Source organism: Anabrus simplex, chromosome 2 (genome assembly GCF_040414725.1).
Source record: "Anabrus simplex isolate iqAnaSimp1 chromosome 2, ASM4041472v1, whole genome shotgun sequence".
NCBI classification, from domain to species: Eukaryota; Metazoa; Arthropoda; class Insecta; order Orthoptera; family Tettigoniidae; genus Anabrus; species Anabrus simplex.
Genome location: NC_090266.1, coordinates 1,051,335,735 through 1,051,479,913, shown reverse-complemented (window position 1 = coordinate 1,051,479,913; position 144,179 = coordinate 1,051,335,735). Strand labels below are relative to the sequence as shown.

Below are 144,179 nucleotides of genomic sequence, written 5' to 3'. Positions count from 1 at the left end.
TGATTCAAAGATAAGAGTTACAGAACTAAACGAGGCCACAGGACTATTTACAAAGTGAGGGTTGTAGCGGCGTTTATTAAATTCACAGAGGCTTGCAGACTGAACGCTGAAAGGGATAACAGTCTATAATAAAGATGTATGTATGCATGTATGTACTGTACGTTATTATTATTATTATTATTATTATTATTATTATTATTATTATTATTATTATTATTATTATTATTATTATTATTATTATTATTATTATTATATGTTTGATTTTATTGTTCCTTTCACTGCACTAAATACATTCTAGATGTTGTTTCAAATTCCAGGGTGATTCGTGAGCAGTACTGTCTCTGTGCTCCCCGCACCAAGTTGGAGAAGAATCTGATCATCGTTGTGGGCGTCATGGGGATCACCATCGTCGTCCTCCTCATCGCACTTGCCCTCGTCCTGGACGAGAATTGTGACGGATACTTGACCCCACCACAACGGAATAATCTTTTTTCGATTCCAAAACATTTGGTTTGAAATCTGACATTTTGAGTGACCGAAGTGAGGAAAATGAACAAAAATAAATCATAGAGTCTCGAAGGTGCCATGAAGAACATGACTCACTGAAAGCATACAGTTATTTCAGTATGAGGAACTTCGCACGAGATAGCGAGTGGACATTTTGTAATTATCTTGTTTTACGCGTTTAGTTTTGTTCAATTTCTGACCACGTAGAAAAGTAGACAATCATAATTCATTATTTTTGTGTTGTGTTTCCATGTGCATAATGTCCTGAGAATTGTTACGTTTGTTTTACATATTAAAGTTTATTTTATTTTATCTCGTGTTTTGATATTAGTGAAGAAGACCTACCTAAGATTTCTGTACAGTCACTCAAAACTCGTATGGAGTCAAGGTTTGTCTTTTTTTTCTCTTTCTCTCTGTATGTTATTGGTAATGTCATAGGTGAGTTATTTGTATGTTTCATGGCTCCTTTGCAAAGACTGTCTACTACTCTATGCCTCTATATTATCAAGTCACCATGTAATGGATCGTAATATCAATGAAGATGAGTAATAACGCATATCTGACTACAAGGCTCTTCCTTTCTTGGATGCAGATAATAATTTACAATCTAAATATGATAAATACGGTTCATTTAATTTCCCTCCGTTCACTTTGGGAAAAGTTCAGAATTGTTGGACATAGAACGCCATACGTGAGCTTGTTGATGAGTATCATGGGTACTTGCTTCCATTCGAAAATGGATCAGTCAGTGCAGTGACTTCCCACAGGTATTCTCAGGAACCGTGTCCAGAAGGAGGAGGCGGGAAGTGCCTTACCGATAGTGATTCCTCTTACACAGCTTCTTGTTCCATAATAATAATAATAATAATAATAATAATAATAATAATAATAATAATAATAATAATAATAATAATAATAATAATAATGCCAGCTTGCATTCGGGAGATAGTGGGTTCGAACCCCACTGTCGGCAGCCCTGAAGATGATTTTCCACGGCTAAACATTTTCACCCCAGGCAAATGCTGGGGCTGTACCTTAATAAAGGCCACGGTCGCTTCCTTACCACTCCTAGCCTTTTCCTACCCCCATCATCGCCATAAGACCTATCTGTGACGGTGCGTCATAAAGCAAATTGTAAAAAAAAAACAGTTTTACGTCCCAATAACTACTTCTACAGTTTTTAGAAACGCCGAGGTGCTAGAATTTTTTCCAGCAGGATTTATATAACCGGGCTGAGTGGCTGAGACGGTTGAGGCGCTGGCCTTCTGACTCCAACTTGACAGCTCCGATCCTGGCTCAGTCCGGTGGTATTTGAAGGTGCTCAAATACGTCAGACCCATGTTGGTAGATTTACTGGCACGTAAAAGAACTCCTGTGGGACTAAATTCCGGCACCTCGGCGTCTCCTAAAACCGTAAAAATAGTTAGTGGGACGTAAAGCAAATAACACTATTATTGACCCCTTCAAACACTACCGGACTGAGAACTTAAATTCTGAAAGTCACATGAGTTCCCAGCTCGGCTAATCTTAGACTATTGTTCTAGAGGAAGATGCAAGGGTTAGAACCTAAAGGCACCTGGTCATGAAATCTGCATGATATGTGGCCTACTTTGGCACAGGCGATGTCTCGGCCTCATTTCTAGCTGTGACAGTATGTAAGATGCTGAGGTATGGTTGGTACTGGGTAATGACTTTGAGAACACGTCTGGATCTTATGAAATGTGCTACTCATATAGCTAGGCAATGCCAGACTACCTCACTCATATGCTTCATTACGGCGCCATCGGTTTTGGTGGTGCTACCAGCCTCTGGGCAGCAGACTTAACAGTTACGTCTAAGAAACTATTTGTTCCAAAACCATACCAAACCCCATGGCGCAACAGCCCCGAAGGGCCATGTCCTACCAAGCGACCGCTGCTCAGCCCGAAGGCCTGCAGATTATGAGGTGTCGTGTGGTCAGCACGACGAATCCTCTCGGCCGTTATTCTTGTCTCTCTAGACCGGAGCCGCCATCTCATTGTCAGACAGCTCCTCAATTGTAATCACGTAGGCTGAGTGAACCTCGAACCAGCCCTCAGATACAGGTAAAAATCCCTGACCTGGCCGGGAATCGAACCCGGGGCCTCCGGCTAACAAATTTGGTTCGCATTTTAACGTCAACAAAGGCGAAATGAGGTTGACCAGATGCAAATAGATAAAAAAGTGGACAAAACTATTTAAAAAAGGTCAATGCCGGAAGAAAGAGGACAGTAATCCTCAATTGAAAGGCTGAATTTAGACATATCTTCTAATTTTCGCATACATAAACAAAATTGATTCATTTCCTTATTATACAGTAAATTCTTACAAATTTAAACAATGAAACTAATTCACACACCTTCTGAATATTCAATTGCCTTCAGGAGTTTTGGCGTGTCTATAAGAAGATATACATGTATATTTCTTTAGATTATATTAAACCATTAAGAAGATTTTCACAGATTCTACTTTGAAACTGCTCCTATTACCAATCCACTGTGCTGGGATCAGTGAAAATAGTATTTCTACATTTGCGCTATGCCCTGGTAGAGAAAAAAAACCTATTCTGCAAGTTTTAATAACTGTCATCGACAGTCAACTGACTTACGTGTATAGAAATACTTTGCCCATTTCTGACTACAAGGTGACTTATTAAATTCAGGGTCATTACTGCTCCCATTCAGGAATTGTTTGAAATTGGAGAAATGATCAAAAGATTTCATTCACATCATCACTTTCAAAGGATTTAGTCTTAACTTGCAAAATACAGAATACATTTTTCAACGCCACAATAATCAATATTACTTTCAAGCACCATCCATTTAAAACAGTCTTCCTTCAAATCCCGCCTGACGCTTGTCATGTTGTCAGCTGTCACACTTTAACATGGCAGTGTTCTGGTGGGGTATTGCTGAGAGAGAAAATGTAGTGTATACAGTGGTAAATAGCGAATACAATCACAATAAAAGGCATGCACAGAATAATCGCTTGTACTGGAGCCTATATCCATAATCATATTTCTATATATCGAAACGACATCGATCATTCAGGCGCGTAATGAAGAATACCGGTAAAAACGAAGTAATAAAACAGATTACACCAAAATTAGCAGATTCACTATACAAGGTAGGACATTTCAGTTTTTTAAACAATCTACCCGGACCCCGGACAGCGGTCGAAAAAGGAGGACTTGTTCCGATAAAGGAGGGCGTCTGGTCACCCTAGGTAAAATGCATACGTAGTATCAGCTATCTGTCTACCTTAGTTCATCAACATTTAATCATTTAAATTTCTGGCACAATTTTAGTTACAATTTTCACGGAAGATATTACCTTAAGAGTAATAATTATGTCCGCCTCCGTGGTGTGGTGGTTAGTGTGATTAGCTGCCACCCTCGGAGGCCCGGGTTCGACTCCAGGCTTTGCCATCAAATTTGAAAAGTTGTACGAGGGCTGGAACGGCGTCCACTTAGCATCGGGAAGTCAAATGAATATAAGGGGCTTTTGATTCCCACCTCACCCATCCTCGAAGTGGCTTTTCGTTTTTTCCCACTTCTGCTCCAGGAAAATGCCGGGATGATACCTTACTTAAGCCCACGGCCGTTTCCTTTCTCTTCCTTGCCTATCCCTTCCAATGTTCCCATCCCCCCACGAGGCTCCTGTTCAGTATAGCAGGTGAGGCCGCCTGGGCGAGGTACTGGTCCTCATTCCACCGATCTGAAGTCTCACGCTCCAGGACACTGCCCTTGAGGCGGTAGAGACTGGATCCCTCGCTGAGTCCGAGGGAAAACCAACCCTGGAGGGTAAACGGATTAAGAAAGAGTCATCATTATTCCTTTGGAAGTGAACAACACTAATACCTATAATAAAGACGCACAAGCTTGTCCCAAAAGTATTATACGCTATTAAAATACTGTAAGAAATAAATTATTGTTCCTCAAAAATTGTCTGTATATTACTATTTATATTTTAGAGAAAAATATACTTCTTGCAAGTCTTCCTTCTAGCGTTTTGACAATTAAAGACGTATACTGAGTTTGATTGTTCTAGCTCTTACGATTCCTGAGAAAAATATACCTAAAAATTAAAGAATGTCACTTTCGGAAAGGTAATGTTAGCTAACAGAAGAGTGGGAGCGGCAGCGGTGCCCCCATATTTAAAAGCCATTTCAAATACACTTTCATTCCAGGTACATACTCGTTAAACATTTTTTTGATTCAGGAATACTTACACTATTAAAAAAGTGAAAAAACAAAAATGTGTATATTTCATGACTCTTCACGTCCAAGTACCCATAATAGTGGCAGCTGTTTGATTACTGCGGATACATAATAGGTATTTGTTTCAGACATTTACTACATGTTTCACAGTTTTTCTGCCCGTTATGGAAATCACCAGTATTGTGTGATAATTGTTGCCAGCGATGTGGAAGTCGTGACATGGTCGTCGCCAGCGTCCATTTGATTGGTATTCGTAGCTAACGATGCGAAAGTCGTGGCATTTCGTCGGCAGTGCCTGGTTGCTACTCGTTGCCACCGATGTGGAAGTCGCAGCATATCGTCGACAGTGCCTGTTTGGTTGATACTCGTTGACAGCGATGTGGATTGAAGTCGCAGCATATCATCAGCAGTGTCTGCTTGGTTGATAATCGTTTCTAGCGATGTGGAAGTCGCAGCATATCATCCACAGTGCCTGTTTGGTTGATAATCGTTGCTAGCAATGTGGAAGTCGCAGCATATCGTCGGCAGTGTCTCTTTGATTGATACTCGTTGCTAGCAATGTGGAAGTCGCAGCATATCGTCGGCAGTGCCTGTTTGGTTGATAATCGTTGCTAGCAATCTGGAAGTCGCAGCATATCGTCGGCAGTGTCTCTTTGGTTGATAATCGTTGCTAGCAATCTGGAAGTCGCAGCATATCGTCGGCAGTGTCTCTTTGGTTGATAATCGTTGCTAGCAATGTGGAAGTCGCAGCATATCGTCGGCAGTGTTTCTTTGGTTGATAATCGTTGCTAGCAATGTGGAAGTCGCAGCATATCGTCGGCAGTGCCTCTTTGGTTGATGATCGGTGCTAGCGATGTAGAAGTCTAGCAGTGCCTGTTTGGTTGATCGCCTAAACAGAGAGATCTACTTCCTTAAGAAAAATTAGAACAGTTCTTAAATGAATACAGCGAAGTTGTTTTTAACTACGTTCATCCTATTCTAGATGCAGATAGTACCATCCAGATCGGATAAATACATTTCACTTATCTCCGAACACTTTGGGAAAAGTTCAAAACTCACAGACACAGAACGCATAACTGAGCAGGGTGGTGAGCATCTTAACTACTTGCCTACATTGCACAGTCTTGAATTCGAAACCACCTCAATGCAGAGACCCCTGCATAGATAATCTCACGAACAGTGCCGGGTAGTTTCGTAAGTTTGATTGATCGCTTGAATATACTAGTCTTTTACCTTAAGTATGGTAATAATGCATGTCTACCCCTCTGTCCCACTTCCTGCCCAGCTCCAAGGCTGAAAGGTTAAATGTCATTAATCCAAGGGGTCCAGAGTTCGATTCCCTGTCAGGTCGGGCATTTTAACCTTAACTGGTTAATTCGTCTGGCTCGAAAGCTGGGTGTGTCTGATGTCTTCATCATTAGAAATCACCTTAGGTAGGGCCCCACTCTCACAGACATCCAGGTCGCCTATAGACCATCTACTAGAAAAAGACCTGTACCAGGCCTCTCCGGAGGCCATACGACATTATTATTATTATTATTATTATTATTTATTATTATTATTATTATTATTATTATTTATTATTATTATTCTTATTATTATTATTATTATTATTATTATTATTATTATTATTATTATTATTATTACATGGTTCAAAAAATTAGGGGAACGTGTGTTTGAACGTATGCCATGCTCCAAAAAACAATACCTCACACCCAGGTACATTACCAACTAAACCTTTATTCTTTACCGTTGAAGTACACAAAAGAACACCGATGGATTCGCATTCATTTTCAGAACACAAACGGAAATGTCCAAATAGGGGCAACATAAAAGTGATAACAGTCCTCCAGGGTGGATTTTTATCACAGCTGGAGAGCTTCAGTATGGTGTATGTCCTCCACCAGCATTTATCACAACTTGCCACCTACGTGGCAGGCTCCGTATAAGTCGACGGAGATCACGTTGCGGTATCAGGTCCCATTCTTCAATGAGAGCCAGTTCGAGGACTTGGAGAGTCTGTGGTGCAACAGGATGCCCACCAACACTTCTGTCAAGCCTGTCCCACACTCGCTGTTGGCCATTCCATCTTTTAATGTCCAGTTCTCGCAGGACAGCTCTGGTGATTCGCGCTACATGAGCCCTGGAATTGTCGTGCAAGAGTACGAATTTAGGACCAAAACCGTATACAGCAACCAACACATGATGTAGCAGTATCTGCTCCACGTACCCCGCAGCGGTTAGATTACCACGGACGATGACAAGATCCGTACGGCCATCAATACTGATGCCACCCGATAGCATCACAGAAACTTGTCCGAATCGGTCGCCTTCCTGAACAACATTTGGCAAGTACTGCTCACAACGGCGTCTCCATACACGTTGACGTCCATCACGCTGTGTCAGGGGAAATCTGGACTCGTCTGTGAACAACACAGGTCTCCATTGGCGAAGTGACCAATTGACGTGGGTACGGGCAATTCTTCGTCCTGAAGATTTTTTACCCTTATTCGTCTCAAGACAGATTTCACTTTATCCACTAGCACTATCCTATCCTTGCTGTCGACCGTGACTACGATGTCACTCAATGCGTCTAAAAACGTGTCAAGTTCATCCTCATCTGCACCCTCACAAGGTGAATACACTGAGACAATTCTCGTCCCTATTCCTCCAACTGCCAAATCTACGTTCGCCATTCGCTCATTTACGTGCGTAATAGAAACTATATTGCGTGTAGTAAATAACACGGTTACGTCCGCGAATTCGGTTCGGACACGCTTTCTACTGATGGTGCTATTAGCTTCTGCTAAGTATGTGAAAAACCAATTAATCACAAAAATTACTTTATAATTCATCATTTCGCAACAGACAAAAATAAATATGGGGTTTCTTAAATGGCTTGGTAGAAGAAGCTCTCTAATACCAACAGCGGTTGCCTCATCCAGCATACCATTTCACTTTTCTCTGAATCTATGCAGAGATTTTTATAGGTGGGCCGGCACAAGGTTGCACTTGACAGTTGTAAGTCATGTTGGCACCACTACAAAAATGAAATGAAGAACGTCACTCGTCAATCAGAATCACCAATCCACTACTTTTTATGTCAGACACAGTTACGCATTTTATTCACGTTAATTCGTATTTAATTCCGTATAGTGCTCATAATCTTTTATTTGCTTACACAAATACGAGCATTTAAAAGATATTATAAGTTTTAAGCGAGCTACAAAATAAATACGAACTATTTTCAGTTGATTGTTGTTGGCAATATAGGTAGTATACTGGTGCCATCTATAAGTAGCTTGACTACTGTATTGAAGTGTTGCCGTTTTGTCTGTCACCGCTAGCACGTGGTCAGGTGTGATTCGCGCGTTTATGAAAGTTTTGTTTTCATTTTGGGATAATTGTGAAATTTTATTTTAACGAATGCAGTGCGATGTCTTGGAAATCATAGTCATGAAGCGCGAAGTGATAATCCTTTGAGCCGCAGAGTGTTCCTTAATAATCAGGCATTAGAATTAGTGCGGAGAACTCGTGAGTTTTACGAGAGGGAGACAAAATTCGTACGCTTGTATAGTCGTCTCTCCGTTCCTGTAGATCATGTTGTGGATCGTATATCTCAAACATTAGGGCTTTCAAAGCGTATTGTCATTCAAACAGGTGTTCGCCTCCAAGAACAGAAGAAAAAAGTGACTGGGGTACATAGCAGTATCAAAAACGGGGCTGATAGTAGGGACTTGTTTCACAGCACTCCGGGAAAGAAACGAATTAAGCTATCTCCTGTAACAGGAATTAATTCTTTCCAGGCTGATGCAATACGAAGACACGAGTAGGCCTACGATTTTTACAGCTCAAAGTCCCTTCTGTCATTGTTATGGACAATGCACGTTACCACTCCGTAATAATGGACAAGACCCCTTCTTCAAGCGCCCGTAAAGAACTGTAAGTGGAATAGCTGCAGTAAAGAAATATCCCAGCGCATATGTGTATGACTAAATTAGTCAACACCGGGCGAGTTGGTCGTGCGGTTAGGGGCGCGCAGCTGTGAGCTCGCATCCGGGAGATAGTGGGTTCGAATTCCACTGTCGGCAGCCCTGAAGATGGTTTTCCGTGGCTTCCCATTTTCACTCCAGGCAAATGCTGGGGGTGTACCTTAATTACGACAACGGTCGCTTTCTTCCCATTCCTAGGCCTTTCCTGTCCCATCGTCGCTATAAAACCTATCTGTGTCGGTGCGATGTAAAGCAAAAAAGAAAAGAAATAGTCGACGAGGTAGCGAAGGAACAAGGGCACGAAGTTAGTAGGTTGCCGCCGTACCACTGTCACTTCAACCTCATTGAGTTGGTACGGTATGGGGTGAAGTAAAATATTACGTACGCACTTATAACAAGTCCTTCACAGTTACTGAAGTGGAAGGACTGTTCCGGGAGAGTATTGCTCGAATGGATGCGGCTTTGTGCAGGAAGAAATTTAGCCATGTCGCAGCATTCATTAATTCGGCAATGGCAATACATGGCATCATCAGTGACTCTCAGGAGTTGATGATCTGCCTAGATGATGATGACAATGACAACGAAAGCGACGGTAGTGATGGCAGTGAACTGGAGGATATCGAGCCTCTGCCTTTGTGAATCAGGTATGAAAATAAGGTTTCTGAATTTTCGTAAATTTTATAGAATTTACTTGAAACATTTTGTGTTAGCACCGGTGTATATTATTCTAACATTTATTGGTGTAGGTGTATATGAAGTGAGGTCCTTATAGGCCGATTTCTTCCGTGTTTTCTAACATCGCGATAATAAGAACTTCGTAGTAGGGTATATTTATCTCGTATGATTTTGTGTGATGAATAATCGGTGAGTTGAAAGTTCAATTTTTGTCGGCAGATTTCATTTGTATTGTGTATCATCGCGATGACATTAAAAAAATTTCTCCCATGTTTTTAAAAACCTATGTGTCGTGCAATCAGCTGTTGTTACGGCGGCAACATCGCTTCGTGCGCCATTGCAGTGTGACCAATATTGTGCGCAGCTGTCATGTGCAACCTTACGCCGGCCCACCTATAGACTCGGGAATTCCTGGAAAACCAGTCCCTCAGAATGTTTAGACAGAAGTATACCAAAGATGAGGTTGCGTCAGAATCCATAGGCAGCAAAACTTATTTGACTGTCTGTTGTGAAGAAGCCCTGCAAAGGATTCGTGCCGGAGTTGCGGGAAATAAATATGGATCTTCATTGACGAAAGATAGGATGCAATGGAACGTTAGATACCCAACGTCATCATTGGAACTACGGAAGCAACGCAAAATGTCTCTTCCATGTTTCTTTGGCCAATGGAAGAAATGGAGATAACAAATGAGGAATATCGTTGCAAACCGCATTATGTCCACCACTGGACAAAATTGAGTTTGGTACGGTTTCATATAGTCTTTCATGTGCACTTCCATGCTGTTAAATAAAATTGGGCCAAACCGCATTCAGTCCTCGTGAAAAGTAAGCAGAAAAACTAACTGCCGTTGCAAACAGTATTTTGTCTACTGAAGTGTTTGGCGCAAATCGTGTTAAGTCCACGGATACATTCCGTGACGTTGAATATGACGGAAGTTGTTGCTGTGTTATGATGGTTACTATGCAAATTAGGCACCAATCTCTAAAACGACAATACTAGGCAGTCTTCTTTGCATTTTAGTTTCATGATGGAACGCGATATTAGTGCAGGGCGCATTCTGAAGGGAGACAAAAGAAAGAAAAGAACGCACTTCAGCTAAAATCTGAGGCAAGGTGCGTATGAAGTGCATAAACCATGAAAACTTGTTTTACAATACACGCCTATAATACTGAAGTGCATTATTAGACACATTATTTTAATACCGGTCATATCAGTTATTTAAATGAAGGCACAATGTTGACACTGTGCATTCTAGTATTGGTATTTATATTTTACAGAAATTGTGGTAAAGAACCTTGCATGATTGTGACTTCCCCTCTCGGAGAACAATCATTGAACGAGAAATGCAACAATGCAAGCTAAGGGCGCCAATCTTTAAGTTGATGACTTAAAGATAAAAATTTATAATCAAGCTTGGACAGACTCTTATCACAGGGGTGGGGTGATAGTGCACTAATCATTAAGCAGGAGAATTAGAAATCAAAAGGCTAATTAAGGCAGATTGATTAAAGTGAACTAGGAAAATACTATTTATTATATTGAATATAAATGACGACGGTTTAACGAGAACTGAATTTAAAATAGGAAATGAATTTAACAAAAAGTTGAATGACTCTACTTCGCGAAAACTTGCAATATTTTTAACTCGCTTGCTCACCATGTAGTCTTGTTCTGCTGGTCCTTGGAAAGCTTCCATCCTTGTAGCTGGAACATCACCGGTCGTCTTTGAGATATCTTCATCTGCAGCTCATTACCATTCCTGCCTTGCTAAGTGCACCTCCCACTAATTGGAAGATGGCTTCAACACTAACACTCCCTATTATGCTCTATTCCATATATTGGAGATGAGCCCTAAGTCATAGTTAGAAAAACCTCCTTGGGTTACGTGGAGAGGATACACAATTAATAAACCTTCCAACTTTACTGAAAATGTGCCCTGAAGTTTCATTTCTATCTAGTTTAATACTACCTATTGTCTTAGACTGGTACAAACCGGTCTAGTAGCCGAGCTGTACGTACTTCCTGATGAGAGTGGCTATACACCCCTCATTCAGAAATTCCTAAGTACCACGTCGTGGTAATGAAGTAATTAATGTAGAAGTGATAAACTATCACACTAGTCCACTATGGTACAACAACCATAAGACAAGTTCTCAGACCTACAGCGAAATACAAGATCGAAGAATCAAGAAGATTAATAATAACGAATGCAGAATCAAGAAGAATGCAGAAGAGTGAAGCCAAGAGCTCCAACACGCCCTTTTATAACCTTCTCTGGCTCTAATTACAGGTCGCTACACGTGGTCCAATCAGTTGACACGTCTCTCCCCACTCCAGATATTAGAGTTGATGGGTCTCAACCAAGATATCAACTGTTCTTCTATTAGCCCTTTCACTCAGTATCCATGGCAACATGACGCTCCTTTGAAAATATAGGCGGTGATCAGTTTGAATTATTCTGGTCGAAATACGGTAGTTGTCGTTACAACGCTTGAACACGTGCTCGCTTTTCCCAGAATTTGATGTCTAAATTTGTCCTTCCTTCTTCCTCGGTGATGTGGCAAGATAGAGGAAATCTACTGCAAGTTAAATTTAAACGAATGTCGCAAGAATCTACGTGAATATTAGGATATTCAGCCCTCGTTTACAAGTCGTAGTTATAAAGTAATGAAATGATAGTGAGCAAATGATCAAACATGAATTATAATAAAATTACATACCAAGATAAATATCATGACGTTAAATTCCTGAATTAATTACACAATTACACTGTGACGTCTGGAACGTTACATGATGACATATGAGCCACCATCCCTGCAGAGATAAGGTCGATTTTGCTGTTGCATACCAGCACATTTTCTCTACAAGTCTAAATAGAGAGTATCTTCTACTCACAACAAAGCTGAGCAAGGTAAGCGATTTTCACTGATAGCAGTTTCACCACCCGAGAGGAGGTAATAAGAGTAGGCCTAAATTTATGGTAGTAACTTACCAGATTCCAGTGAATGTTTTCACGAAGCCAGTGTGTGCTAAATTTTTGGGAAACGTTTTGGGTTTGGCCAGAGCAAACTAAATACTATTGCTAAATCACGTCAGTCTGGTGAAGGATGTAGGGAGCGAAGAGTTGGTGATCGTACAAAAGACAAGTCTGCAGCAAAGAGGAAGAAAGAATTTTTTTTTCTAATCTAAAGGCCAAAGAAAGTCACTATTCGAGGAAGAAAAACCAACGACATGTCTTTCATCGAAACTAACCATTAACAAACTGTTCAGAATGTACAATATAACTGTGCCGCAGGAATTGCAAGTGAAGAAGTAGTTTTTCGACAGATACTTAATACAAAATTCAATCTAGGCTTTGCAACTCCTGCCAAAGGTACTTGTACTTATTGTCTTGAAATGCGGCACAAATTAGTTACTGCAGCACGGAAGGAGAAATATACTTCCATCGCCAAGCTGGGCGCTCACAAATTCAGAGCTAAAACATTCCACAGACTAGTTTTCGTTGATCTAGAAGGATCCATTAGCGAATATTACGCAGTGCAGCAAGTACAGCCGCTTCCAAAATTATCCATCAATGAAGCCCATCTCGCGGCAAGTAAGTTGCTACGCATTTTGCATTACAGACGTTAAAAACAAAACTCCTCATGTTTATGGCTTGACAGAGAACGAGGCCAGACGGGGCGTAGTTGAGGTCGCTCCATGCCTTTACAGTTTTTTTGTAAAGGTATACATTCCCTCCAGGAAAATCGACTGAGAACTTTTCAGATGGCTGCAGCGGCTCAAATAAAAATGCATGTGAGTAGTATGGTCAACACCGACTTTAAAACAATGGGTGCTTCGTCAGTTTTTACCCACGAGGTCATTGACCCCTAGTGGAGCAGTAAGGCTAGAGGGGTTCTGACCCGATGTCATTGACCCCTAGTTGAGTAGTAGGCCTACGGGGGTTCACGGATTTTGCGTACGAGAGAGGGCCCAACCACACAAATGCCATTTTGGAGGGGCCTAACCTTACAGACGCCATCTTGGAGGGGCCTAACCTCACAGGGCCCAGTTTTACGGCCAGATGTCCTTCCCTTCTTATATGGCCTAGTTTTACGGCCAGTTGCCCCCTCACAGACGCCATATTGGAGGGGCCTAACCTCACAGGGACCAGTTTTACGGTCATATGCCCTCCCCTCCGCATCTGATCTAGTTTTACGGCTAGATGCCCTTCCTCCTAACAGACGCCATTTTACTCACAGGGCCCAGTTTTACGGCCAGATGCCCTTTCCTCCTCCTCATCTAGCCTAGCGCCATTTTCGAGGGGCCTAAACTCACAGGGCCCAGTTTTAAGGTCAGATGCCCTTCCCTCCTCACCTGGCCTAGTTTTACGGCTAGATGCCCTTCCCCCCTCACTCAGACTCCATTTTGATGTTCTATACATACCGGGCTTGCGTACGAGGGCAAGGCTAACCTCACAGACGCTATTTTGGAGGGGCCTAACTTCACAGACGCCATTTTGGAGGGGCCTAACCTCAAAGACGCCATTTGGGGGGCCTAATCTCACAGACGCTATTTTGGAGAGGCCTAACCTCACTACTTCTCCTGATCTGGCCCAGTTATACGGTCAGATGCCCTTCTTTCCTCCTCATCTGGCCAAGTTTTACGGCTAAATGCCCTTCCCTCCTCATCATCCTAGTACTGTACTCCTTCTGATTTGGCCCTGTTTTATGGTTAGATGCCCTTCTCTCCTCGCCATCTGCCCCAGTTTTACGATCATATGTCCTTCTCTCCTCATCTGGCCAAGTTTTACGGCTAAATACCCTTCCCTCCTCATCATCATCCTAGTATTGTACTCCTCCTGTTCAGGCCCAGTTTTACAGTCAGATGCCCATCCCTCCTCATCTGGCCTCGTTTTATGGCTAGATGGCCTTTCCTCCTCCTCATAATGATCCTAGGCCAAGTTTTACGGTTAAATGCCCTTCCTTCCTCGTCATCTGGCCCAGTTTTACGGTCAGAAGCCCTTCCCTCCTCATCATCCTACAAGTGTACTCCTCCTGTTCAGGTCCAGTTTTAGTCAGTTGCCCTTCCCTCCTTCTCATCTGGCCTAGTATTACGGCTAGATGCCTTTCCTTCCTCATCATCCTAGTACTGTACTCCTTCTGATTTGGTCCAGTTGTACGGTTAGATGCCCTTCCCTTCTCATCATCTGGCACAGTTTTACGGTCAGATGCCCTTCTCTCCTCATCTGGCCAAGTTTTACGGGTAGATGCCCTTCCCTCCTCATCATCCTAGTAGTCCATTCCTCCTGTTCAGGTCCAGTTATACGGTCAGATGCCCTTCCCGCCTCCTCATCTGGCGCATCCTCTTCCCTCCTCCTTATCTGGCGTAGTTTCACGACTAGATGCCCGTCCCTCCTCATCATCATCCTAGTGCTGTACTCCTTCTGATTTGGCAAGATTTTACGGTTAGATGCCCTTCCCTCCTCCGTAATTGGCTCAGTTTTACAGTCAGATGCCCTTCCTTCCTGTTCATCACATCTCTACTTAGTTGTCCACGTGTGCCAGAGTTATCTCCTACGGGGAATGAGTACGTGCCATACTAAGGCCATTCTATTATAACACACAGCGAATACGTCGACATGGTTATGCATGTTTAGACTTTTTCGTTATCAAGGTCACTCTCTAGTAAACTCAAGCCTTTATAGATGGTATAAGTGTGAATTTTCTTTAGTCTCTGAGATACTGTGTTAGAGAGTAGAGCGCCTTATTCCATCATGACAAGAACATTAATAGTTGATGTACAAGGCTTTAAAGTGAATGGCAACAAATTTGTGTTCAAAGAGGTGGCTGTGTTGGATTGCACTGTGTTGTGGGCGCCAAAACTCCTCAGTTTAGTATGTAGCCCACCTTTCCCTTACTGTTTGCAAACAGACGAAGACAAAAAGCAGACACAATGGATAGAAAAAAAATAGGTCTGCGGTGAGAAGAAAAGGGAACACCTTATCGCTTTCTAGCTATGATCATGAACGCACATTTATCAAGAGCAGATCTAGATTTTTAAAGGTTTGTGAAAAGAAGGAATGATTGCGTGAGTATCTACCATCAACATAAGGAATTATCGACATGCATGAATTAGGATGTCCATAATTTAAAACTCTTCACAAGGAGCATAGTGGAGAAACAATTAAACAGTCTTTACGCCACGTGTGCATGCTCTTTGATTGGCTGGGTTACAGTGCATGCCGGGAGGTGACAACATATATAAATTCCAGTGTCGAAATGACGTCAGTGTGAAAGAAACATTTGTAAAGATATCATGTCATTTCTATCTGATACTAAGTGTAACGCAGTTGAAAAGGCAATCGTAAAGTTTTATGCTTGCAAAAAGAAACTAAACACTTTTGCTGATGAAGAGTTGAATGCATTACCAAAAGCATTTTTGGTCAATGTAACTGGGAATGCTGTAAAAACGATCTGGGATGAGGTGCCTCGTGAGTGGACTCAAGATCCTGTTTTGTCAGAGCTTCAAACGTGTAGTTTACACTATGAACAAGTGAGTTTAGCTAGGAGACCTTCAGTGAGACGGACATTAATAAATAAGGAATGTCGCCTTAATCAGCCTATCAAAAAATTAGTCCTGGACACTCAGGTAAGGGACAGTTTATCCCCAGCATTAAACCTTGAGGTGTTAGTTGATGGTTGATTTATTGCTCGTAAATCTGGTTCCCAGCCGTGACACTCCATAAACTAGCCAGCCTATTTAAATTATATTACCCTCACATGAAAATACAAACATAATGAAATCCCCAAATAAAATTATTACTCAAGCATTTCAATATCTATATGAAGATTATTTTCTAATAAATTCACGAACGAACTAGCATTTAAGTTGCGCCCAGCCTATCCTAGATTCTAACATTTATTTACAAAACTCTAAGAAAAATATTTAGGTGCTCATTCACAGAATACATATTATCTAGGGGAGTACTTATCTCATCACGAAGGATCGAACCATTGGAAGTCCACTGCCATGATCTAAGCAGGTCATATCTGGAGTCCTGAGTTCAACGAACGAGTGACATCTGGCTAAAGCTGCTTCGATCCTCCTCTCGAAGTAGTCCTTGGTTGAATGCTGCACAATCCCAAATAAGACGGCTAGTGTCTCAAAAACAACATAGACCTGCAACAGATCGGGCACTCGCGGATCAGCGTATATTTAATCCCGCCTGCGTCTCTTTGTGCCCGATTCAAATGTACGTAACGAAATGTTTCACACCGCGCTCCGCGCCGTTAGCTACGGAGTAGTGAAATAGACTTCATCGTTTGTACTATTCGCACAGAAATCACTCGCATCAACTCAGTGTGCGGATGGCCCCAAGGTGAACAATAGATTGAACTATACAGTATGTATTGTTCGTAAGAAGTGGGATTTGCTTGGCCTTTTATCAACCCAGGCGCAATATGGCTGAGCTGGTAAAGCTTCTCGTCCACTGGAAGCGGTAACCTGCGAATTTGGGCGTACGCTATCGTCCTTTGCTGCGTATTAGGCCGAGTTATTTAGTAGGTGTATGTGTGAGATTATGGCGTCTCCTGAAGATTTGTGTGATATCTATGCATTAGATACACCTCTGCTAGCGAGAGGAGTGGATAAATGATGTTATCGAAAAGGCAAATATTTGGTGAATTTTCACATGTATGGGCTGATCAGGAAAAGGACGAAAGACAGTACTTTGGTTATGTTCGCATGGCATGTGAAACAGTAGCGTAGGCAGGATTTCAGTTTGGGGGGGGGGCATTCATCCAGAATTTTATTTTGATAGATGTCCAAACTTCCAGAATTTAGGTGGTGTAGAATACCTAAAAAGAAAATGAGTGTCCTTGGGGCCAGTAAGAGTGGCGGATTCCGGAAGCTAATAGTAATCTTCTTCTTTTTCTTCCCCGATTTTCCCATACCTGTGGGGTCGCTGGTGCGAACTGCCTCGCACGTGTGGATTTGGCCCTGTTTTACGGCCGGATGTCCTTCTCGACGCCAACCCTATATGGAGGGATGCAATCACTGTTGTATCTTTATATGTTTATATGTTGTCTGAATATGAAGAGGAAAGTGTTGGGACAAACACCCAGTCCCCGAGCCAGCAGAATTAATCAGACACGATTAAAATCCCCGACCCGTCCTGGAATCGAACCCGGGACACTCTGAACCGAAGGTCTCAACACTGATCATTCAGCCAATGAGTCGGACTCCGGAAGCTAATATCAATATACATTATATATAAAATGCTTAATAAAAGTGCATTCGTTAAAACTCCTGGGGTGTCTGGGCTCCTTGGGTACATCTGTTACTCCCAACCCAACATAACAGCAGCATTTCATATATTCAGAGTACAAGTGAAATGAATGCAAGAATAAACAGTTTGAGTAAAGATGCAATATTCTGGTTTAGAATAAATACGGTAATGTTATTATAATAATGGTCATGTGATAAGCAATAAAGAAGTGACATTTTATAGAAACAATGTGGCAAAGAAATTCACACACACACACACACACGTCGAATACAGGTTTCTCGCCCTTCTTGTCCATGGCTAGATGATGAAGCCAAGAGCCAACCGTGACTCGTTATTCCGACATTATAAACAAACCCTAGATGACACAGACTTCAAATCTTACCGCATCTTAAGAAATCGCACAAAGCAGTGAATCAGAAATAAAAAATGTATATATTTCCGGAATTTAGCTAATAACTTAAATTTTAATCGGGCATGGGACCAACTTAGAGCTCTGGGAATAGGAAAACATCAACAGAGACAGACAACTCCTGACATTCCACTTGACGAACTGAACGATTACTTTAGTAGAATAAATATTCAACTTACCCCAATTAACTGCACCAACTCACCGCCCTCCCCTCCAGCCAATCCACCATTCACATTTCACAGTGTCACAGAAAATCAGGTTTAAAAGGCTTTGTACTCGATTAAATCAAAGACTACAGGTGTAGATGATATTCCTATTACTTTTATACATAACATTATGGGTGCTGTCCTGCCTATACTGACGCACATACTGAACTACTGTTTAGTAAACGGAACTTTCCCTCCTGTCTGGAAAACAGCCAATATTATACCGGTACCTAAGAGTTTAAACCCACAATCACCCCTGACTATCGTCCTATGTCCATACTCCCTGCGCTTTCTAAAGCCTTTGAACGTTTAGTATACGAGCAAGTTCTGGAATACCTAAATAAAAATGCTCTTTTGGACCCTTTGCAATCTGGATTTAAGAAGGGTCACAGTACCGCGACAGCACTTTTGAAGGTTACTGAAGACATTAGAAACGCTATGTAGAAACGACTGCACACCATACGTATCCTTCTTGACTTCAGTAGCGTCTTTGACACTATAGTAATTCCGACTACGATAAAGAAAATGGAACTGCAAAATTTCGAACTGGCTGCGCTTAAGGTTTTCAGTTCTTATTTGAGTAACCAACAGCGTGTAACAGTAAAAGACAAAGCCTCTAAATGGAAAATAAAACTTAGTGTTGCCCCACAGGACAGTATTCCAGGGCCCCTAATTTTCTGTATTTATATCAATGACATACCATCTGTGACAGGAAATAACACACACCACCTCTATGCTGACGATCTTCAAATATATCGACAGTGCAAGACAAGATATTAACAATTACCTCCGACGACTCAGTATACATGCACAACGAAACTCTCTTATACTGAACTGCACAAAATCTCAATCATAATTGGATCACGAAAATTACTGAGCTGCTCAAACAATGTCACAATCCCGCCTATCCTACTGAATGGTAACATTATTCCCTACAGTAAAACGGTTACAAAACTCGGCGTAATGATGAATGAAACAGTTGAATGGTCTGATCACACGAAAGACATACGCAAAACGATTTTTGGAGTTCTTCACACTCTTACACGACAGAGGGATGTATTTCCATTTGAGCTACAGGCCAAACTATTACAAACACTCATTCTCCCTATTCTTGATTATTGTAACGTTGTTTTAGTTGACATGACGAGAGAATAAACACTTAAACTTCAACGAGCACTGAACTCCTACCTGCGATTTATTTACAATATCGGGTACGATGTTCATATCACCCCATACTATCAGGCTGTCTCATGGCTGATGTCTGATAAACGTCGGCAGCTGCGCACTTTAACGATGGTGTTTAGAGTGGTAGCTGAACTGTATATTTCTTCTAAGTTAATCTTTATATCATCATTTCAGAACTTAAATACACATTCTAGATTCATTCTTTCTATTCCACTGCACCGCACAAATAAAATTAATAGATCATTTGTGATGACTGTCGCCAGATTATGGAATACCCTGCCAGCTCAGGTCAGAGAAAGTAACTTTTTTTAAACCACGATTTAAGGTCACCTGCGAGACGACCTGCTGAGTACAGCTGACTGAATGGTTGAAGTATGAATGTGTGCTTGCCTGAGGATTAGTCATTTTTTAAGAGTTCTTAATATTAATTTAATTAGTAATGTATTTAAATTTACTTTCAATTCTATTGATTTATGTAGTTTTAACTATTTTAAGTATCTCAGTATTTTATTTAAGATTTTGATTAGTATGTGGTTATAGTTGGGGACAAAACACGACGACCTCCCCTCACACCACTACCCTCCAGCGGCAACCCGGTGTCTATTAGGGGCTAATAGGGTTTACTACGTCTGCCGTAGTCAGAGTTGCCAAATCGTCTACCTCATTAGCACCAAACGAGTCAGAGCAAGAATAAAACCTGTTCATGGAATCTGTTTGTCATTTCGATGTAAACTGAATTATTATTATTATTATTATTATTATTATTATTATTATTATTATTATTATTATTATTATTATTATTATTATTATTATTATTATTGTTGTTGTTGTTATAGGTTGGGAATTTAGACATGAAAAAATAATGTTAATATTATGGCGAACTAAAGTAGGTTATGAGGTAACGAAGGGCGACCCCTGAATACTAAAACGCAAATTTAAACGACCCATAAACTGGACTAGCTCAGTGATAGAGTGACGGGCTAGTAACCCGAAGTTGGGAGGTGCCGTGGGTTCAAATCCCACCGGCTGTTCTTGAAATGATTTCTGTAGTTCTCCATTCATGTAAATAACAGAACATTATAAGGCTGAAATAGCCACATGAATAATAATAATCATAATAATAATAATAATAATAATAATAATAATAATAATAATAACAATAAATGAAATGTCGTATGGCTTTTAGTGCCGAGATATCCCAGGACGGGTTCGGTTCGCCAGGTGCAGGTCTTTATATTTGACTCCCGCAGGCGACATGCGCATGATGAGGATGAAATGATGTTGAAGACAACACATACACCCAGCCCCCGTGCCATTGGAATTAACAAATTAAGGAAAAAATCCCCGACCCGGCCGGGAATCGAACCCGGGACCCTCTGAACCGAAGGCCAGTACGCTGACCGTTCAGCCAACGAGTCGGACATAATAATAATGATAATAATAATAATATAATTTCCTGCTGTTTTTGTTGTTGCTATTATCATATAATTGTTAACAGAATGGTCCGCCTCTGTGGTGTAGTGGTTAGCGTGGTTAGCGTGATTAGCTGCCACCCCCGGAGGCCCGGGTACGATTCCCGGCTCTGCCACGAAATTTGAAAAGTGGTACGAGGGCTGGAATGGGGTCCACTCAGCCTCGGGAGGTCAACTGAGTAGAGGTGGGTTCGATTCCCACCTCAGCCATCCTGGAAGTGGTTTTCCGTGGTTTCCCACTTCTCCTCCAGGCGAATGCCGGGATGGTACCTAACTTCAGGCCACGGCCGCTTCCTTCCCTCTTCCTTGCCTATCCCTTCCAATCTTCCCATCCCTCCACAAGGCCCCTGTTCAGCATAGCAGGTGAGGCCGCCTGGGCGAGGTACTGGTCATTCTCCCCCGTTGTATCCCCCGACCAAGCGTCTGAAGCTCCAGGACACTGCCCTTGAGGTGGTAGAGGTGGGATCCCTCGCTGAGTCCGAGGGAAAACCCGACCCTGGAGGGTAAACAGATGATGATGATGATGATGATGATGTTAACAGAATGAATGTTCAAATTACCTAACTTTATTCCACCAATAGACTGCAAAGTTTGTAACGTAAACAGCATTAAAAGTGAAAATAATGTTGCATTCATGCTGAATGAAGAGACAATTCAATGATTATTAACTATTCATAATTAGTATAATTATTGGCTCCTCCGTGGCCCAGACGGTAGCCTCTGACAGTTAAGGGAAATCAATATATTTTAGGCGTTAACTCCCACTTTAGGCTGTTTTGCAAACCATAAAAGGTTTCAAATAAGTTGGATTATTGTTATTTATTTATTTACTTTAATTTACTTTATTATCCATAAATATTTGCCGACCCCGTGGTGTAGGGGTAGCGTGCCTGCCTCTCACCCTAAGGCCCCGGATTCGATTCCCGGCCAGGTCAGGGATTTTTACCTGGACCTGAGGGCTGGTTCGAGGACCACTCGGCCTACGTGATTAGAACTGAGGAGCTATCTGACGGTGAGATAGAGGCCCCGGTCTAGAAAACCAAGAATAACGGCCGAGAGGATTCGTCGTGCTGACCACACGACACCTCGTAATCTGCAGGCCTTCGCGTTGAGCAGCGGTCGCTTGGTAGGCCAAAGCCCTTCGCAGGCTGCAGTGCCATGGGGGGAAATACATTTAATTTGACGTATGAGTCCCCAGAAAAGCTAGTTATTATTATTATTATTATTATTATTATTATTATTATTATTATTATTATTATTATTATTATTATTATTCCGGGGTTTGTGTGGAACGCAGAGATGCTAAAAGAAGGTGCGGGCTTGAATGGGTCTAACTACAACATCAAAGTTGAGTTAAAATTTTAAAAGGTTATATATTTTTTCGAAAACTAACTTAACAATATTTCACTGAATGAACAATGAAGCATCAGGTACAAAAGCAATCTTGAAACAAGATTAAGAAAGTCCAAGATTAGTGATTTTTACCATTCTGGGCTTCACGCCCCTAGTTCTACAATTTTACAAATGGAAGTGGTATTATTTAGTTAAGGGCAGAAATCCCTTAATTCAAGAGCACTACTTGGTCCCTAAATCACAATATCTAGCCTCCCAGAGGCACACTTTACAATTACAAAACTTTGAAAAGAGCTAACAGGCTCTCCAACATTCATCCAATTTTAACCACCCGCTTAAGGCACCATTACACACAACTCTTACACTCTCTGGCCTTTCTAGGCACAATTTACAACTGACCTTACTTTTACAGGGGTATTCATAACACAACCTACTGGGCCTTCATGGAAAAAGAACAGGTTAGATAATTGACCCAAACACAAAATGAACGGAGGCGTACACTTGCACTCCTAGATAATGGAGAATAACATTCTAACGGGGCTCTTGGCTCAGAGATACAGGGGCTAATCCCAAGCTACTGAGGTGACACGAATAAAGGTTAAATTAATGCATTACGGAAAGGAAGAAAAACAGTTACAAAACGTAGTCACCTCAAACCAAGGTGAAGGGGAGTTCGAGAGGGTAGCTCACTCTCTATCCCCGCTTTACAGTTAAAGCTTTATGAAGTTTTAAATTAGCCAGAAGAAAATTTACATTTTAGAAAAGTCGGTTACATCGTTAAATATTCAGACCTCTCCCCTCGGATTAAGCTGCGGAGGTAGCTACGACAAGAAAGATATAATTTATGTAGATGTTCCAGCTGCCGACGAAAGAGGCCGCCCGCCTCGTGCTTTACCACACACACACTTCTCAAGACGGTGATCAATTGGCCAGGAAAAATGAAAAGCCGCAGTTTATATACCCTCAGGGAAGGTTCGAGATCATTCAAGACTAATCAGAACACACCCTCTTAATTTTATTGGTTAAGTTCAAAAGTAACACTCTAAATCAAACAAAAAGCCAGTGATAAGTTGAGAATTAATTACAGAAATTGTTCATTGGCCAGATTCAAAACTGGCGGAAAGAAAAAGTAAGTATTGCCAACCCAAAAATAAATGAACATAGATCAGTTATGGAAAACCTAGGAATACAAAACAAATTTAAATTATAAGTTCTTTCACTTTGCACCAGAGTGCGTGATCATAATTTTTTGTGGTGTCATCTATAGAAAAATGTCCAAACTTCTTGATGTACACTGACTGACAGAGCAAATGCAACACCAAGAAGGAGTGGTCAGAACTTTATGCCAATTGCAGGGTAGACTGACGTCACTGAGGTATGCTCATGATGTGAAATGCGCCGCTGTGCTGCGCACGTAGCGAACGATAAATGGGACACGGCGTTGGCGAATGGCCCACTTCGTACCGTGATTTCTCAGCCGACAGTCATTGTAGAACGTGTTGTCGTGTGCCACAGGACACGTGTATAGCTAAGAATGCCAGGCCGCCGTCAACGGAGGCATTTCCAGCAGACAGACAGACAGGCGTATTCAAGGCACGTTAAATGCCCACCACTACGTGCAGCATGTGCTGCGGCCGGTGGCACTCCCGTACCTTCAGGGGCTGCCCAATGCTCTGTTTCAGCAGGATAATGCCTGCCCACACACTGCTCGCATCTCCCAACAGACTCTACGAGGTGTACAGATCGGGCTGAGAAGGGCAGGTTGGTCGCTTCGTCAAATCGCAGCCGATACCCATAGGGATGTGTCCACGGTGCAGCGCCTGTGGCGAAGATGGTTGGCGCAAGGACATGTGGCACGTGCGAGGGGTCCAGGCGCAGCCCGAGTGACGTCAGCACGCGAGGATCGGCGCATCCGCCACCAAGCGGTGGCAGCCCCGCACGCCACGTCAACCGCCATTCTTCAGCATGTGCAAGACACCCTGGCTGTTCCAATATCGACCAGAACAATTTCCCGTCGAATGGTTGAAGGAGGCCTGCACTCCCGGCGTCCGCTCAGAAGACTACCATTGACTCCACAGCATAGACGTGCACGCCTGGCATGGTGCCGGGCTAGAGCGACTTGGATGAGGGAATGGCGGAACGTCGTGTTCTCCGATGAGTCACGCTTCTGTTCTGTCAGTGATAGTCACCGCAGACGAGTGTGGCGTCGGCGTGGAGAAAGGTCAAATCCGGCAGTAACTGTGGAGCGCCCTACCGCTAGACAACGCGGCATCATGGTTTGGGGCGCTATTGCGTATGATTCCACATCACCTCTAGTGCGTATTCAAGGCACGTTAAATGCCCACCGCTACGTGCAGCATGTGTTGCGGCCTGTGGCACTCCCGTACCTTCAGGGGCTGCCCAATGCTCTGTTTCAGCAGGATAATGCCTGCCCACACACTGCTCGCATCTCCCAACAGGCTCTACGAGGTGTACAGATGCTTCCGTGGCCAGCGTACTCTCCGGATCTCTCACCAATCGAACACGTGTGGGATCTCATTGGACGCCGTTTGCAAACTCTGCCCCAGCCTCGTACGGACGACCAACTGTGGCAAATGGTTGACAGAGAATGGAGAACCATCCCTCAGGACACCATCCGCACTCTTATTGACTCTGTACCTCGACGTGTTTCTGCGTGCATCGCCGCTCGCGATGGTCCTACATCCTACTGAGTCGATGCCGTGCGCATTGTGTAACCTGCATATCGGTTTGAAATAAACATCAGTTATTCGTCCGTGCCCTCTCTGTTTTTTCCCCAACTTTCATCCCTTTCGAACCACCCCTCCTTGGTGTTGCATTGTCACTGTCAGTCAGTGTATATCAAAACAAAACCAGGAGAAATTCAGTCAGTTTAGGAAAATTCACAACAAAACAATTACTTAATTTTTCAGTGATAACATCTTCTGATTAAAGTTCCAACTTGTTGTGTTATCAGTTTCACTGTTTGACCAATAGAGGAGTTCATTTAGGCGTAATTTTGAATGCGCGGCGTTGAGGTGTACCTCCTGGTACAATTATTATTATTATTATTATTATTATTATTATTATTATTATTATTATTATTATTATTATTATTATTATTATTATTAATCATAAATACATCGCAACTGGGAACAGGTGGGAATGGTCACTTACATTAGTGTGATAATAAAGGAAGGCATTCTCTCTGATTATATTAAACACGTTTGTGAAATTAATAACTGGTTCGATAGAAGGCAGTTCGGTTTTAGGAAAGGTTAGTCCACTGAAGCTAAACTTGTAGGATTCCAGCAAGATATAGCAGATATCTTGGATTCAGGAGGTCAAATGGACTGTATCGCGATTGACCTGTCTAAAGCATTTGATAGGGTGGATCATGGGAGACTAATGGCAAAAATGAGTGCAATTGGACTAGACAAAAGAGTTGCTATATTTCTAGAAAATAGATCTCAGAGATTTAGAGTAGGTGAAGCTTTATCTGACCCTGTAGTAATTAAGAGGAGAATTCCTCAAGGCAGTATTATCGGACCTTTATGTTTTCTTATATATATATAAATGATATGAGTAAAGGAGTGGAATCAGAGCTAAGCCTTTTTGCGGATGATGTTATTCTCTATAGAGTAATAAATAAGTTACAAGATTGTGAGCAACTGCAACGTGACCTCGAAAATGTTGTGAGATGGACAGCAGGCAATGGCATGTTGATAAACGGGGTTAAAAGTCAGGTTGTGAGTTTCACAAATATAATAAGTCCTCTCACTTTTAATTACTGCGTTGATGGGGTGAAAGTTCATTTTGGGGATCATTGTAAGTATCTAAGTGTTAATATAAGGAAAGATCTTCATTGGGGTAATCACATAAATGGGATTGTAAATAAAGGGTACAGATCTCTGCACATGGTTATGAGGGTGTTTAGGGGTTGTAGTAAGGATGTAAAGGAGAGGGCATATAAGTCTCTGGTAAGACTCCAACTAGAGTATGGTTCCAGTGTATGGGACACTCACCAGGATTACCTGATTCAAGAACTGGAAAAAATCCAAAGAAAAGCAGCTCGGTTTGTTCTGGGTGATTTCCGACAAAAGAGTAGCGTTACAAAAATGTTGCAAAGTTTGGGCTGGGAAGAATTGAGAGAAAGAAGGAGAGCTGCTCCACTAAGTGGTATGTTCCGAGCTGTCAGCGGAAAGATGGCGTGGAATGACATTAGTAGACGAATAAGTTTGAGTGGCGTTTATAAAAGTAGGAAAGATCACAATATGAAGATAAAGTTGGAATTCAAGAGGACAAGCTGGGGGAAATATTCATTTATAGGAAGGGGACTTAGGAATTGGAATAACTTACCAAGGGAGATGTTCAATAAATTTCCAATTTCTTTGAAATCATTTAGGAAAAGGCTAGGAAAACAAGAGATAGGGAATCTGCCACCTGGGCGACTGCCCTAAATGCAGATCAGTATTGATTGATTGATAAAGTTAAAATATAATTACCCAACTACAACAACAACTACTACTACTACAAGAGTACAACAAGCAATTCCATAGAAAGAAAATATTACAAGAAATACTACTAGTTTAACATTTTAAATCCAGTATCATCATATACCGGTACATAAAGATTAACCATTAATCCAATAAATTTCTTCTTATTAAAATTTTACCTTAATCCTCGTCGTCGTCGTCGTCGTCTTCCTCCCCAGAACCAGAAGAATCTGTTAGTTGTATACAAATCTTCTCATTGTCAAAAATGGACTGAATGTTTTTGTACCTATTTTCTCCACGTGGCTGATGTAATTTCTCCACTTTTCAGGTGTCACGAGCATACAGGCTTCCTTCAGTGATTGAATAATTTCTTCCAATGGTTTCTTTCTTAGATTTTGTGATGTGGTCCTCCTTTTTATCTCCGCCCACGCCATCTCAATGGGATTAAAATGCAGTGGTATGGCGGTATGCGCAAGACTGTGTCCATAACTGGCTGGCAATTGGTCTAGAACATATTTCTTTTTCTTTCTCCAATAGGCGTGTTCTCCATAATACTTTCGAGGAGTATTTGTATTATACGAACAGGATGAGGGACAGGAATATTTTTGTCGATCATATATTGAAGGATTCGATCTTTTTTCCAGGATTGATTGGGTTTAGGGTTAAATACACGGACGTGGTAGGAGGCATTATCCATAACTATTACAGATGGTCCTTCTAAGCGTCGAAGTATTTTCTCTTTATCGTAGTAACACAGATACCTGTCGCTTCCGATGCTAAATTATTTAAATTTTTACCAGTTATAACACCGCCATTTCCTAAAACACCTCGTAAGCAATTTTTAATGTTCCTCACCAAATCACGGTTGGTTTTCGTAATTTAACACCTCTGCCAATCACATTTTTGTCACTTTTAGTTGGAGTTCTTGAAGAAGAAGAAGAAGAAGATGATGATGATGATGATGGAGAAGAAGAAGAAGAAGAAGAAGAAGAAGAAGAAGGTCCAGACAGCTGATTTAATTCCGCTTCGTTACACCGCGATTCTTGATTTACCCACGGCCGGAAGAATACTGACATATTGCTGCTCTTGCGCTAAACTGATAAGTTATAAATATTACAAATATCAGTTATTTTATATCTTACGATTAATAATGCTCACTAGGTCACTGCACTGCACTCGGCGTGAAGAAAGAAGAAGAAGTTCACGGTTCCTCCAGTAGAGTTCTTTTTTAGGCGCAAGATTTAAATGCGCGGCGTTGGGGTGTATCTCCCGGTAGAATTATTATTATTATTATTATTATTATTATTATTATTATTATTATTATTATTTTAAAATAGTCAATTTAATTATTTAATAATAATAATATGTACCCCTTAAAATTCAACGCAATACCAAGTCTTTGGCTCGATAAAGTATATGTTTTTGGCAGTTCAAAACTGTTGAGTGACCGCATCTGCTACGCGTAGTTAGCAGTGGCTAAATACAGACTCTAGGAATAAACTTACAGACTGAAGTGTGTAGTACCTTTCTGCAGAGAAACATCGGTCCAATATCTCTGAAATGTAGCACTGTTAAAGCACCTCCTTAAACACGACAATTTATTGTTATATAGCTCGCTGGCATTATTTGTTCTTTTAAACTGCCAGGTGATCGTATTTAGGCAGTGCTGCGTACTGCTAGCCGGGATGAGTGGCTCAGACGGTTGAGGCGCTGGTCTTCTGACCCAACTTGGCAGGTTCGATCCTGGCTCAGTCCGGTGGTATTTGGAGGTGCTCAGATACGTCAGCCTCGTGTCGGTAGAATTGCTGGCACGTAAAATAAATCCCGCGGCACTAAATTCCGGTACCTTGGGGTCTCCGAAAACCGTGAAAGTGGTTAGTAGAACGTAAAGCCATTATTATTATTATTATTATTATTATTATTATTATTATTATTATTATTATTATTATTATTATTTCCATACAGGCTGAGGTAAATAAACACCAGCATGGTCTAAAATCAGTTCTTGAGCTTTATTATCTTCATGCAAGGTAAATAGGAAACTGGCGTCTTATACAGTTAAGTGGAAAGACAGTGTTAGATGGTGTTAAATCAATTCTAGTAATCAAAACTCTCTGCGCCGGGCTGAGTGGCTCAGACGGTTAAGGCGCTGGCCTTTTAACCCCAACTTGGCAGGTTCGATCCTGGCTCAGTCGGTGATATTTGAAGGTGCTCAAATACGACAGCCCCGTGTCGGTAGATTTACTTGCACGTAAAAGAACGCCTGCGGGACTAAATTCCGTCACCTCGGCGTCTCCGAAGACCTTAAAAAGTAGTTAGTGGGACGTTAAACAGCTCGATAGCTGCAGTCGCTTAAGTGCGGCCAGTATCCAGTAATCGGGAGACAGTGGGTTCGAGCCCCACTGTCGGCAGCCCTGAAGATGGTTTTCCGTGGTTTCCCATTTTCATACCAGGCAAATGCCGGGGCTGTACCTTAATTAAGGCCACGGCCACTTCCTTCCAATTCCTAGGCCTTTCCCATCCCATCGTCGCCGTAAGACATATCTGTCGGTGCGACGTAAAGCAAATAGCAAAAAAAAAAAAAATATTATTAAAACTCTCTGTCCAACACTTAATCCCGCAGTGCTTTCGAGATCTAAACGACTGTCGTGCATTTTCCGTTCATTGAATGAATGTTGTTCCGTTTAGAAACCCCTGTGAATCAGTTAAGTTTCTTATTAACATTACACCTCCCCTACGATCCATGTGGTCTTTTACAGAGGGGAGACTTGCGCGTCCCAATGAAGCAGATAGCCCAGTCGCAGGTGTAACCATATCAGATGGGTATCTGTCGAGAGACCAACTAAGGAATGGTTCATCGAAAGGGGGATAGCAGCCTCTCGGAAGTAGCAAGTGCTGCAGTGATATGAAATGGCGTATGGCTTTTGGTGCCGGGAGCGTCCGAGGACATGTTCGGCTCGCCAGGTGCAGATCTCCTAATTTGACTCCCTTAGGCGACCTGCGCTTCGTGATGAGGATGAAATGTTGATGAAGACGGCACATACACCCAGTCCCTGTGTCAGCGGAATTAATCAATGATGGTTAAAATTCCTAACCCTGCCGGGAATCGAACCCGGGACCCCTGTGGCCAAAGGCCAGCACGCTAACCATTTAGCCATGGAGCCGGACAGTGCTGCATTCTAGATGATTGACTGATATGGCCTTGTAATAATTCTCGACATGGCTTAGCTGTGTCCACACTGCCACACGGCTGAAGGCAACGGGAAGCTACAGCCGTAACTAACTCCCGAGGACATGCAGCTCTCTCTCTGTATGAATGATGTACTGATGATGGCTTCCTCCCGGGTAAAATATTCCGGAGGTAAACTAGGCCCCCATTCAGATCTCCTGGTGGGGACTACACGAGAAGGGGCGATCATCAGGTAAAAGGATACTGACATGCTGTGAGTCGGAGCGTGGAATATTAGATGTTTGAATCGTTGTGGTAGGTTAGAGAATCTGAAAAGGGAGATATTGGACTAAATTTAGATGTAGTTGTTATAAGTGAAATACGTTGGCTGGAAGAAGAGGTGGTTTGGTCTGGCGGCTACAGAATTGTCAACACAAAATCAAAGAGGGGAAATGCAGATGTTGGTTTAATAATGAATGAAAAAATAGCGCAGCGGGTAAGCTACTGTGACCAGCATACTGAAAGGATTATTGTTGTCAAGTTACAGTAGATACCTAGTCAGTGCCCACCACAATGGTGTGCGGAAAAGTGCGAACACGGAAATTAGCGAACACATCATTAAAGCGGAAATTTGCGCACACTAGGGATTATTACTACGTGACCAGGGTTTCCCAAGTGTTGGTAAATACTTCGTTGCGAACACTATCTTCGAAAAAAAAAAAAAAAAAAAAAAAAAACGAAACAAGACAAGTAATGTAAGCGATCCCTGTAAATAAAACGATATTTAATCCGTACAACTTATTGAAACTGATTTCCATCACACTTTACACAGGCTTTGGACTTTCAAAATGATAATTATCATCTTACCATGTTGACATGTTTAAAATCAGCTTTCATAGGCTTCGTCATTTTTTCATACATATGTCGTTTAAAACCGGCTTTTATAGGCTTCGTCATTTTTACATACGTATTTATTTACACCATATATTTACATGTGGGTTACCGTAATTTATTCCAATTTCTGAATATGAGAATTGGCTTTTAAGCAGACCTAATGTCTCTTGTCTCTTCATATTGTGATCTTTCCTACTTTTATAAACGCCATTCAAACTTATTCGTCTACTAATGTCATTCCACGCCATCTCTCCGCTGACAGATCGGAACATACCACTTAGTCGAGCAGCTATCCATCTTTCTCTCAATTCTCCCAGCCCAAACTTTGCAACATTTTTGTAACGCTACTCTTTTGTCGGAAATCACCCAGAACAAATCGAGCTGCTTTTCTTTGGATTTTTTTCCAGTTCTTGAATCAGGTAATCCTGGTGAAGGTCCCATACACTAGAACCATACCCTAGTTGGGGTCTTACCAGAGACTGATATGCCCTCTCCTTTACATCCTTACTACAACCCCTAAACACCCTCAAAACCATGTGCAGAGATCTGTACCCTTTATTTACAATCCCATTTATGTGATTACCCCAATGAAGATCTTTCCTTATCAATCTTATTATTTTCTAGTTTTCAACTTTTGTATCTTATTGTAAATGTCATTGTTATCATATGTAAATTTTAATACTTCTTTAGCCTTAGTCTCCTCCTCTAGATACTAGATACTTACAATGATCCCCAAAAGGAACTTTCACCCCATCAACGCAGTAATTAAAACTGAGAGGACTTTTCCTATTTGTGAAACTCACAACCTGACTTTTAACCCCGCTTATCAACATACTATTGCCTGCTGTCCATCTCACAACATTTTCGAGGTCACGTTGCAGTTACTCACAATCTTGTAATTTATTTATTACTCTCTAGAGAATAACATCATCCGCAAAAAGCCTTACCTCTGATTCCACTCCTTTACTCATATCATTTATATATGTAAGAAAATATAAAGGTCCGATAATACTGCCTTGAGGAATTACCCTCTTAATTATTACAGGGTCAGATAAAGCTTCACCTACTCTAATTCTCTGAGATCTATTTTCTAGAAATATAGCAACCCATTCAGTCACTCTTTTGTCTAGTCCAATTGCACTCATTTTTGCCAGTAGTCTCCCATGGTCCACCCTGTCAAATGCTTTAGACAGGTCAATCGCGATACAGTCCATTTGACCTCCTGAATCCAAGATATCGGCTATATCTTTCTGGAATCCTACAAGTTGAGCTTCAGTGGAGTAACCTTTCCTAAAACCGAACTGCCTTCTATCGAACCAGTTATTAATTTCACAAACATGTCTAGTATAATCAGAAAGAATGCCTTCCCAAAGCTTACATACAATGCATGTCAAACTTACTGGCCTGTAATTTTCAGCTTTATGTCTATCACACTTTCCTTTATACACAGGGGCTACTATAGCAACTCTCCATTCATCTCGTATAGCTCCTCCGACCAAACAATAATCAAATAAGTACAGATATGATACTATATCCTAACCCATTGTCTTTAGTATATCCCCAGAAATCTTATCAATTCCAGCCGCTTTTATAGTTTTCAACTTTTGTATCTTATTGTAAATGCCATTGTTATCATATGTAAATTTTAATACTTCTTTAGCCTTAGTCTCCTCCTCTATCTGGACATTATCCTTGTAACCAACCTCTTTTATGCAGGTTTCCTATTTCATTGGTGTATATCTCACACAGCTGTGTAGTTTCTTCTCGAGCCCTCTTCTTGGCGTTACACACTTCCTTCTTCACTACCTGGTAGATGTTTGTAACATGGTATGGGAGGTTGCAAATACAATCTTAAAATCGGAAAGCTAATCCAGGGTAGATGGGATTCTCAGGATAGTGGTCGCATATTTCCGGCAACGAAATATTTACAAACCCAAGTCAGGTAGTAATAATCCCTAGTGTGCGCAAGTTTCCGCTTTAATGATGTGTTCGCACTTTTCCGGCATCCCACCACAATAGTGCATAATATGCCTACTAGTTCAGCAGATGATGAAGAAATATAAATAATGTATAACGAGATAGAAGATTTAATGCTGTATGTAAAAGATGACGAGAATCGAATTGTGATGGGTGACTGGAATGTCATGGTAGTCCGAGGAAGAGAAAGAAATACAGTAGGAGAATTCGGATTGGGACAAAGGAATGAAAGAGGAAGTGGGCTGGTTGAATTTTGCACTGATCATAATTTAGTCCTTACTAATACTGGGTTCAATCACCACAAGGGACGGTTGAATACGTGGACGAGACCTGGATACATTTGAAGGTATCAAATAGACTTCATTATGATTAGACAGAGTTTCAGAAACCAGGTGTTGGATTGCAAAACTTTCCTAGAAGCAGATGTGGACTCTGACCACAACTTTTTGGTCATGAAATGCCATCTGAAGTTGAAGAAATTGAAGAAAGGGAGGAATGCAATGAAATGGGATCTAGACAAGTTGAAATAAAAGTGTGTGAGGGATTGTTTCAAAAAACATGTTGCAAGAGGACTAAATGAAAAAATCGAAGGAAACACAATAGGAGAAGAATGGACAATTGTGAAGAAATGAGATCAGTAGGGCTGCTGAAGAAATGTTAGGAAGGTAGGAAAGATCAATTAAGAATCAGTGGATGACTCAGGAGATACTACACCTGATTGATGAACGACGAAAATACAAGAATGCAAGAAATGAAGAAGGCAGGAAAGAATACGGGCGATTAAAGAATGAAGTGGATAGAAAGTGTAGGACAGCTAAGGAAGACTGGCTTGAGGAGAAGTGCATGGATGTTGAAGGGTGTATGGTCCTAGGATAGGTAGATGCTGCATGCAGGAAAATCAACGAAACCTTTGGAGAAAGGACATCTAGGTGTATGAATATTAGGAACTCAGATGGAAAACCACTTCTAGGGAAAGAAGACAAAGCAGAAAGAAGGCAGGAACATATCCAGCAGTTTTATTAAGGTAAGGTCCGACTCGTTGTTGAATGGTCAGCGTAGTGGCCTTCGGTTCAGAGGGTCCCGGGTTCGATTCCCGGCCGGGTCGGGGATTTTAATCTTCATTGGTTAATTCCATTGGTCCGGGGGCTGGGTGTTTTTGCTGTCCCCGACATCCCTGCAACTCACACACCACACACAACACTTTCCTCCACCACAATAACACGCAGTTACCTTCACATGGCAGATGCCGCCCACCCTCATCGGAGGGTCTGCCTTACAAGGGCTGCACTCGACTAGAAATAGCCACACGAAATTACACTGACTGACAGAGCAAATGCAACACCAAGAAGGAGTGGTTCGAAAGGGATGAAAGTTGGGGAAAAAACAGAGACGGCACGGACGAATAATTGATGTTTATTTCAAACCGATATGCAGGTTACACAATGCGCACGGCATCGACTCAGTAGGATGTAGGACCACCGCGAGCGGCGATGCACGCAGAAACACGTCGAGGTACAGAGTCAATAAGAGTGCGGATGGTGTCCTGAGGAATGGTTCTCCATTCTCTGTCAACCATTTGCCACAGTTGGTCGTCCGTACGAGGCTGGGGCAGAGTTTGCAAACGGCGTCCAATGAGATCCCACACGTGTTCGATTGGTGAGAGATCCGGAGAGTACGCTGGCCACGGAAGCATCTGTACACCTCGTAGAGCCTGTTGGGAGATGCGAGCAGTGTGTGGGCGGGCATTATCCTGCTGAAACAGAGCATTGGGCAGCCCCTGAAGGTACGGGAGTGCCACCGGCCGCAGCACCTGCTGCACGTAGCGGTGGGCATTTAACGTGCCTTGAATACGCACTAGAGGTGACGTGGAATCATACGCAATAGCGCCCCAAACCATGATGCCGCGTTGTCTAGCGGTAGGGCGCTCCACAGTTACTGCCGGATTTGACCTTTCTCCACGCCGACGCCACACTCGTCTGCGGTGACTATCACTGACAGAACAGAAGCGTGACTCATCGGAGAACACGACGTTCCGCCATTCCCTCATCCAAGTCGCTCTAGCCCGGCACCATGCCAGGCGTGCACGTCTATGCTGTGGAGTCAATGGTAGTCTTCTGAGCGGACGCCGGGAGTGCAGGCCTCCTTCAACCAATCGACGGGAAATTGTTCTGGTCGATATTGGAACAGCCAGGGTGTCTTGCACATGCTGAAGAATGGCGGTTGACGTGGCGTGCGGGGCTGCCACCGCTTGGCGGCGGATGCGCCGATCCTCGCGTGCTGACGTCACTCGGGCTGCGCCTGGACCCCTCGCACGTGCCACATGTCCCTGCGCCAACCATCTTCGCCACAGGTGCTGCACCGTGGACACATCCCTATGGGTATCGGCTGCGATTTGACGAAGCGACCAACCTGCCCTTCTCAGCCCGATCATCATACCCCTCGTAAAGTCGTCTGTCTGCTGGAAATGCCTCCGTTGACGGCGGCCTGGCATTCTTAGCTATACACGTGTCCTGTGGCACACGACAACACGTTCTACAATGACTGTCGGCTGAGAAATCACGGTACGAATTGGGCCATTCGCCAACGCCGTGTCCCATTTATCGTTCGCTACGTGCGCAGCACAGCGGCGCATTTCACATCATGAGCATACCTCAGTGACGTCAGTCTACCCTGCAATTGGCATAAAGTTCTGACCACTCCTTCTTGGTGTTGCATTTGCTCTGTCATTCAGTGTATAATTATTAAGGTAAAGACGTAGATGATCTGGTTCTGGAACAAGAAGAGGCTGTTGATGCTTGTGAAATGGTAGACCCAGTTTTGAGGTCCGAATTCGACAGAGCGGTGAGAGACGTAAATAGGAACACAGCACCTAGAATTGATGACATTCCGTCTGAATTACTGACTGCCTTAAGAAAAAAAGACCCAGTATGCTAATGTTATTCCATTTAGTGTGTAAGATGTTTGAGACAGGAGAAGTGCCATCGGATTTTTGGCAGAACGTTGTTATACCTAATTCCAAGAAAGCCGGTGCTGATAAGTGTAAAAACTATCGCACCATTAGTTTAGCATCTTATGCCTGCAAACTTTTAACACGTGTTATTTACAGAAGAATGGAAAGACAAGTTGAAGCTGGGTTAGGAGAAGAACAATTTGGCTTCGAAAGAAATGTAGGGACACGTGAAGCAATCCTGTCTTTACGTCTGATCTTAGAGGATCGAATTAAGAAGGACAAGCCCATGTGTATGGCGTTCGTAGATCTAGAAAAGGCATTCGATAATGTTGGTTGGACTAAGGTATTTGAGATTCTGAAGGTGATCACATACCGAAAACGAAGAATTATCTACAATCTGTATAAAAATCAGTCTGCAGTGATAAGAATCGGGGGATTTGAAAAAGAAGCATCATTCCAGAAAGGAGTGAGGCAAGGCTGCATTTTGCCACACACCCCCCTCCCGGCTTTTCAGTTTTTATATAGAACGGGCAGTAAAGGAAATCAAAGAGGAATTTGGAACGGGAATCACCGTCCAAGGGGAGGAAATCAAAACCCTGAGACTTGCCGATTCTATTGCTGTTTTATCCGATACTGCAGAAGATCTCGAGAAGTTGCTGAAAGGTATGGACGGAGGCTTGGGTGAGGAGTACAAGATGAAAATAAAGAAGTCCGAAACAAAAGTAATGGAGTGCAGTTGTACGAAGGGAGGTGATGCGGGTAATATTAGATTAGGAAATGAAGTTTTAAAGGAAGAAGATGAATATTGTTACTTGGGTAGTAAAATAACTAACGATAGAAGAAGTAAGGAGGACATAAAATGCAGACTAGCACAAGCAAGGATGTGCTTTCTTAAGAAAAGAAATTTGTTCACTTCGAATATTGATATAGGAATTAGAAATATGTTCCTTCAGATTTTCGTCTGAAGCGTGGCATTGTATGGAAGTAAAGCATGGACGATATCTAGCTCAGAAATAAAGAGAACAGAAGCTTTCGAAATGTGGTGTTACAGAAGAATGCTGAAGGTAGATAGATCGAATCACGAATTAAGAGATACTGATTCGAATTGGTGAGAAGAGATCGATTTGGCTAAACTTGACGAAAAGAATAGATAGAATGATAGGATACATCTTAAGACACGCAGGACTTGTTCAGTTGGCTTTTTAGGGAAGTGTGGGCAGTAGGAATTGTAGGGTAGAGCAAGGTATGACAAGCAGATTAGAGCAGATGTCGGTTGCAGTGCTTTTTCGTGGTAATGAAGAGGTTAGCACAGGATAGGCTGGCATGGAGAGCTGCGTCAAACCAGTCTATGGACTGATGACTCAAACATCATCATCATCATCATCATCATCATCATCATCATCAACAACAACAATATTACAATTGCTTCAGGTTTTAATTTAATGGCCGAGGAGGCAAGCCACTTCATTCTAAGATGTTCAGAAACTCTATCGGAAATTGGAGAGTTCCATTTCTCTCTTCAGTAATTTTAATTACAGTTATGCACGTTATTTTCGTTCCGGGTATACTATCTAGTTTGATGACAGTGTTTGTTTTTAGGGCCAAGAATTGAATTTTGGACAAATTTATAGCATCTTCTTGGGACTCATATGCATTGCCTTAAATTTCGGTAAATCAATAACAGATTGCTCTGGCGATTCATGATTCACTGAAGGATAATCTTCTTTACCAATATTCAGCAATAAGTCAGCAAAGTCTAATTCTTCTGGTCTGATCACATGTTTTTGAATAGATGTACTATATTAAATTCTGACCCAAGAGGAGAAAATTTAATACAGTTCTGAATAACAGCTTGGGGTGATCAGTTTTAAGGACGATAATGAATAGAAAAAGGATAGTTAGATACGCCGTATTGTCTTCAGCGACGATATTTTAAATACTCCAACTGCCGGAGAAAATTAGAACTGCAGAGCTCCTCTTCAAGGCATGTAGTATATGACGGAACGAACTATTGAAGACAGGGGTTTCCTTGCTCAGATCAATTAATCCTTGAAGACAGTTCCTGAACTTATCCATGTTAGTTAAGTCTTCATCCCGAAGGTTGGTTGGATCCTCAAATAACTCCACCTGGCGCTATAATGAGACATACAAGACAAGAGGATAGCGGTAGTATACCATTGCTTTCCTCACTGGGCCAGATAGTGATTTTGCAAGACCTGCGAGTTGCACCTTTCATAAAATCTAGTCTTACTAGTTGTACCCCGAATGTCATTACTAGGGCTCGGATGTTTAAGACCTAAAAATAGTCCAAATAAGTAAGCAAATATGACTTCAAAAGTGACGAAATATGACTTCAAATGAGACGAAATATGACGTAAAAATGACAAAATATGACCAGAAAATGATTAACCTAAATATGGCCATTTTAAAATAAGTTATAAATCGAAACGGCAATTCCTTTGATACATATTTGTTAAGTAAATTCTTTATTCTTATTTTCATATTCATTTTCTGAATATAGGGCCTATATTTTTATCGGTTATTCACAGTCTATTGTACTCAATTCACTTTTCAAACATTTGTGAATACATACCTACAAAGCACTAAGTTCGCTAACATTATCAGATCACACATCATCTGAAAAGTCAAAACATGTTTGCACCCTTCATTGGTGGTTTGAATTGCGAGAAAACTAGAAATCAATCTATTTTCTTAAATATTTTGGAACGTTTAATCCCAGATTACATTAATGTTACTCACATGCGTTGAAGTTTGAATTGAGCACCACGAAACGAATTAAGTAGATGTCTTTCGATATATTATGGTAGGGTGGCAGGGCAAATAGTGCTCCTTTCTACGTCCCAAGTCGTTATTGGTGCATATTTAAATAATATTAAATCACTGCTGTCGAGTATGCACTCATGTTGAAATGTACTGGTACCTTCTCCTCTAAGAACATCATTTATCTTGCCACACACAGCGAAAACCGTCAATTCGATTAAGCACGCTTTGAAGTTTCCGTTTTACAGTAACGCCAAATATTCCATATGATTGTTGTGCTAAAAATTCAACACTTCTCACAATTTCAATACTTGAATGAATTTCTAAGCTAGCAGTTTCTAAGCGAGTAATTGCACTCCATATAATTCCAATGTTCGACTAAATATATGCCAAACTTTCTACGCACATACTGAACTACTGTTTAGTAAACGGAACTTTCCCTCCTGTCTGGAAAACAGCCAATATTATACCGGTACCTAAGAGTTTAAACCCACAATCACCCCTGACTATCGTCCTATGTCCATACTCCCTGCGCTTTCTAAAGCCTTTGAACGTTTAGTATACGAGCAAGTTCTGGAATACCTAAATAAAAATGCTCTTTTGGACCCTTTGCAATCTGGTTTTAAGAAGGGTCACAGTACCGCGACAGCACTTTTGAAGGTTACTGAAGACATTAGAAACGCTATGTAGAAACGACTGCACACCATACGTATCATTCTTGACTTCAGTAGCGTCTTTGACACTATAGTAATTCCGACTACGATAAAGAAATGGAACTGCAAAATTTCGAACTGGCTGCGCTTAAGGTTTTCAGTTCTTATTTGAGTAACCAACAGCGTGTAACAGTAAAAGACAAAGCCTCTAAATGGAAAATAAAACTTAGTGTTGCCCCACAGGACAGTATTCCAGGGCCCCTAATTTTCTGTATTTATATCAATGACATACCATCTGTGACAGGAAATAACACACACCACCTCTATGCTGACGATCTTCAAATATATCGACAGTGCAAGACAAGATATTAACAATTACCTCCGACGACTCAGTATACATGCACAACGAAACTCTCTTATACTGAACTGCACAAAATCGCAATCATAATTGGATCACGAAAATTACTGAGCTGCTCAAACAATGTCGCAATCCCGCCTATCCTACTGAATGGTAACATTATTCCCTACAGTAAAACGGTTACAAAACTCGGCGTAATGATGAATGAAACAGTTGAATGGTCTGATCACACGAAAGACATACGCAAAAAGATTTTTGGAGTTCTTCACACTCTTACACGACAGAGGGATGTATTTCCATTTGAGCTACAGGCCAAACTATTACAAACACTCATTCTCCCTATTCTTGATTATTGTAACGTTGTTTTAGTTGACATGACGAGAGAATAAACACTTAAACTTCAACGAGCACTGAACTCCTACCTGCGATTTATTTACAATATCGGGTACGATGTTCATATCACCCCATACTATCAGGCTGTCTCATGGCTGATGTCTGATAAACGTCGGCAGCTGCGCACTTTAACGATGGTGTTTAGAGTGGTAGCTGAACTGTATATTTCTTCTAAGTTAATCTTTATATCATCATTTCAGAACTTAAATACACATTCTAGATTCATTCTTTCTATTCCACTGCACCGCACAAATAAAATTAATAGATCATTTGTGATGACTGTCGCCAGATTATGGAATACCCTGCCAGCTCAGGTCAGAGAAAGTAACTTTTTTTAAACCACGATTTAAGGTCACCTGCGAGACGACCTGCTGAGTACAGCTGACTGAATGGTTGAAGTATGAATGTGTGCTTGCCTGAGGATTAGTCATTTTTTAAGAGTTCTTAATATTAATTTAATTAGTAATGTATTTAAATTTACTTTCAATTCTATTGATTTATGTAGTTTTAACTATTTTAAGTATCTCAGTATTTTATTTAAGATTTTGATTAGTATGTGGTTATAGTTGGGGACAAAACACGACGACCTCCCCTCACACCACTACCCTCCAGCGGCAACCCGGTGTCTATTAGGGGCTAATAGGGTTTACTACGTCTGCCGTAGTCAGAGTTGCCAAATCGTCTACCTCATTAGCACCAAACGAGTCAGAGCAGGAATAAAACCTGTTCATGGAATCTGTTTGTCATTTCGATGTAAACTGAATTATTATTATTATTATTATTATTATTATTATTATTATTATTATTATTATTATTATTATTGTTGTTGTTGTTGTTGTTATAGGTTGGGAATTTAGACATGAAAAAATAATGTTAATATTATGGCGAACTAAAGTAGGTTATGAGGTAACGAAGGGCGACCCCTGAATACTAAAACGCAAATTTAAACGACCCATAAACTGGACTAGCTCAGTGATAGAGTGACGGGCTAGTAACCCGAAGTTGGGAGGTGCCGTGGGTTCAAATCCCACCGGCTGTTCTGGAAATGATTTCTGTAGTTCTCCATTCATGTAAATACCAGAACATTATAAGGCTGAAATAGCCACATGAATAATAATAATAATAATAATAATAATAATAATAATAATAATAATAATAATAATAATAATAATAACAATAAATGAAATGTCGTATGGCTTTTAGTGCCGAGATATCCCAGGACGGGTTCGGTTCGCCAGGTGCAGGTCTTTATATTTGACTCCCGCAGGCGACATGCGCATGATGAGGATGAAATGATGTTGAAGACAACACATACACCCAGCCCCCGTGCCATTGGAATTAACAAATTAAGGAAAAAATCCCCGACCCGGCCGGGAATCGAACCCGGGACCCTCTGAACCGAAGGCCAGTACGCTGACCGTTCAGCCAACGAGTCGGACATAATAATAATGATAATAATAATAATATAATTTCCTGCTGTTTTTGTTGTTGCTATTATCATATAATTGTTAACAGAATGGTCCGCCTCTGTGGTGTAGTGGTTAGCGTGGTTAGCGTGATTAGCTGCCACCCCCGGAGGCCCGGGTACGATTCCCGGCTCTGCCACGAAATTTGAAAAGTGGTACGAGGGCTGGAATGGGGTCCACTCAGCCTCGGGAGGTCAACTGAGTAGAGGTGGGTTCGATTCCCACCTCAGCCATCCTGGAAGTGGTTTTCCGTGGTTTCCCACTTCTCCTCCAGGCGAATGCCGGGATGGTACCTAACTTCAGGCCACGGCCGCTTCCTTCCCTCTTCCTTGCCTATCCCTTCCAATCTTCCCATCCCTCCACAAGGCCCCTGTTCAGCATAGCAGGTGAGGCCGCCTGGGCGAGGTACTGGTCATTCTCCCCCGTTGTATCCCCCGACCAAGCGTCTGAAGCTCCAGGACACTGCCCTTGAGGTGGTAGAGGTGGGATCCCTCGCTGAGTCCGAGGGAAAACCCGACCCTGGAGGGTAAACAGATGATGATGATGATGATGATGATGTTAACAGAATGAATGTTCAAATTACCTAACTTTATTCCACCAATAGACTGCAAAGTTTGTAACGTAAACAGCATTAAAAGTGAAAATAATGTTGCATTCATGCTGAATGAAGAGACAATTCAATGATTATTAACTATTCATAATTAGTATAATTATTGGCTCCTCCGTGGCCCAGACGGTAGCCTCTGACAGTTAAGGGAAATCAATATATTTTAGGCGTTAACTCCCACTTTAGGCTGTTTTGCAAACCATAAAAGGTTTCAAATAAGTTGGATTATTGTTATTTATTTATTTACTTTAATTTACTTTATTATCCATAAATATTTGCCGACCCCGTGGTGTAGGGGTAGCGTGCCTGCCTCTCACCCTAAGGCCCCGGATTCGATTCCCGGCCAGGTCAGGGATTTTTACCTGGACCTGAGGGCTGGTTCGAGGACCACTCGGCCTACGTGATTAGAACTGAGGAGCTATCTGACGGTGAGATAGAGGCCCCGGTCTAGAAAACCAAGAATAACGGCCGAGAGGATTCGTCGTGCTGACCACACGACACCTCGTAATCTGCAGGCCTTCGCGTTGAGCAGCGGTCGCTTGGTAGGCCAAAGCCCTTCGCAGGCTGCAGTGCCATGGGGGGAAATACATTTAATTTGACGTATGAGTCCCCAGAAAAGCTAGTTATTATTATTATTATTATTATTATTATTATTATTATTATTATTATTATTATTATTATTATTATTATTATTATTATTATTATTATTATTCCGGGGTTTGTGTGGAACGCAGAGATGCTAAAAGAAGGTGCGGACTTGAATGGGTCTAACTACAACATCAAAGTTGAGTTAAAATTTTAAAAGGTTATATATTTTTTCGAAAACTAACTTAACAATATTTCACTGAATGAACAATGAAGCATCAGGTACAAAAGCAATCTTGAAACAAGATTAAGAAAGTCCAAGATTAGTGATTTTTACCATTCTGGGCTTCACGCCCCTAGTTCTACAATTTTACAAATGGAAGTGGTATTATTTAGTTAAGGGCAGAAATCCCTTAATTCAAGAGCACTACTTGGTCCCTAAATCACAATATCTAGCCTCCCAGAGGCACACTTTACAATTACAAAACTTTGAAAAGAGCTAACAGGCTCTCCAACATTCATCCAATTTTAACCACCCGCTTAAGGCACCATTACACACAACTCTTACACTCTCTGGCCTTTCTAGGCACAATTTACAACTGACCTTACTTTTACAGGGGTATTCATAACACAACCTACTGGGCCTTCATGGAAAAAGAACAGGTTAGATAATTGACCCAAACACAAAATGAACGGAGGCGTACACTTGCACTCCTAGATAATGGAGAATAACATTCTAACGGGGCTCTTGGCTCAGAGATACAGGGGCTAATCCCAAGCTACTGAGGTGACACGAATAAAGGTTAAATTAATGCATTACGGAAAGGAAGAAAAACAGTTACAAAACGTAGTCACCTCAAACCAAGGTGAAGGGGAGTTCGAGAGGGTAGCTCACTCTCTATCCCCGCTTTACAGTTAAAGCTTTATGAAGTTTTAAATTAGCCAGAAGAAAATTTACATTTTAGAAAAGTCGGTTACATCGTTAAAGATTCAGACCTCTCCCCTCGGATTAAGCTGCGGAGGTAGCTACGACAAGAAAGATATAATTTATGTAGATGTTCCAGCTGCCGACGAAAGAGGCCGCCCGCCTCGTGCTTTACCACACACACACTTCTCAAGACGGTGATCAATTGGCCAGGAAAAATGAAAAGCCGCAGTTTATATACCCTCAGGGAAGGTTCGAGATCATTCAAGACTAATCAGAACACACCCTCTTAATTTTATTGGTTAAGTTCAAAAGTAACACTCTAAATCAAACAAAAAGCCAGTGATAAGTTGAGAATTAATTACAGAAATTGTTCATTGGCCAGATTCAAAACTGGCGGAAAGAAAAAGTAAGTATTGCCAACCCAAAAATAAATGAACATAGATCAGTTATGGAAAACCTAGGAATACAAAACAAATTTAAATTATAAGTTCTTTCACTTTGCACCAGAGTGCGTGATCATAATTTTTTGTGGTGTCATCTATAGAAAAATGTCCAAACTTCTTGATGTACACTGACTGACAGAGCAAATGCAACACCAAGAAGGAGTGGTCAGAACTTTATGCCAATTGCAGGGTAGACTGACGTCACTGAGGTATGCTCATGATGTGAAATGCGCCGCTGTGCTGCGCACGTAGCGAACGATAAATGGGACACGGCGTTGGCGAATGGCCCACTTCGTACCGTGATTTCTCAGCCGACAGTCATTGTAGAACGTGTTGTCGTGTGCCACAGGACACGTGTATAGCTAAGAATGCCAGGCCGCCGTCAACGGAGGCATTTCCAGCAGACAGACAGACAGGCGTATTCAAGGCACGTTAAATGCCCACCACTACGTGCAGCATGTGCTGCGGCCGGTGGCACTCCCGTACCTTCAGGGGCTGCCCAATGCTCTGTTTCAGCAGGATAATGCCTGCCCACACACTGCTCGCATCTCCCAACAGGCTCTACGAGGTGTACAGATCGGGCTGAGAAGGGCAGGTTGGTCGCTTCGTCAAATCGCAGCCGATACCCATAGGGATGTGTCCACGGTGCAGCGCCTGTGGCGAAGATGGTTGGCGCAGGGACATGTGGCACGTGCGAGGGGTCCAGGCGCAGCCCGAGTGACGTCAGCACGCGAGGATCGGCGCATCCGCCACCAAGCGGTGGCAGCCCCGCACGCCACGTCAACCGCCATTCTTCAGCATGTGCAAGACACCCTGGCTGTTCCAATATCGACCAGAACAATTTCCCGTCGATTGGTTGAAGGAGGCCTGCACTCCCGGCGTCCGCTCAGAAGACTACCATTGACTCCACAGCATAGACGTGCACGCCTGGCATGGTGCCGGGCTAGAGCGACTTGGATGAGGGAATGGCGGAACGTCGTGTTCTCCGATGAGTCACGCTTCTGTTCTGTCAGTGATAGTCACCGCAGACGAGTGTGGCGTCGGCGTGGAGAAAGGTCAAATCCGGCAGTAACTGTGGAGCGCCCTACCGCTAGACAACGCGGCATCATGGTTTGGGGCGCTATTGCGTATGATTCCACATCACCTCTAGTGCGTATTCAAGGCACGTTAAATGCCCACCGCTACGTGCAGCATGTGTTGCGGCCTGTGGCACTCCCGTACCTTCAGGGGCTGCCCAATGCTCTGTTTCAGGAGGATAATGCCTGCCCACACACTGCTCGCATCTCCCAACAGGCTCTACGAGGTGTACAGATGCTTCCGTGGCCAGCGTACTCTCCGGATCTCTCACCAATCGAACACGTGTGGGATCTCATTGGACGCCGTTTGCAAACTCTGCCCCAGCCTCGTACGGACGACCAACTGTGGCAAATGGTTGACAGAGAATGGAGAACCATCCCTCAGGACACCATCCGCACTCTTATTGACTCTGTACCTCGACGTGTTTCTGCGTGCATCGCCGCTCGCGGTGGTCCTACATCCTACTGAGTCGATGCCGTGCGCATTGTGTAACCTGCATATCGGTTTGAAATAAACATCAGTTATTCGTCCGTGCCCTCTCTGTTTTTTCCCCAACTTTCATCCCTTTCGAACCACCCCTCCTTGGTGTTGCATTGTCACTGTCAGTCAGTGTATATCAAAACAAAACCAGGAGAAATTCAGTCAGTTTAGGAAAATTCACAACAAAACAATTACTTAATTTTTCAGTGATAACATCTTCTGATTAAAGTTCCAACTTGTTGTGTTATCAGTTTCACTGTTTGACCAATAGAGGAGTTCATTTAGGCGTAATTTTGAATGCGCGGCGTTGAGGTGTACCTCCTGGTACAATTATTATTATTATTATTATTATTATTATTATTATTATTATTATTATTATTATTATTATTATTATTATTATTATTATTATTATTATTAATCATAAATACATCGCAACTGGGAACAGGTGGGAATGGTCACTTACATTAGTGTGATAATAAAGGAAGGCATTCTCTCTGATTATATTAAACACGTTTGTGAAATTAATAACTGGTTCGATAGAAGGCAGTTCGGTTTTAGGAAAGGTTAGTCCACTGAAGCTAAACTTGTAGGATTCCAGCAAGATATAGCAGATATCTTGGATTCAGGAGGTCAAATGGACTGTATCGCGATTGACCTGTCTAAAGCATTTGATAGGGTGGATCATGGGAGACTAATGGCAAAAATGAGTGCAATTGGACTAGACAAAAGAGTTGCTATATTTCTAGAAAATAGATCTCAGAGATTTAGAGTAGGTGAAGCTTTATCTGACCCTGTAGTAATTAAGAGGAGAATTCCTCAAGACAGTATTATCGGACCTTTATGTTTTCTTATATATATATAAATGATATGAGTAAAGGAGTGGAATCAGAGCTAAGCCTTTTTGCGGATGATGTTATTCTCTATAGAGTAATAAATAAGTTACAAGATTGTGAGCAACTGCAACGTGACCTCGAAAATGTTGTGAGATGGACAGCAGGCAATGGCATGTTGATAAACGGGGTTAAAAGTCAGGTTGTGAGTTTCACAAATATAATAAGTCCTCTCACTTTTAATTACTGCGTTGATGGGGTGAAAGTTCATTTTGGGGATCATTGTAAGTATCTAAGTGTTAATATAAGGAAAGATCTTCATTGGGGTAATCACATAAATGGGATTGTAAATAAAGGGTACAGATCTCTGCACATGGTTATGAGGGTGTTTAGGGGTTGTAGTAAGGATGTAAAGGAGAGGGCATATAAGTCTCTGGTAAGACTCCAACTAGAGTATGGTTCCAGTGTATGGGACACTCACCAGGATTACCTGATTCAAGAACTGGAAAAAATCCAAAGAAAAGCAGCTCGGTTTGTTCTGGGTGATTTCCGACAAAAGAGTAGCGTTACAAAAATGTTGCAAAGTTTGGGCTGGGAAGAATTGAGAGAAAGAAGGAGAGCTGCTCCACTAAGTGGTATGTTCCGAGCTGTCAGCGGAAAGATGGCGTGGAATGACATTAGTAGACGAATAAGTTTGAGTGGCGTTTATAAAAGTAGGAAAGATCACAATATGAAGATAAAGTTGGAATTCAAGAGGACAAGCTGGGGGAAATATTCATTTATAGGAAGGGGACTTAGGAATTGGAATAACTTACCAAGGGAGATGTTCAATAAATTTCCAATTTCTTTGAAATCATTTAGGAAAAGGCTAGGAAAACAAGAGATAGGGAATCTGCCACCTGGGCGACTGCCCTAAATGCAGATCAGTATTGATTGATTGATAAAGTTAAAATATAATTACCCAACTACAACAACAACTACTACTACTACTACAAGAGTACAACAAGCAATTCCATAGAAAGAAAATATTACAAGAAATACTACTAGTTTAACATTTTAAATCCAGTATCATCATATACCGGTACATAAAGATTAACCATTAATCCAATAAATTTCTTCTTATTAAAATTTTACCTTAATCCTCGTCGTCGTCGTCGTCGTCTTCCTCCCCAGAACCAGAAGAATCTGTTAGTTGTATACAAATCTTCTCATTGTCAAAAATGGACTGAATGTTTTTGTACCTATTTTCTCCACGTGGCTGATGTAATTTCTCCACTTTTCAGGTGTCACGAGCATACAGGCTTCCTTCAGTGATTGAATAATTTCTTCCAATGGTTTCTTTCTTAGATTTTGTGATGTGGTCCTCCTTTTTATCTCCGCCCACGCCATCTCAATGGGATTAAAATGCAGTGGTATGGCGGTATGCGCAAGACTGTGTCCATAACTGGCTGGCAATTGGTCTAGAACATATTTCTTTTTCTTTCTCCAATAGGCGTGTTCTCCATAATACTTTCGAGGAGTATTTGTATTATACGAACAGGATGAGGGACAGGAATATTTTTGTCGATCATATATTGAAGGATTCGATCTTTTTTCCAGGATTGATTGGGTTTAGGGTTAAATACACGGACGTGGCAGGAGGCATTATCCATAACTATTACAGATGGTCCTTCTAAGCGTCGAAGTATTTTCTCTTTATCGTAGTAACACAGATACCTGTCGCTTCCGATGCTAAATTATTTAAATTTTTACCAGTTATAACACCGCCATTTCCTAAAACACCTCGTAAGCAATTTTTAATGTTCCTCACCAAATCACGGTTGGTTTTCGTAATTTAACACCTCTGCCAATCACATTTTTGTCACTTTTAGTTGGAGTTCTTGAAGAAGAAGAAGAAGAAGAAGAAGAAGAAGATGATGATGATGAAGAAGAAGAAGAAGAAGAAGGTCCAGACAGCTGATTTAATTCCGCTTCGTTACACCGCGATTCTTGATTTACCCACGGCCGGAAGAATACTGACATATTGCTGCTCTTGCGCTAAACTGATAAGTTATAAATATTACAAATATCAGTTATTTTATATCTTACGATTAATAATGCTCACTAGGTCACTGCACTGCACTCGGCGTGAAGAAAGAGTCCAGACTGAAGAGAGAGGTTTGGCAACCTGGTGCTCATTAACTCAGCAGAGTGCAGGGTGGGATTTACAGCTGGCTTAAAGGTCGCTTCCAAGAACTGAGGTCGTCATGTTTTGTCCCCAACTATAAGTGTACGAGGGGGCCTGGAGCCCTAACTTCGCCCCTGTACAGAAGGCACTAATAAATAAATAAACAAATAAATAAATACATAAATATAGAATGTAAAGCGTATGGGTATAGATACCAGTGGCGGTGGGCTCTCAGGAGGACAGGAGCACGTGAACACCCAGTTTTATTACATATTTACGCATTCATTCTTTTCTTTCGACCTGATTTCGACAATCGATCGAAAGCATTCGACAGTCGACTTATATCGAAGCTCCGTTATACCGACAGTTGTTCGTTTTGACTGACAGTGCAGCGAGCACTCTGGATAATGCGCAATTGTGCTGAAGACTATACGCATGCGCAAAGCAGATGACGTCATGGTTTTCTGCACTGATATTCCCATTAGCGAGGAGCACGGTAAGGTACGTGCCTTGTCGTCTAGAGCCACCCTCAACCCAGTGGCAGTATTACAGTCGACCACAAGGGTCCGCCACCTCCCCTATTATGGTTAGCCACAGCCTCCCAGGAGCTACTATTGCATTACATTACCGGCAGATTTCGCTAGTACCCTAATTCTGAATAGGCATTTTGGTGTCTGTTCAGACTCTTTTCCAGAAAGAGAACTGAATACAATGGCGCATATGTATCCCTGCCTAAATAAGATACAGCTGAAGACTGAACTAGAAGTACTGTATATGAGAAATGGCTTTCAGAAAGATGATGGGGCCATTTCCATGTTGCAGTTTCTGCTTGACAATGAACTAGATAGGGACACATTTCCACAAGTATGCGAATTACTCCGAATTGTTTGTCACAACCCCAATTACGACAGCGGAGCCTGAGAGGTGTTTTTCTACTTTGAATACGAATTAAAACGTTTCTGAGGAACACCATGACTGGAGAACGACTGTCAGCGCTGGCTATGCTTGCTATTGAGAAGAGATTTGTCAACAACATCAGTGACTTCAATCGTAAAGTGATTGAGAAATTTGCGCGATTGAAAGACAGAAGGATTGCTTTCCTGTACAAATAATCAGCATTTACGTGAGTTGCTAATCTAAATCCTATCATTTAAATAAGCATGATCTAGTATTGTTGGTTGTACTGCATGCTAAATTGTTTAGAATAGTGGCTATAATTTGCAAAATGAGAATAATTACCATGTGATACAGTAGAACCCTAACTAACCGAGATAATGTGGAGACTATTGGGGTCAATTCGGAAATAATTATTTTAAAAAGTTACCGGTAAATGCGGTACACATTCCTTCTATGCTTCTCGTCATACCCAAGTGAACTTCGTGCTGTTTAAAAACCAGGAATAGTGCTCGCATCCTTCAGTGTTCGCAGTGCAGTAAAGCTATTATGAATTTTACTGTTGTTCTACACTAAGACAGCCAGCCCGCGGTGTAGGGGTAATATGCCTGCCTCTTACCCGGAGGCCCCGGGTTCGATTCCCGGCCAGGTCAGGGATTTTAACCTGGATCTGAGGGCTGGTTCGAGGTCCACTCAGTCTATGTGATTACAATTGAGGAGCTATCTGACGGTGAGATGGCGGTCAAAAAAGCCAAGAATAACGGCCGAGAGTATTCGTCGTGCTAACCACACGACACCTCGTAATCTGCAGACCACCGGGCTGAGCAGCAGTTGCTTGGTAGGCCATGAGGTTTGGTTTGGTTCTACACTAACACCCAGGTGAAATTCGTGCTGTTTAAAAACCAAGAATAGTGCTCGCATCCTTCAATAATCTCAGTGTAGTAGGCCCTAAAGTTATTGTGAATTTTACTTTTGTTCTACACTAACAAATTAGTCTCGTATAAAATTTATCCTCGCTTACAGGGGTTCTACCAAAGTATTTGTGAAGAAGGAACCGTACAAGGAACTGTTAGTGAAATGATTTATGTACCTATGTTACTCTTTTGCTGATTTGAGACATGAACAGAAATGTTGTGAACCTCCTAAAAATTTTGTCACGAGCCGCCACTGATAGATACGTATTTTGTTACTTGTTAAAGAAAAATACACGTCACAACATATGCTAGGTAGGGTTTACCTTTTCCTATTAGTTTCCCTCGCGGTTAGAGCCACACAGCTGTGAGCTTGCATCCGGGAGATAGTGGATTCGAACCCCACTGTCGGCAGCCCTGAAAAGGGTATCCCGTGGTTTTCCATTTTCACACCAAGCAAAGGCTTGGGCTGTAACTTAATTATTAAGGCCACGGCCGCTTCCTTCCCACCCCTAGCCTTTACTATCCCACCGTCGCTATAAGACATATCTGTGTCGGTGCGACATAAATGAAATGAAGTGGCGTATGGCTTTTAGTGCCGGGAGTGTCCGAGGACATGTTCGGCTCGCCGGGTGCAAGTATTTTTTAACTCCCGTAGGCGACCTGCGCGTCATGATGAGGATGAAATGATGATGAAGACGACACATACACCCAGACCCCATGCCAGCGAAATTAACCAATGATGGTTAAAATTCCCGACCCTACCGGGAATCGAAACCGGGACCCCTGTGACCAAAGGCCAGCACGCTAACCATTTAGCTATGGAGCCGGACGGTGCGACCAATTCCTCGCAAGCCTGGGATAGAGAATATAGTACCGTAGCATAAAGTTACAGTTTTGTGATGCTAATATTCGTATCTATAAATTTTATTAACTTGCCAGAAACCAACGACATGGAGCTGTTGACATTTCAACACCGTTTTAAGGGCCACCGACCCAAGCCGGGATTTGAACCTGAGAACTCGGACTCGGAAGGACAGCGACTCAACCAACTGAGCCACATGAAAAGGAGGCGTTTGTGATTATTGTTATACATAGATGCAGTTAGTATTTTTACAAAGGTTTTATGAGGAGCATTTATTACGGCGTACGTTTTCCAACTGCCCTAAATGCCCGAGGTCGGACAGAAGAACTAGCTGAAAGCTAAAGAGGCTTGCAGGGGTGTCGCTTCCTTCTCTGTTCACTTTTCCAAACCAAACTCCATGGCGTAAACACCCCCAAGGGCCATCGCCTAGGAAGCGACCGCTGTTCAGCCCGGAGGCCTGCAGATTACGAGGTGTCGTGTGGTCAGCACGACGAATCCTCTGCGCCGTTATTCTTGGCTTTCTAGACCGGGGCCGCCATCTCACCGTCAGATAGCTCCTCAATTATAAACACGTGGGCTGAGTGTACCTCGAACCAGCCCTCGGATCCAGGTAAAAATCCCTGACGTGGCCGGTAATCGAACCCGGGGCCTCCGGTAAGAGGCAGGCACGTTACCCCCACACCGCAGGGCCGGCTGGTTACTTTTAGGTCTCCTTATTTTAGAATTTGACTTACGGCATCCTGCATTCGATTGCCGGCACTGACAAAGTTAAGAAAGGTATGGGATAGGGAAGATAGAGCCTTGTTTTTGGGTGCATTAGAGTTGGCCTTGAGTCTCCCGTAATCGAAATATCTACGACCTGGAAGGTAGTCACCTTCATGGGGTGTAGTACAAAGTGGCTAATTTTTTCAAGAAGACAAATTAAATGAAGATTCTATTTCCTCACAAACGAAGAAAGATATTACCAATTTTACGAACAGTTTCAATAATGCAGCTGGTTTATATTAGGAGTACAGAAGCTATGATTGTACATGGTAACAATCAAAACCATCAATATCTACTGAAGATCCGTCACCGCACTTGGTAGGACCAGCTTTCTTTTCATATCCACCGAACGAGTTGGCCGTGCGCTTAGGGGCACAAAGCTGGGTGCTTGCAACCGGGAGATAGTGGGTTCAAACCCCACTGTCGGCAGCCCCAAAGATGGTTTTCCGTGATTTCCCATTTTCACACCAGGCAAATGCTGGGGCTGTACCTTAATTAAGGGCACGGCCGCTTTCTTCCCACTCTTAGCCCTTTCCTTTTCCATCGTCGCCATAAGACCTACGGTGCGACGTAGAGCAAATTCTAAATAAAAATTTAAAATATATTTTCACAACCCCTTCCAAGGAAAAGTTGTAGGCCTATCCACACTACTGGCCTGGACCCACTGAAATTATTTTTTGGGCACGCACTGCATCCACTCACCACTTAAGGTACAAGGTAAGCCCGAAGAATGGTTGGGTACTCAAAATACACCACCATAAATGATGCGATTATGGCTCAAAAGTATAAAGAAAGGTAAGGGACGGGATCTAGTGTTTTAAGTAGAATCCGTATCAATAGAAGGTGACTTCCCATTTTAAAAATGTTTCATGCATCGACGGCGATTCAAGCCTGGGCCGTCCTGATGAGAAGATATAACCATTGGAACTGAGTTATCACACCCGCCAATTACAAAATAGTTACCCACACTGTTGATGGTGCCATTTGAGGTTCCAATCCGTTCCCGGGCATTTGACAAAATATATAGGCCTACCTATCGAACTTAGGCACGCATCTGCGATTGTCTTGCTACTGTTAGAATTTAAAAAAAAAAAAACGTTTTCATAACTTACCGAGTGACAAAAAAAGTTGCTTATATGGCACAAAATGAGGAACTAAGTGCAGCTCACAATCCTGTCACAGTCTTCCCAACGCTGCAACTTAAACACAGCACATCTCTCAACCACGGTACAACCCGAGGATCCCTAGGACATTGTTGTTTCCGGGAACCGATGTGCAAAAGCTGACACGATGTTGTAAGCTTGCAACTGTTTATGGCCGTGGCCCCCGTTATCTCGGTGATCACGTTCTGGCCTCCTACTGAGCAATCCCTTGCTAATTGCCCCTTTCCTCGTGTCTTGACATTTGTCAACACACGGTTACATTCCCAAGACTGAGGCTTCTACAAGGAAATATCCCCGCGCATCACAATCCTAGTGTTTTCCTTTCATTCAAGCAGTACAAATATGGAGAATTATGTATGGCCCTACTGAGCCTTGCTAGTAGATTCTTTGTCGCTACGTTAATTTAACATTTCGGCGCAAGTTTTTAAGTTGTTCGTACCGTACGTAAAACAACGGCTGATCCTGGCTCTAGTTTCAGGAAACATTTGGGGGGGAGGCGGCGGCACTTCTGGGCCCCCCCTTGGCTACCCCAATGATGTGAAACATTTTCATACATATTATAGAAAGCACAATATTAGTTTTAAAAAGTACAGTAACTTTCGAGAAACTGTTTCACCTGAAAAACGTCTAGCTGTAACTTTGAGGTAAGCAATGTTCATTTTGAAATGGGAAGCTGGAGAATTTCTCCCCTTCTACTTATTTTTTCCCATTGTAATATTCATTTTCTAACTCACAACCTGACAAAGGAAATCTTCTCTTATCCCAAGAATATGTTTTGTAACAGCGAAAAGTAATAGAAATAGCGGAAATGATTCTCTCTCACCAGCGCGATAAAGCTTGGTTCGAGCGGCCAGAGCACTTGGGAGTATGTGTGGAGTTTCGTTGTCAAGTCACAGAATGATAACATTTATCTAAGATGAGAAACATCTTTATTTTCTATAATTCGAACACTGAAGGCAATGATTTATTATATACGGCACTTTTAGAACATATTTTACAAAAAATAATTAGACGTAGGTATGAAGGGATCGGACGGGAAAATATAAATATTGCTAGAGTATTTTAATGAAAATTACACTTTGAACTTGTGTTGTAAAGAATCTTCAGATATAATAATAAAGTAAAGTAGTATTAAATGAATAAACTATACAAAATTAAATTTACCTGGCTCTCCCATTTCTCTAGCCACCTCACTCCATAACAACTTCTGCATATCCCGCATGTGGTAGTTAGACTCTCGCTGGTCGCACAAATACCTCCCATCTTGTACCAGAAGTATCAGCTCTTCAGCATTGATAAAATGCAGCTCTTCGGCCGAAAAATCCAAACCATTCCGGATAGTTCGCAGTTCGCAGGTGTTCGTGCGTTCACTAACGGACACAGTCTCGCTTGAATTCAGCGGTTTGGATCGTTGGGCCGTTTTTGTGCGTGTTCGTACAAATTCGTCATCGCAGCTTTTCGCAGGTTTCCGTTTCCAATGGACGAGAGCCCTAACTTCTTGACTGAGGATAACAGCTTATTCCACTGATATTGCGAAGGTAACTGAGACACAACGTTCCAGAAGTGGCTAGTATGATTTTTATTATTTTTGATCGCATGAGGTTGTGTTCTCCCGCAATTGTCCTGCATTTCAGGCAAGCGAATGGATTCACTGGCCATTTGGCTGGCAGATATTATAGTAAAGGGTCCTTTGTAGACTTATGTTCCTACTGCGTGATTTGCATACATATGGAATAACTAGCACATGTTTTCCGGTCAATTTTTCACGAAATTATGTAGATGCACAGTGTGGCTCTTGTTTCTCCAGTTAAAGTCTAGATCTAGATGCTAATTTACTTTTTTCATTAAAAGCTGGACTGGCAAGCCTTAGAATATCTGTGTGGGATGTTGGCTCCAGCGATATTCGCCCCCGCGGTCCGATCACGTGGACTTCGCTCGAGCTCTGATGTCTTATGTTTATCTTACACTTAGCTTCATCCCACTCACTCGTTCAGTAGAAAATTGTCTCTCATTGGGCTTCACGCGTCCTCCTTACACGACACCGCGCGATAAATCTATATACCGTTTATAAAAGAACATGCCCTGACTGACTGACTGACTCAGCATCGCCGAGCCAAAAGTACTGGACATAAAGAAAGGAAATTTTGAGGATAAATTTATATTACAATGTAGGTGCTCGCTTAGGGAGGATTTTTGTATATTCCGCTGCTAAGGGGGTGAAAACGGGGGTGAACTTTTAAAAGGAGTGTATCTATTTCTCAAAACTTTTAAAGTATACAGATGTAAAAATTGGTATTTAGAATTTCCTTTAAAAATAAAGAAATACGTATTTTTTTGTTTTCGGAAAATCCCAATAGGAGGGGTGCAAAAGGGTGAAAAATGGGTTGAATGCCTTTAATGAGGACACTTATATCTCACAAACTGAAGATATCACAGACCTGAAAATTGGTATTTGGGATCACGTTTAAGAATAAAGAAATACGTATTTTTTGTTTTGGGTAAAACCAATTAATGGGGGGTGAAAAGGGAGGTGAAATTTTAAAATGAGTGTATCTATATCTCGAAACATTAAAGTTTGCATATGTAAAAATTGGTATTTAGAATCTCCTTTAAAAAAGAAAGAAAGAAAGACGTATTTTTTTGTTTTCGGAAAATCTCAATAGGAAGAGTGAAAAAGGGTGAAAAACGGATTGAATGCCTTTAATGAGAATACTTGTATCTCGGAAACTGAAGATATTACGGACCTGAAAATTGGTATTTGGGATCTACTTTAAAAATAAAGAAACACGTATTTTTTGTTTTTTGGAAAATCAATTAATGGGGGTTAAACAGGAGCGACAAATTGGGGCGAATTTTTAGAAAGACTATATCTACAGTATCTCAGAAACGTAAAATGTTACAGACGTACAAATTGGTATTTGTAATCTCCTGTAAAAGTAAAGAAACATAGGTGATTTGTTTTAGAAACTCCACTTAGGGGAACTAAAAAGGGGGTGATATTTTAAAATGAGCATTTCTACAGTATATCTCAAAAGCTTAACATGTTACAGAAGTGAAAAATGGTATTTGATATCTCTATTAAAAATAAATAAATAAGTATTTTTTGTTTTCGGAAAAACCACTTGGGTGGGGGTGGGTGTAAAATTGACATAATTGGGGTTGAATTCTTTTAATTAGGATACTGATATCTCAAAAACTGGAGATGTTACAGACGTGAAATTTGGTATTTGGCATGTATGTATGTTCAGTCTTCAAGGCTGGTTGGATCTTCAACAGCTCTGCCATCAGCTGTCATAGATGGCCTAGGCATCACTGATGAGGCGTACTAGGGAAATGAGCAGTGAGGTAGTTTCCCATTGCTTTCCTCACCGAGCCAGAAGTTGCTATTACATATCAGTCTGCCAAGCCCACTGAAATGTATGCACCAACCGACCCTATGAGCAACATTTTCACACCATTCATAGCAGGGACTGGCTGCACAAGGAATGGCATTACCAGCACCGCTCATACCTCAGTCACTTTCATACGGTCAAAGCCAGAAATAAGACAGTGACAAATCAATGAAAAAAACAAAATTGCTCTAGCCATACCAGAAAACATAGTGCACTGTAAACACTAGGTCCAGCCAGCAAAGGCATGGTATTTGGCATATCCTTTAAAAATAAAGAAATAGGTATTTTTTGTTTTCGAAAATCCACTTAAAGTAGGGGGGAATTGAAAATTGAAAAATTAGTTGAATTATTTGTATGAGGATACTATTATCTCAAAAACGAAAGATTTTGCAGACGTGAAAATTGGTATTTGGAATCTGCTTTAAAAGTAAAGAAACACATATTATCGGAAAATACAATGAATGGGGGGAGGTGAAAGAATTGAAAAATTAATTGAATTAATTGTATTAGGATACTTACATGTAATAAAAATTAAAGTTGTTACAGACGTGAAAATTGGTATTTGAATCTCCTTTAAAAACAAAGAAAAACGCGTTTTGGGGGGGAAATCATCTTTGGGGGCGGGGGTGAAAAGGAGTTGAATTCTTTTTATAAGGACACATACCGAGCTCGATAGTTCAGTCGCTTAAGTGCGGCCAGTATCCAGTAATGGGGAGATAGTGGATTCGAGCCCCACTGTCGGCAGCCCTGAAGATGGTTTTCCGCGGTTTCCCATTTTCACACCACGCAAATGCCTGGGCTGTACCTTAATTAAGGCCACGGCCGCTTCTTTCCAATTCCTAGGCCTTTCCTCTCCCATCGTCGCCATAAGACATATCTGTGTCGGTGCGACGTAAAGCAAATAGCAAAAAAAATAAGGACACATATCTCAAAAACTGGAGATGTTAGAGTCGTGATAATTGGTATTTAGAAGATCCTTTGCTATTAAAGAAACAAGTATGTTTGCCGAAACGTTCACCTGGGGGGGGGGGGTGAAAGGATGTGAAAAAAGTGAATTATTTTTATGGGGATACTTATGTCTCAAAACTGAAGGTAACAATCGTAAATATTGGTATTTGGAATCTCCTTTAAACACAAAGACACGCCTCCTTTTGTTTTTGGTGGGGGAGGAGGTAAATCAACTTAAGGGCTGTGGGGTGAAAAAGGAGTTGAGACTAACTGATTTTACTGTTCATAATGTACTTATTCTCATCATAAACCGATCATTTTAATCTTTCCTGGGTTCGTTTTCAAGAGCCACCTTTTCCTTTGGAGAACTTGAAGTTAGATTCTCCTGGGATATAAATAAAAATTTAAACACATTTGAAATAGACGACAGGAATGATATTGACCGTGAAAATGTTCACCTCTATAATAAGGTCAACAATACACGGAAGTATATCATTAGTATCGCCAGAAATCCCGCGCACTTACCTACGTGATTGCCCCAATGAAGATCTTTCCTTATATTGATACCTAGATACTCACAATGATTCCCAAAAGGAACTTTCACCCCATCAACGCAGTAATTAAAACTGAGAGGACTTTTCCTATTTGTGAAACTCACAACCTGACTTTTAACCTCGTTTATCAACATACCATTGCCTGCTGTCCATCTCACAACATTTTCGAGGTCACGTTGCAGTTGCTCACAATCTTGTAACTTACTTATTACTCTATAAAGAATAACATCATCCGCAAAAAACCTTAGCTCTGATTCCACTCCTTTACTCATATAATTTATATATATAAGAAAACATAAAGGTCCGATAATACTGCCTTGAGGAATTCCCCTCTTAATTACTACAGGGTCAGATAAAGCTTCACCTACTCTAATTCTCTATTTTCTAGAAATATAGCAACCCATTCAGTCACTCTTTTGTCTAGTCCAATTGCAATAGTTTTATAAATAAGGAAGCTGACGACAGAAAGAATTAAACACAAGAGGAGTATAGGAGGGAGTTGTTGAAAGTACAACAACAAAAAATAGCAGATGCAACAAAAGTGTTGTAGAGAACGGTTAAGAGAATTTTAACCGAGCAAGTTGCCCATGTGGCTGTGAGCTTGCATTCGGAAGGTTCAGGTCTTTCGAATCACACCGTCGGCAATCCTGAAGATGGTTTATCCATGGTTTCCCATTTTCACACCAAGCAATTTTGCGACGCGGGCCCACCTGCCAAAATAAAAATATAAGGCCCCCTCAAATAAAATGTAATAACTAATAAAAATTTTATCACAGAAGGTAGAAATAATGAAATGTATTATCAAGTTCAAACAAGGGATTATTCGTTAGCTTAAGATTATTAAAATATAATGTTTAATAGGTTTTATCTGACTGCCTCCGTGAGCTGCAGAACTGCCAACCACGTTCGAACTTAACATTAATAAGTACTCTTTAACTGATTCCCGAAGTCTCAGTTATCATAATTTATCCGATTAACAAAAAAAAAATCCAAAACTGTTCAAATAAAGCTTGAAAAATATCCAGCTGCACAACCGATAAACCTAATTTATTATTAACTATTAGCTCGCTCGAAACTGAGTTGACTGATTACTGCTACACCAACTTCCTATTGGCATTAAACATTGTTGTCCAACAAATATGTGACTAAAGTTAATTGTTCAGCAAACTTTTTGCATAATACGATCTCAGGCACACTACACATCAACAAATTATCATTGTATAAGTGAAATATGGTATTTTGGTATCAATTCTAATATCTCTAATTATTTTTGAAGAATTTGGTGCACAGGGCGAGTTGGCCGTGTGGTTAGGGGCACGCAGCTGTGACTTACATCCGGGAGATAGCGAGTTCGAAACCCACTGTCGGCAGCCCTGAAGATGGTTTTCAGTGGTTTCCCATTTTCACACCAGGCTGTACCTTAATTAAGGCCACGGCCGCTTCCTTTCCACTCCTAGCCCTTTCCTATCCCATCGTCGCCATAAGACCTATCTGTGTCGGTGCGACATAAAGCAAGCTGTAAAAATAAAAAAGAATTTGGCATAGGTATTTTGTGAGGAACGCGTTGCAGTGTTGCGAGAGAGAACAAGGGCAAGCATTGTTTACAGCTGTGCTGTGTTACACTCAGTACAATAAACTGCTGCTAGATGCACAAGTGGCAATTTTTCTTAAATCGACTGATTCTACTAAACCGCCCGGATCTTTTCTGTGCGTAGTGACATTAGGGTAGTTATATATTATTTTTATTTATTTGCGAGGTGTCAGAGGCAGTGGCGGCGATTACGAATTGGAAGCGGGGAGGGAGATGTACAGAATATAAAAAGTATCCGAGTTTGTGGGGATAAAGCGGCGAGGGGGGTGGAGTGGCGGGGTATATAAGCCTATATCAAAACTGAAAGGAAAAAAGCTACAAAATTGTAAGTTTTGATGCTCTCTGAGCGAATTATGACAGTGGTAAAGGTTGAGAGCATACTAACTTAACTCTGGTACGATAATAATTTTGCTTTGTTGTTGTTGTTGTTGTTTTGAGATTTTGATTCAATACTATACAATAAAACTTTCACCAAAGAAAAAATATTACACAGGTATTACAATTAAATAGAAGTACGGCGTCATGGGCGCCCGCAGGATCTTTTCCAGGGGGGGGCACATTAACAATTTTCTTGAATATAAAAACCAATATAACGTCAGCAACATTAAATTGTTTACAGAAACTTCCAGTTATAACATATGCTAGATGACTGTCAGTAATTTCAGTTTATGAAATAATCTGGTATGATATTAAACAATTGAACATCAACATTTTTAGAATTCCAGGGGGGGGCAAGTGCCCCCCCTTGCCCCCCCTTGCGGGCGCCCATGTACGGCGTGATTATACAATTAAAAATCATTTAGTATTTGACTACCTGAACAATAAGAAACTAACAGACACTAAAGAAACTGCCAGCGGTTGAATCATACCTCTGTCCATGACCTTGGCAAAAAAAAAAAAAAATCCCCTTCCTACCTTCCTCGCAGCACATGCAACGTCTCCACTAATTGCTGTGTCACTGTACAAATCTGTTAGCCGTGACGAGCGCCATTTTTTGCGTATTTCCGCTAATAATTTTGTTTAAAATAAAATAAAGGAAGTAATTAGCTGATAAGACAACACGGCTTGTACAAATTGCTTTTCTTAATCATTCCTATAATTTCTAGTTTCAGCCGACTAAAATGGAATAAAAATGTGCTTTTATCCACAAAGTTGGGGGGGGGACAGTCCCCTCGCCCTCCCCTTAATCGCCGCTACTGATCAGTGGGGCCCCTTAAAGGGCCGAGCCTGCCTGTATAGCAGGCCCTGCACGCCCTAACATTACGCCCCTGACCCTGTCGTGTAGCCTATATAGAAGTAAATCCATCGCCATCCTGTATGTTATCATTTTTATAATCCCTTGGAATGATAAAACGGGGTCAACTAATGAGCAAGGTCGAGCTATCGGCTCAGTAAGAGGCCAGCTGCAGAACAGTTTCCACCGCCCGACTCTTCACAGCACCAGGTAACATACAGTTTGCCTGTTCCTTACTAAGAAAGTAGTAAATATTCAGAGAATGGTGTACAGTTCGTAAAGCTGGTTATTATAACATGTATAGTGTGATGTAGGACGTGGTTCGAGCTGCGGTATTCTCCTTACCGTTCTCCTTAGTTCACGTAGAGCCTATTGACATCCTGATTTTACTGTGAGCGTGAAACCTCACAATCTCTGTAACTGTGACATCTATTCTCGTGTACATGCGTGATTAACTGCGTCCGAGAATTAGTAAAGGTTTCGCAGAACATTACATATTGTGTTGTCACAGTGTTTCCAGAAGCGGGTATCATGAAGAAGCCGGAGAAGTAGCATGTTCTACCAGCTTTCCGAACAAAATTCCATCAATGTGTCTATCTCAGAAAAGTCATGACTGGTTAAAATGATAGTCATTTCGACGTTTGTATTTAGACTGTCTATGCCCATAAATTAAAGATCTATTATACTAATAATATTTTAACAATAAACTATACCAAGAATGTTGATCATTTAAAACATATCTATTTTCGTTTTACGAATTCGGTAACTGTACCACGTTGATCGAAGAGCAAGTGGTGAGGACGCGAGAAGACTATAGGTACCGGCTAGTTCTATAATTTATACAAAATGGTCACACAGACAAGAAAAGAAACATAATGGTCTATTATTACTCTCAAGGATTTATATTTAAACTCCAATGTAAAGACACGCGATGGAGGTGAAAGAAGAAATATAATTGCTACAAGAATAGGATAAAATACGGATAATAATTACTATTTATTGCGAAGCAGTAGGGTCTATTTGTATTCCCTTCACAGTGAGTTACACAGAGTTACAGGAAATAGAACCTCCGAATATAAGTACCCTAACACTTCGATAGTTTTAGTACCTATATATTCCCCCACATTACTTCTGGATACACTATCTAGGAAAATGTATGGTGTTGTGCTTTATTTTCAGTGTAAAAGGGCGAAAGTATGCCTGAGTTCTATCTAGACGAGATCTGGAAGGCTGCAGTTCGAGGACTACAGTTTGGTTTGGCCGTGACCCTAGTTCTAGGAGTCGGGCAACTCCTTGGCCTGCTGGGAGGATGCATCCTATGTATCCTACTGCTCACTACTACGCTGGGAACTACTTTGGCCCTATTCATCGACACACTGCAAGTAAGAATAAAGAACTCATAGTATTGCAGCATGTAACAGCATGTCAATAGGCTATATACAAGAGTGTCCAGCTCCTTAGCTGAGGGTCCCGGATTCGATCCCCGGCCGGGTTGGGAATTTTAACCTTAAATTGTTAATTTCCTTGGCTCGGGGACTGTCCCCAACATCCCTGCAACTCACATATCACATACCGGTAACACTATCCTTCAATACGGTAACACGCATTTCTCATACAGGGCAGATGCCGCCCACCCTCGCCGGAGGGTCTGCCTTACAAGGGCCGCACCAGGCTAGCATTAACCATACGAAAGTGTTATTAATACAAGATAAACTATTGTGTATTAGATCCGTGGTTTGGCAAATGACGACAGCCATACTGAGCAAGATGATCAGGAACTCATCATAGGCATATGTCAGACTTAATCTGTGTTACTGTAGTGACTGCACAACAGAGTGAGAGTATAATTATTTGGGCTTATGGAGTGCAGTCGTACGAAGTCAGATGATGCAGGTAATATTACATTAAGAAATTAAGTCTTAAAGGAAGTAAATGTATATTGTTACTTGGGTAGTAAAATAACTAACGATGGCAGAGGTACGGTAAGGAGGGCATCAAATGCAGGCTAGCACAAGCAAGGAAGGCCTTTCTTAAGAAAAGAAATTTGCTCACTTAGAACACTGATATGGGAATTAGAAAGATGTTTTTGAGGACTTTCGTCTGGAGCGTGGCATTGTATGGAAGTGAAACATGGACGCTAGTTGCTTTACGTCGCACCGACACAGATAGGTCTTATGGCGACGATGGAACAGGAAAGGCCTAGGAGTGGGAAGGAAGCGGCCGTGGCCTTAATTAAGGTACAGCCCCAGCATTTGCCTGGTGTGAAAATGGGAAACCACGGAAAAACATTTTCAGGGCTGCCGACAGTAGGGTTCGAAAAAACATGGACGATAACTAGCTCAGAAAGAAAGAAAATGGAAGCTTTTGAAATGTGGTGTTACAGAAGATTGCTGAAGGTGAGGTGGATAGATCGAATCACGAATGAAAAAATACTGAATCGAATTGGTGAGAGGAGATCGTTGTGGCTAAATTTGGTATGAATATGACAAGCAGATTAGAAAAATATGGCGTATGGCTTTAAGTGCCGGGAGTGTCCGAGGACAAGATCGGCTCGCCAGATACAGGTCTTTAGATTTGACTCCAGTAGGCGACCTGCACGTCGTGATGAGGATGAAATGATGATGAAGACGAGACATACACCCAGTCCCCGTGCCAGCGGAGTTAACCCTGCCGGGAATCGAACCCGGGACCCCTGTGATCAAAGGCCAGCACGCTAACCATTTAGCCATGGAGCCGGACAGCAGATTAGAGCAGATGTAGGATGCATCAGTTATGTAGAAATGAAAAGGTTAGCACAGGATAGGGTGGCATGGAGAGCTGTATCAAATCAGTCTATCGACTGACGACTCAAACAATATACTGTCAATATATAGCCCCCCGCCCGAACTGAAAAAAAGATTCTTTGAATTGGGAAAGCATGGAGCAGACAGTTACCAGGAACTGGATTCATTGGGAATAAGATCAGGGACCTAAGGAATGCAATACGGGCCCCTGCAAATAAAACTTGGAAACCTATGAATAACTAATATAAATTAATTATGGCAGGTGGAATTAATGCAATATATTGTCAAATTATGTTTTAAAAATGGATAATTCATTACCGGTATCGTAATATTAATAAAAATATTTTTAATAGGTTTTATTTGACTTCCTCCTTGGTTTAACTGCTAAGCTGCTGAGCTGCCAACCATGAACCACTTAAATGTTCATGCTTAACTTTAATTGGTTTCATTTTTCAGTCATTATTTGTGAGCTTCATGTCCTCTCTTAAGACCCTGAGGAACTAGGAAATACCTCTATGGTCCTAGTTAAAATGATGGGGAATTCCAGGCATTCACCTCCCCGTGGTAGAGAGGGGGCTACGAATATATGTAATGACAATGTTACTACATACAGGCGGCTAACGAATGATAGGATCGAGTGTCTCCCGGTATAAGGAGATCCCTCTGCCAAGTGCCAACACTCTCTTCGTAGGGTGGATGAACGGGTGGAGGTTCCGGGCACCCTATTGCCCATGGGGTGAGAAATTGCCCCTAAAGGCAGATGAACCGACTTGTTTTGGTCAACAGCATTGGGATGCAGAAGGCAACGGGAAACCACTGCATTATTATTCCTCGTAATGCAACCATGCAATCGTCTCTACTTGAGCAAATGATTACTGATCATGAGCATCGGAACTCAAGATCCGGCAGGGGAAGACAGACTTGCAAGGCTTCCCAGGTCGTCAGTCAGCAAAATCCTTGCAAAGGACAAAAAAAAACAGATGAGAATCGCAACATGGAATGTCAGAACACTAATGACGCCCGGGAAGTTAGAAGAGGTAAAAAGAGTAATGGAAGTTAATAATATTGATATTTTAGGTCTTTGTGAAACACGATGGCAAGGAAATGGTGATTTCATTAGTGATGCATTTAGGATCATCCATAGCGGAGGAACAATACCTGGTCAATACGGTGTGGGACTAATTCTTGGGAAGAACTGGGCAAAGAATATTGAGAACACCTATCATGTAAATGACAGAATACTGATGGTGAAGATCAAAGCAAAACCTAGTGATATGACCATTATACAAGCATACTTTCCAACATCGAACAGTAATGAAGATGAGGTTGAAGAGCTGTATGAGTGTCTTGATGAGCTATTAAAGCGAATTGATAACAAGGAAAATCTGGTGATTATGGAAGATTTCAATGCTGTGGTTGGCTCAAAACCAGACAGAATGGGAACAGGGAAATTTGGACTCCTGAGGTGAAAGGCTACTAGATTTTTGCAAACAGTATGATATGGTATTAACTAACACCATGTTTGAAGTGCTTTTGAGAAGACGATATACCTGGAAAAGTCCCGGAGACATGCAAAAATACCAAATTGATTTCATATTAGTTAAAGCTAGGTATAGAAATCAAATCAAACCATGCCACAGCTATCCTGGCGCTGAAGTGGACAGTGATCACACACTTGTGATGGCAAAATGCAATTTCAGTCTTAAAAAGATAATCAGAAGGAAGAAAGTCAGATGGGATTTAAACAGATTGCAAAACAAACAAATTAAACAGAAATATGTAGAGGATACAAATGCACTCATGAAATATAATAATTGTGAGATGGACTGGGAAATGATGAAACAAGGAATCTCTGAGATAGCACATAGAACTGTAGGTAATAGAAGACTAGAGCCAAGAAAACCATGGATTACTGAAGAGATATTAAACCTCATTCAGAAATGAAACCAGTATGGGAAGATAAACACAGCATTAAGCCAAGATCAGTACAGAAAAACAAAGAATCTCATTGTGACAAAATGTAGGGAGGCAAAAGAAGTATGGATGAAGGAAATTATGCAGACTATAGAGAATGATATAATAGGAGGAAGAACAGATAGAGCATATGGCATGATCAAATCACTCCAATATAAACCCAAAACAAGAAATTCTGTTATAAAGGATAAGAATGGGCAACTACTTATCGATAGTGAAGATTTCGCAAAATGCTGGAAGGAATATCTTGGAGACCTGTACTGGGATGAAGAAGTAATGGCAATTCCAGACTATCTTGAACCTGAACAGATGGTGGAAGAAGACAATATAGGCCCAATAATCACATGGGAAGAATTTGACCTAGCACTAAAACAATTAAAGGACAAGAAAGCAACTGGACCGGACAACATACCAGCAGAACTTCTCAAAGAAATAGGAGAAAGAATGAAACAACAACTGTATAATATCATTGCAAGATGCTATTACAATGGTGAAATTCCTGGAGACTTTACTAAAAGTAGGACAGTTACCTTACCAAAGATAGGAAATGGTACTGACTGTTCCAACTATAGAACACTAACACTGCTATCGCACACATCCAAAATACTGCTTAATGTAATTACGGACAGGATTAAAAAGAAAATTGAACAATATACATTGCAAGATCAGTTTGGTTTTACAACAGGGAAGGGAACAAGAGAAGCCCTTCTAGCATTAAGAATTATTCTAGAGAGAATACTGAGTGTTAAAAGGAAAACATACATTGCATTTGTGGATATAGAGAAAGCCTTTGACAAAGTAAACTGGAAACAACTCTTTAGGAACATGAAGAATATAGGACTGGACTGGACTGGACTGGACTGGACTGGACTGGACTGGACTGGACTGGACTGGACTGGACTGGACTGGACTGGACTGGACTGGAGGGACAGAAGACTCATTTTACTCCTGTACAAAAATCAAAGCACAACAATAGAAATGTAATGTTAAGACAGCATCCATTAGAAGGGGAGTGAGACAAGGTTGTGCACTATCTCCACTTTTGTTCAACATGTTCATTGAGGAGGCCATATCAAAACTTAAGCAAAAAACCAAAGGAATCAAAATAAACGGACAACAAATCCACTGTATAAGGTTTGCCGATGACATTGCATTAATTGCAGATTTAGAGAGGGAAATAAGTAAAATGCTATGAGTTTTAACATCAACACTACAAGAATCAAAATTGAAACTGAACATCTCGAAAACAAAAGAATTAGTTGTCAAGAAATCAACTGGGGAAATACCAATAAACATTAAAGTAGGCGATGAAAATGTACAACAAGTAAGTCAATTTTGCTATTTGGGAAGCATTATCACTCAGGATAACAGGTGCACCACAGAAATCAGGAGGAGGATTGCTCTAGCTAAACAAGCCTTCAGTAATAAGAAACAGCTTTTGACAAGCAGGAACATTAAAATTAGGAAAGAATTTGCCAAAATGTTTGTGTGGAGTGTTTTATTGTATGGTTGCGAAACATGGGTCTTAGCAAAACAGGATATAAAACGCCTGGAAGCAATGGAAATGTGGATATGGAGGAGGATGCTGAAAATTAGTTGAACAGAGAAAAAGTCACACGATAGGGTCCTTAAGGAAATAAACGAAACAAGGGAATTGATCAACACTGTAGAAAAGAGGAAAACCAAATTCCTTGGCCACACACTTCGACATAACACATTCCTCACGACTATGCTGGAAGGAAAAGTTCTGGGTAAGAAGGGAAGAGGAAGGCCGAGGAAGAAGAATCTGGATTCCGTGATGGACAGGCTGAATTTGAAAAAATATTTTGACCTGAAACGCTCAGCAGAGAGACAAATGTGGTTGTAGCGACAAGGCCTTGCCTTTGGGATATGAATGAATGAATGTCCGTATTGATAGATTACACATATATGGAAAACAAATATGTTCAGTAACTACACAACTATACTCTGTAATCGATACCGAAGTCTCGGTTATAATGATTTGATTATGAAAAAGGAACAGAATGAAATAAAAAACTGTTCAAATAAAGTTTGAAAAGTATCACACCGCGCCACTGATAAGCCTAGTCTATTATTAACTTCCCGCAGAGAGAGCTTGTTCAAAACTGCCGTGCTGAGTGGCTCAGATGGTTGAGGCGCTGGGCTTCTGACGTCAACTTGGTAGGTTCGATCCTGGCTCAGTCCAGTGGTATTCGGAGGTGCTCAAATACGTCAGCCTGTTGTAGGTAGATTTACTGGCACGTAAAAGAACTCCTGTGAGACTAAATTCCGGCACCTTAGCGTCCCCAAACACCGTAAAAGTAGTTACTGGGATATAAAGTAATTTTAATTTTTTTTCATCATTATGCCCTACTCAGGAGCAGGGTTGAACTTGCTTAGCTGATGTGTTGGCCTTCTTTTCCTCCCAAAATCTCTTCATCCTCTCGCAGAGCTTCTTCCTTCATTCTTCTGTCCAAGTTATAGTAGCTCTGGTGTTGGGTTTGTCTTCAAAGTGGTGATTGTCAATTTTGGTTCTGAATTTACATCTGTCCTGTACAATGTCTTCTGAGATGTTGATTTCCTGGAGATATGTTTCAATTTCACGAAGCCAGCTGTTCTTGATTTTTAATGAAAGGGCCAGGTTGAGAATTCTTTTAGTTAGCCTGTTGGTGTTCATTCTGATAATGTGTCCATAAAATTTCAATTGTCTTTTCCAAAAAGTGTGAGAATTTTTTTCAGAATGACAATATATCTCCTGGGATGATTTTTCCCTCCATATTCCATCTATACAAACTGGGCCAAAAATTTTTCGTAAAATTTTCCTTTCTTGTTTCTCAGTGTCTTTGGTTAAAGATCTGCCACCAATGATTAAGGTTTCTGAGGCATATAAACGCTTCAGGTTTGATCACTGTATTATAGTGTCTTAAGTTTTGCATTCCGAGATAATGATTTTTTATTATACCTGTTCCAAGTGATCCTGTATGCTTTCTGTAATTTGGAAATTCTTTCTTTATTTGCTTCGTGGTTTAAACCACAGGACTGAATAATTTCTCCCAAATATTTAAATTGGTTCACTTGAACAATTTTGCCGAATTTAGTTATCATAGGTTGTTCATCTAAATATCGTAAGGCTCCTTCCATGTACTGAGTTTTCTCATACGAAATTTGAAGTCCTGTTTTGATGGCAATTTCATGTAGTTTTTCAATGGAATGAATTGTTTCATGACCATTATTGGAAAGGATTGCTATGTCATCAGCAAAGGCTGGACATTGCACGTGAATTCTGTCTTTACGTAGTCTTCCGAGCGTTATTCCTTTAGTTTCCTTTTCCCAGGTCCTAATTACTTTCTCAAGTACCAAGTTAAACAGTAACAGCGATAAGCCATCCACTTGACGGACCCCGGTGTTAACATGAAAAGGCTCAGATATTTTGCCTAGGAATTTAACTTTTGGAGTAGTGCCAGTTAATGTTTGTTTGATTAATTCTCTTGTTTTTTAATCCACTTGAAATTCTTCTAGAGTATTGAAAAGTGTTTGACAGTTTATAGAGTCATATGCTTTTCTGAAATCTACAAAAGTAATGACTGTTTGTCTGGTTTTGCGCATTTGGAGGATAGTTTTGAGATTAAGGATTTGTTCTGTACAAGATCTTCCTTTTTGGAAACTTGCCTGGTATTCACCAATTAGATGGTCTGTTTGTTTCTCAAGTCTAGTGAGCAGGGCTTTGGAAAAAAATTTTAGCAACTGGTATCAAGCTAATTCCTCTATAATTATTGATGTTCGTTGTATCCCCCTTTCTTGTGTAGTGGATGGATTAGCGCACATTTCCAATCATCCGGGATTTCTTCAGTGATCCAGATGTTCTCAAGAATCAAGTGCATTTTCCGGACTACGCTGTCACCTCCTATCTTCAGCATTTCGGCAATTATACCATCTTCCCCTGAGGCTTTGTAATTTTTGAGTCCATGGATTATTTCTTTGACTTCTTCCAGTGCTGGGGGTTCTGAATCTTGATTAGATAAGGGTTTTTCAAAGGTGAGTTGTTCTTTAGGGGATTCACAGTTTAAAAGATCCTGGAAATAAACTGCTAGAAGTTTGCAGTTCTCTTGATTATTCATTTCCAATGTCCCATCTGGGCGTTTGAAGCAAAGACCAAGAATAGAAATTATAATTATTATAGGAGTTGTAAAGAATTGTAGGCTTTAAATTAGCCATCAGTTGAATAATGTTATGAGTTACTTTATTTTAATATAATTTTATTATAATACTAGCAAGATACCCGTGCTTCACTACTGTATTATACTGAAATTTATAATTGAATGCTTATTGTTTTAAATATATAATTAGCCGAAATTTGCGATCTGACTCGTTTTCTGCGAGAATTCGCCAAAATTCGCGATCTGACTCGTTTTCTAATAGATTACGGCAAGTTTCCTCCCATTTTTCAATCTTTCTTTCCAGCAATCGAGTTCGTACTTCCCGGGCTAGGTCCAGGTATTCCAGCCGGTCAGTTGGGTCCCTAAATCTTTGCCATCTTTTCCTATAAGCATTTTTAATATGGATCAAATCCTTCAGGAGATCCGGCGTGGTATCGTCTTGGGTGCCTTGGCGTTACTGAAGCCGCGGCCGGACTGCAGGACCCGTTTTCCAGCGCGGTCCGCACATTTGACGACGGTCCAGAACATTATTATTATTATTATTATTATTATTATTATTATTATTATTATTATTATTATTATTATTATTATTATTATTATTATTATTATTATTATTATTATATGTTCTGGACCCCACAGAAATATGCAAGACCGTTACTTGCCGGTAAATAATATCTGCTGTCATTGTTATTGTTGACAATGTGACCAGCACCAGATTTCTGGCGATACGAATGACATACTTCCGTGCATTATTGACCTTATTATAGAGGTGAACAATTTGACGGTCAATCAAATTCCTATCGTTTATTTTAAATGTGTTTAAATTTTTATTTATATGCCAGGAGAATCTACTGTAATCCAAGAACGTTCTCCGAAGGAAAAGATGGCTGTTGAAAACGAACCCAGGTAAGATTAAAAATGATCGGTTTATGATCAGAATGAGTACATCGAAAATCTACAGCCTGTTTCCAGTCATTCGACATTCATTCAGGTATGGAATGAATAAAGCCCCATCTAGCGGCGACAATAGGAACTGTGCCGGCTGCCGAAGCACTCCTCTGAGGCAATGATCGATGAATGACAAATGAAAAGAAATAATGGACAGTGTTGCTGGAATGAATGATGACAGGTAAAACCGGAGTATCCGGACAAAATCCTGTCCCGCCTCTATTTTGTCCACCACGAATATCACATGGAGTGACCCGGATTTGAACCACGGAACCCAGTTGTGAGAGGCCGGCGCGCTGCCGCCTGAGCAACGGAGGCTCCTTATAAGTACATTATGAACAGTAAAATCAATTGGTCTCACCTCCTTTTACACCCCACCGCCGTTAAGTTTATTTACATCCCCCCCCCCCACCGAAAAAATTAAAAGAAGGAGCGTTTCTTTATGTTTAAAGGAGATTCCAAACACCAATGTTCACGTCTATTCCCTTCAGTTTTGAGATATAAGTATCCCCATAAAAATAATTAACTTTTTTCACATCCTTTCACACTCCTCTCCCCCCCCCCAAGTGAATTTTCCGGCAAAAAAACACTTGTATCCTTAATAGTAAAGGATCTTCCAAATACCAATTATCACGACTCTAACTTCTTCAGTTTTTTATTTATGTGTCCTCATGAAAGGAATTCAACCCCTTTTCATTCCAGCCCCCCCAAGATGGTTTCCCTTCCAAAACGCGTTTTTCTTTGTTTTCAAAGGAGATCCAAATACCAATTTTCACGTCTGAAACAACTTTAATTTTTATTAGATGTATGTATTCTCATACAGTTAAGTCAATATATTTTCAATTCTGTCAGCCCCCCCCCCCCTCATTGGATTTTCCGAGAATACGCGTTTCTTTACTTTTAAAGCAGATTCCAAATATCAAATTTCACGTCTGTAACATCTTCATTTTTGAGATATCAGTGGCCTAATTTTAAAAATTCAACATTTTCTGTCACTTTTACTCCCCCTCCACCCAAGTGGTATTTTCGAAAACTAAAACTAAAAATACACGTTTCTTTATTTTTAATAGAGATTAAAAAAAATATACCATTTTTCCCTTCTGTAACATGTTAAGTTTTTTGAGATATACTGTAGAAATTCTCATTTTAAAGTTTCACCCCCTTTTAGTTCCCCTTAAGTGGAGTTTCCAAAAACAAATCACCTATGTTTCTTTACATTCACAGGAAATTCCAAATGCCCACTTTTTACGTCTGTAACATTTTACGTTTCTCAGATATTCTGTAGATATAGTCTTTCGAAAAATTCACCCCAATTTGTCACTCCTGTTTAACCGCCATTAATTGGATTTTCCAAAAACTAAAAATACGTGTTTGTTTATTTTTAAAGGAGATCCCATATACAAATTTTCAGTTCTGTAATATCTTCAGTTTCTGAGATATATGTATCCTCATTAAAGGCATTCAACCCATTATTCACCCTTTTACACCCCTCCTATTGGGATTTACAGAAAAAAATACGTGTTCCTTTATTTTTAAAGGAGATTCTAAGTACCAATTTTTACATCTGTAAACTTTCGAAGTTTTAAGATGTATACACACTCATTTTAAAAATAAACCCCCCTTTTCACCCCCCATTATTTGGATTTTATAAAAACGAAAAAATACATGTTTCTTTCTTTTTAAGTAGATCCCAAATACCAGTTTTCAGGTCTGTAATATCTTCAGGTTCTGAAATGTAAGTAGCCTCATTATAGGTATTCAACCGCTTTTTCAACCTTTTCCACCCTTCCCATTGGTATTTTCCGAAAACAAAAAATACGTTTCTTTATTTTTAAAGGAGATTCTAAATACCAATTTTTACATCTACAAACTTTAAAAGTTTTGAGATATAGGTAAACTCATTTTAAAAATTCACCCCCTTTTCACCCGCCATTAATTGTATTTTCCAAAAACAAAAAAAATACCCATTTCTTTATTTTTAAAGGAGATTCCAAACAACAATTTTCAGGTCTGTAATATCTTCAGATTCTGAAATATAAGTAGCCCCCTTTTCACCCCCCATTATTTGGATTTTCCAAAAACGAAAAAATACATGTTTCTTTCTTTTTAAGTAGATCCCAAATACCAGTTTTCAGGTCTGTAATATCTTCAGGTTCTGAAATGTAAGTAGCCTCATTATAGGCATTCAACCCCTTTTTCACCCTTTTCCACCCTTCCCATTGGGATTTTCTGAAAAAAAAAAATATGTGTTTGTTTTTAAAGGAGATTCTAAATACCAATTTTTATATCTATAAACTTTAAAAGTTTTGAGATGTAGATACACTCATTTTAAATATTCACCTCCTTTTCACCCCCCCCGCCATTAATTGGATTTTCCAAAAACGAAAAGTACGTGTTTCTTTATTTTTAAAGTAGATATCAAACAATTTTCAGGTCTGTAATATCTTCAGTTTCTGAGATATAAGTATCCTCATTAAAGGCATTCCACCCATTTTCACCCCTTTTCACCCCTCCTATGTCCGACTCGTTGTCTGAACGGTCAGCGTACTGGCCTTCGGTTCAGAGGGACCCGGGTTCGATTCCCGGCAGGGTCGGGGATTTTAACCTTAATTGGTTAATTCTAATGGCACGGGGACTGGGTGTACGTGTTGTCTTCATCATTTCATCCTCATCATGACGCGCAGGTCGCCTACGGGAGTCAAATAGAAAGGCCTGCACCTGGCGAGCCGAACCCCTTCTGGGATATCTCGGCACTAAAAGCAATATGCCATTTCATTTTCATTTTCATTACCCCTCCTATTGGGATTTTTCAAAAACAAAAAAATATGTGTTTCTTTATTTTTAATGAAAATTCTAAATACCAATTTTTACACCTGTAGACTTTAAAAGTTTTGAGATATAGATGCACTCGTTTTAAAAATTCACCCCCCTTTTCACCCTCCCTTTAATTGGATTTTTCAAAACCAAAAAAATACGTGTTTCTTTATTTTTAAAAGATCAAAAGAAGCAATTTTCAGGTCTGTAATATCTTCAGTTTCTGAAATATAAGTACCGGTATCCTGATTAAAGGCATTCAACCCCTTTTTCACCCTTTTTCATCCCTCCTATTGGGATTTTCTGAAAACGAAAAAATATGTGTTTCCTTATTTTTAAAGTTCTAAATACCAATTTTTTTTCTGTAAACTTTTAAAATTTTGAGATATAGATACACTCATTTTAAAATTTCACCCCCCTTTTCACCCCCTTAGTGACGGAATATCCAAAAATCCTCTCTTAGCGAGCTCCTACATGTTAATATGAATATAACCCCGAAATTTCATTTCTTTATGTCCACTAGTTTTGGCTCAGCGATGATGAGTCAGTCAGTCAGTCAGTCAGTCAGTCAGTCAGTCAGTCAGTCAGTCAGTCAGTCAGTCAGGACAAGTTATTTTATATATAGAGATTAAGTTTAATATTGGAGTGAATTGTATAATATAAATTTAATTATAATAATGATAAAATTAGTATATAAAAGTGTAAGATATTTAATATAATTATGTTAATTTATATGAAGGAACTAGGGAAATTTAATGTTCGCCTGTTTATCAAAAACATGTCCTTTTGAGATGTATTTAAGGTCGGGCCTGCCCCTGATAATAAATTAAAGGGCCACCTGATAATTTGATAATTCTTCTCTGAAAGTTTTGTAGAAGTTTCGTGTATTGTTTTTTGTAAAATCTTGTTCAATTTCTGCCAATCTGTAGTGTTCGTATTTGCGTTTTTCAGACCTGATAATTTTTTATGTTTGCTTCTGTACTTTGGTGAATTCCTGCCAGGTTTGTTCAGTTTTATGAGAATTCCAATTCTGCCAGGCTTTAGTTCTAAAGTTTATGGCCTTGTCACAGGTTTCATTCCACCACCTATGTTTGCGTTTCCTGGGTGGTGTGCCAACATTTCGAGAAGCCTTCAAAAGTATGTCTTTGAGTTCTAACCAGTTTGAAGGATTGTGAGTAGGAATACTTTCAAGGAAAGTACTAGTGTTCTGTTTAAGAAATTCCGGATCGACACGCAGGTTTTTTGTTATTCTGGGTTTGGACCTCTTTGGTTGAAATTTGACCTTGATTAAGGATAGATGGTGGTCAGCGTCAATGATCCCTTTTTTTAACTTTAACATTCATAATTTCCTTTTGATTTTTCTTGGAAATAGCCACATGATCTAGTTGAAATTCTCCCAAGTGAAAATTTGGGGATCTCCAGGTTGTTTTCTTGTGTGGAAGCACCCAGAAATGTGCTGACATTAATTTGAGATCAAAAGTTTTGCAAAAATCAATTAATCTTTCTCAATTTTATTAGTTCTATTGTGCGCTGGGTATAGTCCTACAATGGTCCTGAATTTCTTTTCTCTACCAATTTGGGCATTGAAATCTCCTAATAGAATTTTTATGTGATGATTTGGAATTGTGGCTGTAGTTTCTTCTAGCAGTTCCCAGAAGTCTTCCACCATTTGTGGATCTTTTTGATTGTAGTTATTGGTGGGTGCATGCGCATTAAGTAATGTATAAGCTTTGTTTCCTGATTTAATGGATAGTGTTGAAATTCTTTCAGAAGGTGAAGAAAAGTTAAGTACTGAGTTTACAATGTTTTTTCGTACAGCAAATCCTGTGCCAAATTGTATTAGTCTCTTATGAAGGGAAATTGCTGGCTTGCCTTTGTAAATTCTATAGTTTCCTGAGTCAAAATGATTTTCATCCATGTATCTGGTTTCCTGAAGTGCTAAAATTTGGATATTTAAGTTATCTAACATGTCTGTTAATTGTTTTAACTTCCCAGTTTTCCGAAGTGTGTTGATGTTAAGACTACCAAAGAAAGTTTTGCATTTTGGGCGAAGAGATTTGGGAAGCTCTGATACATTCCCGCATGATGTTCTCGATACCCCAGAATCCAATGACCGAAAAAACAAGTATGTCTACTAGGGCCTGGGGTAGTTATATTGTAGGTTGATTCCATCATGCTATCAAGTTAAAAGTATTGGGGACGTCGATCTATGTCGGTGTCATGGTTACAACTGAAGTAGTGAGCATCAGAGGTTGCTGAAGATGTTCGCGAGCTGTGCCTGTTTTTGGTCCGCAAGAGGTATTTTATTTCCCTCAAACCCCCCGGACAAGTCCGTCGAGCCTCCTGATCCGCCACCTGGGATGCGCCCAATAGGGGAACAGGCTGAAACCCCCACGGGATTATTATTATTATTATTATTATTACTATTATTATTATTATTATTATTATTATTATTATTATTATTATTATTATTATTACTATCGTTTAAAACTCGGTTGACTGATTGCTACTACACCAACTTCTTATTGGCATTATTTTTACATGTTGTTGAATAAATATGTGGCAGAATTAATAATGTTCCAACAGAATTTGTGTATAATACGACTCGGGTGTACTACACATCAACAAAGTATCATTTTTTAACTAAAATATGATGTTTTGGTATCAATTTGCATTGTTGTAATTTTTTTCATTAATTTGATTCTTACTGGCAAGCATATTACGGTGTTGCGAGACATACCAAGGGCGAGCATTGTTTACAGCTGTGCTGTCTTACACTCAACACAATAAATTGCTGCTAGAAGCAACCAAGTGGTAATTCCTCTACCTACGTACAAACTCTAAAAAAAGAAAGAACTATTTCACCCTGATCATTTCCGTGCAGAGCGACATTAGGCTAGATATACAAATATATTTTTCTTTGCGAGGAGTCTGCGGGGCCTCTTAAAGGTCCGGGCCCGCCTGCATTTCAGGCCCTGCAGGGCCTAACATTACGACCCTGAATAAGATGGCAAATTTGAGGAAATCATTAGGATTTTTTTATACTGTATTAAATTATTTACTGAGAGATATAAAAACAAATAAATAACTCAAGCTTCAACAGTCTAGCCTCTGAAGATGACTGCTGCTCAGTTATATGTCCTGCAGATATTGGAGTTCCACGGGGTCAGCGTAACCAATATCCTCAGCCTATTGCTTGGCTTTCTTGACCGGGTTCGTTGCCTCTCAAATAGCTCCTCACTTTGACTCATGAGTCTGAGTGAACCCCATTCCAGCCCTCACTCCAGGATTTATTTATAGACATATTCATTTATTTATTTATTTATATATTTATTGATTTATTTATTCTCCGGAAGTTCTGCAGGACCCCTTAAAACCTGGCCCACCTGCATTCCAGGCTTTGCAGGCCCCAACGTTACGCCACTGAGTGTTACTCTTTCTAAAATTCATGAAAGCAACTTATTTGAAAGACCATAGACTTAAGGATAAACAAATTCTGTCCATTCTCAAATGTTACTGCTACTCACTAATCATAACTGAGGTTAAGTTTGTCTTCATTTATCGACAGCTCTCTGTTCCCAACTAAGTTACATATCAGAAAAAATAGGTACTATCATCTTCTCGTGTAAGAATGTTCTCATGTTAGCAATGGGTCCCCATTTTGTTACATCTGTCCAGATACAAGATCTTCTAAGGAGGTATTCACTTTGTCGGCTATCGTTTCTCTCTTCACAGCAACTAAGGGTTGGTGACTACCTCCGAAGATGTTGACGTACTCCTTAGATAATGCATGATGTTGTCTCAGCCTGCGAGCGTAGTATTGTTGGACACTATAGAGCCATTCCAAACTATGAATAAAGAATTCTGGATAGGTTAGGTTGTGTTATTTTGGTTCAAATTATTACACTTGCTTATACCACCATTGCAACATTCCAGATTAAGTATGAATATCGCACATACTGTACCATTTCTTTACCTTCCAAAAGAGTAGTTACTGTACAATCCCAGTTAATGCTACAGGAAGAACAACATAACCACCGAAGTACCAAACCTTACTTAACTAGCAATAAATTAAGCTAGGGTACTTTATCTGTGCTTACAGGTGCTTTTAAGGAACAGTCACAAGCTAGCTTTTGATTTCTCTTCAGCACGAGAAATCCAAACACATACGTGTTATTACACTTCATTGGTTTAATAATGATAATAATAATATACATCATAATCTTCATTATAGACTGTTATGTCTTTCAGAGTTCAGTCTGCAGGACTCTGGGAATTAATTAAATGCCTCCACAATACTCTATTTGCCACTAGCTCTTTGACCTCGTTTAGTTCCATACTGTATCTCTTATCTTTAAATCATTAAAAAAAGAGTCTAACCAACGTCGCCTTGGTCTCCCTATGTTTCGCTTACCCTACATGGCTGAGTACATTATTCTCCTAGGTAATCTACCTCCTCCATTCATAAAGATAATTTCGTCCAGGAGCTGACTTCTTCCTTACCGAATAACGTTGATAACTGCGAGTTCACTGCATTGACATTAATCTGTGTTCAGTTACGTGTATACTCATTAATGAGGTCAATTGAAGTGCTTTCACTGACATGTGTGTTTCATAATCTCTTTATAGTTTAAATTATTACCTGTAAGAAGTGAATGCAATGGTTCAGGTAGGGAAAGGGTTTCTTCTAATTTAATTTTTCCCAGCGAACAAAAATACATTTTAATTTGAATTCCCATTTTATGGCTAAACAATATTGACAAACAATAGGCATAATGCCAATAGAATCTGAAATGTTACATCACAATCCATAATGGAATACCTTTTATTGGATCCTAAACTAGGAATGTTTGCTCATTCAGTTTAAATTACTTCTCTTTTCTTTCTCAGGGTATGATTTTGTTCCTTTCAAGAAATAGGCCAACTGATTGTTTTGCTCAACACACGGTGCTCCTTCTCTCACAGAATTATTTCTGTTGGGATCTGCACAGAGGTGATGATATAATTCAGCAGACGATTACGAGTATATTTCTGGATGAGTGTTAAGTGTGCTTCTCTCGAAAGAGATACAACTCTTATGCTCAACAAATAGCGAAGTCTTCCTTCTACTGTTTGACAATCAAGATCCTCTTCCTTCTTCAGTTTTTTTTTTCTAAATTTGTGGTACAATAACCCATTAAGTGCCTTGACCTGCCAGGACAACTGCTGTCCAGCCAGATGGGCAGCTGGAGGTACAAACAGAGATACTGCAAAATAATCAAGGAACACTTAAAGAAAACAAATTCATACTTTGGATGGTTTAATGCTAATAAAATCAGTTCTTTAATGGTCATTCTAACTGCTAACCATCCTAAGAAATGGACTTTACCTGGTTTAGTGAATGATCTAATCTATTAGCCATTTAAAATTGGAACACCAAAGAGGACGCACTTGACGGACTCCACATGGGGAGAATGCATAGAGCAGAGTAGGACAATGACGTGATTAGCTGTTTAGCTGAATGGTGCAGCATGTGTGTCAATGGCAACACTGATAAACGGTGTATAAGTGGAGCGGAAAGCTGCTGAGAGGAGATAGTGGCCTTTTGTTTCCTTGCCGTTCATGTGCACAGACAAAGTTTGCATGCCACGTCGAAGAAAACAACCACCATACAGTTTTCCAGCTTTGGCTATGGGAGAATCATGGTCTATCACGATTGTGGATTATCCTTCTGAGAAACTGGTTCTTGCATTGGAAGAAATGCAACCACAGTGAAGTGGACATGGGATCTGTGGGTCAAATATCATTGGGCTGAACAATGTGCAGAATGCTAATGGCTCCATCACACCGAGTGCGAAGATAGACATCTTGTAAGCATGGAAATTATGGACCATACAGTCACAGCAAACACTCTCGCTCAGGATTTCGGGGCAGCAATCTGTGTCCACATTTAGAGTTTGTTGCTATCTGCAGCAAAGGGGCATCATGTCCAGAAGACCCATTACTGTAGCTATCACTGCCTGCTCAGTCTGCTCACCACAGGCAACTGCTGCTTCATTGATACATGGAATATCGGGCCTAGAGGGATGAGTGTCATGCCATGCTATCGTTTTCTCTGATAAATCTTGCTTACGCTTGCAGCACCACAATGGTCGTATCCATGTCTGGTAGCACCGTGGTGCAGACCTGGCTAAGTCCTGTATTATACATGTCATACCAGCTTGGCACCTGAGTTATGGTATGGGGTGCCATCAGATTCCAGTCCCACTTGCACCGAGTCTGCATCGCGAGATCACTAACCTTTAACCGTTATTACATTGTGGACGTGTTGAAACCTGTTATTGTCTTCCATCTTCAGCATCAGCCTGGGACCCTGTACTAGAAGGATAATGAGTGCCTGTATGTGGCATACACCATCCAATGGTTTCTGCATGAAACATTGCTTCCTTGGCCTGTGCATTCATAGGGTCTCTCATTCATAAAAAATTAGTAGCCCATAGTCGGATGACAACTGGCTTGCCACAAGCCCACAATGCATGAACTTTGGGCACACGTTGAAGCAACACCAGTGGAGACACCCTAAACAGACATCCAGACTCTCTTCCTCTCAATGCTGCGTCGTGTAGCAGCGGTTATTAACATCCATGATTAGGCCCCACAGTACTGATCTCCCAATCTTCTGTACGCCATACCAAACTTCAAGTGTAATCATGCCTCCTATGTATGATGGGCATTATGTTCAATAAATCTGATTTTGATGGCTCATGTTCTTCCTGGTGCAGCAATTTTAATGGCAAACAGTGCATGAGGTATAAGAGAAAACATGGTACATCCATGTCCTGATACAGACACAAAGTTCTAATATTTGACCTCATGAGCAGGTTTGATTATTGCCCTTCTTCAACATAAAAGGAGTCTGTCTGACAGATATACTCATAATTCCAAGAATAATAGCTATAGTTAATACAATATAATCAGATAGTGAAGTGCTTTGGAAATATTACCCCATGAAATTCATAAAATTTTATTCAATTAAACCATAAAACTGAAAAGAAAAAAAATGGCATGTGGCTTTTAGTGCCAGGAGTGTCCAAGGACAAGTTCGGCTCGCCAGATGCAGGTCTTTTGATTTGACTCCCGTAGGCGACCTGCGTATAGTGATGAGGATGAAATGATGATAAAGACAACACATACACCCAGCCCCAGTGTCAGCAGAATTAACCAATTATGGTTAAAATGCCTAACCCTGCCAGGAATCGAACCCAGGACCCCTGTGACCAAAGGCCAGCACGCTAACCATTTAGCCATGGAGCCGGACACCATAAAACTGAAGTATCATCTGATTTAAAATACTCTGCCTGCCTTCTATAAATTGTAAAACAGTTCATTATCACCTACAAGCTGGCTCAGGATTTTAAGAATCAAGGCAAAATGAATCAAATCAAACTGTACCACTGTTTTTGCCTTCTCTTACTCTGCTTCACCGAAGCAATTGCTGACCTTTGCATATGACAGACATTCTAGCATCATGAATCCCTAAAGCACTGTTGTCAAAAGAGAATGAAAGACAAATAGCGAAGCATATAAAGACAGGAACATAGTTTAGAATAAACACAATTGCAGGACAGTGTGGGAAAAGGGTGGAACAGAAAGAAGAGACAAGGAAAAAACATGCAAACACAAAAAAAATATCGTGTCAGTGTTTTCCAGGCTTGTAGGCTATGGTCCAGGAGCATGTGATGGTCCCGACATTTCACCGAAGACTGTGTTCAGCATTATCAAGGGTTTCAAGTGACTTCGATAGCAACGAAGCTCACTCCATTCCACTGTGAGCTTTTCATGCTTAATACTTCAACTCAACATGATCTCTACTTTTTAAAAAATTAAGTACAGTGTACTCTAAAATGATGTAACCATCCAGTGCTGCCTTTGAAGTCAGTAACACTTAAAGACAACACGACAGATCTAGCTCACTCCATTTCACTGTGAGCTTCGCTGCTATTGAAGTCGGTCGGAACCCTTGATAATGATAAAGATGTTGATTCCCATAGGAAACCTGAAATATTTGTTCCAAATGAGTAAATTTATAATAACAATATAGTTGGTCCGTTAAAATTTGTAATGTCCGATAACAGACCGACTATATTGGTATTATAAATTTACTCATTCGGAACAAATATTTCAGTTTCCCTATGGGAATCAACATCTTTATCATCTGAAGGCCAGGCAGGCTTCAATTTTTGAAAATGAGACAAAGTCTTTCATAGTGCATTGGCACTGCCGGTGGCTCCAAGTAGTTTACACAGTAGCCTCCACAGGATGCACTAGCCATGCATCTTTGTAGGTGTGCTATTTACCAACTGATGAGCCCAACTTAGCACACTAGAGCGAAACGCTGGCAACCAGGAATGAGTTAACTGGAAAATTTGTAATGTCCAATAATGGACTAACTATATTGGTACCCTTGATAATGCCGAACGCAGTCTTCGGTGAAACATCGGGGCCATCACATGTTCCTGGACCATGGCCTACAAGCCTGGAAAACACTGACACAATTTGTAATGCTGGCCATGAAAGCCTCAACTGCTATCTGTACAAAAAAAAGTTCAATCTCCACATCTTGATCACTGCTATCTTCATATAGATGGCAGGGGCAGCTCATGGGTTCACATGGTGGAAGACCAGAGGAACTGCACATATTAATACCATGAAATCAGAATTCAGATTGATGCTAATAACCTACAGGCATGGCAACCTACACTACATTTTTTAACACTTATACTTCAACTCAACATGATCTCTACTTCAAGAAAAAAAAAAGTACAGTGTACTCTAATATGATGTAACCATCTAGTGCTGCCTTCGAAGTCAGTAACACTCAAAGATAACACGACAGATCTAGCTTGAGCGTACAGCACTCGCCCATTAACTTCCACATTTTATTTTATGGGTAACCACAAACCAGACATAACAGCTTTGTCAGTTTCTTTATAGTCTCTGGCTCTCATTCTTTTTCATTGTGCATCGACGCATCAGATTCAACATTCTCCTCTGTTTTACTTTGGTCCTTAAAAAATGACAAAATTGTAGATGCAATGATGGAATATATCTTTCCAATATCAGATTTCTTGTGACCTTTGTCTATTTCTTTTAAAATAATTTCTCTTTTAAAGAGAACCATTGAATTAGCTGATATATTTGACCTAACGATAAAAATTGTACTGTATGTAGAGAACGTACTCTCCACACACAGAAATTAGCAATGGAGGGCCTACAATTCAGATGTTCATGGTACACGAGCATTCTAATCCTTGTTAACTGTACATGAAATGACTGTCAACAAACCAGTTTTACATTATAGGATCGGTTATTGTGGTCTTTAAAAACGTAATGACAAAACAGTTTCACTAACTGTGCAAGCCAACGAGAAATACCCACACCTGGAAATACAGTACTGTACATTTACACTTAGTTAAGGTAATTCCATGCTGGAACTCTCCATGGAACCCCATCAGCAATAAAAGATTAACAGTAGACTGTAGATGATATCAGAGATAACAGGAGATTTTGAAAATGGTGCAATTGCTGAGACATTCTATGCTTATTTCTTGCCTCACATATCTCCACATTCCTTGTAGGAAAGCGCAATGTTGCTTTCAGACAGTAGCTTTGTCTATATGCAGCTTGTGCTACACAATACACAGCAAGTGGAGCTATGCATACAATATAAATTTGTTCAACTGGTCATAAGTTGATGAAGGGACATTTATTTTTTTATGTTCTAATTAAATTTTTGTACTACCGGCATTTGCCTTATGGAACTGTAGATGGGGATTACAAATTTTTCTGTTCAACTGGTATTCATTGTATCGACATTTGACTGTAAACCACAGTGTTATTAAAACCTATCATAAGCTATTATGAACCTATAGAACTTTTGGGGTCTTAGTGAAATGTATCTCTAATACATCATTGCATATAATATTTGTTGGGAGTTATATTGCTTTTACTATCAACATTCTTTTATTTATACAGGTACCTGTCAAGGACAAGGCTGTACTAATAACAGGGTGTGATTCTGGATTTGGATACGAACTGGCCCTACGGTTGGAAAAGCTTGTGAGTAACAAACCACTCATTTTTTAAATACGAGTAAATTTTCATGCAGTCTTCAAGATGAGGCTGTGACAACTTAGCTAAATTAATATACGAGGTTTGTTCAAAAAAGTAATAAACTCTGAAAATACCATGCAAATGCAAAATACAAGTGGTTTCTGGTAAGTGGTGCTGTATAGTGCTATCCATCCTAAGTAACTAGCCTATGCACATCTGAAACAATTAGTTATCAGTTGTCACTTAGCAGCTCCTGGTTTGCAAGTGCGTTAGTTATGTGTTGCGATTGTCGAGATGTCTGCATATTATGAGCAGCATATCATCATTCTCTTCTGCTTCAAAAACATTTATAGAGACATATCAAATGATGGTGATTCACCTAAACTGAAGAAAGTGTGACAGGTTAGGTCGAACATGAAAGTGCTGGTAACAGTCTTTTTTTTTTTTTTTTTCGGTAGTGTTTTGCACTATGAATTCCTACCTGCGGGGGAAAAACAGTGAACCACTATTTTTATATTGAAGTCTTGAGACATTTCATAGAAAAAGACCAGACTTGAGAAGAAACAACTCCTGGTGCCTCCACCAAGACAAAGTGCCAGCTCATACATCGCTGTTGATTCATTAATTTTTTACGCAGACGAAGATAACTCTGCTACTCACCTGAACTAGCTCTGGCAGAATTTCTTTTATGCCTCAAACTTAAATTCACTCTGAAAGCATAAATGACTGTAAACAGCTTAGTTTAGTTTAGTTTAGTAATGTTTTATTTTACCTGGCAAGATTAAGGCCTTCAGGCCTTCTCTTCCATCTAACCAGGAACTGAAATATACATATATTGCATTGTATTACTTACAATAACTAGATCTAATACAAATTAAATTAATAATAATACAAGAATGGTGAGATTACATTAAGATGAAATGAATTAAGATTAAATTAATAAATTAAGATTAAATTAAGATTAAATAAATCAGATATAAAAAGGGATAAATTCTTAAAACTAATATCCTACATGTAAAAAAAAAAAAAAAAAAAAAAAGGCAATACATAAAATTTGATTTTAAAGACAAATCGGATAAGAATTTTAGACTCTCTACCAGGACATCCATAACATAACATCCATAACATAGCTTTAGCTAGACTTCAAATGTGTATCGGAGTGGGCAACTGAAAATAAACTGTACTTAAATGCAGAAAAACATATTTTGATATCATTCACCAGAAGGAAAACTTCCTCCACTACACTTACATGCTAGGCAACAGTGATTTATGATCATTTTGCGAGATGAAAGACCTCGGAGTTTTATTCGACCACAAGCTTACTTTCAATTCACATATACTGAAAGTGGTAACTGCATCATATAAGACCCTAGGATTCATTATCAGGAATATAAAACCCTTCAGAAACACATGAACTTGCATTAATCTGTTCAGTACCATAGTAAGACCAAAAATAGTAAGACCAAAAATAGTAAGACCAAAAATAGAATATGCCAACATCATTTGGAGCCCTAGGTGTCAATCACATGTCTGTCAGATTGAAAAATTACAATACTTACAATATACTTACAATATACAAAATGGCTACTATCCATGTATGTTACCCTATAGTGATATCCTTTTAAATTTCAGAGTGAATAGTTCAGAAGTTCGCAGACGGAAGGATGCAGTAAAATTTATTTTTAAAATTGTAAACTATGCTATTGATAATCCAGAATTACTGTCTCTCTTACCTCACTTCATTTAAAGAAATAGCGTAACTTTATTTTAAAAAATCCCAGACATATGCCCATAACTCGCCAGTGAACAACTCTGTAATGTCTTCAGCAGTACCATTCAGAAAAATAACAGCTTTGACTTCAGTCTGCCGATGCGCGAGTTTCTAACTGAACTTCACTGCTCAATTGTATGAAGTCATAAGAAAAGGAAGTCTAAGAACTATGTATTGTAAGGTGAAGTTCTATAATATTATCCTTCTACGTGAATTGCTTCATTTCTTTTGTCATTTTACTTTGTCATGTGTTTTTTCACTATATTAATATAAGGCTATTTAGTTTTTAAAAAATACTTTGAAAGCTTATATTTATATTATAGAAGATTAGTTAGATAAAATTAGAACATAGTTTAGATATAAGTACTGCCATGTTAATTGTAGTTATACCATGTAGTCGCCACTGTAATTGGGACACTAAATCCTGTAATGTTCAATAAATAAATAAAAGTCCAATATTACTGTTTTATTTTCTAGAAATTTAACCACCTATTCAATCACTCTTTTGTCTAGTCTAGCCATTTTCATCAGTAGCCTCCCATGACCTACCCTATCAAAAGCATTGGATAGTTCAATGGTGATACAGTCCATTTGATTTGAACCCAATATCTGATATCTTTCTGGAGTCCTGCAAGTTGAGCCTCACTGCAATAACCTTTCCCAAACCTGAACTGCCTTGTGTCCAAGCAGTTAATAATTTTGCAAACATGTCTAATATAATCAAAAGGAATGCTTTCCCAGAACTTACATGCAACTTATGTCAAGCTGACTGGCCTGTAATTATCCCCTTTATCACGATTTTCTTTGTCCACTATACCAACTCTCCATTCATATGGTATAGCTCCTTCATGCAAACAGTAATCAAATAAATACTTCAGATATGATACTATATCCTAACCCATTGCCTTTAGTGTATTTCCAGAAACCTTATGAATTCGAGCTGCTTTTCTAGCTTTCAATTTTTGTATTATTTTGAAAATATCTTTACTGTCATAGGTAAATCTTTGTACTTCACTAGTACAGTACTAGTCTCCTCCTCCACTTGGACATTATCCTTACATCCAACTATCTTGACATATTGCTGACTAAGTACTTCTGTCTTCCGTGAATCCTCACATATACAATCCCCTTGGTCATTTATGCTTCCTGGAAAGTTCTTCCTGGAACCTGTTTCGGCCATACATACCCTTCCATTTTTCTTTGATATGATTGCCAATTATGCTCACCACCATGTTATTTATAGCTGACTTTTTTGCTAAATAATATTTTGTTGTAAGTTCCCTCAGTCCCTCTTTATTTCCACAACCATATCTAACTCTATTTCTTTCTAATCTGCATATCCTTCTTAAACTCTTTATTCCTCTGTTATAATATAATATTACGGCATAGGTGGTTAGTTGTTCCCCTTCTGATCTCAAGATAGTGGGTCAGGTGCTGCCAAAGAACTCCTATGGGACAAAATTCACAGGTTTAATTATTTTAAGACAGTTAGAATGTATTATTATTATTATTATTATTATTATTATTATTATTATTATTATTATTATTATTATTATTATTATTATTATACATACATTACATACATTATCATTATAAACAGTTATGCCTTTCAGCGTTCAGTCTGCAAGCCTCTGAGAATTTACTAAACGTCGCCACAATCCTCGATTTGCAACTAGTGTTGTGGCCTCATTTAGTTCTATACCTCTTATCTTTAAATCGTTAGAAACCGAGTCTAACCATCGTCGTCTAGGTCTCCATCTACTTCTCTTACCCTCCATTACAGAGTCCATTATTCTCCTAGGTAACCTATCCTCCTCCATTCGCCTCACATGACCCCACCACCGAAGCCGGTTTATGCGTACAGCTTCATCCATCGAGTTCATTCCTAAATAAGCCTTTATCTCCTCATTCCAACTACCCTCCTGCCATTGTTCCCACCTGTCTGTACCAGCAATCATTCTTGCTAGTTTCATGTCTGTTACTTCTAACTTATGAATAAGATATCCTGAGTCCACACAGCTTTCGCTCCCGTAAAGCAAAGTTGGTCTGAAAACAGACCGATGTAAAGATAGTTTCGTCTGGGAGCTGACTTCCTTCTTACAGAATACTGCTGATGGCAACTGCGAGCTCACTGCATTAGCTTTACTACACCTTGATTCAATCTCACTTACTATATTACCATCCTGGGAGAACACACAACCTAAATACTTGAAATTATCGACCTGTTCTAGCTTTGTATCACCAATCTGACATTCGATGCTGTTGAAGTTCTTACCTACTGACATCAATTTACTCTTCGAGAGGCTAATTTTCATACCATACTCATTGCACCTATTTTCAAGTTCCAAGATATTAGACTGCAGGCTTTCGGCACAGTCTGCCATTAAGACCAAGTCGTCAGCATAGGCCAAACAGCTTACAACATTTCCACCTAACTGAATCCCTCCCTGCCATTTTATACCTTTCAGAAGATGATCCATGTAAACTACGAACAGCAAAGGTGAAAGATTACAGCCTTGTCTAACTCCTGTAAGTAACCTGAACCAAGAACTCATTCTACCATCAATTCTCACTGAAGCCCAATTGTCAACATAAATGCCTTTGATTGATTTTAATAATCTACCTTTAATTCCATAGTCCCCCAGTATGGCGAACATCTTTTCCCTCGGTACCCTGTCATATGCTTTCTCTAGATCTACGAAACATAAACACAACTGCCTATTCCTCTCGTAGCATTTTTCAAATACCTGGCGCATACTGAAAATCTGATCCTGACAGCCTCTCTGTGGTCTGAAACCACACTGGTTTTCATCCAACTTCCTCTCAACGACTGATCGCACCCTCCCTTCCAAGATGCCAGTGAATACTTTGCCTGGTATACTAATCAATGAGATACCTCGATAGCTGTTGCAATCCTTCCTGTCCTTTGCTTATAGATAGGTGCAATTACTGCTTGTGTCCAATCTGAAGGTACCTTACCAACACTCCACGCTAATTTTACTACTCTATGAAGCCATTTCATCCCTGCCTTCCCACTATACTTCACCATTTCAGGTGTAATTTCATCTATTCCTGCTGCCTTATGACAATGGAGTTTATTTACTATCCTTTCCACTTCCTCAAGCATAATTTCACCAATATCATTTTCCTCCTCCCCATGAGCTTGGCTGTTTGCAACACCACCATGATGATTTCCTTTTACATTGAGAAAATGTTCAAAATATTCCCTCCACCTCTCCAGTGATTCCCTGGGATCTACTATGAGTTCACCTGAATTACTGAAAACACTGTTCATTTTCTTTTTCCCTCCCTTCCTAAGATTCTTTATTACTGTCCAGAAAGGTTTCCCTGCTGCTTGACCTAGCCTTTCCAGGTTATTACCAAAATCTTCCCACGACTTCTTTTTGGATTCAACAACTATTTGTTTCGCTCTGTTTCTTTCATCTACGTACAAAGCCCTGTCTGCCTCGGCCCTTGTTTGGAGCCATTTCTGATAAGCCTTCTTTTTACATTTACAGGCTGCTCTCACTTCATCATTCCACCAAGATGTTCGCCTTTTCCCATCTTTACACACAGTTGTTCCTAGGCATTTCCTTGCTGTTTCTACTACAGCATCCCTGTATGCCACCCATTCACTTTCTATATCCTGAACCTGCTTACTGTCTACTGTTCGAAACTTCTCACTAATCATATCCATGTACTTCTGTCTAATTTCCTCGTCCTGGAGATTTTCTACCCTTATTCGTTTGCAGACAGATTTCACTTTCTCTACCCTAGGCCTAGAGATACTTAGTTCACTACAGATCAGATAGTGGTCTGTATCATCGAAAAATCCACGAAAAACTCGTACATTCCTAACAGATTTCCTGAATTTAAAGTCTGTTAAGATATAGTCTATTATGGATCTGGTACCCCTAGCCTCCCACGTGTAGCGATGAATAGCCTTATGCTTGAAGAATGTATTCGTAACAGCTAAACCCATACTAGAACAGAAGTCCAGCAAACGCTTCCCATTCCCATTAGCTTCCATATCTTCCCCACATTTACCAATCACCCTTTCGTATCCTTCAGTTCTATTCCCAACTCTCGCATTGAAATCGCCCATTAGCACTATTCTATCCTTGCTGTTGACCCTGACCACGATGTCACTCAATGCTTCATAAAACTTGTCAACTTCATCCTCATCTGCACCCTCACATGGTATAATAATTTCGTGTGGCTATTTCTAGCCGAGTGCAGCCCTTGTAAGGCAGACCCTCCGATGAGGGTGGGCGGCATCTGCCATGTGTTGGTAACTGCGTGTTATTGTGGTGGAGGATAGTGTTATGTGTGGTGTGTGAGTTGCAGGGATGTTGGGAACAGCACAAACACCCAGCCCCCGGGCCATTGGAATTAACCAATGAAAGTTATAATCCCCGACCCGGCCGGGAATCGAACCCGGGACCCTCTGAACCGAAGGCCAGTACGCTGACCATTCAGCCAACGAGTCGGACACCCTCACATGGTGAATACACGGACACAATTCTTGTCCTAATTCCTCCCACTGACAAATCTACCTACATCATTAGCTCATTTACGTGCCTAACAGAAACTATGTATCATGCAATGGTATTCCTGATAAAGAGCCCTACCCCAGACTCTGCCCTTCCCTTTCTAACACCCGTCAAGTACACTTTATAATCTCCTATCTCTTCCTCATTATCTCCCCTTACCCGGATATCACTTACTCCTAGCACATCCACATGCATCCTCTTTGCTGACTCAGCCAGGTCTACCTTCTTTCTTCCATTAGCCCCATTAATATTGATAGCTCCCCATCGAATTCCATTTTGTTCGCCAAGTTGTTTCCAAGGAGTCCCTCGCCTGTCAAATGGGAGTGGGACTCCATTACTCCCATAGGTCCGAGGCTTGCTTAAAGTGTTCTGAGCTCGGTAAATTCATGAAGCAGGATGCTACCCTACTTGCACACAGTCCAAGTGAGGATCTCTCCTCTAACGGGTTATGGACCACCGGTGAAGTGTATAGTCCTAGCCGCCTGAGCACAAGGAGGGCCACGACTCAGAATATGTCCGAGATGCCCACTCCCATTCCATAGCAACTGGTATCCCGACTCTCAGGACCACTGACTAGGCCACTCAGCCGTTGCCCATGGTTCACGAACTAGGACGTGACTACAGTAACCCACAAACATGAATTATTATTATTATTATTATTATTATTATTATTATTATTATTATTATTATTATTATTATTATTATTATTATTATTATTATTATTATTATTATTACTACAGAGGCTTTAAAACAAAGAAAATCTTTCATTTACCAACAAAATAAAATTACACATGTCCTATCCTTTCAGATGAACAAAGTTTTTCACAGCATGTGGACTGTTGAACTTTACTTTTTAAGGGATTTGTGGTGTTTGCCGGCTGTCTGTTGGCAAATAAGGGTGGAGCTGGTGCTCAGCAGCTAAAGGACGCTAGAAGAAGAAATATACATGTAGTACAACTTGATGTATCTTCAGATGAAGAAATACGCATTGCTGTTGAGTATGTAAAGAAGCATTTACCATCAAATGGTAAGTGGCAAATAAGGAAAATGTAATGCATGAATAATTATTATAGAATAAATTCTTGATGTGAATCAATATCTGAAAGGCAGCATTCAGCATTAACAGGTATAGCAAATATAACATAGAGACTATGACTTGGATTATAAATTATATGTTTATTGGCAATTAGGCATTTACTCATTATAGACAAAACAAACATACAATTTCAAAATATGCACTCTCTAAAGGTAACATCAATGAACTGAAATAGTAACACCTAGAAAAATGTTAAAGAAATAAAAGAAGGCAGAAAGACTGATAAAATAAGGGCCTGTTCCACGAACGAGCTTTGCAACTTTTCACTTTTCACTTTGCACTTCTCAGTTCAGATTTTGTTCCACCATCACTTTACAGATGTCTTGCAATGTGAAAAGTGAAAAGTTAGAAATCTTGCAAAGAGCCGATTCCCTTTTCAGCTGTTAATTAACAAGTAGCTACACAACTTTCTTGGCGTATAATTCATTTAGTGTTACAAACATGTTACGATGAGAGTTTTTATTATCATCAAGTGAAGATAGTGATCAAGAATCCAACATGAGAATGTACAAAGACAGTATTAATTTTCATAACCTAACTTCGACGGAATTTCACGAGTGTTTTCGTGTTACCCCAATACAAGTGGACTATAATCTTTAAATGGTTGGTCATTTATTGAAACCTGCAGCAATAAGAACTCAATCCCTTTTGGAAAAAGAACAGATTCTTATATGCTTACATTGGTGAGGAAATTCTGCCCAGCTGCAAGGTGTAGCAGCAATGATGGGACATCAAAATCAACTATTTGCAGAACTGTTACTAAAGCCGTAGATGCTATCTTAAATGTAACATTTCCTAACATATTATGTTGGGCTGATAATCCACATAATATAGCAAAATAATCTCCAATGAAAGGTGGCTTTCCGTCTGTGTGTGGATGTGTTGACGGTATTCTCGTTAATTTTTATGCTCCTACTGAGCACGAAGAGGTTTATGTTGATAGACATGGGCATCATTCTCTCAATATTATTTTTAAAGTTGCCAAAAAGGATGTCCCGTTTCTTCTTGACAACTGCTAGCACAGCCAGCTTCTTGTAATTATCCTTCTTTCCCATTATCAAAAATCAAAACTTTAAAACTACTGGTAACACAATTATATCATCTTCACCATAAAAAATAAAACATTGAAATCATGGAGTATTACCCAAAGACTTTTCACTTTGTGAAGAAATTGAAAAGTAATACCTAGATAATGGTGGAACAGAAAGACTTTGCACTTTGCAATAATTGAAAAGTGCAAAGTTTAAAGTTGAAAAGTTGCAAAGTTCGTTTGTGGAGCTGACCCTTGGTTAGAATTTAAGACGTGGTCATCCCATAATGAGTATGCAGTTTTGTATGTATAGTATAACCATCACTCTGTTGTATTAACCGCAAGTACTCTTGCTGATGTCACTGTTTTCAAATTGTTACTTGCCAAGGTTAAGTCACAAATTATTCACAGCATCAATTACATGTACCATTCCATCATTTGTTTACCCTACAAGCTTTTTACAAATATTAATAATTTTAGTAGTTTCTCTGACTTCCTCATTTCTTGCTTATGATTTTAACAATTGTGAGATATTCAGAATCTCTTCTAATTTATTTCTCTTTTCTCTTTCTAAGTCATCATCATAATCATCATCATCAATGTCCCATTCCAGTCGCCCGGGTGTGGTTAACAAGCCTCCTCCACTCCTTTCTGTCCTTCCACTTTTCCTGCTCCATTAATTCCGCCACATCCAATCCAGCTTCTCTAATTTCCTTCCAAATCTGATCCCTTCACCTTTTTCTCGGTCTTCCAAACTGGTGTCTTTCCCTTAACCCTTCTTTCCAATTCCCTTCTGTTTCTAAGTACCGACACCTTACCCTTAATGCCCTTGTACTTTCACAATGTCTAAACAAATATGCATTTCCTATCTCTTGATTACAAAATGAATATATATTTTCATATGCATTTCCTATCTCTTGATTACATAATGAATATATATTTTCTTTCTCAACTTCTTTAAATGCCTTATTTTTATAAACTCCCATCAGCTGCCTTGTTCCCTATTTGTCAATTTAACACTTTTTATTTTCATGCCTGGATACATATTCAGAATTCTTCCAGAGTTCTCCTGTTTCTACCTTCTGCTCTCAGCATTTGTTTTTCTGCTTTATATTACCTGCTCACTACCTTCCTGATACCTCATTTGGTCCCGTGGGCTACATCTAGATTTTTTCTTCTTGCTCCTCCACCTCCTCCTCCTCCTCCTCTTTTTAACCTACACCAACATTTCATTATTTTCATAAATATGTCCATCTTTATACTAATAACTGTAAAGTGTAATCTTACACCACTATTAGCTGCATAACTTGTTAAATCTGTAATAATTTTAATAAATCTACTAGTAAGTGAATCAAACATTGCAATTTCTTTCCCTGTAACCCGTGTAAAATTTTATACTTGATTACAGCATTAAATACTTTTTTTGCATCCAAAAATAAATATTAGGCATTCTGTTATCTATGATTCTTACAATAGCTAGTGCTGTTACATCAGTAATTTTTTCCCTCTTGATGTGTTCAGCCCATTTTCTATTTCCTGACATCATAATCCCTAAATATTCTATACTTTTTAAAAGTATTCATATATACTCTTTTGAGATAAAATTCTTCAACTTTCTTCTCTTCTATCAATTTTTTGATACCTATTTTCCAAACCTTACAATCCTCCCCACTGAAGTACTCCCGAAATTCTGCTCGCCAACAATATTTAGGTATTTTCCTCTACTTTAAGCTGTTGAATACCATCTTCCCTACTCTTATATCCTGGCTCACTATTTTTATAGTTATTGGCACATGATCTGCCTCGACCCAATCCCTGATTGATATCTCTTTAACAACTTACAGACTATCCCTAGAACATACACTAGTGTCCAGAAGTTAAGCATAATCACTAAACGAGGCCATACTGCCTGAATGTCAGACGGATTGCTGAACAAACGGAAGTTGACTCACACACCATATGTCACACAACTTGTCCAAAAAAACAGTGTCAGAAAGGTTTTAATAGCTAAGGTACACCTTTCACAACAACTAACAAAACTTGGCAATGTCTTCCACAAAAAAATATGCTGTTAATAAGGTGTATGGTTACCCCTAATGGCCAAACATGCTTTGCAGCGATATGGCATGCTCTCTATCAGATGGTCCAAGAGCTCTTGTGGCAGTCGATCCCATTCCTCCGACAGGGCAATGCGAAGGTCTTGGAGGGTCCTTGGTGGAGGCTGACGGGATGCAATTCGCCTCCCCAATGCATCCCAGGCATGTTCTGTAGGATTCAGATCCGCAGACCTCACTGACCAGTCCACGCGATGAATGTCTTCCCTTGCCAGAAATTCATACACCAGAGCAGCGCAATGCGGTTGAGTATTGTCATCCATTAAGAGGAAGTCTGCACCAACTGCGCCTCTGAAGAGTCGAACATGTGGTCTCAGTACCTCATACCTGTATCTCCGAGCATTAACAGTGTTCCTCGGATCACCCATGAAGATGTGCAGGTCCGTACGGCCATTCAACATGATGCCACCCCACACCACTATGCCACCACCACTATACTGGTCCTGTTACATGATGTTCCTGTGGTTGTATCGGCTACCTGGTTCTCTCCAGATTAATGTGCGACGGGAATCGTTCTCCAAACTGAAGCGGGATTCATCTGTGAAGAGCACAAGCCTCCATTCATTCATGATCCAGTTTCGATGTTGACGGCTCCGCAGTAAATGTCTCTGTGCTGGAGTGAGCCGGACGCACACTGCTGGATGTCGGGCAAACAGCCCTGCTTTTCTGAGCTGTTCTGCCGAGAAACAGCAACCCCTGAGATGGCTGCAAGTTCCGCCGACAATTGTCTTGCAAAAACTGTATATAGGATAATATCTTTTGTTTATTTCCACCTATTCAATACATTACAAGATGTTGGTATTTATGTTAAAACATTTTTCAGATGAGACATGTTTCACCTCCTACTGTGAGGCATCTTCAGTCATTATCAAAAAACCTTATTATTTTACCAGGCATCTGGTTAAAGATATTCTAAAATGTGTTTGATGATTATAAGAGAGATAAGATTTACATTTGTTATAAACATGTTCATGAAGTACCGTAACTAAAAATCTAATATAGTGATAAAAACATATGTAGTTCTTTGTTGAATAGGACTTCGTTCAATTGTACTATAGTAAAAAAGGTGGCTTGAGGCCGTAGTCATTAATAGATGTCTAATACATAGTGGAAGGCATAAAATATCAGTTCTATGAGAATATACATTACATTCAAATGATACTAAAAACTGGTAGATTCATAGGTAGTACATATAAAATGTTCAATGAAATAACTAAAGATCTAATATAGTGACAAAGACATATGTAGTTCTTTGTTGAATAGAACGTCGTATGATTGTACGGCTTAAAGCCGTAGTCATTAATAGATGTCTAATACATAGTGGAAGGCATATGAAATCAGTTCACTATGTATTAGACATCTATTAATGACTACGGCTCTAAGCCGTACAATCATACGACGTTCTATTCAACAAAGAACTACATATGTCTTTGTCACTATATTAGATCTTTAGTTATTTCATTGAACATTTTATATGTACTACCTATGAATCCACCAGTTTTTAGTATCATTTGAATGTAATGTATATTCTCATAGAACTGATATTTTATGCCTTCCACTATGTATTAGATATCTGTTAATGACTACGGCCTCAAGCCACCTTTTTTACTATAGTACAATTGAACGAAGTCCTATTCAACAAAGAACTACATATGTTTTTATCACTATATTAGATTTTTAGTTACGGTACTTCATGAACATGTTTATAACAAATGTAAAACTTATCTCTCTTATGATCATCAAACACATTTTAGAATATCTTTAACCAGATGCCTGGTAAAATAATGTTTTTTGATAATGACTGAAGATGCCTCACAGTAGGAGGCGAAACATGTCTCATCTGAAAAATGTTTTAACATAAATACCAACATCTTGTAATGTATTGAATAGGTGGAAATAAACAAAAGATATTATCCTATATACAGTTTATGAAACTTTCAATATGGACGAAAAATGATTTTCATCACTTGTAATAATTGTCTTGAAGGCGCACTCTGATTTTGTTGGGCAGTTAGGGCCAGATATCGGTCCTGCTGTGGGGTGGTTACCCTTGGTCGACCTGGTACTGGCCTACGACTAACATCTCCTGTGTCTCGAAACCGTCTCCAAAGCCTGGAAATGACACTTTGTGGCACATTCAAGGATACGGCGACTTTGGTCTGTGTCTGGCCTGCTTCCAGGTGGTCCAAATGGTGTCGTTGTGCCATTATGTTGTCACGTTCACCACGAGGCTACACTCCACACACTATAATAGGGCAAACATGACTGACTGAATATGGGGCGCAGGCACTGGCTGTGTTTACCTTGCGGTTACGCCGCTAGTCAAAGCAGGGAACATTCCTTTCCTATACAGAGCAAACACGTAAGGTTGGCAGGTGCATATGTCGTGCAATTTGCGGTCTATTTCCTGTTGCCCTGCTTACTCGTAACTTATGCTTAACTTTTGGACACTAGTGTACAACTAGGTCAATCATATTGCTCCCATTTTCTACCATACAGGTTAACATCCCACTCTCATGTCCGCCTCCATGGCTAAATGGTTAGTGTGCTGGCCTTTGGTCACAGGGGTCCCGGGTTCGATTCCCGGCAGGGTCGGAAATTTTAACCATCATTGGTTAATTTCTCTGGCACGGGGGCTGGGTGTATGTGCCGTCTTCATCATCATTTCATCCTCATCATGATGTGCAGGTTGCCTAAGGACGTCAAATCGAAACACCTGCACCTGGTGAGCCAAACATGTCCTTGGACACTCCCGGCGCTAAAAGACATACGCTATTTCATTTCATTTTCCACTCTCATCTCTTGATCATCAGCCATTCAAAATGCAAAGCTACTCCACCACACATAAATCTAGTAGTATTCCCCATTTCTGTTACATTATGTATCCCAACTATTTCTGTTAAGTACTATTATCTCATCCTTATCCTGACCGTAAATTGGTTTCCTGTCCCTTACCCTTGTGTTAAGATTGGCCATAAGGATAATGTTTGTTATGTACTTCTCATTTGCCTAATTTCTGCTGATAAATTCTCCAAAAATTTCCTTGCCAAACAGCAAGATCTGATGTGAATTGTACAGAAAACCTACACATATTTCATTCTCCCGTCGCTCCAAATGAATTCCCTTAAATTAGATTCTAGAGATGTATCCTTTCCTCTATACTCTCTTTAATTATCACCAAAATTCCACCCAATGTTCTTCCTCTATTTGGTCTCCATGATCCAGCTTGGCGCCATTCCATATATATCCATCTATCTTCAGGTCTTTCTTATAGTCAATCCAAGTTTCTACGAGTCCAAGAATGTCCACTTCTTCAAGTAGTTTTTTAAAACCTTTGTTACTTATTTTGTTCCATATTAATTCAATATTTACAAATTATATCTTTAACACTAATGCTCAGGTAAGAAAGCTAGCAGGAGCGAAATATATATATATGTCTCGGAAAAAGATGGACAGCAGTGACTTACCATGTAAAATCTCATGGATAGAGTACACATGCCGGCCCCCGTGGTGTAGAGGTAGCATGCCTGCCTCTTACCCGGAGACCCCGGGTTCGATTCCCGGCCAGGTCAGGGATTTCTCTCTCAACCTGAGGGCTGGTTCGAGGTCCACTCAGCCTATGTGATTAGAATTGAGGAGCTATCTGATGGTGAGATGGCGGCCCCGGTCTCGAAACCCTAGAATAATGGCCGAGAGGATGCGTCGTGCTGACCACACGACCCCTCGTAATATGCAGGCCTTCGGGCTGAGCCGTGGTCGCTGGGCAGGGCAAGGCCCTTTCAAGGGCGTTAAGTGTCATGGGGGGGAGGGGGGTTAGAGAACACATAAAAGAAAAACATGGGTCCAAAATTTTCAGCTCAAGCGCTCACAGGTAGCATGTCACGGAGAGCCCAGCATGGCCATCAAGCAAGCACCCTGCATCAGCCAGCTCACCAGCCACCAAGCGACATCCCAAGCCCCGTTCAGCCTGCCAGCCAATCAGAGAGCAGGACCAAGAACCGTACACCGAGCGAGCCAGCATCCCGACAGAAGCCAGCGCGCCACCGCCAAGAGACACCTCGAGCCTCTGCTCAGCGTGCCAGCCAATCAGAGGGCAGGACCAAGACCAGCAGCCATATCAGCCAGCCTGCCTTACCATTGTGTGGGCAAACAAAGCAAATTTGTCTAGTGTTCAGTGTGGTTATCAGATCGTGTCTTGTCTCGGCGTGATCCGATTAAGACTAAACCTGACACGACTGGTACCCACTGAGTGCGCCAAGTTAGACGTCAGTCCTCGTAAGAGTTTGACCGTTTCCAGTGCTTCACAGCACCCCTGACCCCAACCAACCACAGCTCCTAACCCTATGTCGGGATAATCCTGGTGGACCGAGTAGCCAGGACCCCAGTCCTTCCCATATCCATCATGAGTACCGACTCCAGTTTCGATTACAGTAACTGGTCCTGGAAATCACCTACCAGCTGCAGATCAGAACCTCCCCACACAGAAGAAGATTATGAAACCCCGTTTCACTACGTCCGTTCTGACTCCCCATTCCCTACCTCAGAAAAATATGACGTCCTAATAATACCACTTCAAACATCCGGACCAGTCCCACTTGCCAGAAAAGCCATACTACAGTCAATCCAACCCATCCTAGAAGATCTCATCGCAGTTGATGAAGAAACTCACAATAACCTACTCCTAATCACGCCTATCAAGAACAAATTCACTTCTATCATCATGGAAACTATCCAGAATGCAGGACTCCTGCAACCCATTATGATCAACCCCCTCCACTGTTCATCCAATCGCCGGGCTGAGTGGCTCAGACGGTTAAGGCGCTGGCCTTCTGACCCCAACTTGGCAGGTTCGATCCTGGCTCAGTCCGGTGGTATTTGAAGGTGCTCAAATACGTCAGCCTCGTGTCGGTAGATTTACTGGCACGTAAAAGAACTCTTGCGGGACTAAATTCCGGCACCTCGGCGTCTCCGAAAACCGTAAAAGAGTAGTTAGTGGGACGTAAAACAAATAACATTATTATTATTGTTCATCCAATCCTAATTTCACCCCCGCATCTTATCCAGAAACACATGACATCAGCACCCTAACTGACCCCCAACCTCCAACCCACTCCAGAACCATCCAAACAGATAAACAGAAACCGATCCCAAAAACAAAGACCAAAATGATCCAAACTAAACCACTAGAAACCCCTCCCCCACCCACCCCCCACTCTTCCGCTACCTACGCCTGTCAAATCTGCAACAGTCCAAACCGACCCAGAACCATCACCACTTACCCAATCCGCAGAAGCTCAAACCAACCCCCAGCCATCCCTCACAGACACCCACACACAAACAAAGAGCAGACGTAAAAAACCTGCTCACACAGCACCACCTCACTACCGAACCCAGACTCCCTCACACTCATCCCTCATCACACAGTGCTTTAATTGCCTGGAATGTCTGCCTACGTAGCGTAACGGTTAGTGTTATTAGCTGCCGTCCTCGGGGGCCCGAGTTCGATTCCCGGTACTGCCAGAAATTTAAGAATGGCAGGAGGGCTGGTATGTGGTTGAAATGGTACATGCAGCTCACCTCCAATGGGGGTGTGCCTGAAAAGAGCTGCACCACCTCGGGATGAGGACACGAGTTTACTTACTTATTGCCTGGAATTGAACTATGTAGCAAGTTCCTGCTCTAAATCCACCTGATGCAATAGGTGTGGTGGTCCTCACCGCCACACAGATTGTAAGGTGCCACGGGGCCAGGCGATGTGTGCCAACTGCCAAGGCAGTCATGCCGCCTCGTTTCCCGGCTGTCCATTCATTAAGAGCACAATAAAAGCACATTACAGACAATCCCAACACTTACATTCAACCACACAACCACCCCCGCTACTCAGCCTACCAATCCCACCACCCACACAACCGAACCCAGGACCTATCACTACTTCCCCCACCCCACTCACCTCAGACGCAACCACCCTGCTCCAGCTATTACTTCTAAACCTAATCTCGACCCAAACCAGGCCACTCCCAGCGCCCACCCCCGCAACGCCATGATACCACAAAGCAACTGCCCCCACCAAGCTACCAACCCCACCAAGTCCAGCGTAAGAACCACGAAAACTCCTCACTTCCTCCTAAAACAGCAAAAGCACATCCTACCACAGTCATAACCTCAATTAATCAAATACAACATCACGAAACAGAAATCATTTCCACCTTAAACGAACCACTGGAAACAACCGGAATCTGAGGCGGGAATTTCACAAAAGCTGCAATTATAAATGCTGTTATTTCTAAAATTTAAACTGTGTCACCAACACGACACACCCGAATACACGATTAAAATGCGTGTATTCCGGTAAAACAATCCAGCGACAGGGCCCGATACAGTTAAGCAACATCGGGCATGGTCAGAGTTTGGATGGGTCACCAACCAGGCTCGGCCCTTGTCGCTGGTTCGAAACAATTTAGAAATAATTATATTACACCTAATACAGCCATGGCCCACAAAAAGCGCAATGTTTCGTTCATCACCCTACTCTCACTTAACCGAAAATCACGATACAGATAATTAATTTCACTAATAATAATAATTATTATTACTATCAACAATTGTAAACTTATTATTCTTATACTTATTTTCCAAAACAGGCCAGCAGAGGAGCGCAATTAAGCGACACCAGTACTGGCACCATAAAGGCCCCCCTCGGTGGTGTCAAACTGAACATATGGGGTAAGAAAGCTAGCAGGAGTGAAATATATATATATGTCTCGGAAACAGATGGACAGCAGCGACTTACCATGTAAAATCACATGGATAGAGTACGCATGCCGACCCCCGTGGTGTAGGGGTAGCGTGCCTGCCTCTTGCCCGGAGGCCCCGGGTTCGATTCCCGGCCAGGTCAGGGATTTCTCTCTCAACCTGAGGGCTGGTTCGAGGTCCACTCAGCCTTTGTGATTAGAATTGAGGAGCTATCTGATTGTGAGATGGCGGCCCCAGTCTCGAAATCCTAGAATAATGGCTGAGAGGATGCGTTGTGCTGACCACACGGCCCCTTGTAATATGCAGGCCTTCGGGCTGAGCAGTGGTCGCTGGGCAGGCCAAGGCCCTTTCAAGGGCGTTAAGTGTCGTGGGGGGGGGGGGGTGGAGTACACATAAAAGAAAAACATGGGTCCAAAATTTTCAGCTGCAGCCTTATTCATTGCAGGATAGAATGATGGTGGTCATTGTTGGCAGGTAGACGCTGTTCACAGCAATTATAATAAGAAGTATTTCTTGTCCACCTATTCAATACAAATCATCTTTATAATTAATTCTTCTAAGGGACATCTTTTGCCCATATAAAGAGCATCTTCAGCCTTAATTTTTTTAAATCTTAAAATGATGTTCCTGAACAGTCATAAACATATTAAAAAGACTGTAGTCAAAATTAAAATTACAGTAGTCTAAAGACCAAATTACATTACACCTAAAAAACAACATTAAAGCACTTCTAAAAACGTGATAACATAAACAATTAAAATTATCACAATGTCAATTTAAAACCTTGTCTGACACTATTATTGAATCTTCGTCTTAAAAACAGTAGTAATTGTTTTTCCACCAACAAGTCTTACCCTATACAATATCATCATGGCTGTACTTCATCCAGTAATATCTACCAGCTTCAGTGCGAACTCTGCCCAACTTTCTACATTGGCTTAAATAGCAGTACACTAGCTAAATATATATACAGCCACCACAGTAGTAATTCTTTTTAAGACGAATATTCAGTAATAGTTTCAGACAAGGTTTTAAACTGACATTGTGATCATTTTAATTGTTTATGTTATCACGTTTTTAGAAGTGCTTTAATGTTGTTTTTTAGATGTAATGCAATTTTATTTTTAGACTACCGTAATTTTAATTTTGACTATAGTATTTTTAATATGTTTACGACTTTTCAGAAACATCATTTTAAGATTTTAAAAAATTAGGCCTGAAGATGCTTTTATATGAGCGAAACATGTCCCTTAGAAGAATTAATTATATGAAAGTGTAAACACCAATAAAGGTGATTTGTGTTGAATAGATGGACAAGAAATACTTCTTATTATAGTTGCTGTGAATAACATCATTCAATAGGGAACAACCATGAGGATAATGACCTGTAAAAGTAGACGCTGTATCGGGAGTGGGGTACAAACTTCATTTTTTAATGATTTGTTTTACATTGCACCGACACAGATAGGTCTTATGGTGATGACAGGATAGGAAAGGCCTAGGAGTGGGAAGGAAGGAGCTGTGGCCTTAATTAAGGTACAACCCCAGCATCTGCCTGGTGTGAAAATGGGAAAACAAGGAAAACCATCTTCAGGGTTGCCAACAGTGGGACTTGAACCTACTATCTCCCAGACGCAAGCTCACAGTTGCGCGCGCCTAACTGCATGGCCAACTCTCCCGGTGGAGAACAAACAGACAAGAGAATGGAAAAAACGAACAGCCAGGTGCTTCCCTGGACTTGAGCACCACTTCAAAATCTCTAAGGGAGAGAGGGTGGGAAGTAGGGAGTATATGTTTGAGGACTTTATTGTGAAACATTTATCAAACATAGTTTGATAGTGCCTGAAGTGAATGGGGACAGAAAGATCTATGTTGGGGGTTTTGCAGGTACTGTGGTGGCCGTAAATATATTTAGCTAGTGTATTGCTATTTAGGCCAATGTAGAAAGTTGGGTAGAATTTGCACTGCAGCTGGTAGATATTACTGGATGAGGTACAGTCACGATGATATTGTATAGGGTAAGACTTGTTGATGATGCTGCTGGTAAAAGTGGTGCTTGATGTATGTAAATGGCAGGTCTTACAGTGGCTGTGTTCACAGGGAAAAGAGCCAGAAGGGGATACAGTTTGGTATGGTTCATAATGAGTTAGAATGCTTTTGAGGTTAAGTGGGTGCCTGAAGAGAACTGTGGAGCTTCTTCAAAGAAGATCCTGGGTGTGGGGTGAGGATGAGAGAAGATAGAATGCTTGTTTTAAAAAGTGTTTTGGGCTATTTTGTGTAGACCCAGATGATATGTGGTAATAAAGGGGTTAGGTTGCATAGGAAGTCTGGGAACAGAGTTCATGGCCCGGGCGGTCTGGCAGTCAACCAAATGTTTAGGGTAACCCCTAGCAGTAAACGCTCTCCTCAGGTTGTTGTTGCAGGAGGCCTTGGCTTTAGGGGTAGAACAAATCCGTTTGCCCCAGATGGCCAGGCTGAATGGTAAAGATCATGTAGTGCGATACGTGTGAAAACTGTTTTAATAGAGGTACAGCTGATACTTGATGGGTTTGATGTGAATGGAGGTGTCATTTCTGCCATCCTGCAGACGTCAAGGAAAGTGAGAGATGTCAGGGAGATCTGCCAGGTGAAATGGACACTGTAATTTAAGTTGAGGTGGTGTAGGAATGAGCCAAGTAGGCCTGCTTCATGGTACCACAGGAGAAAGATATCATCAATGAACTTTCACCAGACTAGGGGCTGGAGAGGTTGAGTTTGCGATGAAGTATTTCTTGAGTTTTCCCATGAAGAGGTTGGCATAAGATGGAGCCATCCTGGTTCCCATAGTGGTGCCACAAATCTGGTGGATAATTACCCCTTGAAACTGACAAAATTGTTGGTTAGGATATATTGTGCGAGGTAGATGAGGAAGGAAGTGTGAGGGTGGGCACTGGGATGGCGTGTGTTCAAGAAGGACTCGATGGCCCTTGAGTCTGTCTGTGTGAGGGGTGTTGGTGAAAAGCAAATTGACATCAATAGAAACCAGAAGACAGTTTGAGGGGAGGGGTTTGGAAAGAGAGGTCAGACATTCATGAAAATGACTGGTGTCATGAATGTAAGAGTGAAGGGAACTATGAAGGGTTGAAGATGGTGGTCAACAAATGCCAAAATGGGTTCCGTGAAAGAAACTTGGCTGGAAACAATGGGCATCCTAGAGTGTTGGCCTTGTATATCTTGGGCAGCATGTGGAACTGAGGAGGACGGGGCTGGTTTGGAATTAGGAGACTGTTAGAGGATTCTGATAGACCCTCATGTGGTGCACGGAGTTTGATGTAAAGTGGCTAGAACTTCGGTTTTAAGAGATGATTTCCACCATCCACCACTGCAGCAGGCCGCTTTGACGTTTTCTTTCCACTTAACCCATTGATTTGTAAACAGTACAACTCTAAAACAGTTTGAACATACTCCTAATCAATTAAAGCTATTTCATAACTGAAAATATAAGGTTTTTATTTGCTGATAGTGATTACTGCTTTAAGATCAAGTGCAACTGTGCAACATCTGCCTATGTAGCGTAATTGTTAGTGCTACTAGCTGCTGTCATCAGAGGCCCGGGTTCGATTCCCAATACTGCCAATGATTTAAGAATTGCAGGAGGGCTGCAGGGATTCAAACCTGGGGCTCCTTGGATCAAAAGTAAGCATGCTAACAATTTAGCCATGGAGCCGGACAAAACTCGTGCCCTGATTCCAAGGTGAAGTAGCCCTATTCAGACATACCACCAAAGGAGGTTAGCTGCATGTGTCATTTTAACTTCTGAAAAGCAACAGGCCCATTTTTCAATGAAGACAGAGCCCAGGTTAGATCAACTATCTTTCTTTAAGAATAGGAAAGAGGGAGGTGCAAAACCCAAACAAAAGGTAAATAACTTTCCTAAATGCAGTCATTGTGGTTTAAATGATCATGAAAGCACGGATTTTTGGCACAAGAATGCAAAGTGTTTTAAGTGTAACGCTATAGGGCATATTGCTCCTATTTGTCATAGTAAATCTTCTATGAAATATTTTGAAGAAGCAAAAGATGTAAGTCAGGATGACAAGGTGTCGATATCTGACACTTTGTGACATTATTGAGAACATTAGGAATACGACCCTTGAATTAAATATGTTAAGAATGAAGCCATGTTTCCCAGTGTTGACTTAGTTAAATGTAACAAAGGCTTTTCAGTCTGTCAAACACACAGCAAATACAATGTAAATTATAACACTATAAACATACTTGTAAAATACACACTAACATACAAAGAATGACATGTTTCGTTCTACAAGAACATCCTCAGATTCTATCAAATCACTTAAAAACAAGCTTATATATGTACAGTATTGTTTACGTAGTGTAAACATGTCAATGATAGAGAGTTTAGTGATAACATGAAACAAAAAAAGACAAAGTCACCTCCGTACAGGCCAAGAACGCCCTTGGAGGAGTGGAAGGTAAAGGCTTCCACCATTGTTAATCGCCGCACGTGATGGGGTAGAGTGGTTAGCTCTACACCTGGCCGCCTTTGCCTCCAGGAATTAACCTGGTACTCATTTTTGGTGTAGGCTGAGTGAACCTCAGGGCCATATGCACCTCCGGAAGTGGAAATCTCGTTTCTTAAATTTTACGACTTCCTGATGGGGATTAGAACCGACGTCCTTCCGGGCGATCCGAGCACGCCTTTACCACCTCAGCCAGGCAGCCCCTGATAACATGAAACAGTAATGGCAAAATAAAATTATATACAAGTATTTATATAATGAAAACTTACGTACTTATCTAGACTGCCGATGTTAAATCCGTTGTCACCAAACACTATTTCAGAACTGTGGTCATGGAAAGTTTTTGGTGAGGCACACTGCGCGTGGAGAGGGGAGGGCAAGAATGGGAGGGGCCTTGCAGAGCAATGTGGATCTCGCCTATTGGATGATTAAATCGAGTATACTGTACAGTGGAGAGGGGAGGGAGAAGTAGGGTGGAGCGGGTGGAGCGGGTGGAGCGGGTGGAGCGGGTGGAGCGGGTGGAGCGGGTGGAGCGGGTGGAGCGGGTGGAGCGGGTGGAGCGGGTGGAGCGGGTGGAGCGGCTGGAGCGCTGTGGAACCTTCCATCAACATTGGAGAGGGGAGAGAGGTTATTAACCTACTTCATGTTAAATGTACTTTTATGTAATATGGATGAATGCAAATTAATAATTTAGGTGAATAAAGTAAGGAACGGTATTATTATTATTATTATTATTATTATTATTATTATTATTATTATTATTATTATTATTATTATAAAAGCAATTTAATGAGTAGGTGTTGTCAGATATTATGTGAGTAGAGCGAATAGGGAGAATTATTTAAATGTATATGCTCATTCAGGTTATTTTCATTAGCATTTTTTGCGACATAAATTTCTATTGCTTCTTTTATATTCAAAGATTTACTTTTATTTTCGAAGTGTAAAATTTTTAGATCAGTGTTGATGTCTGTGAAATGGTGTGAACAGTTGTATGTGTGCTTCCCGAAGGCTGAATGCCGATTATATCTGATGACGTTTTTATGTTGTTTGTATCTTGTATGGAAATTACGTTTTGTTTGACCTATATATGCGGCGTTGCAGTTAGGTTCTTGGCACTTGAATTCATATACTCCTGACTTTGAGAAAGGGTCCTTTTTGTTTAGGTTGCACCTGCTGATCTGTAGTGTGTTATTCATTCGAAAGGCTACTTTTAAACCTTGTTTCTTGAAAATGTTAGCTACTTTGTATGTGTTATTGTAAACATAGTTGAGAACCACGTAGTTTTCTTTGTCATGTGTGGTGCTTTCCTGGCGACTTTTCTTATGTTTATTTAAAAGTTTATCTACTGTGCCTAGAGGATGGTTGTTTTTCCTTTCGCGATTTGTTTAATGATTTGCATCTCTTCATTGAAATCCGTTGCGCTCATTGGTATGGAAATAGCTCTCTGTATCATTGTATTCAGTCCTGCTATTTTGTGTGTGTATGGGTGGTTCAATATTTAAAAATTAAGAAGGTTCCTCCTATTCAATACAAAGATATTTATTAATGAGAAAGAATCACATATCGTTCAAATGAGGTACTAGTTTCGGCACCAGATATGTGCCATCATCAGCCACAAAGTCAAATCGGGCAAACACAGTAAAACCCTAAAACAACTTTACACACACTATAATATCTGCATGGATGAATATGAAATATGACTTTAAAACAACTTTAAAAACACACTATAACATTTGCACAGATGAATATAAAATAAAATATGGTAGATGAAGTTGCATTCCGTTTTAAAATCCGTTAAAATGATGACTCCGTTGTTGTATACCCATGGCGGTTTGTCCAGCTTATATATAACTTTAGTTTTCTAAAACTGTTAAATTATGCTGTAAGGTTTATTGTCATATGAAGTTGACACTATGTGTGTTCAGTAGTTTGGTTCCGGAAAATAAATGTAAACATGAACTTGGTAAGATCCAAAGAATTAATTCCCACTTCAATATGGGTTGAGGAACCTTGAGCAGCCTGAGTGATCGGCGGACAGAGCTGGAGTGGGTGGTTCAAGTTGTTGTCAACAGTGTGCGACGTCTGAGTGGGCTTTCTGTATACTTTGTAAGATAGGTTGTCATTATTCCTGTTGATTGTGATGTCTAAATAGTTTATGTTCTTGTTATTTTCTGGCTCCATTGTGAAGCTGATGGATTTGTGTAATGAATTTAGAGTGTTTAATAACTGGTGTGCATTAGTGATGTCATTGTTATATATGCATATGATGTCATCCACGTATCTGCTCCAATGTAAGATATACCTTTTGAAAGCTGGCCCATTAAGAAGGTGTTTTCGAAGTTATTCAGAAAAATGTTTGCTATTATACCTGATAACGGTGAGCCCATGGCCAACCCTTCTTTATTGGCAATAGATTTTGTCGTTGAATGCAATGCAATTTTGGTGTATTGTTGTTCTAAGAAGGTTAATAATTTCTTTGATTTCTTGTAGAGAGGTGTTTTCTTTAAGAAGGTTTTCGATAATTTTAATGGATTCATCTATTGGTATGTTGGTGTACATGTTAGTGATGTGAAAGGATATCATACGTGTGCTCTCTGTCATTTTAAGTTTATTTAGTTCTTTAATTAGTTCTAGGTTGTTTTTAATTGATCTGTCTCCTTTAAGTGAAATTTTCTCTTTTAGAATTAGGTTCTCTTTGTGTATTTTGGGCAGGGCTCTTAGTGTGGGGAGTTTAGGATTTTTGATGGTGAGGCTTTCTTTTTCTTGTTTTGTGAAAATGAAGTCTGTTTCCTTGATAGCTTGCTTTATTTGGTTTTGAAATTTATTTGTAGGGTCGCGTTGCAATTCTTGAATACCGTTGTTGTTGATAAATTCTATTGTTTTTTCTATGTATTCGTCTTCACTATGACTGTTGTGTTACCTTTATCCGCTTTCGTGATGATAAGGTTGTCGTTTTTAATTTTGTTCTTAACTGTTTTCAATGCTGAGTATTGAGTGGCGTAAATCGGTTGTTTGGTGGAATTTTCATGTGCGATTATTTTTAGGGCTTCGTTGGCGGCTACGTTTTTTATTATTTCTCTTTGTGGAGAGGGTATTTTGTCGCAAGCAATTTCTAGTGATGAGCTGTTTTATGTTGTTTTCATTATGTCGTTCCTGGCAGTTGAATTTGAGACCTTTCTCTAGCAGATTTATTTCATTCTTTGAAAAGGTAATGTCTGATCTGTTAATTAATCTAGGGTGAAAATTCGTGAGTTTGTTGTGCTTAGTGTTTTCTGGATTTTTCTGTTTAATCATTAGGTTACATATTTTATTGTCAATGACCTTCCGTTTCCGGATTGCTTCCTTTTTAATGTAATTGTGTAAAAAGTTGGAGTAGGACGTCCATTGTGTGTGGTGCCAGAAGTTGCTTAGCTTTAAATGGATGCGTAGAATTTGTTTATTGATTTCCTGTTTCTTTATGTACGCGAATTTGATTTTGTTTCTGATCCATAGTAACTGTGATTGAGATGTTGATATTTTAGCCGAAGTTGTTGTGGGTTTAGCTTTTATGGGTATGTACTTAGGAACGAGCTTTAATTCTAGACATTTCTTATTAAATGTAATTGATTTGTCAATGTTCATGATTTTAATTTTAAGTGATTTGAGCTTTTTGGTTTTGTAATTTGCCTAAATGGCCAAATAAGTAAAAACCTTGAAATAAATATATCAAAGTTATTATTTTCTAGGAAAGTAGAACCATTTTGTATTGAGTTAACTGTTAGTAATGCACAGGTAATATCTGAAATTGCCACGGGCTGTATAATATAATTTCTAAAGATTGTAATTTAAAATATTTTAAGGATCAGGTACCAGTTAACGATTGTAGAACCATATTTGCAGATTATATTGGTCATATTATTAAGCCATCAGGGAAAATAACAGCTGATGTAATATATGACAATTGTGTTTATACTATGAAATTTTTAATTGCTGAGAGTGAAGGTTCCCAGCTCATTGGTAGGCTAGGGTTTCAACAGTAGAATCTTAGTTTATCCAGTAAAAATATGTTTCTGAACCATACGGAATGCATTTTTGGTAAGATAGATTGTAAGGATGATGATCTTAAATCAATTTTGAAAGGTTACCCTTCACTTTTTGATGGTAGTTTAGGAACATACAATAAAGGCAAACTTACTTTACATGTTAAGGAAAATGTTGCCCTAGTGTTTTGTAAATCCCGCACTTTACCTTTAGTGTTGAAAGAGAAGGTAGAATGTGAGACTGAATCTTAAAATTCTTAACCCTGTTCAGACTTGTTCTTGGGCTACGCCTATATTACCAATAGTAAGGCCGGACCGGTCAGTCCGCATAGCTAGGGATTTTAAAATAATACTTAACCCTCATTCAGAGAACACAAATTATCCTCTATCCTGCATTGACCACATTTATGCAAAATTTGGGGGAGCATGGTATTTCTCAAAGTTAGATCTCCAGGATGCGTATCAACAATGTGAATTGGGCAAGGATTCACAAAAATACATGGTAATTAATATGACAAATGGTTGTTTGCTTATTCAAGACTCTGTTTTGGTATTAGTTAAGACTAATTATTCTTTTAGGAAATTGTACTTTCATGCTAGATTGTAAGTCATGTAATTCAATTGCTTTATTGTGATATTTTTTAATTTTGCAGAGGAAAGTATTGTATCTCGATGTATTAGATTTATTGTCACTTCCTCTTTGGAACTGATTGAGGTCTACTATCTATCTTGTTTTGTGCAAGATGGCTGTGGTGTGCATTGTGCTCGATGTTCTTTCATACACTCTTTTAATCAATGAAGTCGTTTTCTTATTCAAATTGTGAGTAATTGATTCAGATTTAACAAGTGGTTAGACAAAGCTGTAATCTTCACCTTTATTGTTCATAGTATACATGGATCTACTAAGAGGTATACAGAGGCAAGGAGGGATTCAGTTAGGTGGAAATGTAGTAAGCAGTTTGGCTTTTGCAGACAACTTGGTCTTAACAGCAGACTGTGCTGAAAGACTAATATCTAATATCTTGGAATGTGAAAATAGGTGCAGTGAGTATGATCTGAAAATTAGCACTTTCAAGACTAAAGTGATATCAGTAGGAGATAAACCTAAGAGAAGTGAATGATGGGTCAGGAATACAAAACTGGAACAGATGGATCATTTCATATACAGTAGAGTCTCTGTAGTCTGACACTTCACCAGTCCAATACATCCAGTAGTCTAACACAATGAGTCCCGGTCACGTGACATTTTAATTGTCAGAGAAAATCCTAAAATCTACTTAAAAGAAAAACAAAAGCAAAAAATATATATATATTTTCCAGGATGGGCCTATTGATATACTGTAGAAGATGGACTTTAATGCACTTTAAATAACCATGGTTATAAATTTTTGTTCATGAGTAAAATGTCCTTTTCATGTAATATGTCTTTATAAAATCAGCATTGTTTTTCCTTTAATATGCACTTTTTTTCTTTTTGTGCTTTACATCGCGCCGACACAGATAGGTCTTATGGCGACGATGGGACAGGGAAGGGCTGGGAGTGGGAAGGAAGCGGCCGTGGCCTTAATTAAGGTACAGCCCCAGCATTTGCCTGGTGTGAAAATGGGAAACCACGGAAAACCATTTTCAGGGCTGCAGACAGTGGGGTTCGAACCTATCTCCCGAATACTGGATACTGGCCGCACTTAAGCGACTGCAGCTATCGAGCTCGGTAATATGCACTTTTAGCAGTACGCATTATTGTTAAAGTTTTTTTCAATAAATTAAACACAATTTAAGGATGTTAACCAAATATAACATCCTTAAAATGTGTTTAATTTATTGAATAACTCATTCATTGAACATCCAGCAATCTGACAAATCTCTATAATCCGACAAGGCCCAGTTCTGTATGTGTTGGACTAGAGAGACTGCACTGTATTTAGAATGTGCATTCTCCCAGGGTGATAGTACATGAAATTGAATCAAAGTGCAGCAAGTTAATGCAGTAAGCTTGCAGTTGCTATCAACAGTATATCGTAAGTATATCAGCTCCCGAACGAAAGTGTCTTTATATCGGTCTGTTTTCAGACCAACTTTGCTGTATGGGAGTGAAAGATGGGTTGGCTCAGGATATCTTATTCATACGTTAGAAGTAACAATCACAGGAGGGTACTTGGAATGAGGAGATAAAGGCTAAATTAGGAATGAACTCTATGAATGAAGTAGCACGCATAAACCAGCTTCGGGGGTGGGGTCATGCAAGGCAAATTGATGAGGATAGGTTACCTAGGATGAATAATGGACTCGGTCACGGAGGGCAAGAAAAGTAGAGAGAGATCAAGACGACAATGGATAGGCTTAGTTTCTAATGATTTAAAGATAAGAGGTATGGAAATAAATAAGGCCACAGAGCTTGTTACAAATAGAGGATTGTAGAGACATTTACTGTAGTAAACCCTTCAGAGAGGCTTGCAGACTGAATGCTGAAATGCATACAAGTGTATAATAAAGAAGTATAGAGAATCTCTGTTTAAAATTTTAAGACACCTTGGACTACACCCCAAATTAATAAACATGATAAAATTGACTCTCACTAACACCAAATCAAAAGTGAAGTTTAGGGGTGAAACATCAGAGACATTTGAAATTAAAACTGGACTACAGCAGGGAGATGGGCTCTCACCACTATTATTTAATTGTGCTCTAGAAATGGTAATGAGGGAATGGTTTAGGAAATGTACCCCCAAAATAAAGATTGGCCTAAAAATCAAAACAAATTGCCTGGGTTTCGCTGAAGATTTAGCATTACTAGCAGTGGATATAAAAGAAGCAAAAACATTGCAAATAAAATTGGCTTCAAAATATCATTTGAAAAAAACAGAAATTATGCCCCAAAAATCAACACAACTAAAAGAAGTTACCATAAATGGTAATAAAATCAAAATAGTAACTCAATTTAAATATCTTGGAGAAGTAATAACACATAACCTAAATGAAAAAATCTCAATTCAAACAAGAACAAATAGATTAGCTAAAGCACAAAAATTAACATGTAATAACTACAAAAAGAAATGTCTACCAATAAATGCAAAAATAAAACACTACAACACAGTTATAAAACCGGAAGCTACATATGCAGGAGAAACACTTTTTTACCTGAATAAACAATCAAAGACTGACAGACTTCAGAAAATTGAAAGGAGGATTAAAAGAACCTGCATCAACAAAAAATACCAGAAAGATGGACAGTGGCGGTTAATACCTAACAAAGTCGTGTAGAAAGAGCTAGAACCCATTACAGATACTATGCGTAAGAGGAGACTGGGATTCTTTGGACATGTCATGAGGATGCAGGATTCGAGACTTCTGAAACAACTAGTACAACACAATCTCGTCTCAAAAAATACCACAACAGAATGTAAATGGATCAGAGAAGTAAGAGAGGATCTGAAGGAAATAGGACTTACAACAGAAGACACCACAAATAAGATAAAATTGAATACAAAACTCAAGAATACAAACCTCTGCTTTACCCTTATACAAAACAAACCAACAACACGCATATTTTCAACTGAGGAAAGGGCACGAAGATCGGAGCATCTGAAGAAGTACTGGGAGGACCACAAAGCCCGAACAATCCCTTCAAAGAGACCTGAACGACGGACTGACTAAAGTGATCATACGTGGTCATAAAAGAAGAAGAAGAAAGAAGTATATATCAATATTTTTAAAAATCAATTTCCTTCCTTAGTTCTGCCAACATTCTGTTGGGTACGTGGTCTACTTATAACATAAAGGACAGGTTTATTCATGTTTAAGGATCTTCAATTTTTTTTATGTCGCACCACCACAAATAGGTCTTATGGCGACGATGGGATAGGAAAAGCTTAGGAGTGGGAAGAAAGTGGCAGTGGCCTTAACACGTTCAATGCGGATCACGCGCTGGGGGCATGACGCTACTTTATAAGCAGGTGCGGAGCACGCGCCTTGCGCGTCATGGGACGGTTGCTAAATCACAGGTTTCCCGCATGGTAAGAAAGACTCTAATGGTCATCCCGCACATCGTGGAAGTCCAGTGTACTAGCAGATTCATCCGTAGCTATATTTGTGCATGCGTATTCCATTTCCCGCGTATTTCCTCTCCAGAGTTGTCGTCATACGTCATCATTCATTTATGGAATGTTTGAGCAGCAAGACCACTTCAATGCGGGCTAAGACACTGCATTTTCTGTTTATTTATTCTTCAGAAGAATTACGAGTGGTTCCACTTTTGAAATAAATAAATTCCACTACTGCAATATGTTCAGTAAAATAACTGAACTTGTAATTGTCGTTTATTCTTGCATCATATATGTGTATAAAACGAAAGAACTTCTAATTGCCATCTATTCCTCATCACATTTATAAGTAACTTGAAAGAACGTGCAGTAATAGTTTTTGACTGCGTCGTGATTCTTATATTATCATTTTTGAAATATTGTTTTCTGGTGGCCGACAATGTGGTTCCTTCAACATCACGAGACCTACCCAATTAGCCAAAGTATTTCATTTTTGTTTGTCAAATTTTGTAATAGAGAAGTGTAAATATGAATATAATTATGTCTGTAACATACTTTATGCATTTGTTTGCTATCCGAGGTAAATAATGCACAGTAATCTACCGATGCCCGTGATCCGTCTGGTGACCAGTATTACTTCTCGATTTCAACCACCATGCAGGTCACGCACCAGGCGCGTGAGTGGAATAAGTCCACGAGTTCGATAGAATTCGTCCTACCATCGTACAAAACTTTGATAATTACAACTTTTAAAGAGTCCCACACAAATATTTTGCTCAGGTTGGCGGGTATGTCACGCTCTGCTAATACGCAGTGAACGTGTTAATTAAGGTACAGCCCCAGCATTTGCCTGGTGTGAAAATGGAAAAGCACGGAAAACCATCTTCAGGGCAGCCGACAGTGGGGCTCGAACCCACTATCTCCCGGATGCAAACTAATATCTGCGTGATCCTAACCACACAGCCAACTCGCCCAGTATTCAAATATTTTAAGATGGATACATATGTCATTCTAACTACTTCCCAGTTATTATTGTGCAGATCTGTGATAAACATTGGCCAATTGTTATTTTAAGACTATTTGCATAAATTATTTATGTAGATCATTTACAGAAAAATATGTACCACAGTGAACTGCATATTTTCCTTTGGTTTTAAGAACATTAAGACTAAGTATATATTCAGAAACTATGCCAATAATCAAACAATTCTCCTGAAAATTTAATCATAAGGCATGTAAACATACGTTTATCTCCTACAGGTAAATTGACAATTCTCCATTAACTATGTAAAAATATAGTTGATGAAATGAGAGTTTCATGATTGATGATACAAAACTTTAAATTTATCCAATATCCAGGATATTTAGTGCAAAAAAATCCAAGTTCAGGTTTAGTTCAACATATTTCTGACTGAAACTTTTACCACCTCTTCTATTTCAGGATTGTGGGGTGTGGTAAATAATGCTGGAATATTTACATTTGGCCATGTGGAGTGGTGTTCAATTGACACAGCTAAATCAGTCATGAATGTGAATGTGTGGGGCACATTACGCATCATCAAAGCTTTCTTGCCCCTTGTTCGACAAACCAAAGGTAAACTACCTGGCAAATTCTAATATTAAATTTTATAATTTCATCCATAATACGACATTATTCAACATTTAATTTTGCTGTTCTCTAATTGTTAATTTTCCTATATTTTTCAGGAAGAATAGTAAACGTGGGAAGTGTGTCTGGACGTCAATGCTCCCTGAACTTCACGCTGTACAGTATTACCAAGTATAGTATAGAAGCACTCTCTGATTCACTTCGTTTTGAGATGCGTCGCTTTGGTGTCGATGTCGCTCTCATTGAACCAGGAAATTTTGCCAGTGGTAGATCATGATTTATAAAATAGAATTAATACAGAATTAATAATCATTCTGCCTCTGTAGCTGTGCACCTTCAGATACACACCATGACTTGCAACCAAAGTTAAGTGGTCCAATCCTAATCAAAAGCAATGTCCTATGGCTACTTGAAGCAAATGCTGAAACGTCACCTTCTTTCAAGACTTGGCACATATTTTTTCATCCTAGAGTCAGTATAATAACTATAACATACATCAGTATCAGAGGTTATCAAAAACATTACAAATATCCATGCACAGTCAACCACACAAAATTTGACTGCCAACTAGCTAAAATTGAAGAATCTGCCACATTAGAGACCCACCAATCTAGATAAACCTGCATAGTACTGTCCACGAAATGGAAGCATACATACAACGGTGGAAAAAATATCCAAACACCAAGAAGGGGTTGTGCTAGATTAACGAACATTGGTAGGCATGTTTATACATCTGAAAGATGATGCTGATTCAAATTTCCTGCAAATCGCATTAGCGTGGCACTAGTAGTGACCCCATGACATTGCACATCAGGTTTGCTTTAAATACGGGCTGTACTGTGAGAGAGTATTAGCTACCTGTGAGATTGGACAGAGTGACTGTGAGTGGATCAAGAATGCCTTTATGATGATGAAGAGGCCAGTATCAACAGCTCATTGCGGTTGAACAAGGCCGTATAATAGGGCTATGTGAAGGTGGATTTTCCTTCCGTGCTAATGAAGAACGACTGGCAAGAATGTCTCCACTGTGAATGCGTGCTGGCAGCAGTGGTCACAAGAGAGTATGCTCGCAAGAAGATCAGGCTCCCATGGCACCACCAAGAGGGAGGACGACTGTATTTGGTGTATGGCTGTGCCGCAGCAGACTGCGTCTGCAGCAGCAATTTGAGAGGCAGTTAGCACCACAGTGATGTGATAAACTGTTTGAAATTGGTTACTTGAAGGAGAGCTCCAAGCCAGATGCCCTGTGGAGTGCATTCCACTTACCCCAAACCACTGCTATCTGCGACTTCAGTGGTGTCAAGCAAGAGCTCTTTGGAAGATGGAGTGGAGGTCCGTTGTGTTTTCCGATGAAAGCTGGTTCTGCCATGGTGCCGAAACCCAGTCGTGGGATGCCGGCGCGCTGCCACCTGAGCCACGGAGGCTCTAAGCCAGATACTATGTATGTTCCCATTTTGTGGCCAGTACTGTGCAAGTTTACCCTGACAGGTGGGTCTCTAATGTGGCGGATTCTTCAATTTAAGCTAGTGGCCAAATTGTGTGCATTTGAGTGTATATGGTTTTCAGTGAGGAAGTATGTGTCCTTAACCACTAAAATGGGTTTAATCAAATGAATTTTTTGGAACTGCTCACATACAGTACTTTATGTTAATACAGGGCTACATGTTTTAATAGTTTCTAATACACTGAACAGATGTGATGTGTTCTATATGTTCAGTGGTCCAGTGAATCCCCTGGAAATAGATAACTCATAGTGTAATGGCTTATCAAGGGCTTATTCCTTTAATTAACTCTGTATATTCGCACATGCAGCAATGATTTTATCATCAACACTCTGTTATTCTCCAGGACCAGCAAAGAGGTTCAATTTTTGGACTAAGGGTACAGGGCTGTGGAAGATATGAGAAGATAGGACGGAGGTAGAGAACATAGCCCAGGTAGCACTGGTGCATGGGTTAGTGGTAAACATGAGCTAAATCGGAGAGTCCCAAAATTAGACAAAGGACTGTCATGAAGTGCACTGTTAAATTTTGCTGTATGTGGTAGGTATTGAAAGGGATTTTAATTTCATGACTTTGCAACCAGAATATTTTGGTAACTATGATTTGAATGGTTTCAGTAGGCATATGTAACCTAAGGTTACATAATTAATGTAAACGTTTAATCAGTACTAAGTGTTTTATGAAAAGTGAACTGCAAAATACATCAAGACATTTTTTTTTTTTTTTGCTAGGGGCTTTACGTCGCACCGACACAGATAGGTCTTATGGCGACGATGGGATAGGAAAGGCCTAGGAGTTGGAAGGAAGCGGCCGTGGCCTTAATTAAGGTACAGCCCCAGCATTTGCCTGGTGTGAAAATGGGAAACCACGGAAAACCATCTTCAGGGCTGCCGATAGTGGGATTCGAACCTACTATCTCCCGGATGCAAGCTCACAGCCGCGCGCCTCTACGAGCACGGCCAACTCGCCCGGTCCACATCAAGACAAGAGCATAAATTACAGCAGTACGCCTAACATGTTCTTAATGTAGTTTAACATTTCTGACCCATTAGTTCAATCATCTTCTGGAACAGTACCTATAGCCAATCCTTCTCAAGACAGTGTTTAGTACAGTGCCCTATTGTAACTGACATTTGTTATCATCACATTTGGTAGTTTCTTTATACGGGTGTCATGTGTTCATCAGTATGAAAATTAATAGCATTCGGTTTCTTCTATACTGAGTGTTGAAAAGTTATTCTAGAGCTTTGTAGGCATCTTCCCTCGCTGAACATAATTCAGAAGCAAACCAGTAGAGGCAAGGATTGCTTAGAACATTTCAGCCACAGATTTTCAAGAGGAATACTTTGATATGTAGTTACCATGATATAGATGTTGATTCCCATAAGGAATCTGAAATATTTGTCCCGAATGAGTAAATTTATAATACCAATATAAATGGTCCATGCTTGGACATTATAAATTTTCCAGCTAACTCATTCATGGTTGCCAGCGTTTCTCCCCCGTGTGCTAGGCTGGGCTCATCAGTTGGTACCTAGCACACCTACCAAGATGCATGGCTAGTGTATACCGTGGAGGCCACTGCGTAGGCTACTTGAACCCACCGGCAGTGCCAATGCACTATGAGAGACTTTGGCTCACTACCAAATTGATACCTGCTTGGCCATCAGATGATATAGATGTTGATTCCCATAGGGAATCTGAAATATTTGTCCCGAATGAGTAAATTTATAACACCAATATAAATGGTCCGTTACTGGACATTATAAATTTTCCTGTTAACTCATTCCTGGTTGCCAGCACTTTGCCCCCGTGTGCTAGGTTGGGCTCATCAGTTGGTACCTAGCACACCTACAAAGACGCATGGCTAGTGCATACCGTGGAGGCCACTGCGTAGGCTACTTGCAGCCACCGGCAGTGCCAATGCACTATGAGAGACTTTGTCTCACTACCAAATTGATGCCTGCTTGGCCATCAGATGATATATATGTTGATTCCCATAGAGAATCTGAAATATTTGTGCCAAATGAGTAAATTTATAATACCAATATAAATGGTACATTATTGGACATTATAAATTTTCCAGCTGACTCATTCCTGGTTGCCAGCATTTTGCCCCCATGTGCTAGGCTGGGCTCATCAGTTAGTAGCTAGCACACCTACCAAGATGCACGGCTAGTGCATACCATGGAGGCCACTGCGTAGGCTACTTGAACCCACCGGCAGTGCCAATGCATTATGAGAGACTTTGTCTCACTACCAAATTGATGCCTGCTTGGCCATCAGATGATATAGATGTTGATTCCCATACGGAATCTGAAATATTTGTCCTGAATGAGTAAGCTGCCATCAATTTGGTAGTAAGACAAAGTCTCTCATAGTGCATTGGCACTGCCGGTAGCTTCAAGTAGCCTACACAGTGGCCTCCACAGTATGCACTAGCCATGCGTCTTGGTAGGTGTGCTAGGTACCAACATGAGCCCAGCCTAGCACACGGGGGCAAAATGAATGTGGTTACCTTACGAGACTTTTCTATTTCCCATGCTTGCTTTTAGCTAAGGGTAAGGACATGAGTTGGACAAAAACAGGAGTATCAGATCTCAGCCATTTAACACAAAAGATCAAGAATCAAGAAGCATCTATTACAAATAAGAGCGCATATTTAGATCTTTCAGTTGTGAGGAATACAGACATTAGGCAGCAGCTAAATAGCGCTTTCAGAAGGAATATTGAGAGACATAATGACAGTGTCAGAAAAAATTAGATACGTGCTGTCGAAGATCGTTGACTGCGTGAAGTTCTGTAGTGAATTTGAACTTGCTCTGAGAGGTCATGATGAAAAACTCGACTCAAAATATCCAAGCGCATTCAGAGAGCTGATTAACTTTACTTCAGCACTGGATAACATTATTAAGAGACATCTCAACAGTACTACAGTCTTCAAGGGTACGTCGAAGCATGTTGAAATAGACATTCTGAAATGTATGCTGCTTGTGTGTCGTGAGAACATTCTAGCTGAAACAGCTGCTACAGACTCTGTCTTCCTGATAGCAGATTAAATGGACTTTCTTAAACCCAGCAGGAAACGACGCCTCTCTAAAGTTGTAGGAGACCATAAAGAAAAGGTAGCCTCACAAAGTTACAATGTGCTAACGTTTTGAGCGGCCGACACTCCAGAGTACAAACACTTTTAAGACAAGACTTCGTGCATTGTTACGCCCATCAATTAAATTTAATTCTGGCTCAAGTATCTAGCCACAACAAAGAAATGTAATTATTCTCTGCACTATTAGGAAGATTCCAGCATTTTTTTTCTCATTCACCTCAAAGAGAGGCCATTCTTAATGAGGCAACGAACAGAAGAATTCCGCAGGTCTCAGCTATGAGACAGAACATTGAATCAAGAAGTGTTCTTATACAGCATGATCATAAGGAAGTCATACTGGAATGCTTGGAGAAAATTGAAAACACGAGCATCCAAACAACTACTATGGACCAAGCAGATGGACTGCATCTGAAAATAAAACAGACCATGTTTATTTTCTGGTTGGAATACTTTTACAGGTTTGTGGACTTTCTATACAGTCAACTGTAAAAAAGCAGTGTGCTAACCCTGTATCAGTGTGATGTGCTGTAATCTCCTTAGAAGCAGAAATTTCAAATGTAAGGTACAATGTTGACACTTGTGGAGGAAATTGCGCAAGATGATAGCAGAGTGAAAAGAGGATATGAAAATTGTTATTACTCAAGGAACACTGCAGCGAAGGAGGTGTGTGACATGATTATAAATCACAGAAAAGAGAGAGATTCAACTTTTCTAACCATTTACTGGCCTCCACCTTCTTTCAGCACTAAGTCTTCCCATCCTTCCAAAAGGAATTTCCAGAGGAGAATCTTATGTACATTATAGAATCCTATTATCTTGACCAAAATAACTCAATACCAAACTGCACGTGATTTACTCAAGAAGTAATTTTAAAGAAATGAAGAATGCTACTGACCTCCTTGTTTTCTTGATAGAGAACAATCTCAAGGAACCTTTCAGAGAAGTGATGTAACTTTTAAAGTTAATTATTACTGTCCTGATGACCACTTTTCAAGCAGAAAGGTGTTTTTCCACTTTAAAGTGGGTTAAAATATTCCTGGGGAGTACAATGGATGAGACTAATAAGATGGAGATGACCCATACATTAGTGGATTTCAATGAGAAGGTAATGGACTTGTTTGCTGCCAGGAAAGATGAGGATGGATTTTCTGTACAAACAGACCACAGCTATCATTCCACCACCAGCAACATCTTTAACATGAAATGAAACTGGGATCAGATTAAGGTATTTAAACCTCATATTCTCTCTCTTTCATTTCTCATTTTGTTTTTGGTAACTTCTTTGAGCTGCAGTCATGTGCCTCCAAAGGGAAGTCATGTTACTAGTCAAGCAATGTCACTATTTTATACTTATGTAATCAAAAACAATTATTGGTATTTGGATGTTTGAACAATACTCCAGATATTCCACTGAATTGTCAATGATATTCAGAAGTGAAGACATAAAAAACTTTGTCTCCTAAACTAACGTCATATGAGCCATTTAAAAACTGAACACACATTATTATAGGAATAAGACAATGATCTCAGTCAGTTTTGTTACATGGGAAGGAAGCCAGTACAACAAACAACTTAGTCAACATCACGCACCACGTGACGTACTACATTCTGTATGAGTAAGGAAGAATTACACACTGTTGTGTGTTTTAAGACAAAGCAACAAAGGTGCATGCAGATCCATATGAAAATGAAAGCAGTTTACAATGATAATTAGGTCAGCGTAACACAATTGCACATGCAGTAAAAACATTTGCTATAGGGACACACCACCCTTAGTGATGACTACAGAAAACAACAGATATTGTAGTGGCATGTGTGGATTAGTTTTCGAGGTAATCAGCGTCTCACTGTGGATTACATCATGAAAATGGTGACTCAGTATCATGGTACTATTCAACACATCATTACTAGAAGAATGAAGTACCAGAAAAACTAGGCTTAGTGGGTTCCCTTCATGACACTCAAAAGAGCTATCACACGGCCATTGCCGTGCAGCAGTTATCAGCTAGAGAGTGACCTGTTTTTGTCATGTATTATGACAGGTGATCAGATGTGGTGTCATCATTGCAGCCCAAACCAAAAATAGGCAGATTTGCCATTAGAAACATGCTGACTCCCCACCTCCAACAAAGTCCAACATCAAACAGAACAGTGTGAGTAAAGCAATGGTGTCAATGAATATGGGCTATTCTTATTGGGATTCCTGGTGGAAAGAGCAACTATAAATGCTGAGCACCACGTTGAAACATTTAAGAAGTTATGGCAGGTGATAAAGGAGAATTACCCCAGATTGCTCTTAGACCTTTATAATATTTTGTTGTCCGAACACATTGCCATTAATATCCAGACAACCCCTGAAAGGAAAGAAGACTAATCCCATACAACACTCAAGCACTCTGTGAGCCTATATAAAAGGCATGAACACTCTGTAGAAATGTTTACAAGCTACTGCAATTGAAATGGATGTATAATGAGAGCTCAGAGAGGCTGAAAGGGGCATGATTATCAGTGCCCAAAAATTTGGTCAATCCATCTGTTAATATCCCAGTAGAATGCATGAATATCGACCACAGCATTTATATAGAAACTGTGTTATTCTTTGTAGAGGTTGCTTTATGTCAGTGTATCATGAGACACTTTTCAATACAGTATTTGTGTAAGCAAGGTGTTCGTGTTAAATTATAAATGTCATTCGTGTATGGTCATAACTGTACCGGGCGGTACACCTCCACGCCGCTAATTTAAAATGTGCGCCAATTGAAACTCCTCTGCTGGAGGAAGTCTGAACTTTATTGACGGTATTAATTTTCAAGTTTCTCAGAAGATGTCACTACCTGGAAATTTTAGAGTTTTTGAACTGTGTCATTTTCGACGTATTTTTGTTTTGCTTGTAGTAAGAAGTGTGAACTTTCTCTTCTAGAGGACACTACTGAAGATCAACAATAGTGCACCCTAGTGCGGAGTGAAAGAACTGTTTTTTTTTTTTTTGGAGAAATTTTTATTTCAAAAGTTTGTTTCTTGTTAAATTTCTTTCTGTTATGGTTTAAGTTGGCTGTATACCCCTCTCTTTCCCCTTGTTTTGTATTTAGCCAATCCCGAATTTCTTTAATTAATTTCTGACCAATTGGATGTATCTTCCCCCAACTTGAATATGTTGCTGTATCCTACCCAATAAAGTTTTTGTGGGAGGGTGTTCTCATTCCCCTAACGCCTCGAACCTTCCGCGAGAGGATATAAACTGCTGATTTTAGGGTCTCCGGGCCACTTCTGTTCCATCTTTCAGTGTGTAGAGTACATAGCAGGGGGCGGGAAGCGCCTCTTTCTTCGGCAGCGGTCAACAACAAGGTAATGGCCAATTAATAACTTCTTTCTTTGCTAGCTCAGCAGTTTAACTCTCGGGGCGGGTCCGAAGTTTTTCCATTATGTAACCTTCCTTAAAAATGTAAAGAAACTTGTATCTATTCTATCTTTTAAACTACATATTGGGATAGAGAGTGCTTAACCCTCTCGAGCTCCCACTCATATTGTTTTGAGGTGAACTTATATTTTTCTCAACCTATTCTTCTTCGACTTAATGTATATTGTTTCCTTTTAAGTCACCTCTTTAGTATGGGATTAGCCCTTGTATTAACGGCCTAGTGCCAAGTAGGTTTTAAACAAAGCGTATTAGGAGCGCAAGTTCGCCTCCTCCCAAATTGTTGATTTAGAGGTCATGTAATTAACCTTCTTGTCATTTAACAGACCTCAGTAGGTTGGGTATTTTACCCCTGTGTATATGTCCTGAGAGGACAGCTTGAAAGTAGAATTAGGTGTGGCCTTTGACAGGCCTAAATTTTGAGAGAAAGTTGCTCTCTTCCCGAAAATTTTGTTTTCTGCGCACCTCAAAGAGGCCTTACTGTGTATTTTGGAGCAAGTGCTCCTAGGTATGAATGGGGTTTCTCCCCTCTCTGTTGACACTTGTGTTTGGGGTAAAACTGAGCTGATTGCTCAAGTATTGTGAATTTGGGGCTCAAAGCCCAAATCCTGTAAATCCTGTAATTGGAACTGTTGTTGACTTGCTACTCTGTACCTGCAATGCTTGTTATTTCTTCATTTTAAAAAGAAAATATAACCTTGTTAAATTTTACATTAACTTTGATTCCGTAGCTTGAGACCCGTTCACGCCCGCACCTTCTTTCACCTCTACCTACCGCTAAAACCCGGTAACAATAACAATTGGTGACGAGGAAAACTTTCAAAGCGTCAGAGGAAAATGATAATATTGTGTCTGAATACAAATATGTTCTGCGATTAGTGACTGAACAGGAATACGACTGTCATGTTACGTATATAACCTCAACTACATAAATATCATATTCCTAACATTCAATTATTTTTGTGGGAGACATAACTCAAACATTTCTCCATGGATGCAGACTAGTTTAAGCAATTTTTGGCAGCAATGCATGCCAATCAACAGGCACTCTTAGATCAACTGAGAACTCATGCAACAGTTCAATCTACTCAACCGATTATTAATTCCAATACATTTCTAATTCCACCCTTCGAATGTTTCAACCCACAAGCAGAGAACTTTCAAAATTACCGGCAACGTTTTGAAAACTATCTACAATTGAAAAATGTGTTCACCAACAAGAAATACGCCGCTCAGATGCTACTTAATTTGATTGGATCTACGAGTTATAACATATTATCTGCATTAGTGGCACCAAAAACACCTAGTGATTTCGATTATGACAATTTAATTGAAACCCTAGAAAAACATCTTTGTCCTAAGAAGAATGTTCTGCTAGCCCAACATAGGTTTTTATCCACTTACCAGCTTGAAAATCAACCTATTGCTGACTATGTTGCTACATTAAGGCGTGCTACAATTGACTGCGACTTCAATTCTACGTGTGAATGTAATGTAAGCATTGCAGATGTATTTCTAAGAGCACAGTTCATTAGGGGAATTTATGACAGTTCAATTCGTGAACAATTACTCCAGGCAAATGTTCAAGAATTTAACGAAATTGTAACAAAAGCAATCGCTCTTGAAGCATGTTAGACAGCAAGGAGCTATCACCATCAGCTGTATACAAGGGTTCTTATAATTATTCTGTTAAAAAAATCAATCACAAATCAAGGCAGGACGTATCTTAAGATGATCAAAGCCAAGCAACACCGGTAAACAAGGCCAGATAAAAAATTGACTACTAGGAATTGGGAATTCAAAATATGTGTTTACGTTGTGGTAGAGACAATCATCTAGCGAAGGACTGTAAGACTGATTTTAACAATCTGAAATGCAGTTCATGTGGGAAACTCGGCCACATTAAGAAAGTGTGCATACGTACTTTGTTAGCAACGAGAAGGAATTCCAAAATCGACTCTCATTTTCTTCAGGAAGAAGATATTACTCAAATATTCGGTGTTAGCCATATAATAGACATTTTTCAATATCACGACTATCCACATGTGAAGAAATTTTATGCTACAGTTCTTATAGAAGGAATACCCTAGAGATTTGAAGTAGATTCTGGAGCGGGTTTGACCTTGCTACCACGTTCTAGTTTCAAAGCGCTTGACTTACGTGTACAACTCCCGAAATCAGATGTTGCATTTCGTTCTTATACTAAGAATGTGTTTTTACATGATGGCAAGGTTAACGTTACTGTTTCTTATCAGAATAGAACTTCATCTGAAGAGTTATATGTAGTACCGGATGACTTCGAACTGCTTCTGGGGCGTGTCTGGATCCGTCACCTTGGTATTAATCTTCAAGAAATTGACCGTGAAGCGGAATCAAATACTAGTCATATCGATATACAGACAGTCGGTAGTATTACTGAGATAATCAAGAGATTTCCAGAAATTTTCGAAGAAAAGATAGGGTGTGTGCCAAATTTGAAAGTGTCTCTTCAGCTCCGTAAGGATGCCAAGCCAGTCTTTCATAAAGAACGTGATGTTCCATACGCCTTACGGGAGAAAGTAGAAAAAGAATTAGATGATTTAGAAGCAGGTGGGATAATCTCAAAAATCAATTACAGTGATTGGGGTTTGCCACTAGTAGTGATTCCAAAGTCCGATGACGGAGTTTGACTTTGCGTTGATTACAAGATAGGCGTCAATGACAAATTGGTAGCAGCAAACTACCCAATTCGGAAAGTAGATGACATCCTAAATAGCTTGAAAAACTCGAGGTACTTTTGCCGCCTGGACATATATAAAGGATATCTTCATCTCCAGGTTGATGACGAGAGCAGCAAGATCCAAACCGTATCAACATATCAAGGTACATATCGCATGCATCGTCTTTCCTTTGGTATAAAAACAGCTCCGTCCGAATTGAATAGAATCATAGATCAAGTTTTACCTGGACTATCAAAAACTCATTCATATTTTGATGACATTATTATTCATGGTTTTACAAAAACAGAATGTCAACAAAACCTATTTGCCTGCCTTCAAAGGCTCAAAGAATTCGACTTACATCTAAATCAAAGGAAGTGTGCTTTCTTTGAAACCAGCATTGAATATCTGGGCCATGTTATTGAATATACACTGACTGACAGTGACAATGCAACACCAAGGAGGAGTGGTTCGAAAGGGATGAAAGATGGGGAAAAAACAGAGTCGGCACGGAAGAATAATTGATGTTTATTTCAAACCGATATGCAGGTTACACAATGCGCATGGCATCGACTCAGTAGGATGTAGGAGCACCGCGAGCGGCGATGCACGCAGAAACACATCGAGGTACAGAGTCAATAAGAGTGCGGATGGTGTCCTGAGGGATGGTTCTCCATTCTCTGTCAACCATTTGCCACAGTTGGTCGTCCGTACGAGGCTGGGGCAGAGTTTGCAAACGGCGTCCAATGAGATCCCACACGTGTTCGATTGGTGAGAGATCCGGAGAGTACGCTGGCCACGGAAGCATCTGTACACCTCGTAGAGCCTGTTGGGAGATGCGAGCAGTGTGTGGGCGGGCATTATCCTGCTGAAACAGAGCATTGGGCAGCCCCTGAAGGTACGGGAGTGCCACCGGCCGCAGCACATGCTGCACGTAGCGGTGGGCATTTAACGTGCCTTGAATACGCACTAGAGGTGACGTGGAATCATACGCAATAGCGTCCCAAACCATGATGCCGCGTTGTCTAGCGGTAGGGCGCTCCACAGTTACTGCCGGATTTGACCTTTCTCCACGCCGACGCCACACTCGTCTGCGGTGACTATCACTGACAGAACAGAAGCGTGACTCATCAGAGAACACGACGTTCCGCCATTCCCTCATCCAAGTCGCTCTAGCCCGACACCATGCCAGGCGTGCACGTCTATGCTGTGGAGTCAATGGTAGTCTTCTGAGCGGACGCCGGGAGTACAGGCCTCCTTCAACCAATCGACGGGAAATTGTTCTGGTCGATATTGGAACAGCCAGGGTGTCTTGCACATGCTGAAGAATGGCGGTTGACGTGGCGTGCGGGGCTGCCACCGCTTGGCGGCGGATGCGCCGATCCTCGCGTGCTGACGTCACTCGGGCTGCGCCTGGACCCCTCGCACGTGCCACATGTCCCTGCGCCAACCATCTTCGCCACAGGCGCTGCACCGTGGACACATCCCTATGGGTATCGGCTGCGATTTGACGAAGCGACCAACCTGCCCTTCTCAGCCCGATCACCATACCCCTCGTAAAGTCGTCTGTCTGCTGGAAATGCCTCCGTTGACGGCGGCCTGGCATTCTTAGCTATACACGTGTCCTGTGGCACACGACAACACGTTCTACAATGACTGTCGGCTGAGAAATCACGGTACGAAGTGGGCCATTCGCCAACGCCGTGTCCCATTTATCGTTCGCTACGTGCGCAGCACAGCGGCGCATTTCATATCATGAGCATACCTCAGTGACGTCAGTCTACCCTGCAATTGGCATAAAGTTCTGACCACTCCTTCTTGGTGTTGCATTTGCTCTGTCAGTCAGTGTAATAAAATCATGAAGTCACCAGCAAAAGTTAAAGCAATACTTGAAATGCCTCGTCCGGTAAATACAGACGATGTTCGAAGATTTCTTGAAATGATAACGTATTATTCAAGATTCATTCCAAATATTTCAACTATGACCTACCCCTTGAGGCAGCTTCTCTGCAAGAATAAGAAGTTTCATTGGACTAGTTCTTGTATATCAGCATTTGCCAGACTAAAGGGCGAGATTGCAAGTGATCGAGTGCTAACACCTTATAATGCAGATCTACCACTGGTTCTAGCTTGTGATGCCAGTTCAACAGGTATTGATGGAGTCCTGTCACACATTGTTGATGATGTTGAAAAGCCTATCGCATTTGCTTCAAGGTTCTTGTCTTCAGCTGAACGTAACTACAGCCAGCTGGATCGTGAGGCTCTAGCAATTATGTTCGCTGTCAACTATTTTTATATGTATCTATTTGGATGCAAGTTTAAGTTGATAACAGACAATAGCCCACTTACCAGAATCTTGCATCAGAATTCAAGATTACCAGCTATGACTTCTGCTAGATTATTAAGATATGTTTCATTTCTTTCGGGATTTGACTATGAAGTTGAGTATAAAAAAGGTTCAGAACATACCGACGTTGACTGCTTGTCAAGAGCAGTGATCATTCAGTCACACATTTCAAAGGATATAGTGTTCAATGACGAAGTTCATAAACTCTGTTATTCAACCATCGCTGAAATAGCAACCACGGAATTAAATCCTGACAGTATTTGAATTTCAACAGAAAACGAATTGTTATCAAAAATCAAAGCAGAGCTCATGTCATCTGAATCCATAGACAATGAATTCACGCTAGATAATGGAATCTTATTCAAGGGTCAAAGAGTCGTCATTCCGTCAAAACTCCAGCCATTAGTCCTGAAGAAATTACATAGCACACACATAGGGATTACAAAAATGAAACAATTAGCAAGGCGTTATTGCTACTGGAAGAATATCGATAAGGATATTGAGAAAATGGTAAAATCTTGTCAGGCCTGCGCTGACATTCGATCCTCTCCAGCGAAAGCACCGATTCACCATTGGGACGTCCCTACAGACAACTGGAGCCGCATCCACATGGATTATGCAGGTCCATTTCAAGGTTTTTTTTTTTTTTTTTTGCTACGGGCTTTACGTCGCACCGACACAGATAGGTCTTATGGCAACGATGGGATAGGAAAGGCCTAGGAGTTGGAAGGAAGCGGCCGTGGCCTTAATTAAGGTACAGCCCCAGCATTTGCCTGGTGTGAAAATGGGAAACCACGGAAAACCATTTTCAGGGCTGCCGATAGTGGGATTCGAACCTACTATCTCCCGGATGCAAGCTTACAGCCGCGCGCCTCTACGCGCACGGCCAACTCGCCCGGTTCAAGGTTTCTACTTCCTTTTAATTGTTGATGCAAAATCCAGGTGGGCAGAAATCAAAGTAATTCGAGAAGCTCCGACATCTGTGAAGACAAGTGAGCTATTAAGAGAAATATTTTCATTTCATGGATTCCCAATAGCGACAGTCTCTGATAACGCTACAATATTTGTAAGTGACTTATTCAAATCCTTCTGTAGGGAACATGGTATATTCCAAAAATTCACAGCTCCTGGACATCCAGCAACTAATGGAATGGCTGAACGAAACATCCAGACGCTAAAATGTCGACTAAAAGCTATGTTGAATGAGTCCTTGTCTATATCCAGAAAATGCAAGAGATCCTTCTGAAATATCGTGCCACCCCTCTAGATTGTGGAAAATCACCAGCTGAACTGTACCTGAACAGACCATTACAGATCAAACTAGACTTTTTCGCCCAATCAAACAGGAAGGAAATCAAGAGGAGACCCATGGACATCGCAATCTAAGTGTGGGAGACAGAGTCCAAGTGAAATTCTATGAAGGGAATCAAATGTCATGGAAGTATGGAGTAGTCATTGGAAAGTTCGGTCATTTACATTACCAGACTCAGCTAGACGATGGTTATAGCCTCAAAAGACATATTGACCAAATACTTAGAACGGAGGTTCCGAAGAAGACTGGAACAATCACTGATCAGAAATTAGGCCCAAGTCAACAAGAAGAACATCCTGAATATAAACAACCTTTCATCTTCACTGACTGGATGAATGAGCCAATCCCTGAGAGTAATCAAGGACTCGAGGCAGAAGAAGACGTGCAAAATCGAAGACTTGAAGCAGAAGAAAACAGACCTCCACCCCCAAACCTAACCTGCCGACCAGATAGGATATGCCGTCCACCGCAGTACCTTAAGGACTACGTTACTTAAATGATCACCAAATTCTCTTCTTCAAAAATAAGCATGGGAGACTGTTATATCCCAGTAGAAGGTGCGCATGTCAACCACAGCATTTATATAAAAAACTGTGTTATTCTTTGTAGAGGCTGCTTTATGTCAGTGTATCATGAGACACTTTTCAATACAGTATTTGTGTAAGCAAGGTGTTCGTGTTTAATTATAAATGTCATTCGTGTATGGTCATAACACCATCCGTGAAAGTTCTGGCAAGTTTCAGATACCAAGTTCAACAGTGAGTGATATAGTGGTGAGATGGAAAATCCAGGGAGTTATAAAATCCCTGTCTTCACCAGGGAAGTGAAAACAAAAATTGGGCAATCGATAACTTTGGTGCGTGATGAAGTCAAAGCAGCAAGCTTCGTTACAAACCGTGACTGCAGACTTTTAACTGGTATCTGGAAGTGATGGCAGTACTTTTACCATTTGTCAGAAGGTGTTTGCACTTGGATTCCATGGGCAAGCTGTGGCACATAAACCAAGGTTCACTAAAGAGAATTTTCACCGCTGACTACAGTCGTGCTAAACGTGTCAGATATAGCCTCTAGAACAATGGAAGATTATCATATGAAGTGATAAATCACACTACATGTTGGCCGTCCAATGGATTTGTATGGACCAGGCAAATGCCACGTAAGCATTACTTACCAGAAAGCATTCTTCCCACAGCAAAGTTTGGTAGAGGAAGCATTATGGTGTAGGCCAGTTTTTCATGGTTTTAGTTCCTTGAAACATGAACGCCAAAGCCTATCAGGCAGTATTGGACACTTCTATGCTACCCACCCTGTGGCAACAATGCGGAACTGGCCCTTCTCATTTTCAACATAATGCACCCATTCAAAAAGCAAAGGCCATAACATAGTAGTTTATCAAATTGGGAAAGATTAAAATCAAATGGCCAGGCCAATGGCCAGATCTAAGCTCAACTATGCATCTCCGGGGTGAGTAACAGCACCAGTTGACATCCAGACCAGACTGTCCCATTCCGTGTCACAGGAAGAATGAAAGAAAATGTTTGCAGAGATATCTACTGAAACTCAGCGGACAGTCTTCCTAAGACCACAGAGACTGTTGTAGCAGCAAAGGGCATACCTTAGTCATACTGACAATAAAGCAGCTCCAGTTAAGCCAGTACTTTCTGGAGTCTGGTCATTAATGGCAATTTAGCATATTGGTATAAATATACGTCAAGGGCAGATATGACTAAGATCTAATGAAGAGGTGTACAGCAAGATAGAACTGATCACAGCATCGGTTAAGAAGAAAAGACTTCTATCCTACTGGCACTTTTTTCAGGATGTCACGTGACCGACTAACAAAAAGAATACGGAATTTCATAAAACCAAACTCAAAAAGGCCAAGGTGGTTCAAGGAATGTGAAAAGGATCTGAGACAGACCGGTATTCCAGAACGTAAAATTAACTCCAGGGTCAAATTTAGACACACGGTAAGGAGGTACCAAGGATTTAACATGGAATCAAAACCCAAAAGACAGAGATGACCTCTACTTGAAGAGCAGAAAAAGGCACTGGCTGATGGGCTCAAAAAATACTGGAAGGATGTCAAAGCCGGGAGAAGAACAAGATCTAGACACTGAAATGAACTTGGTTCTTACCATGGAGTCCAAAGATGCTCAACTGGAATTTTAGAAAGGTATCTTTAGTATTGATTACCTCTAGCCTGGGTGATGCAATTAACCTGTGAGAGGGTACACAGAATGTTCGAATGTTAGGGGTTGCTCACAGAGTTTTCCTCCGTAATCATGATGGAGATAAATAGAGCTTCACGCATGATATATTTGTGTCACAGTTGATATTTATTTATATTTGGAATATTACAGTGCCATAAATAAATACTCATAGGTGTCATACATCTGTGTTAAACCAACATTTTCATACCATGGCAAAAGAAGCTATGCGTATTTTACAGATGTGGTATGACATAATAATTATCTACTGTAAAAATGTATGACACAACTATGGGCTAAAGATACCTTCACTGAAAACAATAAATGTCATAAGAAACAGATGTTTATGCACTCACTAACTAACACATTTGCAGAGTCTAATTGATAGTGCTTACCATAGAAATTATTTTACCACAACGAAAATTATTCAGTCTAAAAAAAGACACGTTCATCATACTCATTATAAGTTTGCTACTCCCCATCATCGAGTTCGGTCATCTGCTTACTTTCTGCATAGTCTTAACACATTTGCATTTGCTTGGTATGAAAATGGGAAACCATGGAAAACCATCTTCAGAGTTGCCGATGGCGGGATTTGAAAGACCTGAACCCACCGAATGCAAGCTCACAGCTGCGCGACTATAGCCACATGTTACATGTGATAAGATACATTTTTGGGTCCGTATTGAAAATATTTGTATTAAATAACACTTGTATGTTTTAATATTCATCCACATGTTCAATACAATACAATTTTTAAAAAATTAGGACATTGTCCTTATTAAAATTGTTGACATGAAATTAGTATATTAGATGGTACATATTTCGCCCATCAATAGTGGGCATCATCAGCCATATTTTCCACCTTAGAATAGAACAGGTACCTGATTGGAAATAATCTATGAATGCTGTTAAAAACTATGTCGTATAAAATATATTGGAGATTGTTAAACAACTATTACAATATAAAATGTAGTATGCTGTTATTTGACAATATTAGTGATAATATTGGAGCCTAAAACATGGCAGTTGTTTAAGAATTATGACATAATAAAAGATATTACAATGAAGATAAAAATCAGAAAATACATTCCATTTAGTTGTCAAATGGCGTACTGTTAAAAACATTTTTTTTTTTTACTACGCGACTTCACAAATACAACATGCATAGTAAGAGCTCGGCGACTGCCAGTTACTCTAAAACTCTCAACGTAAACTAACATCTCAGCGGTTGAAGGGAACTCATCATACCTTTGGTTAATCACCGAATGACAACAACGTTCCCTTCCAACTAACACGCTTAGCTCAACACGCTCAACAGCAACATCACAAATTCTTACCACATCATAGAAGATGGTCTAATGACGCCTACAAAGATTTCAATATAGCTTTATTTAATATAGCCACATGGCCAACTTGCTCGGTTAAAATTCTCTTGACTATCCTCTACAACAGTTTTGTTGCATCTGCTATTTTATGTTGTACTTTCAACAACTCCCTTCTGTACTATTCTTGTGTTTTATTCTTTCTGTCCTCAGCTTCCTCATTCATAAAACTATGAACTCTGAACAATCTCTCACATTATTTGTCCTCTTGTTATCAAAAACTTCAGTTTAGAATTTTCAGTGGCATAATTCATTTCGTGCACGGATGGTAGGAAAACGTACCAACAATGAACCGATTTGTTTAGCTAATGATCGCACTTGATCAGTCAAGTCCGTCATAAGAAGCAGCCCTTCTCTTCCCTTCCAGCCCCTCATCTGCATTCCATTAGTATACCAGCTGTCAATCAACATGTGATAGGTCTGCCAGCAGGCTTTGCCCTATGTTTCAAGTGCCAAATTGATTTGAAGCAGTAAATGAAATGTCGTATGGCTTTTAGTGCCGGGATATCCCAGGACGGGTTCGGCTCGCCAGGTGCAGGTCTTTCTACTTGACACCCGTAGGTGACCTGCACGTCATGATGAGGATGAAATGATGGTGAAGATAACACATACACCCAGCCCCCGGGCCATTGGAATTAACCAATTAAGGTTAAAATCCCCGACCCGGCCAAGAATCAAACCCGGGACCCTCTGAACCGAAGGCCAGTACGCTGACCATTCAGCCAATGAGTCGGACATTTGAAGCAGTTATAGATAAGTACTTCACCAGAGAAACTTCATAATTCCGGCTATCAAATATGTCTAGTCATCATCATTATTATCATCCTGTCATCAGAGCTCAAAATTCAAATTCACTCCTGTATCTTAACTTTAAATACACTAACATTGTTATAGCAAAGGAACCTATACTATGAAAGGCAGAAAGATTATGATTTATGATCATTTGGGGAGGAACCATTATGGTGTGGGCCTGTTTTTCATGGGGATATGTGGGGTAAAGAGAACTTCACAACAGTTTCTGTCAGCAGCAGATGGCCTATTCTGTATTCTCCAAGTGCCTCTGAAAGGCTTACAAATCTGTGAATGCCAGAGTGAGTTGCTTTACCTGAAGAAGCAACTTATGCATACCGTAGAGATCAGGAGTGAAATATTAATATCGGGTTTTGGATGTTGTTCCATTGTTTTATGATGACACTTAAGCCGAGAAACTATTTTTGAAATCAATCTAATTTCTTTTTAGTACTATTGGCTAGGATTATGCAGCATTAAATTGTTGAGTCAATTTCAAGTCCCTTTCAGATCTGTGCTCCTAAAGAATCTCATAAAATTCTTTTTATGATCACTGTGATTATTAGCCACTAGCTGAATGCATAAATGATGTCTTGCTTGATGATGATACTTGTTGTTTAAAGGGGCCTAACATCGAAGGTCATCGGCCCGAATGATGTCTGATTATATATGTTACGGTGGAGTGTGTACAGTAATAGTATCCTGAAACATTCTTCAAAGGACTGGAAGTTTCTTCTTAAACTTCAAACAAACAATAACCGACAGATACTACCCATCAGTAGCTGCCTTACCCATGGATATTCAGATGTACAGAGCTCAGGTTGTCTTATTCTCTGTCAAAATCCTGGAAACAGGTATATTTCAGAAACATTTCTCTGAATTCTTGGAACTTTACAAGCAATAACTCATGCAAATAGAGCACCACTTGAAGGGAGATTTTTGGATGTTAACTTTTTGTGTTACCGAGATCAATACAAAATATGAGTAAGAGACAGGTTCTGCAAGTCTGATCCCATCAACAGTCTATCTTGACATGATTTTTCACGGTTTCTTATTTCAAATTCAGGCTAATGGAGCATTTTCTGTATGCTATGCTTGTCTGGTAAAGGTAAGGTAAGGGTTATACTGCCCGAAGGCAGATCCGAATCTCCGCAGAAGTGTTCCTGAGCCGGAGTTTACGTGCAGTAGGGTGGCCAGTTCCTTTCCGCTCCTCCATTCCCTTACCCCCCCACCAACAGCGCGTGGCAACCCATCCAACTCCTGACCACACCCAATGTTGCTTAACTTCGGAGATCTCACGGGATCCGGTGTTTCAACACGGCTACGGCCGTTGGCTATGCTTGTCTGCATTCTAAATTATTTATGGAAACACTGACACAGTCACTATAACAATACAGGCTACACACACAGTATTCATAGCTGATGGACACAGAATGAAATATTAATCATATGAAGAAAATTGTGAGTTATATATTACACCAGCTGCTGATTGTCTCAATAGATATCTACTGTACCAGCTCTTTGCAGGTGTTCAACATCAAAATTCCACATTCCACTAGTGACACTTGAAGATCATTTATTCATAATGTGGGGGGGGAAAATCCCCAAGAATGTGAAAATGGGACATTAGAATGCTGCAAAAGGTTTTAACACACATGGGTCCTTCCTCAAACTAGAATTAGTACACTTATTATATACATTTAAATAATACAAATTACATAATTTTCAGGGTTGTTTAAGGATGATTTTATAAGAAATTATATTTTTCTTCACAGCAACAAAGATCTTCCAGCCAGACGCTATTCGTTCAACTGCCATGGATATGTGGAAGAAACTGCCAGATGATGTACAGAATTCCTATACTCAAAATTATTTTGACTCAGTGGTGAACAATATGATCAAGTCCCAAGCTACTCCCACACCACATGTGAGTAATATGGCCCAAGATTATAATTTATTTCCACTCACATGTTATTACCCAAAGCACAGACAATGTAAATATTATATTTTTATGTCATAATAAACTAAGTGAATCAGCCTCCCTTTGAAAATGTCCACAGCAATTAGTCAAGTAATGCAACAGCCTAAATTCTTCTGCTTACCTCCTATACTGTACCAGCTCCTTGCAGGTGTTCAACATCAACATTCCACATTATAAGAACACCATGATTCTAACAATGTGACATGCATGGCTACTCAAGGGACAAATCAATTATTGTTGTCCTTCTCTTCCCAAGATAGCAGGTGACGTGCATTCAGGTAGATATAGTATATTGGTCACTCAGTGGGCAAATTGGTTATTGTTGTTCATTTCTTCCCAAGATAGTATGTTCAATCCTTACTAAGGTAAGTGGCATTTGAAGGCTTCCAGTACATTAACAAACTAATGATAATACCGTTACATTTGGTAGTAAATTTTGCTTTCTTTTGAGCCCAGAATTCTCTCATTCTTTCTGAGTGGGCCTGCTTGTGTTCCTCTGTCCAAGGAACACCATATCTTCTTTTCAGTTGTTCATCTCGGTTTAGCCCGTTTGTCACTATCTTTCTTCAGAAGAGATCTCTCTCACGTCTTCTGGTTTGATTTGTAGCACTTGAAGATCTTCTTTGGTGTTTCTAAACCAAGGTATCATGTATTAGGTTTTGAATCACACAAGTGAAAGATCTGTTTGGTCAGCCTTTTTCCATCCATTCGTTTGAGGTGACCGTAAAATCGTGCCCGTCTTTTGCAGATTGTTATAAGTTATAAATTTCATTTTTGTTCCATATTGAAGTGCAATTATAAGAAATAAATTTCAATACTATATATCAAGTAAATAATATTAAATCAGTCTTGGGACTAGTTTCAGCCAATTAGTGGCCATCTCAGCCAAATAAAATTAAACAGACTATGTGATAACTAAAACATATGTATACCAGACAAAGACAATGTTGTAGGAATAATTATAACATTAAAATGCGTATAATAACAAAAATCATGGTTATGATCTTGTCATAACACAATGTCTTTAAGTTGTCTCAGGCAAAGAAGTAAATCTGGAAATGATAGCCAGAATTATGAATTAAGAATGAATAAACATGCAGAAAAGAAATTAAAAAGGAGGAAAATTATTTATGAGACTCACCTCTATAGTGAAATGTAGAGTATATCTAATGTCTGATGCAGAACAAGCACTGACTTGCTGGAGGAAGCAGGCAGGCCATGTAAACAAAGGAGTGGATAGGGAACAAGCAGTGACTTGTTGTAGAAAGCAGGCAGACAATGTAAACAAAGGAGTAGATAGAGAGAGGAGGGGAGGGGTCATGTCTATAATTTTCTCTACTTTGTTATAGACCTCCTAGTTGGGTCATTTTTTGTGGATGCCATTCTTATAATTGGATCCCATGATTACCCTCAAGATTCTGCGCTCCTTTTTCTCCAGTTCTTCGAGGGCTCCTTTATTGGCATTTAGGGATAGGGTTTCAGCTGCATACATATATGCTGACTTCAGAACCATTTCATAATGACATATCTTAGAGTTTTGGGAAAGGCATTTTTTGTTGTAGAACGTGCGTGACGTTTGGTAGGCAATTTCAAGTTCGCATATTCGCTCCCTAAGTAATTCTTTCTCCAGTCCTTTTTTCATGATGAAGTCACCCACGTATTTAAATTTTTCTACTTTTCTGATGTCGCCGTATTTCGTCTGGAGTTTTGGTGGCATGTCTTTGATGTTAGTCATTACTTTTGTTTTTTCAAACAATATCTGAGGGCCAGTTTGTTCGGCAATTTCCTTTAACAGTTCGATTTGAATCCTAGTGATTTCTGTATCGTTTGACAGAATGACGACGTCATCGGCAAAAGCTAGACAGTTTACCATGATTCCTTTGGATTTGATTCCCATTCTCAGTGGGCTATATTCTGTTTCCATTAATCTCATTCGCCAGGTCTGGATGACCTTCTCAAGAACACAGTTAAAAAGCATCAGAGAAAGCCCATCGCCTTGTCTGACTCTTATTTTGACCTAAAAGGAATCTGAGAGACATCCTTGGAACTTAATCTTGTATTTTGTATCTATCAAGGGGCTTTAATTAATGCCAGCAGTTTCAGGTCAATTCCAAATTCATTAAGGATGTTTAGTAGCATCTCGCGGTCTATCGGGTCATGCACTTTCTTGAAGTCCACAAAGACTGACACATACTGTTTGGACCTTAGAGTACAATACCTGATGATCATTTTAAGGTTATATATCTGTTCGGCTGTAGAGCGACTTTTTGTGAAAGCCCCTTGATATTCATCTATTTGATACTTGACTTGGGCTTCTAAATGCTCCGGGATGGCAAGTGAGAGAATTTTTTAGGTTACTGGTAGCAGGGATATTCGTCTGTAGTTGTTGATGTTTCTCATGCTGCCTTTCTTGTGCAATGGATGGATCAAGGCCATTTTCCAATATTTGGGTAGGGTTTCCTCAATCCAGTTTTTTTCTACTTGCTTTTGCAAGATTTCAGCTGATTCCTCAGGAGCATATTTCCACAATTCTGCAACTACCGAGTCTTCTCCAGGCACTTTGTTGTGTTTCAGATGGGCATTTTGGCGCTTGATTTCAACTTTCTCGGTTGGTCTGGATTCTGGGCACTTGAGTATGGGTTCCTTGGTCTCAAAGGGGCTTTGGGGTTTATCGCAGTTTAGTAGATTCTTGAGGTAGTCTGCTAGAATGTTACAATTTTCCTCATTTGAACTCGCCAGTGTACCATCCTTTGGCTGAAAGCATAGTGATGGAGGTTTAGAGCCAGTGTGTTTCCTTTTGAATGTTCTGTAATACTCTCTGGTTTCAGTTCTCCTAAAGTTCTGGTCTATATTATCAAGAAGTGACTTTTTTGTGCTTATGTTTCTCAGTTCTGATCACTCTAGCTGTTTGAGCCCGTTGGATTTTATAGGTTTCCCAGTCGGTTTCCAATTTTGTTGAGTAATACAGTAGAACCTTGATAATTTGAAATCAGTTAATTCAAAATCTCACCTAATTCGAAGAAACTCTCACTTCCAGAAACATGAGGTACGGTCTTGCATGTTATTTAAATTCTTTAATTCGAAATACGGATAATTCGTAATTCGAAGAACAATGTCGGTCCCATTACCGAAATTCAGACTTTTAATTCAAAACTGCCTTTACATTAACAAAAAAACCCAATCTTTTGCAGAGTAATTTAAATTAAAAATTTCTCTGCATCATGAAAGAACGTGTCTTCTGGAATGTGCAGGGGTAGCTTTCCGCACATTCACTTACTTCGGTGTGTCTACAGAGTGCTTCATATTTGCTTAGTTCGAGTGAAATCGTAATTCTTTTGTATTCAGCGTTTTGAGGAACGTCACAGTATCACGTAGCAGGCAGTGTGCAGAGAAGCAGAATCCGCAAACACTGGCGATGTCGACAATTGGCGAAAAAGCGTGGCTCATATAATCAATTCATAAGCATCGAACAATATTGTCAATGCCAATGAAATTGAGGTGTTTTTTTAATGCAGAGCCCAAACGGACTTATGGTTTTAAAGGAGAGAAGTGCCAGCTGGGAAATCATACAAGGCATCTAAAATGCATATAGTACAGTAATCCCACAAATAAAGGACTTGCACATGGGAGCCAGAATAATTTCTCCTCATCTTTGAATCAAGTTTTCTTTTTTTTCTATTTCACTGTGTGAGGTTATGTTTGCCAGTGAGTAATCCAAGTGCATTATTTGAATACTGTAAATGCACCTTGTTGGATACATTTTGGAAACAGATTTCTTTTTCATGGCATTTGAAAGGTTTCAACTGTGAATCAAGGTTAATTGCATGCAGCAACGGGTCTTAGAATATTTTATGATACCACAAGTGTTGGCATTTCTGAATTATGAGTTGGCAGTTAATTCAAAATCACGTAATTCGAAGTCTGATTTTTGCATCCCAACGGCTTCGAATTAACTAGGTTTTACTGTAATATTTCCATGCATCGAGCCTTTCCCCGAGGACTGATTCACAGGTATCGTTCCACCATGCATATTTCTTGTTTCTTTTTATTTCTGCAACTTCTTTGGCGGCCTCCATCAGCTGCCTTTTGGTAAAATCACAGTCACTTGGTCTAGCCTTTTCCTGGAACTCCACGACCTGTTGACAAAGTTTATTGTTGTCAAAGCGTTTGGGAGTCTTCCTGTTGTTTGTAGGGATCGTTTTTGAATTTGATTATAGATAGGTAGTGGTCTGGGGCCATGTTCATGCCTTTTTTTACTTTGACATTCATAATCTCAGGGCTGCTTCTCCTGGAGATCGTGACGTGATCTACTTGGAACTCTCCAATGGTTTGGACGGAAGATCACCATGTTGTCTGTTTTCTGGGTAGATGGCGAAAGTGAGTTGATATGACCTGCATGTCATGATTTTTTTGCAAATGGAGACCAACATTTTAAATTTTTCCAGTGTGGTTTCAAGAAATTTTAAAAATATTTTTGGACAATTTTTTGATCTTATACAAGAAACATTTTAAATGTTTATTGTCTTAAATTCTAATACTGCAGTGTGAATTTGGACCATGTACCGTAGGAGTGTTTATACAGTTTTATCACAGTCGATCAGATGATGCACTTTTACAATGTCAACTTGTGCCTATACACTTATCTTAGTAGTTTTTACGTCTTGTCTAATTATTGTCTCTTGGCTGATGTTGTTCACTTGTTGGAATTTAAGAGGACAAATTGGGGCAAATATTCATTTATAGTAAGGGGAGTTAGGAATTGGAATAACTTATCAAGGGAGATGTTCAATAAATTTCCAATTTCTTTGAAATCATTTAAGAAAAGACTAGGAAAACAACAGATAGGGAATCTGCCACCTGGGCGACAGCCCTACATGCAAATCAGTAGTGACTGATTGATTGATTGATTGATTGATTGATTGATTGATTGATTGATTGATTGATTGATTGATTGACAGAAACTAGTACCAACAAGACAGATGTAATGTAATATTTACACAATAAAGTACTGTATATTGAATAGGTGGACCATTATAGTTAATTGTTTTTCTTGTAATTGCAATTCAATTTGGACCAACATAAAGTTTATAGCTTATGACTCATTATGGTGTTCTTCAATGAGCATAAAGTTGATTTATTTGCAAATGAGAGGTAGGAAACCTTAGTTCCTATATATGAACCATCCTGTTCTAGGCCAACCCTGTTATACAAACAGTTTTTCCTGGGCCATCTAGTCATCCAATCCTTAGTATGTAAGAGTAACACCCCACTCAATAAGGGAAGATGTGAAGATACAAAATAATCCCATTCAGTATGCAAACCTACATATTCACAACTCTGCGATTCCCAAACATCATGCACTCTTGTTGCAGATGAGCTACCTACAACCATCGCAGACCAGCTACATATTTCTGCTAATCCAATAATCTTAGAATGATCACACCGTATGGCAGACCAGCTACAGCTTTCTGCTAATCTAATAATATTTGCATGATCACATCATACACTGTCTACATTTTCACCTGTCACAATCTAGAGAATAAATTCAAGGTCTATCTTATTGAATATTCCATGACATATATTATGTATCAATCTGACAACTAAAATATATTCAATATATTATGTTATAGTATCTTCATGTCAGCATATTCACAAGGTTGTACGTTGTTTATAAACAAGGAATGGCATAAAACTACCTAAATGGGAGCAGCTGATTCACCTACTATACTGCACAAAAAAACTTGATCAATCATATTTGCTTTTTCCTTTCCAGTCACTGAATATGGAACCAGTATTACTGTCAATGACACAAGCACTCCTGCAGAAGTTTCCCCATCCACGTTACCAACCAGCAAATTTCCAATATGTACTGCGGACTTGGGTCAATACTCACTTACCAGAATGGGTGTACGAGATGTTTTATATCTGAGCAACTCATTATCTCATGAAAAAAAAGAAGACCGTACTTCCAGTCGTGTAACATTTCCAAAGACTGGTGTGGATTAAATTCTCTGCCAAACATTGTGACAAACTCAGTAAGAATGTAACAAATGCATAATAAAATTTATTTTTAAAGAAATGTAGAAAATTTCATAATCTTGCATAATAGTTCACTCTTCAGGTTAGACTGTATAATATTGGTAAGTATAGTCGCAGAAAAATATTATTTTTTAACGAGCGAATGATATTGCATGTTCCTCACAATTAATATTTTATAAGACTTAATTTTAAATACTATAAAAATAATTAAACTCTCATGTAGATACAAACCCTGTGGGTACCCACATTAAACATTACAGTATATCAATGCCGGGCTGAGTGGCTCAGACGGTTGAGGCGCTGGCCTTCTGACCCCAACATGGCAGGTTCGATCCTGGCTCAGTCCGGTGGTATTTAAAGGTGCTCAAATACGTCAGCCTCGTGTCGGTAGATTTACTGGCACGTAAAATAACTCCTGTGGGACTAAATTCCGGCACCTCGGCGTCTCCGAAGACCGTAAAAGTAGTTAGTGGGACGTAAAGCAAATAACATTATTATTATTACAGTATATCAATAGGTTCAATATTGTTTCTGAGAAAAGTGTACCTGCGAGGAACTTATACGAGGGTTGGAACTTAAATAGTGGCAACACTGCTGTGGAGATGCTATGCAACAGAATTTAATATTGTCGCTGATAGCACACGTTTGTTACATACCTACCTTACCACAAAGCAAATGGACTTGCCCTTCCCACATCACCTGCATGCGCACAAGCAAGAGAAACACAGTCACGTGTGAGCTAGCAGTCTAACGTAACGTTGTCACTATGTTTTCCAAACAGGAACAACAGAGTTGGATCAAGACTGAATGTGCCAGAGGTCGTACAGCATGAAAGTGTCATCAATGTCTACAGGAGGCTTGCGGGGAATCTGCATTGCCTTACAGAAGAGTGGCACGTTGGGTAAAACCCTCAACGATTGTCGGCAAAGTGTGGCGGACATTCATCAGGCAGGTCTTGCCGCGTTACTGGACAGTGATCGAAACCAGATAATTTGTGAGCATTCGCTTCAGAACTGTTGCAGAGATCGACAGGCAGTAGACCGCTCCATTCGGACCATCAACAGAACAGGCTCTGCTAAAGGTATATTGCGACTTCCACATCGCTGGCAACGGGTTATACACAATGCTGGTGACTACATTGAAGGACAGTAAAGGTTGCTAACACGTAACTCTTTTGTATCTGTTGTAAATAAATAGTTGCCACTATTTAAGTTCCAACCTTCGTATAATACCATGCACTCATTCATTTTTTGAGTAACTGTACATATAAATATGATGAATGTGATGAAATATTGTGTTGGAATCAGTTTACAGTTTATAATGCATTTCCTAATGCTTTGATCTACCCTGAATTAATTAATTCACTTTTGCCAACATTTACCAGCCTGCAGTGGTTTGTGTGCTTTCGATTATGTTCTTAGTAGAAAGTGAAGCATATGCACTAACATCATTCTGCTTCAAAGAGCAAGGTTCATATCTTCTTTTTACATCTTCATTATCATCAATTATGCATTACTTCTCATTATTACATTATTTCTGATCAAGTGTCACTTAGGGAAGGAGAGAGCACATTTGAATAGTTCCAGTTTCCTGTCTCAACTTGTAACTGTCACAGTTTCTAATACAGACAGCTGATTGCAGCTCTTCTGATGTTCTGGCTGCCTTTATGTCTCCATTTTATTATTTAATTTGAATTCAGTGCATGAACTTGTGTTAGACAGCATAGTAAATATTAATCTTTTTTGAATTTTGAAAGGAATTTCGGAGAAACTGAGTGTCACAAGTGCGCTCAATTATGTAATATTAACGTTTAAATTATATCAGTGCTTTTTCTGTGGCAGTACACAATGGTTTGCATTACCAGCACCTTTTTCTTGAAATAAACAAGAAAATGAATTGGATATTATTCGGAATATTCCCATCACATTTCCTATGAAGTGTTGTCTTATGGCTTAAAATCAAGCTAGTTTGTCTGTTTTTGTTATGTTTTTACAGATATAATGCATATAAGTACATGAGTGAAATTTCTGTAAACTGCCATTCTAGTAAACAACTAGTAAGTAGCTAACCATCATAGTTGATCTGGGGTTAATGTATCTTTAAATCTAACTGCTTTCATTGTTTTTAAATAATTGGAAAAGCATAAAACACTTGTTTTGTGCTGCTGAGGCAAGCAAGTTCATAGTTATTTAGTAGGATCAAGGGGTGCACGTGGTTCACAAGTTAAAGTGAAATGAATAAAAT

The 144,179-nt window shown here is 40.2% G+C and overlaps 1 protein-coding gene across 1 annotated transcript; it reads left to right on the top strand.

Annotated features, from left to right (window-relative positions):
- Positions 1 to 60,912: 60,912 nt before the first annotated feature.
- Positions 60,913 to 141,969, top strand: LOC136863271 (D-beta-hydroxybutyrate dehydrogenase, mitochondrial). Its single transcript, XM_067139655.2, has 8 exons — positions 60,913 to 61,084; positions 62,054 to 62,256; positions 83,565 to 83,648; positions 90,825 to 90,993; positions 114,983 to 115,135; positions 115,249 to 115,416; positions 135,691 to 135,842; positions 141,670 to 141,969. Exons 2-8 carry the CDS (start codon positions 62,071 to 62,073, stop codon positions 141,823 to 141,825), a joined length of 1,068 nt encoding a protein of 355 aa, XP_066995756.2. The 5' UTR covers positions 60,913 to 61,084; positions 62,054 to 62,070; the 3' UTR covers positions 141,826 to 141,969.
- Positions 141,970 to 144,179: the final 2,210 nt, after the last annotated feature.

Bases quoted from the DNA above. Each gene is read 5' to 3' on its own strand.
- LOC136863271 (XM_067139655.2), top strand. From the start codon at position 62,071: ATGCCTGAGTTCTATCTAGACGAGATCTGGAAGGCTGCAGTTCGAGGA. The intron at 62,257-83,564 runs GTAAGAATAAAG...TTATTTATACAG, and splicing joins TATTCATCGACACACTGCAA to GTACCTGTCAAGGACAAGGC. The intron at 90,994-114,982 runs GTAAGTGGCAAA...CTTCTATTTCAG, and splicing joins GAAGCATTTACCATCAAATG to GATTGTGGGGTGTGGTAAAT.